The 144,179-nt window shown below is 38.4% G+C and overlaps 5 protein-coding genes across 9 annotated transcripts; 2 read left to right on the forward strand and 3 right to left on the reverse strand.

Moving 5' to 3' along the window:
* Nucleotides 1–8,631: 8,631 nt before the first annotated feature.
* Nucleotides 8,632–54,744, reverse strand: LOC103709193. 5 transcript variants are annotated; one of them, XM_039114342.1, is made up of 36 exons: nucleotides 54,316–54,730; nucleotides 54,116–54,200; nucleotides 48,710–50,973; nucleotides 46,737–46,851; nucleotides 44,420–45,295; nucleotides 43,752–44,070; nucleotides 43,183–43,667; nucleotides 42,559–42,685; nucleotides 42,346–42,470; nucleotides 39,301–39,980; nucleotides 39,058–39,175; nucleotides 38,839–38,955; nucleotides 35,050–35,144; nucleotides 33,836–33,987; nucleotides 32,473–32,528; nucleotides 32,177–32,390; nucleotides 29,615–30,037; nucleotides 29,220–29,497; nucleotides 28,940–29,025; nucleotides 28,778–28,864; nucleotides 28,293–28,554; nucleotides 27,750–28,178; nucleotides 27,533–27,629; nucleotides 20,981–21,300; nucleotides 19,723–19,842; nucleotides 19,325–19,492; nucleotides 18,994–19,122; nucleotides 18,794–18,883; nucleotides 18,275–18,381; nucleotides 18,034–18,182; nucleotides 16,724–16,806; nucleotides 16,544–16,639; nucleotides 16,295–16,417; nucleotides 16,087–16,170; nucleotides 13,671–13,814; nucleotides 8,632–9,132 (listed from the first exon to the last, which is right to left on the reverse strand). In XM_039114342.1, the coding sequence occupies exons 1-36, from the start codon at nucleotides 54,594–54,596 to the stop codon at nucleotides 8,815–8,817; spliced, it is 9,702 nt and encodes a 3,233-aa protein (XP_038970270.1). In that variant the 5' UTR covers nucleotides 54,597–54,730; the 3' UTR covers nucleotides 8,632–8,814. The 5 variants fall into 5 exon arrangements, 3 of the variants coding, with proteins under 3 accessions (XP_038970270.1, XP_038970269.1, XP_038970271.1); XM_039114341.1 differs by having other exon boundaries at nucleotides 32,473–32,531; XM_039114343.1 differs by lacking the exon at nucleotides 54,316–54,730 and having other exon boundaries at nucleotides 32,473–32,531; nucleotides 48,710–50,692; nucleotides 50,875–50,973.
* A 986-nt stretch (nucleotides 54,745–55,730) lies between these two features.
* LOC103709167 (protein JINGUBANG) lies at nucleotides 55,731–58,085 on the reverse strand. Its single transcript, XM_039114344.1, has one exon. It carries the CDS (start codon nucleotides 57,612–57,614, stop codon nucleotides 56,013–56,015), a length of 1,602 nt encoding a protein of 533 aa, XP_038970272.1. The 5' UTR covers nucleotides 57,615–58,085; the 3' UTR covers nucleotides 55,731–56,012.
* A 15,885-nt stretch (nucleotides 58,086–73,970) lies between these two features.
* Nucleotides 73,971–88,650, forward strand: LOC103709166 (extra-large guanine nucleotide-binding protein 1-like). The gene is made up of 8 exons (XM_008794393.3): nucleotides 73,971–75,293; nucleotides 75,722–75,859; nucleotides 75,942–76,046; nucleotides 76,136–76,321; nucleotides 82,168–82,345; nucleotides 84,043–84,287; nucleotides 86,345–86,514; nucleotides 87,816–88,650. The coding sequence occupies exons 1-8, from the start codon at nucleotides 74,118–74,120 to the stop codon at nucleotides 88,399–88,401; spliced, it is 2,784 nt and encodes a 927-aa protein (XP_008792615.2). The 5' UTR covers nucleotides 73,971–74,117; the 3' UTR covers nucleotides 88,402–88,650.
* Nucleotides 88,651–108,872: 20,222 nt separating this feature from the next.
* LOC103709164 (probable transcription factor KAN4) lies at nucleotides 108,873–114,158 on the reverse strand. Its single transcript, XM_008794392.4, has 6 exons — nucleotides 113,479–114,158; nucleotides 113,271–113,347; nucleotides 112,953–112,989; nucleotides 112,599–112,746; nucleotides 110,365–110,461; nucleotides 108,873–109,310 (listed from the first exon to the last, which is right to left on the reverse strand). Exons 1-6 carry the CDS (start codon nucleotides 113,930–113,932, stop codon nucleotides 109,101–109,103), a joined length of 1,023 nt encoding a protein of 340 aa, XP_008792614.2. The 5' UTR covers nucleotides 113,933–114,158; the 3' UTR covers nucleotides 108,873–109,100.
* An 18,759-nt stretch (nucleotides 114,159–132,917) lies between these two features.
* On the forward strand, nucleotides 132,918–142,846 carry LOC103709163 (transmembrane protein 147). The gene is made up of 7 exons (XM_039114345.1): nucleotides 132,918–133,197; nucleotides 135,988–136,057; nucleotides 136,788–136,847; nucleotides 136,957–137,071; nucleotides 137,369–137,484; nucleotides 137,851–137,975; nucleotides 142,355–142,846. The coding sequence occupies exons 1-7, from the start codon at nucleotides 133,121–133,123 to the stop codon at nucleotides 142,473–142,475; spliced, it is 684 nt and encodes a 227-aa protein (XP_038970273.1). The 5' UTR covers nucleotides 132,918–133,120; the 3' UTR covers nucleotides 142,476–142,846.
* Nucleotides 142,847–144,179: the final 1,333 nt, after the last annotated feature.

Raw genomic sequence — 144,179 nt, forward strand, 5'->3', positions numbered from 1 at the left:
CGAGAGATGTTAAGCTTGATATAGTTAATCATCGATCTCATCCATGTTAGCTTATATATCTATATATATTTGGATCAATTAGTTGGTTAATATTCTATTAGCTTGTTGGATGTTATTTTTTTAAATTATCTCCAATCATTTGTTTTCTTGATTCCTGAGTTTCGAAGAGTTACCCCATTGTATGCATGGTTTGACAAGATCTGATCCTAGGACATTTCATACAACTACCAAAAACATGCATGCATGGTTTGACAAGGTCTAATCCTAGAACATTTCATACAACTACCAAAAACTTCAGCAAATCTAAACGAAATGACTTATAAGAATGCAATGAGTATTTTTAACAACAAAAAAGGTTATATATATATATATATATATATATATATATATATATATATAAAATAAGTGATGCGAGTGTAATAATTCACCTTTTTACTATTATTGGATCATGCAATGGTCATTTTAAGTTCCATGCAAAGAGGTGAAAGAATACAGAGTGCTTCGAGATCTATATGAAGTCCAATCCAATAATTGCCATTACGAAAGAGAAAAGGCCGATCATCGTGGGAGCACCCCCCAAGTTCCCATCACACAACAGTCGATTCATGCGCCTTTCCAGTAAATACTACTGCATAACACGGCAGTTCTTCCAGTAATCAACCTTCAATTAATCTGCGAAGAAAGTGGCTGGCGCAGTTCTTCAAGATAAGAGCCACACGACCTCAACTTTTCACCTACCCTCTCACGAGGAAATGGCGGAAAGCCGAAACCGGGTGCGCTGGCCTCAGCCTATAAAACCAGTGGGCACCCCGTTTGGCGGATGATGCCAGAATCCGAGGGCGTTTTCGTGGGCAGGGCCGGCAATCCTCTCCATTCCGGAGGCTGACGCAAACTAGTATTTATCCATCTCTCTCTGGTGGGCGCTGAAAAAGGCTGGTATTCTTCGTACGTCGGCAGCTTTCCCATGTTTCATTCCAGCATTTTCCCTGTTCTTGAAACTCACGGCGAATGAATGGGCTGAGGCTCAACGGAAGCGTACACCTTTTCTCCACGGATCTCCGACAGTGACTGGCCAGGTGATGGACCGATGCTAGAGCCCCAAAATACTGCAAGGAAAGAAAAAAAAAAAAGAAGCAAACGCTGAAAGAGAGAAAACCACCGGCAAGGGGCAATGAGTGCTCCCTATTATTTTGTCGCGCAACCAATCCGAAACCATGAGGCTAGAGTCACGACAATTGTCACGTGTTTATAAAAAACTCTTTAAACAACCTCAACACATCAAAACATAATATTCTAACCATACTGCAAAATAAATTAAATAATAATATATAAATTTTATTTCAATAACTAATTTAAAATTTAAAGATTTCATATTTAATATTATTTTAGAATAATATATTAATTTAAATAAATTCTAACCTAAAATAACTTATGCTAAAGTTCAGATTAGTTCGTAAAAAACAAAAGGCCATATAATGAGCTAGAGAGCCCAATAAACAATGAATATTTTAGCTAAATTAATCAGCCAATAAATTAAATAATTATCTACAAAAAATAAGCGTATGAAATTCATCAATTTAAAACCAAATTCAGGTATCAAAAGATTGCATATGCTAAATTCATTTTTTCTCAAAATTCAGATGTCGTTCATAAATTAATTTCTTTCAAATCATGAAATTCATCTCAACAACCACGAATATGGCTGCATCAAAGTACCACCGCATAACCCCCAATGGTAGGATATCGAAATACCAACGTATAACTCCCACTAGTAAGGTATCGAAATACCGACTTACAACCCCCACTAACAAGGTATCGAAATACCGACATATAATCCCCACTGACAAGGTATCGAAATGCTGATGTACAATTCCTACTAGCAGGGTATTAAATGCCGACGCACAATCTCCACTGGTAGGGTATCGAAATGCCAACATACAACCCCCACTAATAAGGTACCGAAGTGCCGACTTACAATCCCCACTAGTGAGGTATCAAAATATAGTGTAGCTGCAAGTCCAAATCCGTTTCGATTCAAAACTTTTTTTCTCATAATATATTTAGTGTTTCAAATCGTAAGATACGATATCAAAATCAATTAAACATGATCCATATCAAAATCAGTACGGTGAATCAAGAATCATACAATATTTTAATAAAAAGTATATATAATAATAAAGCACCATGCATTAAATTTATAAATCAAGAATAATTTGATTCAAAAAATATTTATAATTTGTCGATAAATTTAGAAAAAAGGTTACATTACTTACCTTGCGAATACAATCGAACTAATAGATCCAATTAATTCTGAAAATCTTTCTAAGAGCTTAATATTCCAAAATTATATTTTTCATTAGAATTTCATCATAATTATTTAAAAAAAATGCTGATTTTTAACATCCTCATAAGCTGACCAAGCAGGAGTGCTCGGCATCTTAGTTGATCTGATCAGGTTAATTTTATTGAATCAACTCGAATTAGGGCACAGATGGTTCAATAGAGATCAGGGGTGATCAAATATAACAGTGTTTGGCAATGGACCAGAGTGGGGGATGGCACGCCACCCGACGTTCCTAGATTAGAATCATTCATGAAGGTCGATCCAAAAATCACTGAAAGGTGTACTTACGGGGTCCAACAACTAGAGAGAAAGTTTAGATAGAGAGAGAATAAGAGAGAGAAAGGAGAGAGAGAATGAGAGAATAGAACTCTCTCTTTAACAAGGAAGAGGAGGAGAGGTGGCTACTAGTGGAAGGCGGGAGGCCCAAGAAACCACGGCTAGCCAACAGATGGTCGGCGGCCAATGGTAGTAGGTTGTTGGAGGCAGAAATCATCAAAAATAGGGGGTTTTACCCATTACATCATGTAACCAACGCTTCCTAGCGGTCAAAGCCTTGGCCACGACTGCAAAGCATTGTGAGGAATCAGGCGGAGACCTTGGTGACAAGATCTGGCAGCAGCATCGGTCGAAAAGAAGGAATGAAATCGAAAAAATCCAAAAAAATAGAGCATCTGGTTCTTGACGACAATCTAACAATCATCGGCCAGAATCAAAATTTCGAATGACCACGGAAGAAGGAGAGAGAGAGAGAGGCAAATTTAAGGTTTCAGGAATTTTACTTTGCTTCTGACGACGGTTGGCAGTGATAATAGTGTCAGAAGTGGTCGACATCCGAGGAGAAAAATTGAAGAATTCTAGAGACAACGTCGATCGGAGACTTGGGCTCTCTGATGTGGTGGAAGACGGATTAGGGGGGAAGCTCTAAATAGAGCCGGAGAAGACCAGAATCCACCCTGGGTCAGATTCCGTTCGATGAGATCGAGAGGAAGAAGACTTCCATCGGGAGTTCTTTTCTCTCCAGGCACATGAGCGGCACATGATGGTTTTTTTGGCAGGCCAATTCCCTTCCAACTGGGCGAATACATTGGGTTGGTCAAATGGACTGAGCCAATTACTGGGTATCACATATTTTCTTGCTATTTTAGGGCAACATAATTGGTAAGTGGCAAACTCTACCATATGGACTGCGTAAACTCTCAAAGTCATTGCTAATTCTTCCTAATGCTTGAGTGGGTAGGCATTGGCAGAGGAGGAGTTAAACTAGCAGATTTTGCACGTGATATCTAGTGTAAACTCTAATGTAAGCACTACTTTTGTTTCAACTCTCGAGTCATTGTTAATTCTCGCATATGCTTGAGTAGAGAAGAGTTAAACTAGCATCGTCGTCCCTTGGGATGGTTAAAAAAATCTGGGGTTCCCATTAGCTCCTGTAGCATTCAGGACTGTGTCATTTCCTGGAGCCCCCCACCCTCTAGCTTTCTAAAGGTAAACTTCGACAGCTGCATCGGGAGGGACTAGCAGAGGTGCGGAATTTGTTATCAGAGACCAAGAGACTAGATTGTGATCAGTCCATCGTTGGTGCCGAGCTCAGAGCCGCATGGAAGGGCATCACCTATGCGAAGCGTGTTTTGGGTACGGACTGTATTCTCCTTAAAGGGGACTCAGCCATGGTGATCGAGTAGATTTAGGGTTGGAGGCACGTTGTCGATAGGATGTGGTTGCTCCACAACATTTGTAGTTTTTTGGGTGAGTGCACTTCCTATCGGACTACACATATCTACAGGAGGTGAACAGTGCTGCGAACTGGGTGGCATCCTATGCGGCTCATCACTCCGGATGTTTTATTTGGGGAGACCACGTGTCTATCCCTTCTCCTGTGCACTATTTTTTTTTCTAATTTTATGAGTTGCACTCACATCCGTTGTGTGTGAGTCGCCGTTGTACCAAAAAAAAAAAAAAAAAATTAAACTAGCTAATCTTGTACGTGATATCTAATGCAAATGTCACCAATTTAATTGCATCCTTTTTCACGTATTCCCTGCGCCTATAACCAATGCGGCATTGGATTGGTTCCTAATCAAATGTCTGTAAGGATTCCTAATTTAGTGTTCATACTATAAAGGTTTTCCAAATTTTCTAGATATATGAATTAATTGATTACTTGGGAATTCGTGATGATATATTCCATTAATCATGGTGTTGTTTTTGTTGTTCTTCTATCATTTTGTTTTCATATGATTTAGTATGCCAATATATCATTAATCTTACTTCCTTTTATTATTTTTTCCTTTTAAATGTTTTTGTTATCCACATTTTTTCTGAACCTTCCGTTCTTTTATTCGCGCAAATTTTCGTCTCTTGCCAATCTACCCTCGAAAACTAGAGTTGTCACAGTTTCTGTGGACCCTTGGGGTGCCATAATTTCCAAAAGCTGGGATCCCATTAGAAGAGACTGATATAGAGAGGTTCATTGATTGGGGTAGCACATACAGTCGAGTTGAAGACTCTCAGGAAAAGTTGATGGCTTCCCGGTTATCCTAGCTCCTCGCCATTTGTTTCCTCGTGCTAATCATTTTCAGATTCATTTATTAGGTTTTACTACAAATCACATATGATTAGACCTATCTATAGGGCAGGAGCGGCCTAACGTATTTAGGGACCTAAAGTCGTTTTATCTTTAAAGCCTTCCCTGCAGTGGGCCGACCTAAGACGAACTCACAGGGAGCCTTTTTTCTTTGTACTTTGTCTTTGAGGCTTTTTCTGTAGTGGGCCTTCTTTAGGCCGGAGCCTTGGGCGACCACCTAAGTCGTCTAAGGGTTGGGCCGGCCCTACATGGAAGTACGGTCTTGCAGCCCTTTGAACAGGCTTGAGTCTAGGTTTTAGGCCAGACTAAACCAAGCTTGAAGCTAGACTCATTTAATAAACAAGCCAGCATCAATATTGAGAATTAAATATGACAAAAGATACTTGACAATTGTTGTCAGTAAATGAAGGGTGCACCTGGTGGCTTAGGAGAGTGTTTGTCGGCCTCTCCGAAAGGGTGGCCTTGGGGTGCAATCTTTCCGGGTGAAGCGAGAGGCGATCATCGCCCGACACACGGTGCAGTTCATTTTTGAGCCTCAGGGATTCTGGAGTCAAGTCTTGTCTGCTAGATATGGTTGAATGAGGTCTGCGAAGATGCTCCGGCGCAGACGAACTGTCTCCTTTATGTGGCGTGAGATTGGAAGGTATCTGCCAACTACTTGGGTAAATACCAGATGACTGATCGGTAATGGAAGGAGTATCGATGTGGTGGGGGACGCATGGGTGGATGCCCTATCCCTGAATCTTTGGCCGACTATGGTTAGTACAGAGGTGGGTGACGGACTGCGAGTACGTGACCTTCTCATCCCAGGAGGAGGGGAGTGGGATGGCGATAGGTTGCGGTAGGTATTCAGAGAACCCCTTGCTGAGCGTGTTCGATTCCTCCCGGTACCAAAGTGTGGAGGATCGAACGTCGGGCTTGGCGATCATCCTATAGGATCAGAATCAGGGTGGGGGATGTCGCCCGAGCCCTGCAGCAGGATCTTGAGGTAGGTCCTGATTGTGCTTAGGTTCGGCGGCTTGGTCTACACCCGAGACTGGCACTATTCCTATAAAAGGTGGTTTGGGACCGCCTTCCAACAAAATCGGTGTTGAGTAGACGTGGGGCAAGGATACCCCCATAGTGTACGATGTGTGGGGACGACGAGACGATAGACCACGTGCTCTTTCAGTGTGCGTGGGCGAGGAGCACCTGGCGACTTTTAGTGCTACCACAGGACACTTAGGGTCTGAGGGAGTAGTTTGTACAAGTCATCAAGCATTGGTCGGGGAGCCCCCAGCAGCGCCCCGTGGCCATTGGAGCTACATGTACTGCTTATCATATCTGGCTGGCCAGGAACGCTCGGATTTTTGGTGAATGCAGCCTACCTCCATGGTTTGTGGTGGAGCGTGCACGGGTACAGATAGCAGAGCTTATTTATGGTACTTCTTCAAGTGGGCCTTTGATAGCTCGAGATATTTGGGACTTTCCTCTTGCTCAAGTAGCGTCTCGTATGGTATTCTTCACCTAAGAGCCCCTATCCTCGAGCTTTCTCGATCAATTTCAATGGATCCGTACTGGATAGAGGGAGTAGAGGTGGTGCAGTTTTGTTATCAGTGACCCATGCTCAAGGATGGTGGCGGCTAGTGGCTGTCAGCTAGAAGAAACCTTGGTTCCCAGTGCTGAGTTGCGGACTGCATGGGTGAGTCTTCGATATGCGCGATGCCTCCTGCAGGCCAGCTCTATTATTGTGGAGGGTGACTCGGTCACAATGATAGGATGGATTCAGAGAGGCCCGAACGGGATGGAGGAGATCACCCCCTGCTCCACGACATTTGGACGATGGGTAGGAATGGGCAGGTCTTCTGGGCCAAACATATATTCAGAAAGGCCAACAGGGCCACAGATTGGATGGCTGCGTACATGCCCATCCATTCCGGTGGTACTCTATGAATCCGAAAGGAAAAGCTGACTAGGGCACTCCGTGACATGTTATTTGTGAACTTTATTGAGTACGTCCGTATTCGTATAGCATGACGCACCCGCTTTAGCAAAAATAAAAAAATATATAACAAGATTGACAATATTTATTATTTTCAAAAATAATAAATATTTTTAATAAAATTTAAAAAATAAAAAATGATCATTAAGCCAAGACCATCTCAAAGCTTGAAGCCCAAGTAAGAGCTAAGCTTGGACATGGGAGGTCGGCCCACAAACTGGGCCAAGTTCGATTCTAACTAAATTTGACCTTTGGGCGGAGCCCAGCCCGGCCCATAAACAGATCTTGAAACGACATATGCACATTAGGGCAAGAATGCTGCAAATATTTCAAAAACATACCCTTTTGATTGCTGAAAATATTTTGAAAGGAGACCTTCAGATTGTTTTAGATTATTAGGCACCATTCATTTTATAGCAAAGTCCGACAGATGGCCAAAAGTAAGAGTTCCATCATGGCGCTGGGACCTTTATACTAACATTATTGCCACCAATATTGCTGCATAACCGCCAATAATTTCTCCTTCACATGGCATGAGGGGGTTGGGGTAACTCGCAGGATTTGTCACCATACATCGGACCGATTGACCATGAACTTGCCAAATCAGCATATAGTTTCAGAAAACCTTTTCATGCGTGCATTATTGGCATCCCCCGGCATTTTTCCCGTTATCACTACATCAATTCGCCAACCACACAGACTTATAATGGATTTCAAGCAAACCCGTTTCCATTGCAAGTGAGAAGCTTAGAAGGATGAATCAGATTATTCAAAGATGAAAATGATACAATGTGCCACTTAGTTCCCGATCAAACATCATGCTGGCATGACATTAGCTGATTAGAAGGGGGAAAAAAGGTAATCAATCCCTGGCCAGAGGCACCAATCCCTCCTGCTAGATCAACTGAGGACTAGCGGGGAATATGAGTAGGAAACCATTAGCATTAAATAGAAAACTAAAAGGTGAACTGAGAAAGATACAGGTGAAACAATACTACAAAACAGAGCAATCTTATGATGAAAATTCTAGTAAATATATTGTAATAAACCTCAAACTCCACCCTTTTCGATGGAAAGATTGGAGATCAGCAGCAGTCAGAAGCCTGTTCCCAAAATGGAGTGTTTATAGATTTTCTTTGGCCATAACAGTTATCTTCTGGCAGGGAAAAAGGAAAAGGTGATACGTTAACAATAATGACCATCCAGCACAACTGATCCAGCAGTCGTTTGGCGTTTGCTTTTGGTCATAAACCAGCCTATACCTTGAGCCGATCAAGTTTTTGATTAGTGATTGATAAAGTCAGAAGAGGATACTATGAACAGAACCCGATAATCAGGGTTCCTCATATTTCCTTTATTCTCCTCAACGAATTCTAAATACTGTCTGCAGTTTCAGCATTTCAATTTAACCAATCTGGATATACATTAGAAAAAGAAAAGAGGACAGAATTGTGGGCTGAAAATCGTAAAGTTAAATATCAATTACCAGAGTGAGAAACGAGATTGGCAATGGTGCTAGAGACCAATGGAAATGGAACACTGGTGTTGACAGGATTTCAAATGGCAGATATTTGCAAATGGGAAAAGAATGAAAAAACATTAGAACAAATTTTGTTTTTGGTGAAGGGTTATCTGTGATAAAAGGCCACTTATTAACAAAAGCTCTTGCCTCACAAGCAGGCGCTTCTGATTCTTTCGTTGCAGGTTTGGAAGAATCAAAGATAAAATATAAGATATGCATTCTCAAAACTGTCCTACCATAAAACCACTATTTTTATGGTAAGCTGCTCTTTCAACATTAGTGTGAAAGTTCAAATCCTTTCACCTTTTCCTCTTTATTGTTTTTGATTTCTATTCATATGCACCACATTGCCCTCCTAAAGCGAGGATAGAAACTTTGAAAGCTTATTCATTATCTTTTTGAAGAAAACTCAACAAGAATCCGCTTACAATTCGCCTTGCAATTGGATTGGGTATGTGCCGGCACAACCGCCCATCTAGGTAAGCAATCATACCTGACAAAAGAAACTTACCAACTGCCCACGTCCTACTAGGCTTTGCTTGGCTCTCATCAGAAGATGCCTCACCTCTATCTCCACCTGCTTTTACATTCCATCTGATGTTAACCAAAAATTTGTTCGCATGCTTTCGCAACATCTGAATTGCAAGGCTCACAAACAAGTGTTCGCACAACGTCAACACTGTCGGCCCAAGTTTCCACTCCTGCAGCATATTTTAGCACATGAATAATGCCAGTCAACTGCTCTTAGTCATGATAGAAATTGGACGGCTTCAAATGAAATAGGTTCAGACACCAAGTATAAATGTGAATTAGATGATTCTTGAAACTGAATTTCTATATTGCTTATAGATGAAATCTCGAGCGTTTAGTTAATCTCGTATATACTAAAGGGGTGGGTTCTAGTAGCATGTGATCTAGATTTCTTAATGATAGAACTATTATAGAAGTCTCTTGAGTGAAAAAAAGCTAAACAATGCTTCTGCTATACCTCTCAAAGATGACTTGAAAAGCGTGGTCACTTGTACTTCATGGAGAAAACTGCCAGACCTTTGGGAGACTGACAACCCTTTGCATGGTAACTAGATTTCTTAATGAGAACATGTTTAAGAAAATATAAAGCCATTAAAAAAACTACTCCATATTATGCCACCTAGATTCTTGCTACATAATTTTACCATTATTTCCTTAACAAGATTTGTCGAATCAGTACAGTGACCCGTACTGGTCGGCTATTGGTATGGTACGGTACAGGTCCATATCGTGCCATGCTAGAGTGTACCAAAAAATGGAGAGAGGAGGGGAGGAGGAGAGGGAAGAAGAGAGAGAGAGGAAGGGAGAGGAAGGAGGGAGAGAGAGAGGGAGAGGGAGGAGGGGGAGAAGATTTTACTATGACCTGACAAAGAGAGAGAGAGAGAGAGACCTTCTTGAAGTCTTACCACCGGCGATGGGGGCATGGTTTTGAGGGCGACAATCGACGAGGAGAGAGAGGGAAGCCTTATAGTGACCCAACGGAGATGCCGAGGGCAACAATCGACGAGGAAAGGGGGAGGGAAGCCATACCGCGATCCGACAAAGATGCCTTGGGCGACGATCGATGAGGAGAGGGGGAGGGAAGTCTTACGTGACCCGATGGAGATGCCAAGGGCAATAATCAATGAGAGGGGGAGGGATGCCTTACCGTGACCCGATGGAGATGTCAAGCACAATGATCGATGAGCAGGGGAGCAAAGCCTTGCGATGACCTGATAGAGAAAGGTTGGTAGGGCTGGAAATGGGCTTGGGCCAGCCTAAAGCCCAATGGGTCGGGCCTACCACGAGCTAGGCTACAGGCTACGCCCGACCAATTTTAGGCCGGATTTGGGTTAAATTATCAAGCCCATTTTTCTTTCGGACCGGGCTCGGGTATATCATTGGCCCAGCTCGAGCCTGAGCCCGAGCCTGGATGAGGCCCGATTTGGAGCCCAAATGCAGGCCTAAACACAACCCAATTCAAACATTTAGGCTCGTTTCAAAATGGGCTTAATCGAGCGATGGGTGGGTTCGCTACTTCACTAACCGCAGGGCTTCTTCTCTTATTTGGTTATTCTCCCAAACTCTCAAATCTAGATTCTTGATCGATCGACCAAATCCAATTCGGAGCCTAGGGTTCTCCTTCACCGTTCTTCACTTCTCGTCCTCGATTCCTATCATCGCCTCCGCCGCCAGCCACCAAAATTCAATCTGCTAGTCCCTCATAGCCAATCGCCGGTCGGTCTTTCCTGAAGTTTGTCCATCATCCCTGTTCGCCGGTCACCAGTGGCAGTCGTCAACCGTCCAAGCAAGGCGAAGTCATGAAAAGGAGCCCCCGGCCCCCCTATCATCGACCTACTGCAATTTCATTTAAGAGGTACCATGATCTCTCTCCTCTATCGTCGGGGCCTGGATGAACATGATGTTATACAATGGGATAATGTTGAGTCCTATTGAGCTGGCCCAATTAGGCTCGGGCCTGAGTTTTCGAAAAAAATTCAAGCTTAAGCATGACCTGAAGCTTAAAAGAAAAATTTCGAGTCAAGGTCAGGTAGGAGTGTGGCCTGCCAGGCCCGGCCCACTTCCAGCCCTAAGCCCTGGCAAGGTGGAGAGAGAGGAGAAAGTGGGCGAGAGGATGGAGAGAAAATGCGAGAGGGCGAAGAGTGGTTCTCGAACATTCTCTCAAGTGAATAACGTCATAGAGACCGATCGAGCATCTTGTATGCCTGAACTGACCCACATAGCCAAACCATCCCGGATTGGCATCGGTTCAGCTTGGTACAGGCCGAACCATTAGGTTTGGGTCAATTCGGCTTACCTTACCTCATACAAGAAATCAAAATTAGATCCTAAGGTATGTTTCGGGCATGGTGTCTCATTTTAGGCACATCTTAGAAAAATTAAAACCCGAAAAAAACAAAATAATCAGATTTCTCAAGCTCCTAAACATTTATTTCATCAAATTTAGTTAATAAACTGCATAGTGATTAGTTTAAAGTTCAGATTGGCTGCTTTTATACCTAGTTAGAGATCCTAGGAGTAACTAAAAGAATTTAAAATGGCCAAACTCATAAGGTAGGAAGATCCCTATTTCATGTTATAGTTTTTACATAAATTCAAATTTATGTTGCCCAGTTGTCATAGTAATAATTTGAAGTGGGATTCACCTATCAAAGTAGGCGCAAAAATTCATGGATGTTTAAAATATAATAAGTCAACCAAGAATTAGCCTCAAGTCATGTTTTAGGATTTTTTTGGTTGGAAATTTCCAGCATAATGCAGTGTCTTAATAAGTCGAATCAAATTAAGACGAGTCAAAATCAAAGACCAATTTGGTGAAACAAATTTGCTGACTAGGAAAAAATACAAGGTGAAACTGATTAAGAGAAAGTGCTCAAATTCCATACTGTGAATTCAGTTCACACACTCAAACTATATAAAAATTAGGAGTGCCAATGACAAAAGGGTAAGAAGAAGCAAACGAATAGAATTTCCCTAGCAAGGTGAAATACATTAAGAAAATAACTAAAATACATTGATTTAATTGACTAAAATACCTAATAAAAAATCCAACAATAAGAAAGAGATTTCTAAAGACGTCGGAATGTGTGTATAAAAAGTAAGTCACATTTTACATCCTTCCATTAATCTCAAGCCCTTCTGTCTGATCACCAAGTTTCAAATGACTATTACTTATTTGAGAGTTACTGCAGTTTACCAGCCAAAAACTGATTTTCTTCCATAACCATCAGATAAAATATAACTTCCATGTGGAGTTGTAAGTAAGCTGAGTTTAGCAAGCCAAGCCCTTCTCAGACTTGGCTCAATCTCTCACTAAGGCCTCTATAATCTTAAGGCTAGGTCTCAAAGTCAAGCGGACTAGTACAAAGCTGAACAATAAGGCATCAAGAAAGTATCTGCTCAAGGCTTCCACCACTCTGAAAATAAAGGCATCTGGTCAATAAACTGACAAAGTATTTTCCCTGCCTTATGTCTATCTTTAGAGCTTGTCATATGGTCAATAAACTGGTACATTACCACTTTAGTACAGTATAATCGGTAGTCGGCACAGTATGCACCTCTTATTGAGACAGCTTCCGACCTCTTTTTCTCATTTTTTATCATAGTACCATCCGAAATAGACAGTATGGGTCCGTGCAGTATGGTACACACCTAGTCTTGAGTGGTAGCTATCGTATAGGGCAGCTGCTTTGTTTCGACCGGTTCAACTCATATACTATACCGAATCTCACAATTATACCGGTACATTATCGGTATGGTATGGTCCGTATGGATCGGTCGGTATGGCAAACCTTAGACTCATTTAATACAACCCATAAATTATAGAAGTAGACTCGCAGTAGGACTCCTAATTGATCTAGAACTTCACTGCATCAAGAAGACTCATTTTTATAAACATATGTCACTATTAGCCCCTAACTTCTATTAAAATCAAGCAATCATAAACCTTCTGGGTCCATCAAAAATTCACCTAGAAATATATCCAAAAATACTTCTAAAAAAATCAAAACTGATTTTTTCCTTCCAAAACTACATTGTCTTGGAGAATTTATGTCATCGGTTAGATCTATTCTATTCCATATTAAGTTTCTTACCCACAACAAAAATACAGGTCATGCTTGAGTGCACAATAAAACATAAAGATTGATGTCACTGCAGCTATTAGACTGAGATCCACGATACACAGCAGATGCTGATTTATATATACCACATGCAAGTATTTATTTTGACGTTAACTAACTGACTAACTAGGACTGCCATTGCTTGACTTCGCTACTTTTAGTTACTGTTTCTGAGCTTAAGCAACAGTCTTGAACCAAGGCGTGAATATTGAGCAACTTTTATCATGCCAAATTTCGAGTAAATGCAAACTGTTTTCTAGTGATTTGAATAACTGACAACACTGTTTCCAGGTTTCACCTTTCCTATTTCATCTTTTTCATTCAAAAAAACAGGTAAAATTCAATTGTTAAATTTAATCTCCCTTATTCTGATAGTCATTGCCTTGAACTGTCAGGTGTCAGGCTTTCTAATATTTATGCTTGACCAGAAAATATGGACACTTGAAGGAATGAGTATATTTAAAATATATATGTGGATTAGTTGCATCTAATGCCTACCTCTAGCAATTATTTCAAATAGCACACAAAGGACTCTGGAAGATGCTCCTAAGAAGACAAAGCAACTCAGAAATAATAAGGAAACTTACACTTTCGCTTCGTAGATGGCGCAAAGGACGAGAAGCTGTTGAAATATCTCCTGTCAACAATGCCTTGCTCACAAGAAAGCTCTTCACGTTTTCCTCAATTTCATTTATGATAGAACTGTTTGGGGGAAGGTTTTTGAGGATAACCTGCTAGGCAAGTAGATTTATCGATATTATCTCAAAAACAATATAATGCTAGAATAGAAATTTCTAGGAATGGAGAAACATCATGAGTGCTTATGTATCAATATGAAGCATGTAACATGTCCCTAAGCCCTAATTTGCTGGCAATTAAAGTAATTGGAAGACTTTGTGCAACATATTTTCTTCCTAATTGAAACAGTGCCAATGAAGGGTACGATCTTAGTTAGGCAATTTATGGACGAAGGTTAAGCTCCGCTCAGATTGTACACAGTTGTCCACTTTAGAGAAACAGTATTAGCAAAATGAAATCCAAAACTACAACAATATAAACATATGAACAAGGTACGCGGTACCGACTGTACCGACGTACCGGTGGGCATCAGTACCGGTACGGTACCGAACCAAACCGAGCCAAACCGGTACTGTACCGATGGGCTAAAAGCCAAAAAAAAAATGGAGCCGGTACGGACTGGTCGGTACGCGCCGGTACGCGCCGGTACTAGCCAGTACGGTTCAGTACCGAAATATGTAGCTGTACCATACAGGTAGGGTCCGGTACCGGCCCATACCGACCAGTACGGCAGACCATGCATATGAACATATATTTCATCTGATTGTCTACCATTGCCAACTTTTATGGCTGCTGCTTCTTTTTTTTTAATGCTCAGCCCAGATCATTACGCACTACACAACAAAATTATTGCAGAATAGCATATCTTCTGTAATACATACTTTCACAATAACTTATTATGAGAACACATTGAACAACTGTCTTTGTGCATTAAAAATTGGAATATTATTAGTTTACATTAAATCAACGGAGTAATGAATAATACCAAAGATTGTCAAGATGAAATAGTGGAAAACTAGCAGAATAGTTTTTTTAGATGAAATAGTGGCCAAAACTAAGGAGTGCCCCACCCCAGGTTACAGGCACCCTGCTGGTACAGGGACAATGTGGTCGGTATTTAATTTTAAACCATGCATTAGTGACAACAGACATTATGAACAGATAAGTTAATGGTGCATCATTCATAGTGGATAACTTAGGTTATTATTATAAAGAAAAGGACCTCCGAACAAGAAGTAGATATGAAAATATTTATACCCAAATAAACTGATAATTGAACAACTATAGTAAATAGTCAATAATAATGAATCAACCAAGATTTGGTTAAATTATTCATTTAGTTGTATCTTGAGTCCTTGACACTTGGAACGATCATAATTTACCACTTGCCATTCATGCAATAGGTCATGCAACAAAACTTAGTTGTTCATGGAAATAATCATTAAAAGGAGTTACTTACAGTGAAAACTAACAGAAACCACTATAAGGAGTTACTTTGTGTTAAAGACTATCCAAGGGAAGTTATTTCTAGAATTAACTACTCTCCTCTATTATAATAAGATCAACAAATCTGTATGTGGGTCTCTCCCTTATACTACGACGACATACACACCCCACATATGGACATGGACATAGCTTCTAAGCCTCTCTACTGTAATTATGTCTTTTCTTTTGACCTCTAGCGTGAAGGCATGGCCAGCTTTAGGGTCTTGTCCTCTCTAAAGCAGAGGTGCAACTTGCTCTAGAGTTTATGTTGGTTTTCATAATTATCTTGGTATTTTAAAGATATATGACTTCAAATCTAGTGAGGGCTAGTCTGCCTACTTTCTTCAATTAATTCTTCTCTTGGGTGTTCATTTCTTTTTCTTTCCATTTATAATTTGATAACTTGTGAAGTCCTCCGAAGTGAGACAAAAAAAGAACTCATTTCCTTTGACACTGAATTTTGATCCATATGAACCAAGATTTGGACCATCGAAGAATTTTTGCATACTAGACCTGTCCAAATACTAACCAGCTGAGTAAAGAAAGAAGAGGTTGCAATTTCGCTGATCACTGGCAAAATTACACACTGGGATTTAGAAATACCTCAACTAACACTACATTTCTAATACATAAAATGTAGAATCTCAGTATATGTACATAGTAACCCATCCAAAGTGTGGAACAACATTTGACACGACCCCTATTATATAAATTTTGCATATATCCAAAGAATATGTAAGTAGTGTTATTCATTTAGTTTTAATAATGGCAAGCAAATCAAGTTCCCTAGAAATTCAAGCAATTGGTCCATGTTCCAGAAAACTGGTAACCGGAGTATTGTTTATTATCAAGGCATTAAATAGATGTTGAGATAAAACTGATTAGCTATACAATATATCAAGTATATGATGAGATAAAAGTGACTAGTTAAATAATTACCTGGTCATCAATCACCCTCACACGAAGATATTCTTGTTTGTACATCACATCCAACATAGCCTGTAGGTAGCCTTCAATATACAGCTGCATGAGATTTGATACCAGTAAATCATGAGTCCTAAAAGAAGTAAATTGTTTTTCCGTTGTTTATCACGTATTCAAAACTCTGAGCACTTATATCTGATCAGGCAACAACAGCAAAGGTTACCTCATCAACTCCCGGACTACGATCAAGTTTAATTTTTCTGTTTGGACCACCCTCCATTACAGCAGCTCCTAACAAGGAAGGCTCCATAGCCAATCTCAGGATACCTTGGTGTAAACCATTAACCTTAACGAAACCAAATCATCCATCCAAAGCATTAGAAAAGGGTGGAGAATCCCATATTAATAATCGTTCATGTGGTTTTCGCATACAAACAAGAACTATTCATTGCAAAGATAGCTTGAGCGTTACCATGCCACTAAAACCATTTGTCTCTGCTCCTCTCAGTACACTGTCTGAAATTTCAGTAACAGCAGCAAAAAGAGCATTTGAACCTGCCATCTTGATCTGCAGAGAACATCATGCAATGTAATTATCATTCAGTAGCATATCATAGCTTAGTATTCTATAAATTACAACAGTTAAGCTTACAGTTTTTCCCAGATCTCCAAAATAACGTTTTGTCCCTGAAAAGCCCTTAGAGTCGATACATTTACTGATGAATTTGAACATGCCTATACAAAAAGTAGAAAGCACAGATCACCGAGTACTGTGGGAGGAAAAACAAATGATACAAGTATATTGCGATGTTAACAAGAAAGTTATTTAATAATATAGTATTATTTCACTTGCATGGATTAATCTTTTCAATATAGAACTGAGTTCCCTGATAGTTTCATAGAATCACTTAACATTCAAGCATTCATGCTACAGTAATTTATTAAAAACATTTCAGTACAATTTTCTAGTTTGATGCTGATCAAAGAAGGAAAACAAGAACAGTTTCATATCAAATTGAGAAGGTGGAGCATTTAAGGTTCAATATTCAAGACCAACAAAATCATATTTGTTCATGTCAGCTAGCTACAAAAAATGCTCAGCCTTTCAAACTTCTTTTAAGCCAAAAGAAAAAAATGGTTTGATTAATCACTGTATCATCTACAAAGGTTTATAAGGATTCCATTATCTATAATCGCTTTCCAGAAAAGATGGAAAGCCATGCAAAATTAAAAGCACCTATTCGTAGTAACTATTGGACTTCCAAGACAAGCTAACTGCATCAATTGAAGTGTGATCTTTCCATGAAAGGAGAAGGTAATTTAGTCCTCCATCACATTTTCTTTAGTTAGTTTTGAAACTAAGCAAAGATTTTATGTCTACAGTTTTGTGGATTATTGAGTTAAATTACTTTGAAGAACATGTAGGGAGATTTTGGACGGTATAAATGTAAAATTCTATCAAGAATACAGAGAACTGCCTTCCTCTTTTGGGGGGCTTAATACGGTATATACTCATCCAAATTAGACAGATAACAGCTTATACAAAAGCTTATTCCAATCCAAATACTCTAATGTTAGTAATATTTGGTTATTCTTTCACTGTGACCATAAGAAATTGGTCTAAATTCTGGGTGATGGATCAAAAGTACTTCTGTCGTCTAACTTGTGAAGGATTAGTTTTAGTTAACTGGGGCTATTTGACTTCGTTTATAGGAAAAAAATCGTCCAGATTGCTGTACAGAATAAGATATGATACAACCTATACAAAAAAGTGATAATAGATTCTTCTGTATCTCTTTTAAAGGTTGAGTTATTGAACATACAAATGCGGAGGATTTTAATGCTTCCAATTGTTTGTTTTTGTCATGAGTTTTATGAGACTGAGATGTGAATGTTGCAGTCTCCATGTTCGATATGCAAGTAACTGACCAATTAGAAAACCAATATGTTAGAGCTACTTACCTAAAGTAAGTCCAGGAAGACTGATTGAGCCATCAGAAGGATCGAAGAAAACATCAAGAGAGGATGAAGCAGTGTCATCAAATATTGAGGCAAAAGCCGGTGGAAGCAATGGGCTTCCCTTTGCTATGTAGACAGCCCTTATAACATACCTAGAAAATCATAAGATATTTTGCCTCGGGCTATGACCAAATGACCAAACAAATATTATGAAAGTAAGGCAGATAAAATGTCAAGAACTTACCATGAATAATGTTGTGCACATTTTATGAGCAACTCACGGAATGTAACTAAGGCATGAGTAAGGAGGACCCCATTTAGTTCTACAACTTTGTTATTAACTGCAGGCACCTACATAAAAGAAAAACCCTGAGTTGCTTCAGCTTGGGGTCTTTCAGTCGATACTGTTTGATCAACAGGTGCAAGGACTCCAGAGACAGAAAAATCTTTCTACAGCAGAGACAAGGGCAGGGCCTTCAAAAGAGGGGAAATCAACTTATTTACCAGGTGTGCAGAGGGAGCTCAAACAGAACAATAATGTAGCATAGCTTTCTGTCATACTCCCTCTTCACTCATTCAAAGGAACCCATGGGAGGCTGCCCATAATGTAAACCTTTCTTTTTATGGAAGCTCTTTTGCCTCATATATATGTAAACATGTAGATATAGATGTGTGCAAGCATACACACACATATGAGGGTGTGCTCTATTCACAAAAAAATGATGATGACGATGACAATCTCATCAAGAACTTTTTGCAGCACCTTTATAACACTGTGCAGTAACGATCTCAAAGTCTCTTGAGCTGAGCTATAACTCGCATATGGACTCCCTGGAAGAAAGCTTGCTATGATCTTAAAAGAGATAGAAATCTAGGTCAGGATGCCAATTCTAACCACCAGCAGAAACATAAGCATATTCACTTGTAACTGCATTGATATCGAAAGGTAAAGCCGAAGCATACCTTAATTGGGTGGATCTCAAAGTGCTTAAAGTAGTATTGCTGGCTCTGTGTTCTAGAATCGCTGAGAGAGGTTCTCCAAAATGGGACAAGCCTCATCAATGTTTCTTCATCAACTTTCAAATCAATAGGCTGTAAAATAAATGCAATGTCTTAGCCAGCTAGTATGATATGATTTAGATGGTGTGTAGAAAATGATATGCCATTATGCATATCTGAATCTGTAGCTTAGGCCTCTACTAAATGCATGTAATCATGAATTTGAAGGCCAGAAGAACAGAATATCATGTAGAAACCTAAACCTAAAAATACCTCATTACCATTTAGTATATACCTGCAGAATGATGGAGGAGTATTTGACTTGTTTAACACTAGAATTGGTTGAACATAGGATGAAAACAATTTTAAGGATGTTCTCATTTGAGCCAGAATCATGTAGCTGGCTCTTTCGAACCATTGATGCGAATGGAGCTCCTTGCCATTTTTCATCCACATTTATTGACTGCATTGTTAATAGGATCAGTAATATGAGTAAGTGAGCAAGCAAGTGCATGCGCACACGTGCGTGCATGTGTGTGTGTGAGGGAGAGAGGGGGGGAGAGAGAGGGGGGAGAGAGAGACAGAGAACGCTATAAACAGTTTAATCCAATTCTTATGTTTATTACATAACATCATCAGAGATATGAGGAAGACTCCAAAATTTCCTGTAGCTTCTCAAATGTCATAAAGTACCTGAATTCTTGCACGGTAATATTTATACTGATCTGTGGTCAACAAATCCAGCATGGAATTTCCAAGCCTTGCAACTATAATCGTGGAATATGTTTGCAAATCACTCGTATCTGCTTCCTTCTGCAAGTGTAAACAAATAAAATGCCACAAATTTGAAATTGCTTGCACACTCAACGAAAGGAATGGCAGAAAAATGTCTAGGGGACAAATGAGATGTAACACAAGATTTTTATTAGAACTGCACTTAGGCTGATTACAAGGTTGGCTCATCGTACCGTAGAAAAGTTTTACTAGTGTTACACCTTTCTGTTTGGTTAGTTAAATCAAAATCAAAATGACTGAGATAGGTGAACCTGAGATAAATCACATAACAACTCTTGTGGAACACTCCTAGAATAGGTTTAGACACGCACACCAATAACAAAAAGACAATTTGGAAAGAGGTTTCTGCAGGAAACCTAACAAAAATATGCATGAGATACATTTATGGGCAGAAAATGAATACAAAAGTCTCATATAGAATAAACAATTCAAATGAACTTCTGAACAATGAAGCTGATACTCTGTTCATAAATATGAATATGGAAAAGCTTACCTTGTTGTTTTGTTGTATGACAAAGTGAGAGTTGAACATGCGTATCTTTTAAACAAAAAGTGTTATACAACAATCCAAAAAATCGAATGAATTGATAACTTATTCTTAAAAATTCTTAAACAACAATTCTTTTTCTTTGTTCGATACAGAGAAAATTAAATATAGACTAAGATAAATAATTAAAAATAAAGTTAAGAATATCTAATATGTTGGCCACTCATAAAAGTCTAAGAATCAAGCAACTTGGCATCAATGGTTGCTACAAGTGCCATAAAACAAAACTAGTGCCATGCACGTGCTATGCATGTGAACAAAAGCATGACTCTGGTACTCCCAAAAACAGGCTTTCTTCCATTCATGTTTTTTTTTAATTATATGTTGTGATATTCTGGGAATTCCTTAAATTGGAATTCTCACCCTTGAACAGGGGTTCTGAAGATTTTCTAAATCCATAAATTGAGATCCTAGAATTCTTTCTAGATTAGGATTCTAGAGATTTCTCAAACCTGTGTTTTGTTCTCCTTTTTTTGGCTATATTGGAACCCTACAAATGGTATTTTAGTCAATAAAAGGTATAACAATATATGGTTATAAAACAAGTGTACGGTCACAAGCTTCTCCAGTTCTCCCATTGAAATGGCTGAGATGTATGAAGAGGCAAACCTGTTTGCTGCTGTCAAGAAAATGCACCGCAAAATATGAAATTCTCAACTGAAAAGTTGCACAAGGCTGAAGCATCTTCTCTTCTCTGTAACTGTCAGCAAGCTCACAAATTCGTAGTACCCTACAGAGTCCATCTGCATACACCTCATACCCCACCTTAAAGACTCTTAGTCCATGTGATTCATCAGAAGGTTTTCTTTCAAGACCATATCTCTTATCCATTGGTAATTGCAAAGCCAACCCTTTATTTTGTCTCATCTTAAACAATGGTTTCCACGCAGTCACCTTGTCAATGTTTATTTCACGCAAAAGATGCATATCTACAGAAGTGAAACAAGCAATTCAGTATTTTACAAAAATAATATTAACAAAAATATTAATAAGGAAATCAAACCTATGATCATAAATCAAGTTGTTTGAGAATAAGCTCAACCCTCAATTACTCTAAAATTATAAAAAATGAACTAGTTAGACTAAGGACGGTGGAACTGGTATTAAGCACCGTATCAGTTGCCAGGTGGGACAAGTCGGTACAGGCCCGTGCTATGCCGTGCCGAGCCCGTACCGACACATCTTCTACGATGGAGGAGAAGGAGAACGAGAGGGGAAGAGAGGGGGGTAGGGAGGGGGAGGGAGAGGAGAGACAAAAGAGGCTGGTCGGCCTCTCTTCCTTCCTCTCTCTCTCTCTCCCTCCCTTCCCTGCTCTCTCTCTCTTCCTCTTCTCCTTCTTCCCTTCCGGCGAGGCGTCTCGGTTTCAATGGTAGAACCGTCCCGGTCCGTCGCCAGTATGACCCGAGACGCCCCGAATCCGGTGGTTCGGGACAGTTCCACAGACCTTGAGTTAGACTCTTGAAAAATTTTCTATCACAATTGCTTAAGAAACTACATAATCAACTATCCATGTCAGTCTCTGATTCAATGTGTTCTTAGAATGATAGCTCGGAGTGGTTAGAAAGCCAAATACACCAAATAATGGTTGTCATTTAGAACTTAGAACCGGGCCATGGTTGTCCTGACTTTGCCTTTCATTATGTAAAGCTTTTAGCCATGGTCTGCTGAACCGGGCCAAACCGCCCGATTCGGGCAGTGCCGAGCCGACTCGGTGCGCAACTGAGTCGGTTCGCCTGATAATTTCAGTTTGGCCCCACACCAGCCGGAACCCTACCGAATTGGTCGGAATTGGTCCCTTACCGACTAAAACCGGTCAGTTCAGTGCAAACCGGTTCGCACCGAGTCAATCCAGTTCCGAATCGGATTGACACTGTGGAGCCACCTGATGCTTTTAAAACATTAGGTGGCTGTTGGAAAGGCCTGAAAAGGCCTTCCCAACACCATTTGAAAGCGGTGGAGCGTTGACACTATGGAGCCATCTGATGCTTTTAAAGCATCAAGTGGCTGTTGGGAAGGCCTTCCGGAACAGCATTTGAAAGCAGCGACTCTCTCCACCGCTTTTCTTTCCGAAATACTCCAAAAACAACACTGATTCAGACTATCAAAAGGAAGATCTAAGGTTACATAAGGTGTGCTTTCTCTCTTCCATCTCATTTTCTCTTTTTTGGAGGGTGCTTGAAAAAATAGCTCAAAAATTACAAAATAAAGAAAGATCATACCATAATTTTCAATTTGGGCTTAATTTTTGTATATGTTGTAGATCTGTAGATGATCTACATATTGACATAAAAAATTTTATTTTTGAATTATATATAATTTTTAAAAATTAAAAATATATTTTTGAGTTAAAAATATTTTTAAAAAAATAAATTAAAATCAAAAACGTATTTAGGGGCATGCAAACTCTCCATAAAAATTTGGTGTCCATTCATCCAAATTTTGATGCGATCATGCACAATGGCTTAGGCCTAAATTTGAAAAAAATTGAGAAACAAGTAGCCTTTGATGCATGCCTGAGAACGTAAAAAAATATATGCAGCATCGATTGTTGGGTTCTACATGGATCTGAGCTGAAATTAATTTTTTAAATATTAATATTAAAAATTATTTTTAAACTCAAAAAAATATATAAATAATACAAAAAATTACGAAAAATTAGTAGTACAGATTACATAATTAAGAAGTAATTTCTGAGGTAGAAATCATATTTTTCTGAATTTATGATATTTAAATATTTTTTAAATTTAAAAATTATTAAAAATATATAAACTATTTAAAAAAATATGAAAAATTAGATTTATGTATTAGATAAATCAGATGTATTTTCTAAGGTAAAAAAATTATCTTCATCGTAACAAAATTTTGTTATTTCTAAATAATTGATAAATTGTCGTACTTGATAAATCTGCAGGAATAGAGCCATCAAGTAAAAAGAAGCTAGAGTGTGATATTGGCTGGGATCATGAAAAATATTCTTGGGCCGCCTCCATTGAAAGTGTAACTAGTGTAACACCGAGTTCAAAAGAGAGATAACCAGTTTGAAGCAACACTTAGATGTTGGTTGCCCCGACATATCTTTGTACCGGAAATGCTCACAGGAGGTTCGACAGCTGATGACAAAGTCTTTCGTTAATTTCAGAGTAGCGAGGAAGAGGATTTCCAAAATGACGAAGGTGGACCGTCGAGCGGCAGAGTCACCTTTCTATTACTCCAAGAAGAGGATGCCTCCGCTCCAGATGATGAGGCACAGATACAGGCTGCCATACAAGCGAGCCTGGATGATCAATGATAGCATGATGAAGTGGCAGGCATAAAGCTCGATTTGGGCCCTCGTACTATGAGTCGCACTTCGGTTCTACGAGCAGTAGGATAGATCCAGAGTTCAGCAGGTCCACCTTAATCAGAGAGGCCATCAGCAGAGGCAGTGGCCGGATTGCATCTATGCTAGTAGCAGAAAGAAGTTATCCAGAGAGATTCCACCAGCAACAGCAATCCATGATTTAGATCCACATACCTTTCCTAGCAGAGATTCGAAACAGCAGAGGATTAACTCAATGCTGAAGAAGGATAAGAAGAAGGATCTATAGCGAGCTACTGGATTTTGGTTCCACTTCAGCCACATCCCAACGAATGTGACAGACAATACGTACTCCAGGTCTGTCATTTCCGCCATACAAGCTGTCAGTCCCGGTGTAGATCCTTCAGACCCGAAGGACATCTACGATGAGCTTCTTAACAGTAAAAAGTTAGAAAAATGAGTTGCCTCCTACAAAAGCAATGGCCCACATATGGACTGAGTGTGATGTGTGATGGTTAGACCACTCCTACCATGCAGAGAATCAACTTTCTGACATACTGTGATACGAAGACTTTCTTCCACAAGTCGGTTGATGCTTCTAATCAGGTGCACAATGCCGTGTACATCTTCAAACTGATGGAGGAGGTGATTGATTAGGTAGAAAAGAAAAATATCGTATAGGTCATCACAGATAATGAGCCACAATATAAAGCCATTGGAGAGATTTTGATGGAGCAGTAGCCACATATTTTCTGGACCCCATGTACTGCATATTGTATTGATCTCATGTTGATAGACATCGCGAAGATTTATAGGGTGCAGTAGACAGTGGAGACAACCCAAACTTACATCAGATATATTTATAACTATATGTGGGTCCTTTGCACTGATAAGGAGGTATGTAGGAGGAGAGATCTTGAGATCAGAAGTCACACGGTTTACTACCAACTATATTGCACTTGATAGCATTCTTAAGAAAAAAAGGCCCTACCTCAAATGTTTGTCCATCTCGTTTGGCAAAAAAGTAGATATGTGAGGGCCGACACTGAAGGAAGCAATGCCGAGAACTTGGTGATGAGGCAAACATTCTGGCAATGAGCCATTGTGATAGTGAAGGCTACCAGACCATTGTATGAAGTGCTTCGGGCCATGGACAGCGAGAGGTACCCCCAGCTGGGCTTCCTATATCACATGATAGAGAGGGCAAAGACTCAGATCATGAGGCAGATCCAGCCCATGCCTAGGAATACATCGGCATCATTGAGCGGCAGTGGGACTACCATATGTGTAGGAACTTGCATCTAGAAGATAAGCAAGAACATTGAAAATTAGACTACTCCTGTACTTGTATAATTTTACTAAGACAATAACGAATTCTATGTACAACATACTACCTAAACCGTCGATTCTAGTACAACGTAGCTGGAATCGATATGGATGCCGAACTTCTAGCAGCTCTGCATAATGTCATTTACAAAATGGAGCCTGATCCAGAAGTCACAGCCCTATGCCTAGAAGAGGTAAGTTAACTTAAGTAACATGCGTAAGTTAACTGGTATATTCTATTATTGACATAGTACAATACAGTTTTTTTTTACACGCCAAAAGATTTAGAGAGGGCAGCGACAACCTTGGAGTCTCGGCAACTATCATAAAAAAAGTATGAATCAAGGTATGTTACACATCAGGATATTTACCTGGCGTTAGATGGTTACTAATATGTACTATCTTATATCTATTTTTCTTCAATATTTTTGCAGCCGAACGGTGGATTCATTTTGGGCTGTCCGTGCAAAATCTTAAGAGGCTAGCTATCTGAATCTTCTCCTAGGCGGTCTCCTTAAGTGGCTGTGAGCGCAATTGGTCCACCTTCGCCCTCATCCACAACAAGCAGAGAAACCGTTTGACACAAAAGCGCCTCAACAATCTTGTAAATATTCATTATAATCTGAGGTTGAGGCTGAAGTACATTCAGAAGAAAGTGAAGCTCAAGTATACCAATCCAATTGATCATGCTTTCGTAGATGATGAGGATGATCCTATGATCGGATGGCTTGTGCGCCAGCAACAGGAGCCGGAGCTTGATGAGTGAGGATCGCCTCCATGACCGGCCAGTTTCGTAGCCAGCGACGCTGGGGTCAATGCAAGGCAATGGGTTGAAAGCAATATTTCACGCATCCTTCCAGCTGATCAGCCACAGAGAAGCCAGTCACCACATGACTCCTTGTCTGAGATATCCTCTTAGAGATATGGTCGAGAGATGCTTAGACGAGGCCACTATGCTATCCGGTTGACTCGGTCAGGAGGGCGATATACATCCTCCTAGCATAGCCAGGTAGAGAGGTACGAAGGATAAGAAGACAGCTGCCCAACACACCAAAAAAGAAAAACAGAAAACACTTGCAGCCCTAATGGAGAGTATCGAGGAGTCAGTATACTCAGATTCAGAGACCATGAGCAGCAGCAATGACAGTTCTGGTGGTCATAAATATGTCGACCAAAGATTGAGTGCAGGACAAGAGACCACTATTTATGAGACAACCACAGCGTGATCTTCAATTCACCTGGGAGTCTCAGTTTACGCATGCTACACAGGATAGGGACTACGGTGCACGATTTGGTAGATCCCGCGAGGATACAATTGCATATAGGAGATGGCTCCTCGAGGTCATTCAGGAGGACACGATGCAGTTGCAGATGACCTCGTACGTGGAATATGATCGATAGACGTATCAGGTTTCGAGTCGTATACTGGATCCTATTACCACAGCCATAGCCAACTTATGACCCATACGGATACGAATATAGATATAGTGTATCTGAGATATCTTTCGGTGGCTACTATCCTACGTAGCTCGGAGTATCTTACTAGTCGAATTTTGCTACTGGCATATTTGGATAGGCCCCTCCACAACAGTATTATCGACTAGAGGATACCTCTCAGAACCAGAGCTTCAACGAGAGATCCGAAAGTGCTTATAACCCAGCGCGCATTTTTTATAGGATGAATATACAAGACTACAACGCCGCTTGATTAGAGGGGTGAGTTGATGTGCCTCCTGACTATGCTGATGATCTGGATATCTACGAGAAGCATGGCCACTTGACCCAATTTTAAATATCGGTATGTATGTTGGACTTTAAATGTATGTAATTAATTATAATATTTTTTAATTTTTACGTCACTACTTGCTTTGAGAATATTTTATGTTGTTCATTGTAGAGTGCAACATATCACTAATCATTTTATAATTTGTATCATTTTAAAGCAATAAGATACATCATCTAGATTAAACCGAAATCATAGAAACATCAAAATATATCAAAAAAAATCAAATTAGACTTAAAATTATAGAAAAAGTTTAAAAAGAGTGATTACCAATTAAATATTTTTGAAAACTCCAAAAAAATGAACTTGCTTTTAGCTCTTTTACAAATATTTTTCTCCCAACTTGCATCTAGGAAGCGTCCAGTATTCTTTCTAATGCTTAGACCCTTCCTTAAGAATCTAGGCACCTTATACTCGCAGATCTAGTTTTCGTCCATTAACTATAAGCAAATTTCTACAATTGGCCCTCAAGCTAAAGTAAGACCTCTATAATTTGGTCTTATTTTTGTTTTAGTCAATACAACTTTTGGAAAAACGGGCATGTTTTCTGCTAGGCCAATTTTTTTCCTCTGCACTTCAAACTCATGCAACGAATGTGTCCTCTAAAATTGAAAGGACTCTACATGAAGAGGGCATATAATAATAAAGTTCAGTGAAGGAAGCAAGAACAAATTATACGAATTAAATATCAAATGACAAACAGTTCCATTTATTGCTCAAAATAATGTGAAAACATTGAGGAAGCAGCCCGTACCAACAATTTCAACAACCAGCTTATGAGGCAAATTCAAGTCATCCCAAGCATACTCTACTGAATTTCCAGATGCTAAGATATCTGATTCCATCAAGTCCTGAAAAGGTTCGGCAGCAACAAAACCAGACAACATTTGAGTATAAAGATATTCATTAAAGTTAATCCTTTTATTTTTCTCCTACCTATATGCAACTGTAAATAGTTATACTAATACAACCTTTTGATAGTACATGATGGATATTCCGCACAAGCAATTCTCTATGCGGTAAGGTAATGCAACATCTGGTGGCATATAGAAGTGCAGAACTAGACTAGAACTTTCTTGTATAGTATGGACAGCAGCAAATTGCATCAACTTATCTTCTTTCCAAGTGGTTGGATTTGATCGATCAGCAGGTGTAACCGAAAATCGCTTGAACTTCAAGAAAAATCGACCAAGTGAAGCAACACATATTGGTCCAGACCAACTATATCCATTCTCTTTTATGCAAAACTGGATAAAGGTATGGCAATCCTCATTTCCATTACTGTGTCTTCTAAGAATTGAATCAAAGAAACTTACGTCTCTCCTTTTCCTCATATTTTTCCTCATTTGTACTGTCACTTTCTGTTTGCCTTCTACTGTAGTAATCCCATCCATACCATCCTAATAAAATAAACAGTCAGTGTGAAAATGTGCCATTTGTGTGCAGTGTAGAAAAACTATACAAGCAAAATACACAATTCTCATAAATGAAACCTAAAAGAGAAAGAGTAGGACCTCCAGATAACATTGGCGAACCATGATGGCCTCCGTGGATTCATTAGATATAACATATCTTGGGACAATGCATACCACTTGTGATGGCACACATCGTTCATGGTTAAATGGCTGTACAGACACCCCTAGCTTTTCAATCCAACTCACCCCATTATCATCCTCACCTTCCACAGATAGCTCAGTGAAGCCAGATAACATATCCAGATCGAGAAATGCTCCCGATGTTTTCTCTTTCAATGATTTGAAATGTACTTTATTGGATCTGGTCATAGTAGACAAATAAGATGCCATAACCTTGGGAAAAAAATTATAATGTTTTTTCAACAGCCATAAGCTTCAAAAATCAAAACCATGGAAAGAACACCCCAGCCCATCCTTAAATAAAAGAAAGAAAGAAAGAAAGAAAGACTTCACAAAACTGAGAAAAACTGCATTCATTTACAAAAATAAGCTTGTGTTCATGCAATTATGTCTCTGATGCTTACTTCAAAAACCATGACCTGGTGGACTTAGGAGGCAAGAAGCAACCAAGCTCTGGAGGAAGGTTGGAACTATACTTTCCAGATTCTACCCTGCACAATTATATTAAGATGTTATCTGAAACCACCCAAATAAAGAAGCGCATGCATCAACTATTATAACCTTACCAAGGAAAAGGCTTCTGATTGGAAGGAAAGCATAACAAGAAAAGTTCAGTATTGTTCTGCAGTGTATAAGTCGTGAAAACAGTAACCTGCATGCATGTTATAGTGAGTTAACTGCAGAGTGACCTCACCTCTTGAGTTAATCCAGCTAAATAATCAAAATATCAATCTCCGTGAACAAATTTCATGAACAATATTTTGAAAAGTTTGAGGAAATTGACTAGGGTAATGAAAAAGAGATAATATTTATATAACAAAACCATGGAATGGTAGTTCTTGCCACCTCTAATATGCCCCTCTCTGCACGTGTCAGCCTTAAGGATGCAAAGTATTTCCCGCCTCCAAAATCCAACTCAATATCAAGATAGTGGACCTCGCTTTTCTGTTTATGCAACTTCTTAATCCAATCACCACTGTTCACTGGTTCGCATTTTGAATCATATGCGGTTAAAGTAACCGAAAAGTAAATCAAGGCTGGATTTGCATAAAAATAAGAACTTGATCCGCATGGAATAGCTGCTTGCTTCCCAATGTTCTTACAGTCACCAGTCATGCATAGATCTGCAAGTACAGTGAAGACTGTAAAGCAACAACCAGCAAAGCTTATTCCATCTTTTTACAGTCAAGACTGAAAAAGATAACAGCCTTAAAGAAAGTTGATCGAAACATCAGGCTTACCTGGATGGTTCTCAGTCAAAAGGACAACTATTTCTGATTGCAAGAGATTATAAACTTGAATTGTTGGATATATGAAAATCTCCCTCTGTACTTGCAAGGCAACTGGTGAAGTATTAGCCTCAGAAGCACCACCAACATTTGGCTGCATTACAGGCACATCTCTTCCAATTGTCCGAATCAAAAAATGCAGATTAGAGACATGCTGACCTTCAGTAACAAGGGGACAATGCAGAGTACTGAAGAAAGATTTTAGTGATTCAACACCAAAAGCCTTCCTGAATCTGTAATTCAGCTTATCAAATACTCCAGAAAGACGAACAGCTTTTCCTCCTTTCAGATCTTCTGACCACTCTATTGAAACAATTTCTCCGAACTTCTCTATATGATCAGAAATATAAGGTCTAACAGATAGAAGAAAATTACCTGTAAGTTCACAAACTAGCTGTCTTAAATATATCTAAGAAAATAATGTAGATGAAATTGCAGCCAACATCTAAGAACAAATGTTCATAAATGCTCAAGTTACATGGAGAATGCCTAAATATTAAACTGATGTTGGTAAGAACATTAGACAGACAAAAGTTTTCAGATAACAGAAAAGAATTGTTTCTGTTTCAATATAACAACAGTCCTTAAGTAGTAGAGATTCCAAAAAACAAATCAAAGAAAATGATTAAGATTCAATTCCATTTAGTATTTTCAGCTACAAAAGATAAAGCGGAAAATGTCAAATTCCTCCTTAAATTAACCTTGCAACTTCACAGAAACAGGAACAGGAAAGTCAAGTGATGTGGAACTTCAATAACACATCAGGAAACATACATGCGCACAAAATCTTGTAGCAACTTCTAATGCCTCACAGTGGTCTGCATTCTACAACTTGGAAAAGAGTATGGATCTTCACCTACAACATATAAGTGCTGGTCTCGTATACTTAGGTAAGGATCTCCTTTTTTACCAAAAAAAGGTAAGGATCTCCTCCAAGAAGTGGAAAGGTACCAGCATTTATTTCTTAAATATTTTTGCCTTCAAGTATTGCATCCTTTTCTTGAGAAGGTAATGTGCTGGGCAGTTGTTCCATTTATGTAAGTTTACAATACCTATTTTGAGACCTAACAAGACAGCAACTACATCTTTGAGCTCTCAATATTTCAGGTTAAGTAACAGGTTCCATTTTAATCATATCAATCATGCAAGTCTTATTTTATTTCAAAATCAGATAAGAGACTTCAATTTTGCTGTAAGTGATGTTGGAATTACTAAATGCCTTTCTTTAGTTTATGGAAGGGTTTACAAGAGACACATCACAAGGTGACATTCTTTCCCTTACAGCACTGCACAAAAGAGAAACAAATGGGCTAGCTTTGGCCATTTGAAGCTTAAAGATGCTTGGAATAGGATTTCAGCATAGTGGAGGTAGTTAAGCTATGCTTATATGAGTACTGAAGATGGTAACATGGAAACCAAATATTTATGCATATCACTGTTACAATGCCCAAGGATCTAGAATTGTAGACAGCCCCTACAGCTCAAGTTCCTCCATCCATACGGAAAAAAACACAACATAATTAACCTTGATGAAAGAGTCCAATCAAAATTAATTGTCACCCAGAACAAAACTCAAAAAACCCTTAAATAAATTCAGCTTGACACAAACATTTAGACCAGTCAATTATTTCAACCCAAGTTTAATCAACCTTCAAGTCCACCAATTAATTAAATCAAACCAACCCACCTTTCCAACCTACCTTTCCTAACCCAGTACCAAACAAAAAATCAATTAGCCAAGCCCAATTAATATCGACTTGATAAGCCTTACAGAGGAACAAAAACCAATTACCACTGATCCAGAAACCAAAAGCTGAAACCAAATCAACCTTTCCAATCCAGGACTAGTTGACTTCTTAACCTAAACAACATACATCTTTTCTAAACACCCAATTAGTAAAAAAATTACTAAAAAAATGTTAATATTGACCAAAAGATGTCATGCTAGCCAGACTCAATTAATATTAACTTGACTAAATTTATGCAGGAAGGCAAACAAACTTTCCTTAACCCAGAAACCAAAACCTCATTACAGAAAACAAATAAACCTTTAGAATTCAAGACCAGATAAACTCAAACCAAATACATAATATTGCTTTTAGACAGACCCAAGTAGTAAAAATAAAAAATAAAAGATGAACTGAGTTAATCCTTCTGATCCAGATATCCAAATTAGCCTTAGGCTATGAAGCCAGATGTATTTTGCAAAGCCCATCAAGTTACCACCTAGTCTGTTGGCCAAATAGTAGCATCCTCCCAACACTGCAGTTTAAAATTACCCTGGCTAGAAAAGACCTCATACTTTTAATGGAGCAAACAAACAGGAAAGGTGAGAAAAAAAAATCAAGGTGTTAAAGAGAGGAATCTAAGCTTGATTTTACTATAAACACAAGAATTAGCCACTTCCCTCATTGTCAAACCCAAAAGCCTTGCCCAATTCCAGAGCTACTGCTATAGTAATTAATAAGGAAACAAACTCAATAACAGAAGAGAACAAAGTCTGAGTTCACTCACCAAGACTTAGAGACATCAATGCTCTTTTTGAGCCACCAGACATATCGATTGCATCAAATATTGCCATAGAATCATCAATTGTGTCACCACTCCTTAGCAGAACAGAAGCAGATTCCCCTGCTGCTTCTTGTGGCCGCCGAATACGCAATTCCAATGAAAATTCACTTTTGTTGTGTATTCTCAATAAAGGAGAAACGACAAGCAATAGCCCTTCCTGAAAATGATTTCCTTTATACTACGAAGTATAATATATTCAATAAATTTCCAATATGGCCAAAGCTACGTATGCTGCATACCTCAGTTGCTTTGAGCACCTCAGCAACAATAAATGGCCCAGGGAAATTTCTTGAATCTGCTGAAGGTAGCAGAGAACAATAATAAGAGACAAAACTAGATATAGAAGAAAATTTTCATTGCATGAATTCTACGGTTCTCATAGCCAAATTACATGGTCACTTGATGACAGATGGACAGAGCTTGTTAAGAAAAGTCTACAAATTTGAATGAAAAGAAGAGAATACTGCTAAGTAAGCAATATGATACCTATATCTGAGGTATAGGTAACCAAAATATGGGATGACCTTCCTATTTGTTCTCAGGGAAGGGATGTTTTCAGGTTGGGAGAATGCTGAATTGGTTTGAACTGGACAAGACATGGTACTGGTTCCATGCCTGTTCAATACTAACAAAAGTGCACAGAAAAGCAAATAAACTTGGAAGCAATGTATGAAAAACATCTTACAGCACCAATTAATTTAGGAAATATACATATTTTCTCATCCCCCTACTCTAAAGGTCATTTCAATCATATAACTTCCAAGCTCTCAAAAAACATCATTTCAGATCCCAGCAACAGTTAATGTCACCTTTCCACTGACAACAATTCTCTCTTTAATATCTACTTTTGATTAATAATCTACAAGGACTTCTTTGTAAATAATTCAACCTCCAACACTACTAACCATGCAATAACTCCACTAGTATCTCCCAAGATTCTTAACCCAGGAACTTCTTGCGGACTAGATAAACAAATCTCATTAAGGCCTAATAGATGAATCCCTTATTGACCCTAGTCATTTACCTCTATTTGATAAAAAATTATCTTGGAGAACTATGAAGATTTGATTAGATTTGCAATTAGGGTATTAAAAATTGAGAAATAGTAGACTAGCAGGTTATAAAAGACTGATTTCACCAGAACAATTCCCCTCCAAAAAGATCACTTATTATTGCATCCCATCAATCCTTTATCTAATTTTTCCAGGTGGCAAGCTTGCATAAAATTGAGCAAGTAGAGGTTTTTTCTTTATTGCAGGATAGAAGTTTGGTCTGTTTCGTCCTTCATCTTTTTCAAAGTGCTCTTACAAATAGGTTTCCTATCCCTTTACATGCCAGAGAAAAGATCTTTTTCTTTGAAAGAAAAAAATTGGGGTCTGTTTTCGAATGAGAACATAAGATTTTGCTTGCAGAAAAACATGAAATTTAAAACCATATTTCTTTTCTTTTCGAGGAAACTGCAACAGGAAATTAACACACTTCAATTAAACCGAAAGACAAACAAGAAAAAAGATAATATCATCTGTAACTTCACCATCAAAATCCAGTGGCATAACAATGAAATACTAAAAAATACAAAGAACGTGAGAATGCAACAATTACCTTTAAAGGATACAGCACGGGTTCTCCATGCAAAGATAGAAGAAGCTGCAACTGAAATTTGAATCGGGTAGGTTGAAAAAACCCCTTTTTTAGTGAGAGATACTGACACTGAGTATTTACTTTCAGAAGACTGATCAGCTAAAGATGCATGCCTGAGTACATGGCAAAAATTATGGCTAAAATTACATATGCAGTATAGGAGTAGACAATAGCTACAACCAAAACGAACTAAAAACTAGATGGAATCAGAGTCATACGATGAGGTGTGTTTGAAAAAACTAGATCAAAGCCTAAGAAAACTTATCAAAAAGTCAGCAACAGGAAGAGCTCCTAAAGGGACACATAAAGAACCAGAGTCATACGATGCTATGACCTAGCCAAGAACATGCAAATTTTGAGTCATGGTTACCAGAACTTATTCATAAGTTCAGCCATGATAAATGTGGCAAAATATATCCCCATGACAGCATCAATGCTTTGCTTACACATGGATAACATTTTCGTACAAGGCCACAAAAGTACAGGAAACTTTCCACTTTACCCGATTACTACTAATAACAAGTTTATTTGCTCTTTTGCTTTCATTCTATATCACTGTCACATTGATGAGACAAAATATTTCCATATATCAAGTTTCAATAATTTAAATTTGTTTCATTGTCCAATGTGAAGCATGCACAAGTTCATAATTTAACTTCAACAATAAGTTCATAACAGTAAGTTGCATTCTCGGCCTCCAATTTGATAAAATTGTTGGCATGTCGCCTATGGTGACATTTGAATGCACTAAACTGTTCCCTTATTACTCTAAGAAGTAAAGCACTACTCCAGGCACAAATTTGAATGAAAATATCACAAGCATGAAAGAAAAACCAGGATACAGCACTAACTGTATCACGTATTACATTTAATAAAATTATGTAGAAATTAGCAACATATAGATAACTAAGATAACCAATCAAACTAACGATGTCACTCTATAAGTATAATTTTTTTGAAAAATCTTTGTCCATTTTTAGCAAATGAATCACATTTCAAATATGCATAGTTGCTAAGAAACCTCAACTCCCTAACAAATTCCTACAATTGTTTTAGACCACAATTAAATCATGCTTCAACTAGTATTTGTGAAAAAACAATTTGTAGATCAGTCAACTATGAAGAATGCAAATCATTCAACACATACAACAATTCAACTATTAGCATGTAAATACCTCAAGAAAATGGAAGCTGATTGCTTTCCAGCAATTATTGCATCTTGATTATCAGCATAATGACAAAGAAGGCTCAATCCAGAATGATTTTGTAGCTGCAGCAAATAAAATGATTTGTCTTGAAGCATCCCAAGATCATTTGCATCATGCAATTCAAATTAAATTATCACCAGAGCTAAGAATAATTAACATCAGCTATATGCGAAAAAAGTAAGTTTCCAGATTCTTTAATGCATTTGTTCGTTAAATACTATGCAATGCCTAGGAGGTATTCACCAAACAATTCACTTTATTGCATGTTACGTACTAGTATTCTAAAATGCACCATCTCAGGCCTAAGTGGGTGCACCTGCCCCATCCAGGGCTTGGATATTTAGGCAGGCCCTATATGCAGCTCAACTATCTAGTGAGTGCTCATGCAACCTGCCTAGGCCACCTAAACTAGGCGGACCATCAATTAGCCTGTGTACAGCAAGTTGCCAAGGAGTTTTATGCAAATCAATAGCATGTTGGTAGTTCATGAAGCCTGCTTAGGCCTAGGAAAACCAGGTGGGTTGCGTTTGCGCGATCACTTTGGACATAACTACACGAGACTATATTAAGTGGGTCTAATAAGTAGGTTTCAACTCACCTTCTCTCTTAGTGGTACTGTAACTTCTTGGCTTATCTAGAATCTGAGAGTCACAAATTTTACTAGCTTTCAACTAAATGTTTATTCCCAGCTTTTTTATTGATTCTTTTCAATTTGCTGTAGCTGCTTATTGCATTGACTTGAATTGCTCAGCAAGTTTGCAATGATGATTGGACAATGTCATTTCATAAAATATAGGGAAAATGATTTCTTTACTAGTTAACATGTCATGTTACAGCAAAAATAGGTCCAGACATATATATATATGTGTGTGTGTGTGTGTATCATTTCAAATATTTATTGTTTTTTCTTTTTAAAATTTATTTCCACTTTTCTAGTAATTTATACATATTACCAATAGGAACTTCCCTCCTTTGAACTTTTGCAGGGAACTTCTGCACGAATACTACTGATAGAGATTGTCATGCTTCCAAGTTGTACATTTGCTGTTGGAAGAACGTCCAAACTATGGATGTTTTGCACAAATTAATATCATGTTATGAAGGCATATTTAAAGCCTAGTTCAGTTTTAGTTATTGTTTAGCATCAAGGAATGCGTCAAGGAATGTTTTATTAGAGTTTACTAGCAATAGAGCACATGCAACGCATGTTTGATGGAAGAGAGAAAAAAGAGCAAGTGATAGAGTGCAATTGCTTTAGGAGTTGAATCAAAAGGTTTAATTGGGAGACGAATTAGAGAAATATATAGAATCCAATCTATTTGAGAGTTTTATGAAGGGGGGCCGATTCGATTTGAAAAGGAGAGAGGGTACATTAAAGTTAGTGGGGCAATGAACAAATTTTTTAAGATAAATCGGAGAAGTATTCTGTGACTCTGATTTTAAGATATCCCCTGATTTTAAGATAAATCTGATTTTAAGATAAAAATAGATGGAATCAAGAGGGAATATTCCCTGATTTCAAGATTGTCATTTTTATTTATAGTACGGTATGTGACTCTGTATAGATTTTGCACAGATATTGATATCTAACTTTAGAAAAATTGTTGCCTATTTTGTGTTTCTTCAAGGGGTTTTCTAGAATCCATCAAATTGCACCACCAACACCCTCTCCACTACAAGGATAAAAAAATAAAATAGAAATAAAAAATTGTGTATGGCTACAAAACTTCAATAAGAGACTTCTCTCTTTTTACTTCAGAGTGAGCGATGAGATGACCACAAGACCACAAAAAGAGTGGTTCTTTCATCATGCCTAAGACGGTTCCTCTCTAATCAAGGTCGTCAAGGTGGCAAGGCAGCTCCTAGTCGGCATGGAGCCTGACTGCCTAGGCAACGCCTAGGTGACCAGGCAGTTCATCTTTTAAAAGGGCAAATAATATATAAAAGGCCAACAATAACACTATTGACCTCATTTTTATGGTGCCTAGGCAGTCCATCTTTTAAAAGGACAAATAATATATAAAAAGACAACAATAACACTATCAACCTCATTTTTCTTTCAAATAATACATATAAAAAATCAAATTCACCATTACAGCATAATAGGAGTTAAGATTAATCAAAACAATGGAAAGATTTCATCACATGTTAATCAGCCAAGTCAAATGTGGGTGTAACAAGTGATAACAAAATCACATTATTAAAAGTTAAATCTGAAAAGATGAAAATTTGACAAGTCTTACCAAGAACAAAACCTAAAGCTTATAGCTAATAATTGAAATCTCATAATCACATTAAGAAAGAGGAAGAAGAGGAGAAAAAAATTCCAAATGAGAAGGAATAGAAAAATAGAGAAAAGATGGATTTGACAAAAATATGGATGAAAAGGGACAGAAAAGAGGAAGAATAGTAGAAAAAAACTTCCAAATGAGAAGGGAAAGAGGAAGAGTAAGATGAGAAGTGAAGAGGAAAAGGAAAATACTAAGTATTAAAAAAATTAAAACAAAATCTTCTAGGGTCTTTGGACTAGCGACAATCGTCGACAGCCTACTGGAAGGCTGCTGAACTTGATCAGAAAATCTAACATATGGTGCATAGGCAAATGGGTAGATGACAACTGGTAGAGGGCTGCTTAGTTAACCTAACATCGATCAATGAGAAAGCTGTTGGGTTAGGAGTGATGCAGGAAGCAATGATCAGAGTGGAAACAAATTATAAATTATAGTAGTCTCACTTCTAGTTCAGCTAAAAAAGTATATTTTAGTTGCAACAATGAAAATAAACTTAAGAAAGAAAGTACAAGCAAAAAAATGGAGTGTATGTATCTTTTAATGTAACAGCACCTAGTCGGTCACTACCTAGGCGATCTAGCCTCTCTAAGCGCCTAGGCAGACCACCTAGATTCCTAGGCAGCACTTTTGACAACACTACCTCTAATTATCTATATTTCTCTCTTTTGCTTTTTGTCTTCCACTACTTTATTTATTTTTCCTTGTAGCACTATTGCCTTTCTATCAAGACCCAACTGACCTTTCTGCAGCATTAAAACTTCACGACAAGTAGCCTTGTTCCATCCCATCTAAACTCTAGCTTAGGTCCAGTCAATACCAAAACCACTCCCTAGTCTGACCAGTTCGATCTGTTATCACAACAGAACTTATCTTCTGTCACAGGATAAGACAATGTCCAGGTGGTCCTATTTGAAGTCCTGACAAAGAAAATGCCTAACAATTCCCTATTTCTGTTGAACTTGAGAGCCTACACCAGCCCTTCCTTGTAGCTAGTCTGGTCTCTCCCTGATGGGGGCTCTTTTCTCCTTTCCCTTGTGGTACTACTTTGCTATTTGTCACCCACAAGTATTTAGCCTTGAGGTGGCCTTTTCCAATTTACTTGCATTCGGTGACAGCAGATCTAACCAGCTCACTTATCGCACGCAGTTTCATCCACCTATTAAGCTTTCTTGTAAGCCCTTTTGCATTTACACATCCTCTTTCACAGAAGATCCCCGTTGCATGAATTCAGAGAGATTATCTTGGGATACATTTCTGTCATCATATTGTCCAGCATTATTTAAAAAAGGCATTCAAATGCTTGAGCAGCCAGTTACCTAGCTGTTACTGTAGAAGGTATATTTGTATGTGTGTGACATGGAGGATGTGTATGTGCCATATATAGGATTTATTTATTTTTTATTACATGGAATTAAAATTATCATCTACAGGCTACAGCAATAGGAATCTTAGGAAGATCAATAACCTTGCAGCAATTTGTAAATATCATCGACCTTCTCACAGCATAAGGACCAGCTATATTTAATTTCCCAACCAAATAAAGAAGTACATCCAATGAGAGCTCAGTTAGAGATATATCCACCTGCCAAAAAGTCATGAGAAATTGTTTGCATTGACCTTGATAACATAACACATTTAACTTAAAACTAGATGAAAGGCAAATCAAGAATATAAACCTCCTCACCTGCTTCACCCCAAAATAAAAATAAACAGGCACTTTTTGATACTTGTTAACTAAAACCTGATGTGTGAATCTAGAACGGAAGAACAGAGATGAATCAACAGGAGAAATAATTTCCCTCCTGCATATTTTAAAATAGTTATAAGTATAAGAAAGAAGGTCTAGTTTGTGATGCGAAATTTGAAACAGGAAGACAAACAGATAATGAAAATAGAAGACATGCTAATGCTAAATTTGAGTGCTAACCAGAGGTTTTTTTGCGCATCAAAGTAGTTAACAGCAATCTGGAATGAGCTTATGATTCTGAATTTGGATGGTAATATCTGTCCGGTGACATGAATATCATTCATGCTGCCTTTATAGAGTGGAAGCTTGTCATTTGCATCTGAAACTTCATGAACGATGGTCAAGACAACCTTATCAATGGTAATAATTACAGATGGGAGATTTGCATCAAGTTTTGATCTCTCTCCTTCCATACAAGATGACTCTCCTTGAACATTTGTTCCACTAACGTCGCCAGAGAAGGAATTAGAAATATGCAACCTCCCAACATCATTCGCTGGAGAAAAATCATTGAGCACCTTTGCCTTGAATGGATTCCCCGGCTTCTTAACAAACTCCGGAAGGCCATCGACAAAAGCAACAGCACAGTCATTCTTCTGGTTCACTAGATAGAAAGCATTTCCAGAAGCTATTTTGCAAGATCTCATGTAATCATCATCGACATCATCCTCATAACTCTCAGGTTCATATGGGATGGTTTGCCAAAGGGCACACCTTTTACCATTGCTGCTAGATATTTCGACAAAGCCTGATCCTGGACTATAGTTCAGGCACAGTGGTTTACCTTCTTCGTTCGTGGCGTACAATGATTCCAAGGAAATCCATGATACTCTTTTTCTCCATGTCTTATGGAACCTCACCTAAAAACAGGCCAATTGAGAAATGTTTCAATTATAGTACTAAGGTTTACAGAAGAAACAGCATCTAAATTTTCAGATTCTGAGTATAAAGCTATAAGAAATCCACCAGTAACAACTATGCTTATCACTACAACAATCGTAGCATTATTGCCCTACTGTGACTTCCTAATATGGGTAAATAACAGTTAGAAAAAAAGCACAAAATTCCAAATGATAAAGGTGCACATGGTAAATCCTTTCATGTTTAAAATTCTAACTGCACCCAATGTCTAATAGATATTCTGGAAGGAGAATTATATTTCAATATCCCAACAAGTTACTTTTCTTTGTTAGGTAGGAGAAGGCGTATAGGCATTTATGATCAATTGCTCAAAATCTTTACCGCATAGTATTATAACAAGGAAGCTGATCAAAACTACTTTGCCATATCTTCTCTTTTGCTGCATTTGCCGACCACTGAATTGGTTCATTATCACACCTTCTAATATGGTGTACTTTATGGTCTTGAAGCTGTCCCCTTACTGATGTGATGTTGAATAGTAAAGGGTGCAAATTATGTGGTGGTACTTATGGTTGAAGTATTTTGTTCGGGTTCAACGTATGACCCACATTAAATGTTTGACTACATCTTAGTGTATATTTAAACAAGGAAAACAAATTTTCTGCTGGTAACTTGCAAGTCAGTAGTCTGAGGTATCACCACATAAGATGAAGCAAAATATTTTGTGGCTTCAAACCTCCGTGTAATCAAAAAAAGGTCTGATTCCCTCAACTATCAAAAGATTCAAAACCCTTTGAAGTTTGAACCATATGTAACTAAGAAAGTTCGTAAACAAGTCAAGCATCTAAAGAATTCTTGACTACATTCTGATTCCTGAGAAGGCATGATTATGTGATATCTGATGAAAGGCAGTATATAGTGCAGAAGAGACTATCACAAACCCTGAGATCAAGAAATGCAGCAAAAGACTTTCTCAAGGGACAAGATGCAAGGGTCAAACCTTCAAAGTGTTACCTAATTGCATTAGTTCGATTTATGTTATTCAAGCTTCCTCTCACAACTGCAAGCCTGAAGATGTCAAAGCATAGTCTTGACTATCTATGCATGCTGAGTCACCACTTAGCTTGCTTTCCCATGGGGAAAGGCCTCTGGAGTTTCTCCACACCCTAGGGCCTAGCTTGTGTGGAGAGATGAGAGAGAAGCGAAGGAACGGGGAGAAAGAGTGTGAAGGAAAGAGATTTTATTTTTTCACTTAAGGACCAGCCCTTCTTTTTTCAGAAAAGACCCCCTTCATAGGCTGTCAACATCTCATAATGTTATTAGGAGGGGGCACACATAAGCAGGAAGGCATGCTTACTTAAAAGTTGGCCCATTTCTGCTAATAAGGTCAGGAGAGAGAGGGTGCACTCCAAAATAGTGGATGACCCTTCTATCCTATGTTTTAGGAGAGGAGTGCTCCACTCCCAATTAGCTGGCCTTACCCTTTCTCCTAACTATTAGAAGGGGCGACCTTGATTTAAGTGCATGCCTTCTCAACTTCCAAAGCCAAACAAAGGCCTTTGTCTGGTATTTCTCTAAAATTAGCAGCTCAACAGGATCAATGGTGCTCCATCATGCACTCCAAATGCCCAATAATGCTAGAACATGCCCTCTAGTTAGATTTTGAGACCAACTTATCAAAAACATATGTTTATTGTCAATCAAAATAAAGCAGCAAAAGGGGAATGAGGGACCACAAAGGCACAAAGTGTTGTCATAGTCCCATACCGGTACCGGATCCTACCGGTACGGTACAGCTACATATTTCGGTACCAAACCGTATCGGCCCATACCGAACCGATACCGGCCCGAACCGACCAGTCCGTACTGGCTCCAATTTTTTTTTGGCTTTTAGCCCCATCTGTACAGTACCGGTTCGGCTCGGTTTGGTTCGGTACCGTACCCATATATCATAAACTGAGTGGCATCACAAATTACCTTAAAAACCAGATGCAAAATAAAGCAGTTACAACAGGGTTACATCATCTCGTCACTAAAAAAATATAAGAATCTGTCTCTTTTCTAATAATAAGATAATGGTATGAAAATAGAGTAAATACAATTTTGCAGGTCTCTGTTTTACCATGAATAACAAAATCAAAATATAGAAATTAAAAAAGCTGAAAACATACAAAGAAATTTACTCACGCCAAAAAAAGCCTGTTATATAATGTAAATTCATTTTTATGAAAATTTATCATAACAGTTTCATTCCATTCTCCATAAGATATATTACCTACACCAGTTACCAGTTAGTGATCATTATTTCAGATATTTCAGAAGTATATGCAAAATGAGACTTGGGGGAGAAAACCAATTACATACCCTAAAGAGAGCCCGTTCTCCAACAAGAGAGTAATGCAGTGCACCAACTAAACGATATTTTTTCTCTCTGTCTTCAACTGCAAAGTACATATGTTGGTGAAGATCCCAGATTGCCACAATTGCTCCTATTTAAAGAACAGAACTTTGTTCAAATTCATGATAACTTATGTAGATATGGACATGTTCTGTGAAGAAAGTGACAAACATAAATACCATCAGTAATCTTATTATCTGTATCAGTGGTCCATCCTTGATTCCTATAGGCAAAATTCCGCGCCAAGTTCTGGCTGGCCTTTGCAGTGAATATCCCACATAAAGGTGCATACAAAGCCAAAAGCATCTGTGAATAAAAGTATTTAGATATGCTTTATGAAATATATACTTGAAGAAGACATCATACTGCACTGTTACAAGCTCACTCAGTGCTGCGATAAGAATCAAATTAAAAAAACAAAAAAGAACACTAAAACCCCTTACCAAAAATGAGGAAATAAGGATTCATCTACAAAATTTATAACCATAAGCTTGCATTGCTTAGAATCGCTTGCAGAATTATATCTATTTCACATGTCCTTTCAAAAGTTGCCCCTTAAAAATGTAAAAGTGGCCTAATTAGCAAAATGAAATATGTAATGCAAGTCAAAGAAAAGAAAAAAGGGCTAAACTTTGCTCATGATGTAGATGTGACAACATTATCATATTAAGCAAATTGTTCTAATTTAAGTGTCACCCAAACCAGCAGAAGTAAACCATATCTCTGCAGTCCTCTAAAGAGATTACCAAAACATTCAATTAAAGAGATACTCAGAAAGACAAAAGGGGGGGACCATTGTTGACCTGAATTTCAGATATTGCTATTGTCAAATCAAAACCAGAAATGGAACCCTTCCCGAACCAATCACTCTGCACTAGCCCAAAGCCCAGTTCATTCCTCAAAACCATCTTCTCGATCTTAATAGAAGCAGCCAGATGCTTTAAGATGTAATTGCCATGGTATAAAGGAGAAAATCCAGATGTCTCCACCAAAATTTCCTGCCCAGGAGCTGGAAGATTTGCAGAATGTGCATCACCAAGGCCAGCAGGCATGCTTCTTGAAACTTGAGAAGCAAGAATATTTTCACCAGATCTACTATGAGATGACAAAGCAACTGCTGTATTGGAGCAAAAATGGGGCACAAGCGATTCTCTTGTTTGATTGAGCATATTTCTATGAACATGCTGACTAAAGATTGCCAAACGATTTAAATCAAAAAAGAGATTTTTCCCAGAGCTCATAAGCTGTAGGCTCATATCAGCTTCTAGAATTAGCTCCTGAATTTCATCTACAAAAGAAGTGAACCAAAAAAAAAAAACATCAGCATATTATAAGTAGGGTTAGTAAAATATAAGAAATTGCAATTATTTACCTGATCCATCCATAACAACAAGAGCAAGAGAAAACTGAGACAAGTCAACACTAAGTGCCTTGACAAAGTTATGTTCAAACATCTTCCTCTTTTCCGAATTTGAAGCCGAGGACACAGTGCCTATGTCGTGCTCCTCATTGGAACAGTTGGTTGATCTAACAATATGTTCACTGGAAAGTGTCAGGATGCCTCCTTTTTCAGATGATCTTCCAGATACATTGCACACCCATGAAAAACATTGCATGGCCAGCAGACAATATAGTCTATAACACTCAATGAACATAGCCAGTGTTGACGTTTCAAGAAAGATTAAACCACCCTGTCCACAATATTAACACTGCATAAGAAGCAAGCAATTTGAATCCATGTATTTTTTCAGAAAACAATAAAGAAGGAAAATGTGTGTTTAATGCCAAATTTGCAGCAAAGTACATGAAGCACTGAAACAAGACTGACTCTGATAAGCAGTATTAGAAAAATAAAATATTCTTCAGATGCCCGTGGAAGCAAGACAAAGAGCAGTCTATTTATTAAAGAAAAGAGAATATGGATGATAGAATGGCTGAACATGTCCAAAAATAATATGAAAAATCATTATTGTTTTTAAAGGAAAAATATGCGGCAAATGTATTTGAAACATTAACAGTTTATCTTCAAGCCATTATTACCTGGAGTTTGCAGCTGATTGTCTGGAGGTCCTCACAAAAGAAAATTGAAGTTTTTAGCATACTTGGTTGATGTGTTGCAGTTAGCAGGGTCTTCATACAACATTCAGCCATTAAAATCTCACCAAATTCAATCTCCATAAAAATCCAGCAACCAGATGAGGACCCAGGATTATCTGTCACAAGCAATCGACCTGCTTCCACATTATGATTAGGACCACATGAGTGGGTCTCAGGTTCTCCAGCATTCAGAAAGTGTCTTTCCACTTCATATGAACTCGGTAAGGCACCACCATGAGAACCAACTTGTAAACTAAATACGCAGTTACAAAGAGAGAATTGATGTAATTTTTTTAAAGATTGATCAAGCTGGGTCTTAAGCTGCAATATATCAGTGCCAACTTCCACAGAACTTTGATGGTTGAAAACAACTGACTGAATTTTCGAAAAATTAATCAGCATTTCTGCAAAACTTCCACTGCATGAGATCTGCATAAAAGATTTTTGAACAAACACTCCAATACCAAAACTAAGGAATTGAATCATATTCGTCATCATTATCTCCTTGCATGTAGATGGTACGTTGACATTGTCCATAGCACTGCTGGAAGCCGTATTGGCATTCATAGAACTCAAATGTTTATTTCGTGAATCATTCAAAATGATGTCCACTGACTCAGATTCGAGTGCAGCATCAACTAAAATTTGTGTATTTTTAATAATCATATTTTCATCAGTAGCTTTAGATTTTGTCAATTGTAGATCATCATATTTCTTGGCTAAAGTCATTAATTTACTGAAGAATTCTCGAGGATAACAAAGACTGGCAGAGTCGAAATTGCTAAAACCAGATGATGCCGAAAACATAGCTTTAAAAACCTGAAAGAAGAAGAGACGTGAATACAGGCAGTATATACAAATAAACAAAGTTATATGATACAAGCTATTTAGGAAACAGACCTACTTACACGAATGCATAGCATGGTGAAGAGATGAACCACCCTGATGTGTATCAAATTACACTAGATCATAATATTGCAGTTGTGTCTGTTTTTGCCAACAAGACTAACTTGTTTGATGCTATAACAATCAGCATGCCGGCATATTATTATTAATTTTCCAGCTTAAGATTGATAAAGTGAAAGCCTTGATGTAGGGTAACAATTAAGTGCTTTAGCAGGTTTTGCTAACCTCATCATTCTCCTGTGGTCCTAATCACCTTATCATTTCCCAAATTGTTCAAGCAATCTAATTTGCATATTGTTCAAAGATATTATGGACAGGTAAGTGAGGTCTGATTCATCAAGAATTACAAAAAATTTTAAGTTTTAAGAATAGAAATTAGAATTAAAACTTGAAGCAGAACAATGTACATGTGGCAACACCTACTGCAATTAAGATCGCCCTGCGTCATCCTTTTACTCTGATGTTAATTTAGCATTAGTTAATATAACTTGGCAAAGTCCAAGTCAACTACCCACATAACAAAAAGACAAATGCTATATAGCTCAAGAAGAAAAGAGAAAATGAAAAAACAAATGAATGATATTTTAAAAGCCACAGTTATTTTCATAACAATCACATATTACAAAGTTATTATCACACTCAATTACTTCGAGACTATGTTCTTGCACCATTAGACCAAATTTAGTAAATTTGACTTCATAGACGTCTACTATTAAGGAAAATAATAAGATTTTTTTAAAACAAAATCCATTCCCCATGTGGTAACTCTCTAAGCTCCAAATGGCCTGAACATTATAGTCTATGAGACAGAACCTTGACTAAGCACCTTGGTGAACTGTCAAGGCACCTTACTGGCTGCCAATGACAACCTTTCTTAGGGCACCCAGCTTGGACAACACCTTACGACCAGGAATAACAACAACAGCATACAACAGAACGAGCATTAGCTGGGCTGCCAAACATTCAATATTGGTATTGCTTTTGATGAGTTTGCCAAATCAGACAATACACCCATGTCAAGACAGGTTGATACAGTATGCAGTATAAGGTCAAGACGTACAGTACAGTCATGATTTCAAACCTTGCTTGAAACACATGAACATCTATCGGGTATTTCAGAAAATCTTTTATATGAAATGTGATTTAGGAATTCTGGTACTTTCCCATTGGGAAAGGGAGCCAAAATTATTGAACAAGGAGGAATAGAAAGGATAATATATATTCCAAAGTAAGACCGCATAACAAAGAGGAAAAAACAACTGTCCGTTCAAGTTTGTGCTCATCAACTTCCAATTAATATTCAAATCCCAATAAAGTTTGTTCTAACCAAAAAGATAGATAAAAATATCATTACCTGGAGAAAAATCAAAAGTTCATCCGCATATAAATAAACTGCAACATCAGTAGTAATTCCACTCAGACTAATTGATAGAACATCTACTTCTCCAGATAATGAACGAAGATAATCTCTGCAAAAGAATCTCAAATATTACAAAATTGCAAATCAACCGGCAAGCATGAAGATAAAATTTAATATTATCAAAATAAGACAATTAGGGAATGGGAGAACATGGCCACATACACTTGAGCATATGACCCTCGGCCCTACACATATATACAAACCAAGGTTCGTCGTCTCGGTACCGAACACCGTACCGGTGCCACGCTAGCACAGTGTCGGTACGGTATGGTATGAAATTTTTTTGGCATACTGAGTATCGGTACGCCACCTATACCGAATACCGGTACCGAACCAGTATGGTACAATACGCCCTATACCACCTAGTTCAGGCCGATACGGCATACCATGATGCAAACAGAAAACTAAATTCACAAAGAGTCTCATCCCAACCATAGGCAAGTGCAGTAAATGATAGAAAAAAAATGTCTAAAATTGATATGGTAGCATTAAGTATGCATTGAAATTTATATTTTTTGAGTTATGATTTTATAATAGTTTGTTTGGTTGCGCAAAAAGTTTCATAAAAGCTCTAATATCATGAAATTGATAATTTCGCTCTATATAGAATTTCCAAGTTCATGTTTTCTCTCCTTATCATCTCACATTTTTTCCATCGCCAAACCTTCTATTTTTAACAAGAAAACACATGAACAGTCCTAACCATGGTCTACCGTACCGGCCGGTACGGGCCGGTACCAGATCCTACCGGTACGGTACAGCTACATATTTCGGTACCGAACCGTACCGTACCGGCCCGTACCGACGCGTACCGGCCCGTACCGACCGGTACCGGCCCGTACCGAACCGATACCGGCCCGAATTGACTAGTACGTACCGGCTCCATTTTTTTTTTTGGCTTTTAGCCCCATCGGTACAGTACTGGTTCGGCTCGGTTTGGTTCGGTACCGTACCGGTACCGATGCCCACCGGTACGTCGGTACAGTCGGTACTGCATACCTTGGTCCTAACCATCGAACATAAAAATTTAAACTTTGGAAAAGGATAAGTTCATAATTTTGTAATGAATAACCTCCAAACCAACCAATTGAATATATTATCTTAATAAAATAAATGCCGCCAAACAAACATGTGAAATTCCATGGAAGGAGCAGGTCTTAAGCTATGCAGAATGAAAGTCTAAAATGCCTGATGATTAGGCATTAAATGTCTTGGTTGACGTTCAAGGTTTTGAATTCCATTTTGAGCATATCATAAAAATTAACATGATATTGTAGCTACATTCGGGTCCTCAGATGCCTTTAGGGTCAACTATAGAGATTTCGGGAATCCTTTTGAGTCCTTTGACTTGGATATTAATAAATCCTAAGCTTTCTTGGTCAAATGTTCCGCATCTCTCTCTCATGCACAAACAATATTATCCAGACAAAGCATAATTTAGTTCAAAAATATGACCCTACTAAGAACATCAAACAAGAAAGCCCGTACCGAACTTGTCCAATCTCTGACCGGTCCGGTTAGGCGTTAAAAAATAGTATCGGATAGTACCGACCCGAACCGGTCTGTGCCGGTTCCAATTTTTTTTTTAGGCTTTTGAATGCGTAAATCAAGCCGAACTAATGGTACCGGTTCGTACCGGCTTGAACCGGTACCAAACCGGTCCGGTGGCCAACTACACCTACTGGTACCGGTTCAGCAATCTTTGACATCAAATATCCCAATATCCTGACAGAAACTATCAAAAACGTTGCATTAGGTTGCTTACATGTATCCTGCACTTAGACACAAAATCAGTAAAACAAATAAATATACTAAAAAAGTGACGCAAAAGTTTAGGTTGAGAAATGAATTGACAGTGAAATTCAATAAATAGGGACAAGAGAGAGCAGGAGTACATTAGACTCTACCTGCAGATTGAGGAATGTATTGTTATTGACATAGGTCCAACAACATGAGATTTCTGATGTACTTCTAAATTGTCAATGGATACAGCTAGGCCGATGATTCTCAAACAAGCATCAAGCGCAATCCTCCCTCGAGCAACATATCTTTCACTGGCATGTGCTTCCAAAATGTCTAACGTGCGGGGTTCCTTAAACCAAATATACTCAGCATCCACCTCATTGAAACTTGACTCTTCAGTCAGTGCAGCTAAAACAGCTTTAGAAGCAGGCAACACAGCAAATTCAATATTTGCGAGATCAAACACAAAACAATAATTGTTCTTTTCCTGAGCAACTATAGGACTCTTGTATTGTTCAGTATCATGCAACAGCTGATCTTGTAGAAAAATTCGAATAGATGGTCCACCAATGACTGCTCCAATTTGGATGTTCCTGACTGGAATCATATTAATTAACAGAATCTTCAGCTTACTGGTGTATGATCTTATCCTATCCTCCATACTGATTTCAGGTTTCTCCTCATGTACAATTGACGAAGATGACGGACTCTGCATTCTCCCAATAGTAGTAGCCCAATGACGACAATGTTGCAGTTGCCCAAGCAACAGAGAAGAAAACTTTATAGATGAATAATCCAAATCAAGGTTCATTTTTCCAAGTGTCAATGTGCATTTATGAAGTCCATAATCTCCACTATCAAGATATGGATCTATAAGGAAGTTTTGAAGCTCACAAAGAACAAATGGCTGATCAGTATGCTGAAAATTTATCTCTGCATATATCTGACTAACTTTCTTCCACTTTGACCACAAGTTTGCAATATTATTTTCCAAGACAAAGATTGAAGCATTATCAGCAGAAATTGGAGAATCAATAGCATCTCGTTCTGATGGATCATATGCCCGAACAGGGTCACTCCACATGATTATCTTAGATTCAATGCCAGAACGAACTTTAGGTGCTTTAAAAGATAAGCTTTGCTTAATTCCTGGGTCATTATCCATAAATGAAGCCCTTGAAACATAAGACAGATGTAACCTCAGTTCGCCAAGAACACTAAATAATGATTTTGTAATGCTGTTGACTGTATAGTTAAAGCACAAGCACTTCATTATTAGACAAAGTGAAGGCAGGTTTACATGATGAAGCTTTGCTTCATGCTCAACTTTTCCACTAATAGGATCATGATCAGAAGTTGCAGAAGAAAGCGTGATGTAGAGTTCTCCTAAACTGAGAGTCATTTGAAACTGCAAACCAGAATCTTGAGAAACACCACCGAGAATAAGTGCAGACGATCTACTGATTCTTCGGTGCATACAAGGGATGCACAAATTAAAAAATAAATCTGCAGCTAGCTGATACATGAAGCAAATAAATCTCCAAAGAAGTGAAACGAGTGCAAGAATTCTTAACAATGAAGTGGTTACAAGACTGGTTGATGTTTTCAAATCAGTGGATGATGAGCACGATGATAATCTGTGACGTGCTATCTGTCGTGCACGTCCCACAGCCTCTGCAGGAAGTTTCTCCTCTAGTTCATTAATTAGTTTCCACTGATGTTTAACATGATTCAAACATTTGCTATTGTTGGACACCCTAGCAACATTTTCTTTTAATGTCATGTTAGCAGAATATCCAACCAATGATAGCAGTAACTCATAGGCACAAACATATCGTGACCATAGCACAACAATGTGAACTATTCTTTGCAAAAAAGTTCTATGAAGAGTCAAACAACCGAGTTTTTGTCCAGCTATCTTCCAGAGCTCCTGACCGTTCCTAACACCATCGCATTCTTTGGAAGATAATACATATGACATTACCAAAAGGAGAGGAATGCTGTCTGATGAAAATTTGATGTCTGCATGTGCTATTTGAACGCCAAATCCCAGTGGTTGAGAACCTTTTAATCTGACGCATGTTGACAGACCCATCAAAGATGTGATGCAGTTTGTGTAATCATTATCCTTCAACCTGAACTCCAGACTATTGCAACTAATAGTTAAAATTCTCTCCTTTCTAGGCAGAAGTAATGAGTGTAATATTCCTCTTAAGAAAGAACTGTACTCAAGAAGCTCAGGTTCCAAACAAATATCATTCATCTTCAACACACAAGCATGATATGCATTCATAAATTGCAACTTTAATTGGATGTCTTGGAGTTGTACCTGACAACAACTTAATAAAACACCAGACAAAGGCATTGCTATATTTCCTGAAGAAGACCTATACAGAAGTCCTTCGATCATTTCATGCATGGAAGCACCCTGAAAATGATAAGAAGCATATCCTACAGTGTCTGAGCTAACAGTATGTTCATAGAGGTTGAAATAAAATTATCATGCTATGACTGCATATATTAGATACCTCATGTATTCTTTCCTGCAGATTCACATATGAACACTCATTCTACATGTGAAAAAAAATGTCTGAGCACAACAAGTAAATGAACATGACAACAGGACAAACCATGATGCATAGAATGCATGTTAGACATGTATTATAAGCATCATTATCATTGCCCTTGTCTTCTTACATTTAAGCCTTCTTCAGATCATATTGCCCCAAAATCATGTTTAACCATGAGATTTATCATCCTCTTCATGTCTTATAAGTTAGCCTTCTGACCTTCTCACTAGAACAAACTGAAAAGAGTTCCCTTCAGTTAAAAATTTTGTTTCATACAGTAGGTGTCCTCCATGGACTCTATTTAGGCAATCCAATATTTTTTGTGTGTGATGGTGCAATGCACACAATGGTGATGTCACCAAGAGTGGTACGCATACTTAACTTTTGTTCAAGCCATCCATTTTCCAACCTGTCTCTTGATTGGATTGAGCATGTTTTCCTTGTTCGTTTTCTAATTAACCTTTTGACTTAAGTATGTCAGTGCATTGACTGTAGGGGTGCCAATGGGTTGGGTCGGACCGGGTCACCCAACCCAGTTCCTTGTTCGGATCCAAATGTTGGACCCAGACCCAACCCAATAAAAGATCGGATCAGGTCGGGTCAGGTCCACAGCTACAATTTTTGACCTAATGAGTCATTTGGGTCGGGTTGGATCCATGCATAACCCGGTCCCAATCTAAAAAATTGGGGTCCGGGTCGGGTCCAGTTCAGGGATAAAAACCAATACTCTAATGGCTTTGCTTGCACTGCAAATAACTGTATCTAAAAAAATTTCACTTTCTTAAAATAAGATTGATAGAGATATAGAAATATGTATAAAGATAACAAATAAATATTTATTTTGCTTAAAATGGGTTAATGTTTATCATATTTAAAATGCAGAACATGCTTAAGATATTATTAGCACAAGCTGGCATGACTGAGTTTAGGTATAAACCAAGTTTAGATATTATTAGCTATTTATTGGCCCACTATTAGTTCATTAAACTAAAGCAGCAAGTTGCATAGAACAAAGGCTCACGAGGCTCAAGCTGCCTGCAAAAGCCCTACAACCACTAAACCTAACACTAAACAAATCCTCGACCTAATGATACTAAAAGGTTGGGTCCCCATTGCCAGATAGGCAGAATAAACTTATGCACCTCTACCTGTTTTCGGTATCAATGGCATTTGCTATTTTTTTTTAAAGTTGATTTAATCTACAACACCAATTCCACTACATGTTGTTGCGTCTGTTGCTTCCTTTTCCTTTTAAAAAAATAAATTCTTCCATACATATTTTTTTCTTTTCTTCTGATTTTATGCCAGCTAAATGTAATCAATAAAAGCATTCATACTCCTAACGAGCACCAATCTCTTACCTAACCCGCCTACCTTCATGAAAAAATGTAACCCCACAGTTTGAGACCACCACGAAGCTCGATATCATTATATTATTCTACATTTCTACTCCATGTCAACTTCAGAACAGCAGTTACAAACAGAGAGTTAAGATTATGGGCTGGGCCTTAAGCATTAGCTAGGCGGCTGGGCCTACACCCCTGCAGCCCACGGGCCCAAATAGTTTAGCGGGTTCGAGTCGAGTCAGGTTGGGCCGGGTTGGATCCAAATTCAGAAAACCCAGACCCGGCTCCGAAAATGAAACAGGTCGAATTTTAGAACTCGGCCCAGCCCCACGGATCCTTTAAAACAGCTCGGATCGGGTCCAATCAGGTCGGGTCGGATCGGGTCCAATCAAGTCGGATCGGGTCAGATCACGGGTCAACCCGACCCATTTGCAGCCTTAATTGGCTGTGATTTATGGAGATGTAATTAGCATGTTAACATGATTATCATTTCAGTCTATATTTAATTATTCATCCAGCCAAAGCAATAATATAACTAGATAGTCCATATCATATTAGACTGTTCGAGAATAACATGGTAGGTATCAGCAATGGCCCATGTCGCTACTTATTTAGTAGTACCAAATCATAGTTAAGCAACATATTGTGCTACAAGGTTAGATAAGTTTTTTATCCTGAATATATAGGAACGACCTTAATTACCTAAAATGGGAACAAGTGCAGAAGTGGAATCAAGTACAGATATGAGGAAGTGGGACTTTAAATCCGAAAAATAGATAGGGAAAAAGGGAAAAACTTAGAAAGTGGAAGCAGGTTCAGGTTTCCAAAGAGTCCAGAGCAAGTGTAGTACCCTATATAGAATTTTCTCAGCTACTAAGGCAACTAGAAATTTGCATATTTTCTGCTTCTTTTTGCTACACAGTGGTGGTACACTATTCAAAAAATGGCAGCTAAAACAACAGAAAGAAGAAGGATTCAGATCTGAGTTGTTTGGACCTGGTCAATCAGATCCAAAATTGAGCAGAAATTTATCCTAGACAAAGACCAGTGCCTAGTTTGGTGCAAAATTGTTGCCAGGTCCAACCTGAATTAAGCAAACTTGTGCCCAGCCAACTCAAAGTCGGCTATGTTTAACTCAATCCTATCCAGACAACCACATTGGGAACAAGCTCTTGCAAGCTACTACCTGTGTTACTTGTTTCCAGGGTTTCTTGAATGTCAACGCTATTGGACATTCGGTCGTGGCATGAGCTAGCATGCAAATGTGAATTTCTTTGAACCATTCCACGCTAGAGTTTTCTTCTTTTTTTTGTTTGTTTGCTTGTGGGACTGCTGGTTTGCCCTTCTAATCAGAATTTATCTGGTACTCTTTAATTAATCTTTGCTTCCCTTTTATATTTGTTTTTGCTAAGTTCATGGCTATGCAAACACATTCAGTTGCTCTATTGGGCTTCCATCTTACTTCATGAACGGGCTCTAGCCACACCAATCCTTGATATATCATTGCATTCGAAAAAATTTAATTCCTATTATCTAAATTTCAGCAACAGTGGGTTTACCGGTTCAAAGATAGCAAGGCAGTGGCACCAGGCTCAAAACATCATCAATAGATTCGAAAGAACTCGCATCAAGAAATTTAAAGCCACTAAAATACCTGAGGATCGACCAAAGCAATTGCCTTCTTCCTCTCTCTTGCAGCTAAATCTCTTGAACTCGAACGCTTCTTGCTTACAGTTTCCCTAGAAACCATGGGCATACCAACCATTAACTTCTCAAAACGCATAACTAACGCAAATTACAGCCAAAAAATATTTTAAAAAAGCCAAGAAACGGTATAAAAGATTCAAAACAAACCTTGAAGCTAGGGTTACATCGACACCTCGCATTTGAAGAACGAGGGAAGGGCTCGACCATGGAGAAACCCGAATATGGACTTCCCCAACCTTAAAACTTTTGAATTCTAGAGACACAGAGTCGTCCATCAAAGAATTGAGTGCCGAGGGATCCAAGGAGAGGTTCTTGGCTCTCCCATAAGATCGTAGAAACCCTAGTTCGAGCTCCATATCTGGTTCTTCTTGCAGCCATGGCCGTAGCTGAGCCGCTACCTTCGATCGCAGTGCCTCCGCAATGAACATCACGGCGGATTGGTATCGAAGGAATCGAGAGGTTCGAGTCGTTCATCAATCGCTGCTCGCCATCACGCGGACGGACACCGGGGACCTGAGAAGAACCGCGAACAGGAGAAGATCATAAGCGTCTTTATCTGTGGTATCTCACTAATATATCGGCACTTTAATATAGAGAGCCAACAAAATAGGCAAATATTGCTGAGTTAAAATAATCGTATAGATCAAATAGACTCGATGCGCAGAACCAATGAAGTAAGTAAAAATAACCAATTTAAAATAGTTTTCTACATCAATTTAATATTTTTATCAATGCACGATAGACTGCGCATGAGCGATACCAATGAATAAAAAAAAAAAAAAAAACATGGCTCATGCCACAAACAAACTTTGCTAGAAGCATATTATCACTAATTTAATAGAGCAAATTAATGTGCTAGGTGACCATGCCTAGATATGTTTGATTTGTTTAGTTAAAATAGAAAAAAATACAAAACTATGGCACATGTAGTCCATACCTTCAATTTTAAAAATATATATATATATTAATATGTGTTTAATAAAAAAGAGTTAAATGGATACATGCCCTCTCCATAAAAATTTGCCAATAATAGCGATACTAACATTGGATGCATTTCCTATAGCACATCTGCTTGGATAAAACAAAAAAAAAAAAAGGTAGAAGAGAAAGAAAGAGAGGAGAAAAGAAAAATATATATGTATATATATTTTAATAGAATAGGAGCAATCCCAAACTGTGTGCTAATAAAAACTATGGTTAGAAAAGAAAAAAATTTATCTAAACTATCTAATTTTGTGATGAAGAAGACACAAATTATTTAAACATCCGTTTTGCTTTTCCCCAAACCATCCATTTGTAGAGGAGAAAAAAATAACAAGATAGAAGTGATTTATTCGCATTTCTCTTCTCTCTTTTTTTTTTTTAACCAGATAAAGAGAAACTCAATTTCTCCCATTATTTTCTTTTTTTTCCCACGTTCCAATCCACATTAGAGAAAGTAAACAGAAAACTCAGTAAAAAAAAATTGTAGACAAATTTTTTTTATAATTTATATAACTAGTACATCCTGCTCAATCACTAAAAAGTAAAGAGAAGGGGGGTGTACATCCTACACAATCATGAAAAAGTAAAGAGAGGGCGGTGTAAATCAAAATTTTGCTTGCAGTAGCATGATACAAACTCAAATCTCAAATCCATCAAAACGCTTAACCATGTATACAAATCTCTACTATTGGGTACACGCATCAAGACATTTCTCTATCATTGTTTTTATCCACACCTTTCTAACATCAACCCAATCTCTGCTATTCTGTACATCAAAAACAAAGCATCTCCGGCTGGTATATACATCTTTCTTAAATCTTTCCTCTACCACATAGAGGGCATCAACATCCCGCACGTGTTCAAGAGGCAGCCCGCACGCTGGCCCTCCTCTCTTTCAACTCCGAGAACACCGGCGAAGAGTAGCCCTTCCCGGCCCCGCCAGTGCCGTTGCTCCGCCGGTACGTCCCGCTCTGCCCTCGCACGTGCGGGGGCGAGCGCCGAAGCTCCGCCTCGGGTCGGACCCGCACGTGCTGCGGCGTCCGCACGACCAACTCGGATGCTCGCTCCGGCACCCGCCACAACTTGACGGACTTGTCCAGGCTCCCACTGTACACCACCCAGCGCGGGCCCGCGGGCCCACCGCTCTGGTCCTCCTCGATGGCCACACACTTGACGGGCGCCGCGTGGCCGGCCAATATCGCGAGCTTTGTATGGTCCCCGCTCTTCTCCCTTCGCCACACGCACAGCGTCTTGTCCGCCGACCCGCTCACCACCAAGCTCCCGGCGGCCGCGAGGCACAGCACCGCCATCTTGTGCCCGCGGAGCACCCCACAGTGAGCAGGCGGCCGGCCGGCGCCGCGGTTCTCCCAGAAGTTCACCAGCCCGTCCGACGACCCGCAGTACACGGTCCCCCCCGCTGCCGGCACAACCGCCAGTGCCGTCATGGCGCTCTCCCGCCGGAGCAGCGTCTGCACCGCCACGTGCCGGGTGGCGCCGCCCCTATTTACCCACTCCCGGCGCCACACCTTCACCGTCCCGTCGGCGGAACCGGTGAACACCAGCCTGTCGAACCCCGCCGCCGCCACCGCATTGATGGCGTCCTCGTGGGCGTTGATCGATTCCAAGCACTTGGAGTCGGAAATTCTCCAGACTTTTAGGGTTTTATCCCAGGAGCCGGAGTAGAGGAGACCCGCGTCCTCGTCGAGGGCGAGGCAAGAAACCGCGTCGAAATGGCGCAGCCAGACGGCATTCCAGTGCCGCCGGACCTCAACGTAGTTAGAGGGGTTGATGGAGCTTTTGAGGAAGTCTTTGAGACTCGGAAGGGTGCCGATGCGCTTGTGGACGGCGGGGCTTTGGGGGGAAATTTTCCAGATGCGGATCTTGCCGTCCTGGTGGCCAGTGAAGATCTTGTCGCCGGATATGACGATGGCCTTGACGAGGCCGCTGCTGGACTTGAAGCCACCGAACTCGCGGCGGCCCTTCCAGATACGGATGTTCTTGCTGTCGGAGCCGGTGTAGAGGAGGTCGCCGGCGGTGGCAAGGGAGTACACGTGACCCTCCTCGCGGACGAGGGAGTCGAGGAGGCCGGCGGAGTGGGGGTCGTCGGAGGGCTGGACGAGATGGGTCCACGGGGACTTCGCAAAGGGGGAGGCCGCGGGGTTCCAGGGGGAGAGAGCATACGGGGAGCTGGCGGCGCTGGTGGGGTTGCGTTCGGAGAAGTAGGTGGGGCTGGCGGTGGCGGAGGTGGGGGTGGGGAGGTCGTCCTCACTATTGGATTGGTTAATAGGATCGCGGAGGAAGTTGGAGAGCTTGGAGTATCGCCACGGCGGGCTATACGGCGCCGCCGCGGCAGATGATGCTTTCCGGTCTCTCATAGAGATTTCGTCGAATAGGAGCCGAGCACGGAAGAGAGGAAGTGTGGACGAGACGGAGAGCTTTTCCGAAGGCTTCCGAAGAGGCATGGGAGGGCATATATAGAGGCGAGGGAGGGGAAATGTGGAGCTGTGGTCCGCGGCGGGCGTGAGACGCGTGTCGGGATAAAACTTAGATCAGAAGGGACCAGTGCTGAGGTGGCATTATAGTTGATTGATGACGTGTCCTATATAATTGGCTGCTGCCCTGTAAATTTTGAAAAATAAATAATTTCAAAGGAGCAACGCTGGGGCGACAAGTGCACTTTCCGGTAGGCTCATCACTTTGTTACAGTTGGAAACTATCATACGATAGCATTAGGGTAGATTCATGGAGTTGCATGAATACTTGCTAGTTGTAGATATCATTCCAATCTTCCAAAGGTTCATACTAAAGGTGGTGAGATGGATGCTTGCTGAATTGGAGGAATGATATGTTTTTTGAAGCTAATAACATAGATCTTGGTATGTATAATGATAGTTGTTGTTAATGAAAATTTATAATTTTTGCCTTTTGAGAATAAGGCTGGAAAATAGTCCCAGAAAAACAAATAAAAGTATTATCATATATGTGATGCTAGTATCATTTGATGACTTTATCACCTCGATTTATAGCATATGTACATTTTTGTTCACCATCGAAACAAAGATGGTTTCCTAACTTTTGCGAAGGAATATGTTAAATATGGTGCAGCGTAAAAATTATATTCTTTCATGATCGTAAATAAATTAAATATGCTACATGATATTGGATTTCATATGCTACACCCTTGCCTCTTTATAATATATTGTTGAAAAATAATTGACAACGCATTGTATTTCAAAGCTTCCTTTAGTATACATTGGAAAGCATGGTAACTACTCAATTGCTACCAAATAAAGAATGTATCGTGCACTCTCTTGATAAATGGATAACAAGAAACATGAGTTAATTTATAAAACTTCAAAGTTTTATAGCCGCATATGTCATCCATAATATCTTTGTGGGTCCCTAAAACTATTTAAATCATTATTGATATATTACATTGTATAAGTATTCCCGAATCATAGGAGAGAAATTTTACCTAAAAGAAGAAAAAAATATTGCCTATACTATGCGTACTAACATAGCCATGTACGCAGCCAATCACAACTACTAATTTTCATTGTGGTGAACTGATATGCATGCTTGATGGATGGTGTCTAAGGAAATCATTAGCTATATGCATGACCATGTGGTGCATATAATGCAGGTAATAATTTTTTGAAAAGAAAAGGAAAATATTTCTCACACTTGCTGCCTCTCGTTTTATTTCCAAGGAGCTCAAACAAACTATTTATTATCAAAAGTTGTTGACCATCAGAGGTTGAAATAATTGACCAAGACACGGAAGATTGACACGTCTTAAAATTCTCCAGCGCGGTTTCTAGAGTAGTTTTAGCCGTGGAGCAGAGAAGCCAAACGAAACAAGAAGTGCCGACCGCGGTTGGAGCGTTTGACTTTGTTATTAAAGCCCTAAAATGCCCCTATATCTTAAGTATATGACGCTTCTGTCCTTGAGTAACTTAGTTTGACCAATTAGGTGACGACGCGTTCAGCTTTGATCCATTGTCACGATTAGATCATGGCAAGACGTGACGGCGTTAACAGAATGCAATGAACAAACGGCGGGTAGGAGGCTGGAGGGGCCGCCGTTGTCTCCATCCTAATGGTCCACCTTTCGAGGTCAATTTCTCTAGGAACTTCATTTGCAAAGAGATAGAACTAAAATCAAAGCAAAAAAAAAGAAAAAAGAAAGAGATGGAACTAAAAAGGTAACCTTTTTTTTTTGGTGGATAATAACGAGAGAGTAGTACCTCCAGCTGTGCACTTGTTATAATGGTTTTGAAGATTCTAATTAACTACTTGATTATTTAAATAAATTAGCAGCATTCATTGTTTTATTGTGCTATCTAGTTTATACAAGTGCTGATAATACCATTTTGATATTTATCTCATCTAGCAAGTATTTTCTAAGGAAAGCTAATAAAATATTTTGATAGTCTAAGATCCTCTATTAATTTTAAATTATTTTATTTTATGTCATAATATAACAAATAACCATGTTGTTTTACTAGTATGTTAGCTAACAGATATTTCTTATTCTAAAGTATCGAAGAAAAAATTAACTAGATTAAAAAGTCATTATTTTTAAATTAATTATAAATTACTAATTTTTCAAAACTCTATTTCCACATAATGTCAAAAACAATTTTAAGATGATTTAACACAACACTTAACCATATCATATTAGATCTTTATATAATAAAGATGCTTGCTAATATCAGAATAGAACTGCTATTGTTTAACATGAACTTGATGTTTTATCCATTTGGTATCTCCATTGCATTTTAGAAAATAGAGTTTATCGTGTATAAGTGACAAATTTAAATCAGATTGCCTGTCATTATTTTTATTTTCAAGGCCAATGCATTATTTTATTATAAAGATAAACGGTGGAAGAGCTCTTTTACTTAGCTAGATAAGAATTATGAAACATTTGATTTAGACACTTGGCAAACCAATTTAAGGTAACTCCGCATTAATTAATGAATAATGGGTAATGCCTACATGAAAAGGGCAGTATGGTAACACCAGGGAAAATTTCAAGCTTCCAAGAGAGTCCTGGTACCAAACTCAACACGTTTAGGGAGCTTTTCACGTGATTTCCCTGCGCGATTGCGACGGCTAGAGCCCGGACGCGCCACCTGGCCCGGTGTGTGCTGGGCTCGGGCCAACCAGCCGCAAGAAAACCGTGAATGTTTTAATTACCTCAGCCCAATTTTTTCTCACTATAATATTGTTTTCAAAAAAAATATTTTTATATATTTAGTTTATTAAAATATATATTACAAAATAGTTTATATTTAGTTGCACATTTATTTTTAAAAAAATTATATAAAATATCTATTATATTCTTAATAAAAAAATTTATCTTGTTCTACCGAAAAAAAATTATTCTTCATTCTATTATATGCGGGCACCAAACTTAACACAGTTTTAAAAAAACTCTAATAAAATATAATATATTTTTCTAATTTTTCAGATAGGTCCCTAATATGCTATTCACTGCCACGTATTTTAGCTGGAAATCAATTGTTTCCTGTGACTCATTCAGTCCTATACGTGTCATGCTAATAAAGCCTAATTACGTAATCCTGATGTGTTTTTAGGCAGTGTCCTAAATAGTTGAGGAACTCATTAAAGAAGTCATGAGATAATAATAAAGTGTTAAGGTTACGCAAATTTAGGCAGGACTTGAGCTATAAATTAATGGCACATCATCAAATGGGTGTTCTACTTTTCCACCAGCACGCTTCCAAGAAGAATCTCATAAACTAATGTGATGACATATAACGGTTAGTGCCTTTTAAGATGAGCCAGATTGTAGTTCTGGCCCTACGTGTCTTTTGGACAACCTAAAACACGAGGGTTGCCAGATAGAAATAATTTAGGATTAGTAGAGGCTGGACCATGATGAAAAAAGATAATGATCTTTATGAGAAAGATGGTCCCAAAAAATAATTGCAGGCTTGCTTTTGATCAGAAAAATAATCATAGACTTGCTAATATTCTCGCAATTCATAAAAGATTTGTTTCACTATTTCTCTCTTGTGATTCACTATAGGTTGAAGGAAACTTTATAATTAACTCGAATCCATCCTAAAGTTTGTAAACTGATTTTTATGGTGAACTTGTGAAAGTGCGACAACCACACATTAATGCTCTAAATTTGAAGAAGTTGGAACCAGTAGATGACATACAGATTTCTGAAAGCCTAGGGGCTTCACCACCATCTCTGGTTAAAGATCTAATAAAGAGATACAAGTTGATCAAGCTAGAAACAAAGATCATATGGGCTCGAGCTCCTTGGTTTGCATGTGTCTTTTTATCACCATGAGCATTTAGCACTCTGATTTATAACTGCCATGCTACTTCACGTGAAATATTTGAACAAGTTACATTAATTAGTTTATAGATTCATTTTTGCATCCTGTAAAAAAAAGTTGCAGCAGAAAACTTCCATATCTTTCTGCATAAAAGAAAAATACACATTAATATTTTGTCAAGCTGTTCCACTTTGATTTTGCACACATTTACTAAGGTTGCTTCTCTTTCCCATTGCTAGATTTTTGCATTAAATGAGCATATAACAACATGGTACAATTAACTAGAATTTTCAAAGAAAATGACTGCAGAAAATTGCTGCTAATATAGCTTGCAGATACCACTATCTAATGGATCTCTCTTGTTTTGCTTATCACATATATATGCTCATCACCTTAATTAATTATCTCGTCCACCGCACCTTCGATAACCATCGAGAAATATATTTACAAGCTACTTTGCGTAACTTGCATCGATACATAAATCAGGCTTGGTGTTGTTATCTTTTATATTGAAATATCTTCTATAATATTGCAACCAAGTAACAAAACTAGAAGTTTTGGCATGGTAGTGACTTGAGCAAATTTGTATTCTCTTGTCCTTTTTCCAACGAAGGTTACGGCCTCTCATGCTTATAAAAATCTTGAGTACTTGAAAGGGTAGTTGTGCTGACAGATGCCTCAAATCAAGAACACTATGAATTATTGCTGATGCCATCAATTAATGGATGAATTAGCTACAGGAAGTGCAATGACTTAACAAGGGCCTAATAGTATAAAGGGGCTCAAGGATTGCCAAGTAGAGATTTTGACATTATTAGTTGTAATAGTGGGGTTCATCTTTATATAAGTGGACATTTCAGAATAGTGGGGTTGTTTAAATCTCATCTTTGCCTGATATCACCAACTACTAGATATATCTAGTTAGGATCGAGGGGACAAGATCAGCTAGTTCAATATTTAATTTAGTTGAAATCAAAAATTATATTTCAATCGAAGTTTGGACTTCACTGCCACAAACTGCGTGCCTTTCCTTTTTTCTTCTTCTTCTTCTCTCTTAAAAAACCATCCAAAGGGAATAAGGGGTTCGGATAACCCTTACTAGCTTGGAGCTAAGTGGTCAAAAGGTGCAGGCTGAAAGGCACAGGGCTTACCATTCAAATCAAAAGACAACGCAAAGAGAATTGTATCCAAAAAATAAAGAAAATTCATGGCATATTCAAACCTATCTTTCCACATGCCATAACCATGGTAACAATTCATGGAACCACCAAGCTTTCAACTTCATGCTTCATAGGAGTTAAAGTAGTCTTTGGTCAGACAAACAGGCCAACACCTGGCAATTCGTCAGAGTCTGTTCCAAAACATGAACGCATGTATGTAAGCAAAATCATGACCTGCAATATAAAATATGAAAAAGAGATCCGCAAAAGATATATTTCATGTTTTACTATAATATTTTTGGAGACTAATTAGCTGGGATTAAGGCAACATAATCTTCATGCTTGTCTCCCATGCATTATAATAAGTCATAGATATTGTCAGATAACCTCCATGATATCAGCTCTGATAACTTTAGCATTACAGGTATATACTATTCCTAAATCATTCATGCTATCCTAGATCCCAACAGGATCTGCATGGACTTTTTCTCATAAAAAACTGGGCTAGCTACTACTTATTTTACACTGAAATGGTGGTGGTGCCTGCCAGATCAAGGTTGAGATATTTTTCTTTTACTTCTTTCCATTTGCTTACTTACACTTGTTCTTATTTTGATTAATGAGGTGCACAATCTTCATGAGATGTCTATATAAAGGAGTCAGACTAACTTTACAAGCTTGTGACGTATATATATCATATATTTGTATATCATAATGAGTCATAGATATTGTCAGATAACCTCCATGATATCAGCTCTGATAATTTTAGCATTACAGGCATGTACTATTCCTATATCATTCATGCTATCCTAGATCCCAACAGGATCTGCATGGACTTTTTCTCATAAAAAACTGGGCTACTGCTTATTTTACACTGAAATGGCCGGTACGTGGTGCCTGCCAGATCAAGGTTGAGATATTTTTCTTTTACTTCTTTCCATTTGCTTACATACACTTGTACTTCTGAATTTTGATTAAGGAGGTGCACAATCTTTATGAGATGTTTATATAAAGGAGTCAGACTAACTTTACAAGCTTGTGACGTATATATATCATATATTTGTATATCATAATATAGCGAGGAAGTAGGAACCACAGGCAGTAGGCAACCTGGTGTGCTTCCCTGTATACCAGCATCTCCTTCTGCAACCTGGAACCTTTGCTGTATGACTGGTATTTTATGTTTAGTTTTTGACGACTGGAAAATTTCATCCCTGTCACTTGACGTGTATGTCTCTTTCATTTAGTTCCTGGCTCTGTACATACTTGGGTGTAAACCTGTGCAAAGAAGATAACAAGTTTACAAAAAGCTACATAAATATATGCAAAACAAGAATAACTAGAACGAGAACATTGGTGTAACCGTGTGAAGAACTAAGCATAAAATGGCAAGGTTATATAATTTAAGATGCAACAGTGTCCATGACACATATAAGAGATAAATATTTCAAAAAAATATACTTTTTCGAAACATTTATCTCATCTGTGGGGTTTGGCAGGGATACATGGAGCATTCAAACTACAAATTCATACTAATGTTGTTACTATATAACATAAATATGCAATCCTAGAGAATCATTGGATCCATTGTGGACCAACCTAGCCATTTTGAGTAGGTTTAGATGGGATTTTGAAGCAAAATTTGGCATGTTCAAGACTAGATCGTGAAGGATAATTTCTGGACCATAACTTTCTCCTGCAATGTCCATTTTTCAGCATGTCAGATGCATAATGAAGCTCTTGATGATTACTACCAGTGCAGCTACCTCCAAGGTGTTTGTTGTACCTCACTTCATGATGATCATCTAAACATAAATTTTCTAAACGTCAATCCTCATATCTTCTAATTGGAAGAGAAATTAGATCTGAATTCTGCGAAGAGCAGACTTTACTAGTATAAACAGGGGCATGATGTATCAGTTAATCTGATTAGAGAAAATGAAGATTTTTCTCAACCTACTAAACTCGAATCTTTCAAAAGAAATTTAGAAAAATATTGAAAAATTGACAAAAGTAGAGTTTTGAATCCTCTTCCTTTTTTTTAATGATTCAAAAACTAAGATACGTGGCCTCTATTTATAATGGTAAGGTCCACTCTTGCATAATTCGGATTGGATTCCTTTCCTAGTTTGAATAGAACTAGCTTTTCAGAAATAAATATAACTAGTAGAAATAAACATAAAAAAACTAAAATCCTACGGAAGGTAGATCACAACTGCTACATCAACTTTTTCTTCTGTCGCTTCATCAAATTTTTTGAGAAATACGTCCAGTCAAAGACTTTCTCAAAAAAAAAAAAGGTTTATCCGAATCGTTTTAGAATCTTAATGAAGGAATTTGGACCCAGTCGCTATGGGTAGGGTCCTTTTTAGGGACAACACCCGATCATAGAACTCAAAAAGTTATCCGATTAAAAAAAAACATCTTCAATCAGATATTGTACGATGATGATCTTCGGATATTTATTTTTTTATTGGCTATAATTGTTTTTTTCTTTTTTTCAGTCTTAAAGTATGTAATTCAAGGAAAAGATTGTTACGATACACACAAATGCATACAATTATTGTTTATGCACGCATAAGGATGCCATTTTAGTGTATCATGCCCATTATCGATCATCCATCTCAATTTAGAGCTCATTCTAAGATAAAACAATGGTTGCACTTGTAGATAGCATTCCGTACTACTTTCCCATCTCTGTCGTCACTTATGGTTAAATATTAATACATATATATAACAGAAGCAAAATCTTAAACATTTATGTGCATGTGGACTTTTGCGTATGTGCAAATGACCGCCATCAGAAATTGCGTCGTTTTCTACGTTGCATTAACTTTAACTCGTGGGAGAGGCCATACCCACTCCATACCTAGCGGCTGAGAGCATTGCGTCGGGCCTACGGGATCCTGACGCTCTTTTTTCTTGGAAGTTTTGGAGCTCAGTGATCTCTTTTTCGCTCTATAGTCTCTTTGACCAGCGCATTTGCCTTTCTATCCTTATACAAAGATATACTTTTGTATTTATGCTTGTATTGGAGGTTCCAATGTATTGAGCTTTACGTACAAGTGGTGCCTTTCTGTTCAATTTTTGAGAGAAACTCTGCATGTAGACTGCATCAGCTACATGTTCTGTTGAGCAAAAAATAGTTTAGTCGGCGTGGCAGTTTCTACTTTTCCTACATCATTCAAAGCACATATATTTTTTTTAAAAAAATTGAGAAATACAATAAGACAGTAGGTATTTTATTTCTTGTCAAATTTTACAATTAATTGAGAATTCTCATAAAAAAAACAATAAAGATAGATGAAGCTAAGTAACTTTGGTCGAAATAGTTATCGTCTACTAATCTCATTGATGTCGTTATTAGAATATAAAAGAACACAATTAAGGAGCTTGCACAACTTGTGCATGGAAACATAAAGAATCCATTAGCTGGTGTAATTCATGGCCTCCACTACTTTTTTTTTCTTTTTTCCTGATATTTCTTTTTGGGTATAACACTATACATTTTTGTTTTTTGTGTGTAATGCCCAAGGATAAATTAGCTTGGCCTTGGATGACACTATAAAACCTCTCAAGTCAATTGCCTCACTTCTAACCTCAAAAATTCTGCATCCCAAAAGTCAGTTGGAGATAGAGTTTGGTGAGGCAATGAACTACCAACGTAGTTTGCCGTCTCCAGACTTCACACTGTGTCTACGTCTGTTTCGTCTACACTGTCCAAAATTTTCCTACCAATCAATTGCACCACCCTTCCCGGCTCCTGAAGTCTTGACACGCAATGCACTTCCTTTTCTTCACCTCCACGGCGCTTTTGTTTCATTTATGGGCGTTGACAAGTATAACATTTGAAACCAACAAGAAAATGACATGATATAGAGCTAGACCTTCTCATCTCACAAGTCCATGTCCAAGGGAACAAAGATGTTCATGAATTGAAACAACTAAAGACCCGGGGTACTTGGTTTTGTATCGCACTTGCGTGGCAATTGTGTATAAATTCAAGCCATCAATTGCCAATTATAAGTGGTTATCAAGGTAACATAGGCTGTTGAAATTATTGGAGCTAGAGTTCCGTTTCTCTTCTATGGAGCAAGTCCATCTTGGCAAGAAGCTCCACTAGAATGATAACTGCCCAATTATATGGAAAGATCCATCCACACTACACATGGCTGAGTCATTTGAAAGGGAATTGAGGGCCATGTCTCTTCAGCATTTGGAATGGCTTGGGTGAATGGAAATGGTTCCACACTTCCACATATTACCATTGTCTCGCTTGAGACACAGCTTCTTGATGTTAAAGGAAGGTCTCTTGGGTACCAAGAGGGTTCATTGGATGCCAAGGGACAAAAGACATCAGTCATTGTCAATTGTTACAAAGTCTACACATGAAGTGATAAGGCTGGATCGATTTGGATGTTTCGTAATAACCAAGAAGTTTTCTATGTCCTTTGAAAAATTTGGCTATGTTTTTGGAAGCTTGCATGGTTCCGGAGTTCCAAAAGATGGATGTGACCTAGATAATGCTCACCACATGTACCAGTAATTGCTTGGGGCATCTTACCCTTCTAAAAAATCATGCATGGCCACATGCATGGTGCCTCTATGAAGTGGAATTCAGATATCATCCTTGTGATCTTTGTCACCAAAGTTAGATAGCGAGGAATTGTGTTTGCCGCTTGCATAATCAGCAATGGCCAGCGTCGAAGAAAGAAAATATCGATCATGGAGACATTGCAATTGCGCATGTACTGCTGCTACATTCCCTACTTGTATCAAATTGCAAAATTTAAAACTTCAACTCTATCCAAGATGACAAGCAAAGATTGTTTTTCCATGAAAATTTGACGAGTTAATCTAATGGATAATTCAACAATCCACTTCATGCACCTCAAGTAATGACTACTTAAAAAAAAATTCTTTACCTCATTTCATTTTGTAGCCTTTTGGTCACAATAGAGGTAGAGTAGGTTGATGATGATATTGAACAATGAAAAAGAAAAAGGTGAAATGGACGGCAGGAGGCATTTTTAAAGTTATAGCTCGTAGTAATAATTTTTTTATAAAAAATAAAATTAATATTTTTTATTTTTTTTAATGTTCTAAACTGCATTTACGCATGTTCTCTCCTTCGATAAATACATCATGCTTTAGTTCTTGCTCTCACAATCTCTCTTCAAGGGATAATAAAATGAGAGACATGAACCATGCTTCGTCTCATGCATCCCATATGTGCCTAACATGAATTTAATTCATATAATTCAAAGGTATGACCTATTAGTGTAAGTGTCCAATAATGTCAATTAATTATAATGGGCCGGCATTTTTTTGCAAGAACAAATGAAAATTGCCAAAATGTTCTATTTATAATGCATTTGGGAGTCTAGATTCTGAAGATTTGTTAAGCATTATTGCATTTTTCATCTAAAAGTGGATTTATACTATGCTAAAGTGGAACAATGGTGATGGCAGATCCTAAAAATAATTTTCCGTAGAACAAATTTCATCAACTCACAATTATCACATCAGATTCCACCCTCAATAAGCAAAACAAGGGTTGCATAGGGTCCGAAAAATTGCTTAAACACTGACTACTAAAAACATCTTATCCTGCACCACTTCCACTGGAACATACAGCAAGCCTCCAGATAATGCGATCTTCGCAAGTTAAATCATATGTATAATTTTGGGTATCATCAAAATTGAACTTATATTAAGTATTTAAAAAATGCTAGAAGAATAGTCTCTTAAACATTGGACTTAACATTGAGAAACAACCCAAACATATTAGCCTGCTACGGCATCATTAACATAGAGATTTATTTCTCGATGTCAGCAAACCATGTCAAATGCCATGATAGAATAGCATGCCCTAGTATTTCTTAATCCAATATATTTCTTAATTATGGTAATCAAGGTTCAGAATGAACTCAGATCAATAGTACCCACTACTGAGTCTTATCTGCCTTCATATAACGCTTGGTTCCCTGATTTTTTTTCCCCTCCATGCATTGTTGATTTGCTATGTAGACTATGTTTCTCAAGTTAGGAGACGGTGATTTCAAAGACTCAAATTAATTTCTTTTGGTTTCGAATCTTCTGATCCTTCCTCAAATTATTATGTCGTGTCTCAGAACTGGAAGCATCTTTGCTACTATGTGATTAGACACAAATCAAAGTTCGTCGTACCGGTACCGAATCCCGTACCGGTGCCGCACTAATATAGGCGTACCGAGTGTTGGTATGCGGTACGTCAGGCATATCGACATTGGCGTACCGATACCGGTATCCATCGGTATGGGTACGGTACGTCCGGTACTGATCAGTACCGACCGGTATAGCATACCATGACACGAACCTTTTCTAGGGTGAAACCAAAGTTGGTGGGCCGTCGATATGAACCAGGAAGCTGTCCCCTTCGCTATCATCACTGTCATCGCTTTATCGTTTCTCTTTCCTATCATACAGTTGGCTACTCCTTAGCTGCCTTTTGGAACAGTTGAAAGGGCTAACTACTACAAGAGTCCTCCCTATTTGGGAGAGATTATTGGTTGGACCATTTCCACCATGGTAGAAATAGATCAGTCCAATCACAAACTAATATACACACACAAAAAAAGAAGAAGATAAATATATTTGTGCGTTTTAGTTTATGATTGGATTGATCCATCAGTTCAGCGGTGAACCTAATCCAACTAAAAATTTTACCAGTCTCGAAGGCACCATTCTACTTTGGTTCATATAGCTACCCTTTGTTGGCCCGCCCAATTTAATGTGACCTTGTTTGAGATACCCAAATGATGGAGGTCTCCCGTTGGATATTTTCTCCCATCATGATCAGTTAAACATATTCTCGCCACCATAGAGCTAAGTACTAAAAGAGACACCTGATAGAAAAGAGTATTTAATAGGATAAGGTTGTGGTCCAAACATTAGATTTTCTTCTTATTTTTCTGGCAAGCAATCTCATTTAAATGCCAGTTCTTGTGAATCTCAAGGTGGAAAGGCATGGTTTTTTATGGGTTCATACTCCATAATATGTTTCCACATATCTTCTCAAAGTGTAGTTCCTGATCATCAGGCAATTAAGTAGTAGGAATCTTCTACAAGCTCAGTTACCAGAAATTCTTACACTTGTTGTATTTGGCATATTTGATCAACTAGTTAACTTTAGGGCTCATTTGGAGGCTTCAGGCTGAGAAAAAACAGCTTGCAAGCACCAAGCAGAAATACGTAAGAGTAGACATGTTAATGCAAGACAGCACGAGGGCTGCAAATTATTGAGACATGTCTTGTTTGAAATATTGTTACTATCTTTCAAATAAAATATTATTTTAAATATAATAGAGAAATATTGAACATCTCAATTTCAGATTAGACCGATCTTTTTGGCTTTGGTACTAGCTGAGGTGAACAATTTCAGTGAAAACCGAAAAGCCACTTCGCATGTGCTAACAAAGATCAACATTTATGACAACATTATAGTCAATGCACGATTGCGTAATTACCGTCACATGTTGCTTATACGAGACGGTTTCCACATTGTAAACGTGCAACCGACCATTACCTTGTAATTAATGCATGTCGCGCCAAATCAGATAATGGATCTATATACTATCCTATATAAAGGGGTATCCCAGGGGTCTTCAGATAAAGTCATTTAAAGACTCTACTCTACAAAATCTCTTTCTTCCACACTGTTGTCTCACTATTCTAACTTAGGCATTGAAAGTTTTTCACTGGAAACTTTTCAGCAAGTGGATTTCTTGCAGATTATCCTCGAAGGCGACCTGTTCTTCTATACCTCGGTCGTCTTATTCAGTTCGGTTCTCACCGACCTCAAAACAAGCGGAGTAGTGCTCCGACTTCGGTTCAGGATTCAACGGTAACAAAATGCATGGAAATTAAACCTTAAGGTTAAAAATATAGGATCTCCTGTCCAAGCAGGAGAAGTGCAACTGGCCAACTACCGGGCCATGGCCCAATTTGCTCGCTAAACCTTAGACTTATATAGTCAGAAGTGCTTTGGGCTGGTCCAGCCCACATATAAGCAAGGCCAGGACCCATGAGTAAACTCAAGGTGGAGCCCTCACGGATTCCAAGCTGGATAAGTTCTTTGCGCCGCCCTGAATCTTTCCTGTTACCGGTTGGCGGTACTAGACTTTCTTATAACCAAAGGTAGAGTGCTGCGAGGCAGTCGGAGGAGCCTATGAACTCCTGTATCTTATTTCGTTCAAATCACTAAGATGTAACAAGGTAAGGGATTGGCTTGCCGCTGGACTTCATGTTTTTGTTTTTCTCTGTTTTGTTTTTTGAGGGATATTTCAGTTCAGTTGCATGTAGAACTGCATGATCTTCTAAGAATGGATGTTATGAATGTTGGGTATGTAAGAGGGACTTGGATCCTCTTCCTCTTCAGAAAAAAAAAAAAGGAAAAGAAATCCCTAAGTTGTAATACAAGGTAACCAGCTAACGTTTCCCTATCTCAAGGCATGAAGGGTCTGCTTGGACACTAGACTAACTATTTGGGAGATTACTCCCCCATCAATGAGATCTTTAAAGGCTCGCGGGGAGCATTTTCCTCCTACAAATATGATTTCTGAGAAGCAGATTCTTAGAAAGAAAATGCCTGAAAAAGTACTTTTGACATGTTTGGTTGACAATGGAAAAGTGACAGATTTCTAGAGTGCTTATATTTGGTTGACCATCCACTTTTCTGAAAAAATTATGTGTAATTTCTAAATACCCTTAACAAGAATTAGGTCTTTAATGGCTCTTTAATGCTGAAGGGTTTTTTTAAAAAAAATAAAAATGAAGTGATTTTCGGCTCACGGAAAAATAACTTTTCCATATTTTTCATAGGAAAGACTTTTCCATGAAACGTGGGAATCAGATTTCCATGGGAATACAACTTTTCCGTCCCTCTCCTTTGAAAACTCCAATCAAACAAGAGACATCTCATTACTTTTCCGTTGACCACACTTTTTCTCTTTTTTTTTTGCGAACCAAACGAGCCCTAAAAGAGAAAAAAATCAGTCAATGTAGGGAAAATCAATGGAATTGGAAACTTTGCAGATTATACAATCCCTAATTTTGAGAGTATTGGATCCCTACTGAAAGTTGTTCTTCAATATCTTTATTTTTTATATACTATGCGGTCCAAATTTTCTCACAGAAAATTTTATCACCCATGTGCTAAATCCCTTGCCGACACATTCCTACCCTCTACCACATATTTTATTATTAGGTTGATTATTTATCTAGGTGTCCTAACAAATCCAAGTGGATTTGTAGTGTTGTGTTGATACATGGAGGGGGTGTATCCTCGCTCTTAGCCAAGAATGGATTATATTATTATTATTATTATTATGTATCGCCATGTAATTTATGGATTTCTATTTATAGGTCATATATAAACATGTAATCATTTTGATTTTTAGGAGTCAGGGTTAGGCATGAGTCGGGCAAAAAGCTACGATCATTGGTCGCATTGAGGAATCCTGGACTTTCTTTTGGCTCATATCATTGGAACAAACATGAAAATTAGGCAATTAGAAAAGCTATTGTTTATCAATACGCATAGTTAAATTTCTCAACTTTCGCTAAATGCAAGCTTTAGTTTCACCATTGTAGGTAGATAACACTATCATGCAACTATCTAGGTCATGCTATACCTAATTTTGGATCTTCAAAAAGTAGTTACTAGGAATTTTATTATAAAAAAAATTACACTTCAGGGCAAATCATGGCTATCCTATAAATGATTGCAAACCCTCAGATGTCAAGATTTTAATTGCAAATGGTCCATTAGTGCATTTTGCTCTCTATGAAAAGAGTGTGGCATTGGTGCATGGCGTTTGTAAATGTATGACCGCAATGTTGTGACCCTTTTGACGTATACTCTAGACTTTTATATAATATATAATTAATACCATCACTATTTGATAAGACCTATAAAAAAGATGCCGTATCACACTTATCTTGCCATATATTGCTAAGATGACATGATGGTAGAGAGCAAGTGCCTTGCCTAGACAAGTCTAATCTGACTAATAGCACAACCAAATTAATAGACTCTATACCCTAAACCTACTCTAGCCAATTGCGTACAATCTCCAAACTAATAGTTTGGTTCAAGACCAAATCAATTAAATCAGACATGACTAGACTCTATACTTGACCAATGTCAGTTCAAACATTGTATCAAGTAGATAAAATTTGGTTTCACTCACTATCTTATGAAATTTGACACAATTGAACCCAAGTCATACTCCAAGTCCCTCGGAACACTAACCTAAGGCTTAACTTTGATAATTATTATTAACACCATAAAGAGAGAAAGAATAATAAAGAAGAGCAAGGATCATTTGTCGGCAAACATAGAGTGAAGGATGCCGGCTACACCATGGACCCTATGCATCACCTGCAATGCGGGGCATTAGTGCATGGCGTTTGTAAATGCACGACCGCAATGTTGTGGCATTGGTGCATGGCGTTTGTAAATGCATGACCGTAATGTTGTGACCCTTTTGGAATTTACTCTAAATTTTTATATAATATATAATTAATACCACCACCATTTGATAAGACGTATAAAAAGGATGCCATACCATACTTACTTTGCCATGTATTGCTAAGATGACACAACGATAGAAGAGCAAGTGGGCTGGCTTAGACAAGTCTAATCCAACTAAAAGCACAATCAAATTAACAGTCTCTACACCCTAAATCTACTCCAGCCAGTTGCGTACAATCTCCAAACTAATAGTTTGGCTCAAGACAAAATCAATTAAATCAGACATGACTAGACGTTTTAATTGACTGATAGCAGTTCAAACATTGTATCTAGATGATAAAATTCAGTTTCACTCGCTATCGTATGAAATTTGACTCAAAACTGAACCGAAATCGTACTCCAAGTCCCTTGGAACACTAACACAAGGTTTTAACTTTGATAATTATTATTAACATCATAAAGAGAGAGAATAATGAGAAGAGCTAGGATCATTTCTCGGCAGACCCACACAGTGCGGGACGCCGGCTACACCTGGACCCTACGCATCACCTGCAACGTGGCAACCACCCGTTTGCTAGACCGAACGCTGTTCCCCGTTCTTTCTTCCAACCTCGTGCCCCAGACTACGGTGTACCGTGTCTGACAAGTTCAACGGCTCAGGAAAGACGGCGGGCCCCATCGAAGATTCCAAGCAGAGATAAGATGCTGTGGGTCCAACAAATCAACCACCGCCAGGTCATTGTCCTCGATGGGCCCCACTCCTTGCCTTCCCGCGTCCTCGTCGCCTTCCCACTCCCTTCCCTTCCCTCCCTCATGCGCGGGTGCTTTGAAAGTTCGAAAGGGAGGGGGGGAGAAAAGCTAGGGTTGGGGTTAGGGTTCGTGAAAAATATTCCACCATCGGAGCCCCGAATTAACTCCAGAATGGATTCCGATCTGGTCTAGAGATCTGGCGTCAATCGATCGCTGGAAATGGAGCGGCTCTTGAAGAAGATGCTCCCCGCTGGCGCTCCGCCGCTGGCCGTGGACTCCGCCGACTACCCCTTTGCCATCGAGTACCATGGCCCCCCGGTTCCATATGACATCCCCGAGGTTATCCCCATCGAGATCGGGCGGATCCCCGTCGTCCCGTCCCTACCGTCCCCAGGCCCGCTGAAGAAGCGCTCCAAGATCGGGCGACTCGCCGTCGACCCGGCCGGCGCATCACCTACCTCTGTCATCGAGAACCACACAGCGATGGACCGCCTCGACTCCGTCGAGGTTCGCAGCTCCGGCGCGCTGGGGTCTGCCGCGTTCCCCGACCGCTCCGCGGAGCTCTCGGATGGTATTATTGACAGCTCCGGCGCGGTGGGATTCAAGGAGGTCGAGGGGTTCGACGGTTCCTCGGAGGGTATTGATAGCTCCGGTGTGCTGGGGTTCTCCGGCGAGGTCAAGGAGGGCGAGGGGTTCGAGGGTTCTTGGGAGGGCACCGGCAGCTCCGGCGTGGTGGGGTTCTCCAGCGAGTTCAAGAAAGGCGAGAGATTGGAGGGTTCGCCGGACGACACGGTTCATGGCAGGGTTTTGACGGAGTCGGCTCTCAGCTCGGAGTCTGAATTCCGGTCGTCGGCCTTGGGGGATGATGAGGCCCTTAATCCCGAGGCAAAGAGAGCTGTGGTCGTGACGTTCCAAGACTCCGCCCGGTCCAGTGGCCCGGCTTCCCTGGCGATTGGATTATCTCCTCGGGGGAGGAGGGTAAAGAAGGAAGCATGCTACCAATGCTTGAAAGGGAGCCGATTCACAGAAAAGGAGGCTTGCTTGGCTTGCGACGCAAAGTACTGCAGTGGATGTGTACTGTGGGCGATGGGCTCCATGCCGGAAGGGAGAAAGTGTGTTTCTTGCATTGGGTCTTCGATAATGGAGACTAAGATGGAGAAATTGGGGAAGCCCTCCCGAATGCTTAAGAGATTACTGAGTTCGTTGGAAGTCCAGCAGGTGATGAGGTCTGAGATGGACTGCGAGGCGAACCAGCTAAGACCAGACGATATTTGTGTGAATGAGAAGAAACTTACCCAAGAGGAGATGGTTTTGTTGCAGAGCTGTCCGTGCCCGCCCTCTAAGCTGAAGCCAGGATACTATTGGTATGATAAATTCTCGGGATTTTGGGGAAAGGTGAGCAAACAACTGGCATATGCATACCCACTACATTTTTTTCTTCGAAGAAGTTGAACCCAATTACTGGAGTTTTGATTGCGGAATCCACGAAAGTTTTTCTTTAGTTTTCTGAAATAAGTCTATCTCATTGTGTGAATTATGAAAAACATCTACTTTCTCCCTTTATCACTTCTATAAGAAACTGAAGTGTTTTGATAGTGCAATAAGGATCAATGTTTGCCAATATGATCTCATTTTCTGTTGTTTAAACATACTCTAAAAGGTTTTCATGTTATGGGTTCGTATTCAATCAAATGTAGTCTAGCATTCATCTTTTCAAGTCAAGAATTGTCCTTTGTTTGGCAAAGTGCATGAGCTTAGTCATTAGAGTACTTGCAAAAGGCTCAGCAAGTTGTTTGGATTTGTTTTGATGAACGAATTAACAGCAAGGACACAAACCTCACAAGGTCATCAGTCCAAATCTGAATGTTGGGGGCAATATTATGAAAAATGCAAGCAATGGGAACACTGGAGTCTTGATTAATGGACGAGAGATTACAAAAGTTGAGCTGCGGATGCTTAAGGTTTATCAACAAACCATTATATATGAGCATTTAAATTTTTGATTTGGTTATAGAACCAGATGCAAACATGTCTATGTTGTAGTGGGCAGGAGTTCAATGTGCCGGGAAGCCTCACTTTTGGGTGAATGCTGATGGGACATACCAGGAAGAGGGGCAGAAGAATATAAAAGGCCAGATTTGGGGGAAGGTGAGCCCCGATCTTCTTCCTTCAAACTTTTTATTTTCATTTTGTAGATCATATTGAAATTGATACGTTTTTGACTACTTGTTTGGCAGCCTATACTAAAGCTGCTTGGCCCTGTTTTATCATTGCCTATTCCTAGTAATCCATCAAATCTTTCTGGTGAAGAAGTGAATAACATGGTCAATAGAGCTGTTCCTGACTACCTTGAACAAAAGACACTCCGGAGGCTTCTTTTGGTTGGGGATCAGGGATCAGGGACAAGTACCATATTTAAACAGGTATTGCAGATTAAATAGACACATATCTATCCATGCACGAACACAAATATATACATACAGTTACATGTACCTATTTATGTTTGAGCTACAATCATACGTGTAGTTGAAGCATGAAAGCATCTAAATTGATGCTGAGTGCAACCAACTATATGTATAATATTACCAAAAATTTTAAATTAGACAAAAAGAAGTATTCGAGAAAGTTGAGAGCAAATTATAGGCCTTAAACATGGTCTTAGTAATCATTAGCCAGAATCTTCTTCCCATGTCCCATGGCCTGTTTGGATCCAGCTCATTTTGATGCTTTTCTTCTAGTTTTCAATTGGTCATCTTTTATATCTATCACATGCTAACAACTCAACCATAATTTAGTATGAGCTGTATTAGCTAACATCATACCATTTATCATTCATGAACTGCAGTACTATGTATTTTGATAAAAAATAGCACAATTATTTTTGTTATTTTATGATATCTATCATTTTGCATAGATGCTTCCTAGGCACTCTCATATCAAGAGCTTTGGTTTTCAACTCTTGCATCAGGACAAGATGCAATGTCTGGATAAAACATACTGAAGATTACAAATGCGATTGTCACTCTTATAATCTTTGATTTTTGTGTGTCACAAGGGAATATTTTTTGCTTTATGATGCTGTAGGAAATCAAAATAAATGGCAATTTGGTGATATTTATATTTCTCCGTTAAATGAAATAGTATTTTATGAGTATCGAGATTTTTTATTCAATTTTAGCTGACAATTCTTGTGCTTATGCTCAAGAGATGGATACAAGATCCCAACCATCTTAAGAGGGAATACAAGAGCTACAAAAATATCTAAAATGAAATTTATTACTGCCATGTGAACTCTTATGCACTTTTCCAGTTTCTAACTTAAAATCATGAGCACTACTTCTCCAAATTTGGACCATTGTGTGCTTTTAGCATGCTTAATTCTTGTGGGTGATTCTAGGTAGAAAAATATGAGAATATACTTCACAAGTTAAAAACAAAAAGAAAAAGACAATTGGTATTTTATAAAACATATTCACATGCAAATTGCAAAGAAAGTGGCTGTGATCATTAGTGTAGACTTGCATCACACTCTGTAGGAGGACCAACATGAGAGGTTAGTTAACTAAGACAGTTTCAGAGTCATTAACAATATCAAGCTTTGTGCCAATATTGTTGCTAAGAGGAATCAATTTATGCTGGAAAGTAATAAGAAAAGGATCCTCTTTGGTATTTTTCTTTAATGTGGAGAATAGCTATCGAAGGGTATACATTAAGATCTTAGTGATGTTTATGAGGCTGCAGCGACAAATGTTAGATATTGTACTGGCTAAGGCAATGAGCTTTTACGTGCTGAAAGCCTATTAACAAGGATTAAACTTAGTCGTTGTAATTTTACATATGATCGTTGAACTTGCCACCAATAATATTGAGGTCCAATTGCATTTGTCAATAGTGGATTATGTTGTGTTAAACAATTAGACAGAGCTTGGTATAGTGGTTTTGTATGGAATAATGAGACAGTTTCATTTTTGGTGGGGATGGGGTAGCAGTAGGTCATGTTTCATGTCTCAGTGGTTAACACCATATCATCTGTTAGTAGCACAGTCAGTTCACAAGTTGAGTTAAACCATATAATTCAAATCAAGTTAGGTCACATCAGTTAAAACTAGTGCCTGGTATCAGAACCCTAATGAATCATGACATTCAACATAATTACTTTTAGTTTAATATCCTTAATGATAAATTATTGTTATTCTTTTTTTTTTTTTAATTTCAGCCTTCAAACTTTTCCTAGAATATTGATTGCTCTAACATTTTTTGAACCTGAACCTGTTTTTTCTAAGAGTTGGGAAGAAACAATGAAAGTGTTACAGAGAAGATTGAGTAAAATGAACTAATGGATGATGTAGCCATGAAGCTCTTGATATAGCAAAAGGGGATCCTTAAAGCTGGCCCTAGATAAAAGATGCATTTATGGCTATGCACTATGAAGGAACAAGGTTTATACTCTCTCTCTCTCCCTCCCCCTCCCCAGCCGTATCTTCAAGCTGTTACCAAGATGCAGATGTCTTATAAGCCTGATGGAGAAGGAAAGGTTAAAAAGGAGGCAGAATAATCATGGACTTATACAGGGCAAGTTGTTGGATAGTAAAGGGAAATGTGCTGCAGTAGATGAGATGTAGATTATGATGGATTGGGTAGATCTCTAGCAGCATGATATATGTTGTGTGAGAAGATGCTTGAGAAGATTCTCAACAAGATTCTTTACAATTATTATGATAAGGACATGTATAAACCATGTATAAGAATTAATATGTTAGTTATTTTGGAAAAAAGGTTCTTGATTGAAAAAAGAATAAATCTTCATTATGTAAGTTATTGGTAAGATCGCTCCTTGATAGAAACGTGAGCCACCTGAAGTAATGAGAAGACCTCAGGTTATTTGGTCACAAGGAGCATGGCAGTTATTTGAGATCAAAAACATCATTTTGCTCTTGAATATGATGTCATCAAGTTCCATTATTAATGTCAGTTAAAAGACTCAACCATGGTGGTACATTGATCTGGTAGAATTTTACAAAGCCATTATTACTCTATCCAGTGATGCTTAGATAAATCCATGTTGAATGAGAAAGTCTACGGCAGCAAACTTATTAGAAATTGTTAATAAGTTTCTACATGTATTAGGGCGAATAGGATTATACATGACAAACTTCCCGTGGAGCACTGGGATATTTTTACTTGTGTTGCTTGTAGTCAAGTAGAAGTGCTGCAGAAAGAGCAGAAGTGGACATTGGAAGGCATATATTGAACATGAAAGTATTACTTTGCTTTGAGGATAAAGGGAAGAACTAGATCTTTGGGCTACATGAGCAAACAATTCCTTGGCTATGGAGGGCTGGGGTACTGGAAGGTGGTTCATAGAACTATATCAGCATAGTGGTGGAGCTAGTACTTTGCCCAAGCAGAGGCAATAATAGCATCCCATGATCTACGATTAGTCTGCAAACTATCATGATTGCATACAAAGCAAACACGAATTTCAATTTAATACTTTTTTTGTTTTCTTGTTTTTCAATTTCCAATCATGATCTAGGTAAACAAATTGGAAGAATATTTTAGGAATATTTATAGGTGCATCTCTAGAAAACTAATAGTCTTATGTAATCATAGGTTTTAAATTGGCTTTTAAAATTGTTTTCTTTAAGATTTTGGGTAATTGTATGTGCATCTGTTTATTTATCACCTTCTGGGCAGTATTTAGACTGCCTATCTTTCAACTTAAAGTCCAAAATGGTGTCACCAGAAACATCATACTACTGCTTAATAATGAAAGAAAAAAGAAAAGAAAGTAAAAAAAATTATATACCTATGCTAATTAGTGATGCTTGCTGAGGCTCTCAATGCCTCTTCTCTATATGCTCAATTTACAGTAAAAAAATATCTCGTAACAGTGGATCCTTAAATTGCTTATTTAGTACAGTGATTGCCGGATTAAGAAATTAAATAAAATCTAGAAGGAATCTTTTTTTTTTTTTGCGGGGGGGGAGGAGGGGTGGGGGGTGGGGGGGAGGGGGGGAGTGCGGCGGCTTGGGGTGAGGGGGGCTTTGATTATGGTCTGACATCATGGTTTGCCTTGTGATGAGCCGCTAGAATTTCCTAAAAGAAAATAAGTGGATGGGAATTTCAGACCATGACGAATTGCCATGCACAGTTGGAATGGAGTAAATCATTATAGATTACGAGTCATAAGGTTACTTAAATTCCAATTTTGGATGGAGCAGATCTCTTCCAAATTAGGGCCTGTTTGGATGATTTGGCTGAAAATTATATGAGATTCTTGGGTTAGGACAATACAACTAGCAAAATCGTAGGATTACAGACTGGGCTAGGCCTATATTCATAAATATCTAGGAGTAGCTTTGGATTGGGCCGGCTCGAATCCCATAGAAAGAAAAAAAAGACCTCAGCAATAGGAGTTGGTTAAATTCAATATTCTTAAAACCAAATCAGACAGTGAACCGACAAGCTTCCCGATTTCCAAAAAATAGAAAAAAATTCTAAAAATTCAATACATCATAATTATATTTTATTTTTTAAAAAATCTAAAAAAAGGAAAATAGAAAAATAAGAAAAAATCTTAAAAATAGAAAAAAATTAGCAAATATAAAAATACATTTTAACCTATTTTTCGATTAACGAACACCAAATCCATGCAAATAAGTCAAAATAATATGAACCTAGCTCAATCAAAAACTCTTTTTTGTCTTTTTCATTTGCTTTTCTCTGTTTAATTTTCAAACTCAATTCTTCAATCCCCAAACTAGATCACCAAAACCATTTACACATTTAAACTCAACAATTTTATCTTTTTTCAATCACATGAATGATTGGGCCATAATTCACACGATTTCTATAGATAAAATCCAAATTGAAAACAAAAAAAATATAGTTGAGGGCAAATACCAAACGATTAGGTTCCGATTAGGTGGAAGCACAACGGTTCTCCAAGGCAATGAGTTCCTCCTCCCCTCGGCTCTTAAACAACAAATATTTGACAGCTAGCCCTGTGACTAAGGTAATGAAGATGCCGCTGTTGAGACATCATGGCAGATATAAGGAGGTACTCGATAGCCGAGTTGACCCTAAAGAGGATGGAGGAGGCAAGCCTCGCCGAAGCCCATGGCTGAGTGGCGGCGGCGGAGAGCAGTGTGGTCTTGATGGGTGACTGCGGTGAAGAGGGCTTGGTCCTCCATTTACTAGTAGAAGGCAACGACGAGGAAGAGGGTGAGGAGGCTGAGGCTGTGTTTTGGCCACCGATTGGGCAGTGGGTTCTATATATGGAGGAGAAAGGGAGAGATCGAGGGAGCTTTGGGAGGAGGGCGGTGGTGGCTCGATCCAGTTGAGGGAGGAGGAATTAGGGTGAGGTAGCATGCCTCACTCGCCGATTATGATAGCTGCAAGGTTGGATTGAGTTTTGATTCCTTTTAAATTACGGGGAGGTAGCACGAGAACCAGACCGGACTGGCCAGTCTGATCGGTTTATCAAGTTCTTTCAGGTTTGACCGAGTTTTGACTACTTTTAAAATATCTTTTGAACAGGTTCAAATAGGCGACCAATTCTTGGTTAAACTGGTCGAACCAACCAGTCCGGTCCGGTTTTAAAAATCATTGGCTAAATTCCCAAATCTTAGGGTGGTCAACCTCCAACAACCCCCCACCCCACCCGTACATGGCACAGTTTTCAAGCAATATAGCTGTATACACAGTGAAATTAAGAGCTTTCAGGATCAGAAAACTATAGTAGACATTTTTTGGACTTTGTCTCACTGGCTTGATAATACTGTGTTACATTGCCATGTGTTGCCTAGTTAGATTTCATTAGCGAGGTCTTATCATTTTTGATTCCTGATTGAACCCTTCGTTAGTCATTCTGAACTGCCATGTCTGTCATTCGAATTGGGTATTGAAAAGTTTCCTTTGATGCTTGAGTTCACATTGTATGCTCATAACTATTTTTCTGGTAAGGTTTGTCATGCTACAGCTAGTACAAACTCTTGGTATGTAATAAAATGTTAAGGAGGATGATTGTGTAAAATGCAACTTATTTTTCTCTTAGGCGAATCAACATGCTTCTAGATCTACTAGACTTCCTTACAACTGTTCTGCCCTTATTGTAATATACCATGCGCTTGAATTTTGTATTAAAGAGATCAATACATATATTTTCTAATGCATAATGACACATTGACATGTTCACTTTGAAGCTTCTTTTTCCATCTCCTGTATTATCAGCCAGCTGATTGAATTTGCTGAATACTTATCTCAGGCCAAGTTCTTGTATGGAAGTGTTCCTTTCTCAGAGGATGAGCGTCAAGATATTAAGCTTGTGATACAGAGAAACATATATAACTATCTTGGAATACTACTTGAGGGGCGTGAATGGTTTGAGGAAGAGAGTTTGACTGACAAAAGGAAAAGCAAGCAATTTCATTCTTCAGGCCCAGGTATGATCTTCAACTAGTTTCAATTATTTCTGTTCTTATTTCTTGTACAAATAAGTTATTAAGAAATTGTATATCATGAAATTGAAATATTGATTTCTTTAGGGACAAATCAATGATTATATAACTACCATATTATATGAATTTCATAGCTTCTGCCAATTATTAATCACTGAATAATGGAGTTCCAACGGACAGTTGCTATGATACTGAAAGTGAGTCATCAATGTTTTTGAACTGGTAACTATATACATTTATGCAATATGGATGGGTAATATGTTGCCTTTGCTATAGTATGGATCCTAAAGGGATAACGAACTGGTGAGATGGTTGCTCCTATATGATGATTCTTTATCATCCAAGGACTTTTGGATAGTTAGTATCCTCTGAGACTGGATCAGGTTCAAATTAAAGAGAGTAAGAACCTAAGAGGTTTAGGTGAGGCAAACATTTAGTAAAGCAACTTCCCTCCTGGAATTTATTTTTCTTAAATTAATTGATTTGAATGGGAATCAGGATTAGCAAGTGCTTTGATAAAAAGGGGTTGGGGATATTGGCGTCCTATGCTTTGGATAATATCTCGATAATAAGAAGTTAAGAACCATTAGATGCTCTATTTTCTAAAGTTGAAAGTTCAGGATGTTTATGGAACTTTGGACATGGGATGAATTCGTGTCAAATCCTTCTAGTAATTTCTTGTAGTTTCTCTGAATTTCTTTCATGACAGTTAATGAGTTAATGTTGAATCTGGGTATCTAAAAGAATTATCGGCACTTGGCTCATCATGATTAGAAGCTTGACAAATGACCACAAATGGGCTAGAAAGGCGGTCACTACTAGCTGATGCTGGTACTGACATGAGTTATGTCAACTGCATCTTCTTCTCTTCTATTTGAGGAGATAATCTTTTGTGCTCGTTTATGAAACATTTTTCCGTTAATGCTGATTTAAAGTTCTTTCAGAGATGGATTTTTATTGTCATCATAAAAGAGCACAAAATATGAGGCGACATGCATTGATGGCTGACTTTTCTATCTATCTTTGTTCCTTTTTCTCTTGATCAAAGTTTTGGCCGGCCTGTCTTTCCTTTATGAGAAACCAAGGGTTAGGATGTTTTTTTCACATTTGCTACTTGCATTGCTGGTTATAGAATGTTTTCTAAATTACATTAGGGATTTGCAAATTTCTATTCTCATAACACACTCTAAAACATTCCTGGTTGTGACACTGCATTGGCAACTTGTTTGTTTCTTTTCTTATTTTACTACCACATAAATTTTCACTTAATTCATTATGAGTATTGATATTTTTGTTATCTTGTTTTTCAGTTCTTACTGTATACCAAAAGCACTTTCAGCAGATATATCTTAATATAGCTGAATATGTCCTTGTCCTCCTCCTCCTCCTCTCTCTCTGTCTCTCTCTTTCTCTTCTCCCCCCATCCCCTGCCCTTGGTGGAGTCCAACTTCTTGGGGAGACACCTGAGCTTCGAACAGGGAACCTCCTTCATTTGGAGGAGAGGGTGTGAGCACTGGTCTATTGCTCTGTTCCTTTTTCTCTGTTTTAAGTTCATTTCTTAAAAAATGTTAAGCAAATTTATTCTCTGAACCTTTTGCACTGTGACTTGGTATGATGCAAAACTGCTGTTTAATTGCGTAATGAATTAAGAACTGTATTAAAGGTAAATTTGTTGGTAGCAGAAAACAATGGATCAGATGAACATGATATGACAGAATACTACATCAGTCCACGGCTGAAAGCATTTTCTGATTGGCTTCTCAAAATTATGGCTTCTGGTAACCTTGAAGCTGTTTTCCCAGCTGCTACTCGCGTATATGCCCCATTAGTCGAGGAATTGTGGAATGCTGCTGCTATTCAAGCGACATATAGGCGGAGAAATGAACTACGATTGCTCCCTAGTGTTGCCAGTTATTTCTTAGAGCAGGTAATTAGCACTTTCCATTCTTCTTTTCCTAAATTATCTTCATCATAGTATAAATGCTCTCTATTCCTTAACATTAATGATTCTTATCACTTCTCATTTTGGTTCACAGAAGTTCATTCCTGACCTTCCATCTTTGTATGTAAAAAGGGTTTCTTGAAATCTATTTCAAGGAATAGGAGATCTGTAGGCCTCAGTAGGAGATGAGGACAATAAACCCTGAAGACTTGATTATTTGAACATTAGATATGACTTGGAAGCCGAACTAAAATGAACTAGGGAGAGACTTCACAATGCCATGGCGGACGTGCAGGTTTATGTATAGGGAACTATGGATTTATGGTTTTATTAAATTCTGGAGGAAGTTTAATAGCTAACTGTTATGTGACTGGAGGCCTGAATTTGCTTTTAGGGCATGTTTGGGAAAACCCTGTGGGAACTGGCTGGGTAGGGTGGAAAGAGAATGTGGAGAAGGAATGGGGGAGCAGAAGGGCTAGAGGGAGAGCCCATGGGGTCGCGCCTGCCCCATTCTCCTGGGTTGAAAGAAATGACCTTGAGAGATGAGAGATCATTTTTATCATCCCATGGGGACTGGCCAAGCGTGACACTCTTGCGCCCTTCTTGCTCCTCTCCCCTGCTCTCTCCCTTTCTCCTTTTCCTCCTCATCCTCCCAAATCTCGCCGGATCCGGCAGGATTTTCCCAAAGAGGGCCTTAATTGAACCACTGCAAGATGGGTCCCGATGCCAAGGATCGAATCTCAGATCTCAAGGTTTTTAACTTTCCAAAGGATTTTGAAGTGATTTAAATAAGTAGATGGAAGGAGAGAAGTGTACGATATGGAAAAAAAGGCATGAAGTGGATTACTGCATGTAGTCTTTACGATCATATAGACCCTCTGAATCCTTGCCTAGGTTGAAGATGGTGTTACCATTGACATCATGATGCAGAGGAAGAAGTAAAAGCTCAAGATACTTGTTACAACTGAAAAGATCTTTACAGGACAAGACATTGTATAAGTAGGTTTTCTTTGCCTTAGGCGCATAATGCACAAAAAATGAAAGAAATATTTTTTCCAAGGGGAAAGGTAGTGGCTTCTATGATGACTTGCCAAACATATAGCAATTGAAGTTAGCTCAATCTTAAAGATTCCGTTACACTAGATCATGAGAAAATAGAAGATGACTTCTTGATGAACAAAAGACAAAAAATTAGAATTTGCCATGCATAATTGCACCTAAAGTATTCTTTAACTTAATCCTAGTAACTCTTAGATTTCCTTCTTAGTCAAAACTATAACTAGATTAAGATTTTTAGGCACTAAGCCTACTTAAAGTAGAACCCTGAAAGCAACCAAGAAGAAGCTCTTTGAACATACATGAACATTATAGTAAAGATATAATAAAATTAATAACCAAAACTACTTCAAATAACCTATCCCCTGTAACTAGTATATGACAGGATATGCTTCCCTGGTTGTATGGTTAAAAGCTACTTGTTCAATGATCAAATTGTCAATTCCACAAATCAACAAACCCATTAGATGGAAAGGTTGTTTATTTCCCTGTATCATATTTTCCTTGTGTAGGTATGTTAAGTACATTTCTGAGGAAAAGAGAAACTCAACCAGACAAGTATCTTTGTTTATTCTATTTGCTACGTATAAAGGCTTCATGTATCTATATGACACTCAGAAACATGGAATTGGTCAATTTGGCTATTGAGTTGGGTGGAATTTGCTAGCTAGAAAACGTTAGTAGGAAATATGATTTTTAGTCAAATTTGCTTCTTAGCCCAGCCCCCTCCTCCCTTCGGGCAGGAGCTTGTTAGTTGTCATAACACTGTCTTGTTACTGTCATATGTATTTACTAATTATCAACTCACAGCGGACATAAGCTTTGAGGATTTTATCCTTTTCGTCTGTTATTTGTTACACAATTTCAACCTAACAAAAGTAATTGGTGGATTGAAACTTTGTCTGGATAAAAAATATTTGTAGTATCTTATTTATGATGTGCAAAGGCTACCCGTTTAATCTAAAATGTTATTCATCACTTTTCAGGTTGTTGATATATGTAGAGTGGAATATGAACCCTCCGATATGGATATCCTCTATGCTGATGGAATAACTTCATCCAATGGACTAGCATGCACAGATTTCTTTTTTCCATGCTTGGCTGGTGATGGAAATGGCAATGATGTTGATGATCATCTTGACACATTACTGATAAGGTTGGTATAAGATGTCTGCTCCAGCGATTGCAATAATGCATGCAAGACAGAGTCAAAATCTACCATTTATTTATTCAAAGGTTGGTTAATGACATTAGTTATGTTTTTAAGTGTGCCAAAACAAAGCATCAACTATGTGATCTACAAATAAAACTGTAGGCTTTTCTAGTATTGAGCAACATGGTAGCCAGTTTCTACATGTATAGTTTGCTCTGGGAGGAGTTGATAGAACCCCACCCTTTTATCATCTTTACTAAAACTTTAACATCTTATAAGAAATTTAATAGCAGAAGTAGTTTAGATGTACAATAAGCATGCATTTAACATTTTCTCTATGAGAAGTATACAAGTAGGGGAGGATCGGGGTTGGGCTAGGTTGAGTTTGTTGCTGCCTAGGCTTGGGGCTGGAAAAATTTTCAGGCTTTGAGCCAGGCCTGGACCCAAAATTCTAATTTCAAGTCCAGCCCGAGCTTGATCCGAGCCTCGTCTGAACCCCAAATAAGCCCATTCCAATTCAAGCCCACATGGCGGGGGATGTGGGGGGGGGATTGAGGGAGGGATGGCATGGGGCTATGTAGTGTGGGGCTTTGTTCTCTATGGATGAGGGATTTTGTTGAGGGGAGATTGGGTTGGGGAGGGAGGACCAGATGAGGGGGGAGAGAGATTATGAGGGTGGAGAGAGAGGAAAAGGGGATCAAGTGGAGAGAGAGAGGGATAGATGCAGGAGATCATGGGGAGGGAGAGAGAGGGTGAGAGGGATCAGGAGGGGAGAGAGGAGATTGTGGGGGAGAGGGTGGGTGGGAAGAGCATCGAGTGGGGAGGGAGAGGGGGCAGGATGGGATTAGGTTTTTGGGTTGGCGGGGGGGGGGGGGGGGGGGGGTGTTGGCGGAGGGAGGGAGAGAGAGGTTGGGGTTGGGGGTGTCAGGCTTTGTGTCGGGTTTCAGGCCAGGCCTAATTTTCATTTGACTACTATAATCTAAGCATGAACCCTCATGGGCTAGGACCAAAGCCTGACCAAAAATCAGCCAACCCAATGGACATTGGGCCAGCCTGGCCCCTTTCGAGCCCTATATACAAGGTATGCCTATGTAAATTTCAAGTGTTGCTGATCTATGTTTTGAAGCCTATTTCAGATAGAGATATGCTATCATCTCATGTTTAATGACCTTGAAGCTTCTTTGTGATTCGATGATGTAAAGTTGATTATACGAACTTGAATATAAGATGTCATTAATTGCTCAGTTCAATTTTAACATCAGAATATGCTAAACTTTAAACTTCTGAATTATTCATTTTTGCAGGTATCAACTCATCAGACTGCATACAAAAAGCTTGGGAGAGAAGTGCAAGTGGCTGGATATGTTTGAAGATGTTAGGCTTGTTATCTTCTGTGTTGCCTTAAGTGACTACGATGAGTACTTTGAAGATGCAAATGGAGTGGGTATAAACAAGATGATGGAGAGCAAGAGACTCTTTGAAAGCATTGTTGGTCATCCAGCCTTGGATCAGATGGATTTCCTTTTGATTCTCAACAAATTCGATCTGTTGGAGCAGAAGATAGACATGGCCTCCCTCACCTTGTGCGAATGGTTCGATGACTTCAATCCAGTGGTAAGTCATAACCGCCCCAATAACAATAACAGCCGCAACATCAGCAATGGTGCCACCATGGCTCAGCAGGCCTTTCACTACATTGCTGTCAAATTTAAGAAGTTATTTTATTCTCTTACGGGGCGAAAATTGCATGTCACTTTAGCAAATGGGCTGGATTTAGATTCAGTAGATGCAGCACTCAGATATGCATGGGAGATTCTGAAGTGGGAAGATGAGAGGCTGGCGTTTGGTGAAGCAGTTGATAGCACAGAGCCTAGCTCCTATTCTCAATGATGGTCGGAGGGGGAAATGTCTGTAAATAGATCTGGTTTTTCATTTTTTTTCCCCCACTGTCCCCCTTACACTCTAGATGTCTTTCAATTGGATACATTATTTGTAATAATGTAATTGAAGAGGTGAAAGCCTCCTCAATCCTCCTGTCTTCTTGTAACCATCCCCAAGGAATATTTAGCGTCTTGACAATTGCAGCATAGATTACTTCAGTTTCCCATCTCAGCATAATCCAGACTACTGATAGCTTAATGGACATGGTTTGGCTGGTTCATGCAATGACTTACCTTATAAGACTGTCAAAAAAAAGAAAAAAATCTCTCATCGGGATGGAAGGAAAACTAGTCTATCGAAAAAAATTGTCCAGCGACAAATCTTCCGCTAAAATGAAGACAGGAATGAAGAATGAACCCTCCTGCCCTAGGGGAAGATAATTCCTAGCCAACCATTCAAGCAAATACACAAACAAATAATACGACCTGACATATGATTGATTCTGATATCAAGTGCCTAATGTCATATGCTAAGTAGCTCTCTTTAGAATTCAGACTAATCTTTCTTTCCATGCAATTGGATTTCAGAACTATTTTAGAATGCCACAAGCAAATATAAAAGAAATGAAGTAAGGCAGGAGAACAAAAAGAAAAGGAAAAAAGAAGGTAGTAACAAAAAGGGAAAGAAGAAGAAGAAATATAGTAGTAAAAGAAAAAGGTAGAAACAAAAAGGGAAAGAAGAAGAAGAAATATAGTAGTAAAAGGAAATAACTATTAACCGTTGGATTTAACTCCATAAAATATGAAAAATCTGAAAGAAGAATCATCACATGAGTGCAGGACATATTGCGGTACTATATTTTATTAATTACCATTTACCAGTTAGAGCTACAATCCACGGCTATCCAATTCTTGATAATTAATGAGACAGAAACTAATCAATCAAATAATTTTGTCCGTCTTCAAGTACTAGATTCACCAGGATAGGCTGATATAACTTCTTAATTATAATGTTCAATCGCATCATACAGGGAAAAACGCACTCAAAATAAATTCTCTGAAAAATAAAGCTGCAGATTGACTGACAAAAGGATAGGAACCACAGTTGAATTGATATCATGAACAACTTTTGCTACATAAATACAAATATACATCCAATCAGACCGGTATTAACTACTGAATAGTTAACCTCGTTTGCATGGATGGCATAACCACAGAACATGTCATACATATCAGAGCCATCTAAGGCCTTCAGTCTCTCTGTACACCATCAGACCCAATCCTGAGTCTCAGCTGGGCGCAAACCGATCCATGAGCATGCACATGGTGGCTTCGGAGAGGGTCACCTCCCTCCTCCCCTCACCTCGAGTTGCTTGCTGCTTTGCCAAAATAATCTCTTCTTTTCCATCACCTTTTTGCTGCGAGCATCGACGACCGCGGCCCGGCTCGACGTTACAATTCCCTGCACTACGAGCTTGCTTCTTGCCAAGCTTCGCAAACTCCCCCATCCACATTCCTACTAAACTCAACATCTCTCTTTCCCTGAGTTGGCTTTTTTTCCCTTCAGTTTATGCTATGTCTGTGAATGGAATTCTGGCTTTCTACAGGGGTGGGTGCTGGTTTATACGCATGCGTTGTATGATTGGTATCGAAGGAAACCGGGGGTTCTGCGAAACCGGGGAGTCGACGCGGTTTGGAGGGCATGCAGGCTGGATTTCGCTCTGGGAGAGAGGGGTGGGTCCAAATGGAGTGGCGTCCTCTCGTTCTCTTCTGTCGTGAGGGAGGACGCCACGTAAACGCCGTTCCGGGCCAGGAGGTCGATTTAGAAGACGCTCCCAAGAAAGCGAAGTACGTGGAAAACAGGGGACGGAGTGATTTCTGGAACAAAAATATCTACGGGTACTTGGAAAAATCTTCTGGGTAGGTGTCTCGGATTTTTTTCTTCTTCGACTTCTCCTTTTAGAGATATACTCCGCGTCTTCGGGTGTGAATGGACGAGAGGGTGGGTTCTTTTGCTTTGTTGGAGGTTGCGTCAGCTTAGAAAAACTCACGGCATGGCCAACCGTATTTAATGTAGCGTAAATGACTCGTAAACGTATTTAATCGTTTTTTATCCTCTCGTTGCTGAGCAAAAGCATCTGGAAGTTATTTGACCTAGCTAGCGTGTCACACTTCCAGGTTTTACTTTTCAGGATGGGTCGGATGCCCACTGGATTTTCGAGGATAACGCACTGAACAATGAGTGGATAAAAAAACCATGGGCGTGCATCATGTTCCGGACATTGACAACAATAATGTCGAGTTAAAGCGGATACGATTATAAACTAGTTGTTGGATGGTTGAAAGTTTATAATTTCTTTCAAATGACCATGTTTAACTTTTTTTTTTGCATGACCCGTTGTCGTTACAGGGGCACAGCAACCAGTAACAATGACATTTACATTTTTCTCTAAAAAATAATGTTTAATTAACACCCAACCCTCATAAATAATAGAGTTAGCATGCGAAAAAACTTCTACTATGATGGCATGTAATAATTTATGCGCTAACCCTTTTTCCAATGTTGTTTGCTAGGAATTTTTTTTATTATTAATTGCTAGTTTAGGTTGTTTGGCATCACTTTTATTTTTTATGTTCTATTTTAAAAATAAAAATATAAATTCATAATATTATATTTAATATTTTTGTTTCTATTTTTTTTAAAAAATATTTTATTATTTCTAAAAATAAAAATAAGATATTTTTATGTTAATATTTTGAAAAAGTATTTACCACTATTCTCGCAGTTGTCTTTGCCACTGCTAATGCCGCCACGATCTTCGTTGATGCATGATTGCCATTATTGATACAACGTTTGCCACACTTTTATCGTGGCCGCCTCCACCATCACCTTCGCATATTGCCTTTGCTATATAATCATCTTTCACTACAGGAATTATAAGTTTTACCGACGTTTTTAACAGCCTTAACCGACGCTAATAAGCATTGGTAAAAATCCACCCGACGCAACAGTAAGCGTCGTAAAAAGCGTCGGCGATACCTGAGTGGAAAATTTTTTTGCTGACGCTAAACAGAAGCGTCGGTAAAACCTGGGATTTCCCGATACTACGAAAGCGTCGGTGTAGGCCCAAAAAAGCGTCGGCATAAACTACTTCTTGGGCGTGCCAGCGGGTTTTTGCCGATGCTTATAAGCGTCAGCGAAAGCGTGCCACCCACTGGGTTTCAACGACGCTTTAAAGCATCGGGAGAGAATTTTTTTTTAAAAAAAATATATTAGAAAAACAGATGCATATCATAAATCAATATTTACATCAATATAAACCTGTATTACATTTACATCAATACAAATATTCAGGTCATTCAAAACATTCATATTGTCATACGTGATTAATAAGTTTTAGAATTATAATATTTTTTGAAAAATATAAGAAAGATACATATAAAACTTCTTAAATAATAGTCTAAAAAGTATCAGGGAACGAATATAAAACTCCACACGTCCCGTGCTCGAGTGGGTCCTCGTGTCCTCCTCACTCTCCCTAGTCTATCTATCAAAATAAAATAAAATAACCATCCATTAATTAAAACATTAAAGATAAATGATTTAATAAAATTAGATTGTAAGAAAAATTAATATATAAAATGTAAGTCAAATTACCCTGGATGTGCACGTCATCCTCGTCTGGACAATCAGCAGGTGGCACGTGCTCGGACTGAGACTCGTGCTGAGTATGTGACTCATGCTGAGAATGGAACTCGTGCTGCTGGGGCTCGTCTGGCTGCTGGGACTGCAGGGACTGATCGGAAGAAAATCCTACGGACGTGTATTGAAACTTAACATCTCTGTATCGTTTTCCTCGCGGCATATTGTTATGCACAAAAAAAAAGCAATATTAGTTAAATAAGAGTTAAAATCTAAATGAATTGCTAATTAATTCAATGTGATCAGCTGAGCAATTGAAAGAGATCGTAGCAATCCTATAATCACAAAGAACCTTTCTATTGCCAACATGGCATACGGCAAATGGCACAAAGAGAGATTGGTTTATAATTACTGTAATTTCAATCCAGCGAAGTTACTGAATGTGTGCACACTGAATGACATCAAACATCAAGATTTCCAGCAATACTCAACACAGAAAACTAGCAAAATGATACCGTCCATACTTCACAACGGTGTCTATATAGATAAACATACAGCCTGTTCAACTGAACTAGAACAGCTAACAAGGCCCTCATAAAAAAGTTTTGGGATTGACACCTTGTGCTTGATGCCCAAGCCTTGGCGTGCCAAGGACCTAAACTCTAATCTCTCTTTGTGCTAAATGGCACAAAGAGAGATTGGTTTATAAACTATATATATATGGTCTGGCTGGGTTAGAATATTAAGACATCCGACCGCTTAACCTGGAAATGAACTAATTCAATTTGTGAGAATTGGAACCAAACTAATCTATATTATTTAGACCTTGCACTGATGATGTACTTCTTATTATCTGATGAAATATTACTCAGAAAACATTTCTATATCAAGAACAGTTGCCGACCATGCCAGGGACCTCTGTTTTTCAGTTACTATATTTTGCATAGGTTGTCAAGAACAGTTGCTAAGACTTTTACAAAGAGCATCGATACAAGAGAAAATGGATTCTCACCTCCAAGTTGCATAAGTAGGATTGTTATTTTATTCCCTTATCATGTTGATCCTTGATTTAGATCCCTATGCCAATTGAATTGGCAAGGATGTAACAACTTCAGACTACAGGAACTACACTGTATCTCCTAGAAATTACTAAACCATATAATCTTTTCAAGAGAATATGTCATGTTGATGCTAAAACTTTACAAGATGCAACAGTGCATGGTTTGTTAGCTTGCTACGAGTTCTGGAAGTTGTGCTGACATTTAGTCCTTGTATTTAAAGTTCTCGATGTAAATAACCATCATCATTGAATTTTTATAGCTCTGAATCATGGAGGATGTACGATCTAGAATCCTTGTATATGCCCATTGTGTCTTGCACTAACCATTGTGCAGGGCTGCATGGTTTGCCTTTTGTCGCCCTATCTAAATTACAGAATTCAGGATTTTTTAAATCTCTCAATTCAAGACACCTGCTGATTTTTGTTTACCTGGTGCAGGGGACTGGTGGTTCTTTTGCATGGCTTGAATGAGCACAGGTGTGTTAACATCTCATTCCACTAAAATTTATTAAGGTAACTGTTGGAGCTTATGCATAAATTTTGAAATGCTGCTGAAGGAAACTGTTTTGTGGTCTGCAGTGGAAGATATAATTATTTTGCGAAGCAACTGATTGATAATGGATTTAAAGTGTATGCAATGGATTGGATTGGTAAGTTATCAACTGAGCATCATCTTTAGAAAGATCATTTGCTTTCTGTTTGACAAAAGCAAGTGGAAGGCATAAATGTTTGCATGCTGGATTTACTGCTAGCCAAGAAAAAATAAATCTATTAGTTAAAAGTTGAATATAAATTTGCATTGTTGCTTCTTCATCATGAAAAGAAATCTCATGTTTTCATCCCCTTCAGTAAACTTTTCCTTTTAATAAGCAAAATAGCACTACATTGCAGTTTGATAAATTTCCTATTGGGTCATGTTCAAATTGCATCCTACCCATGCTTCGGGCAAACAGGATCTTGGCTTCTCCTTTGAGAGTGTCATTGTGGCTGCACCCACAGCAAGCGGGCCATCCTGCTCGTGATGCTCCCAGACACGCCTAAACAAACCTTCCATGAAATGTTCTTTCTCTATCTTATAGCAGAGGACTAAGAAACAAGCCCCTTAAAAATAGTTGCCCATTTGAATTTTTTTTCCTTTTTTTTTGGGGTTTCGAATAAGGCCAATAAAATCAAGAACAAAATGCAAAGAAGGATTACAAAAATTCTACATAGAATCAGAAAAATCAAGTGCTGCAATAACAACCGAGGGAAATATAAGAGGCAATATAATGCAAAAAAACCATATAAGTATCCAAAAATAAGCACCACGAATCCCCGCAAATAAGATCAGAAGTAACAGACAATACATCATGCATACAAATAAGGACTTCATATAGGCATTGTTTCTATGGACCAATCCACAAGCTACTAATATTTGGTTAATTCTAAAATTTGAAATGCCGGAGAGGGTTGGGAAAAAAACTCACCTGCTATTAAATGCCGGAGAGGAGGGAGGAGGAGAGGAGCTTGCCGTCAAATGTCGCCCGGCGCCGGAGAGGACAAGGGTCGGCCGCTCGTCGTCGGAGAGGAGGGAGGAGGAGAGGAGCTAGGACTAGTCTTGATCGGGATGCAGAATGAGGAGAAGGCGAACGACCGCTAGGTTTTGATGTCAATTTTACTTCTGATGACGCGTATAAGCGTTGTCTTAGTCCCCAGTCTACGACGACGCTAATTTAGCGTCGTCTATAGCCGACGCTTTTTAAAAGCGTCGGTAGGTTTTGGCGCTGGTCCGAAAACCGCCGACGCTTGGCAAAAGCGTCGGCAAAAAAAAGTTGTTAAAGCACCATTTTGCTGTAGTGTCTCTCCCAACGAATACAGCTATCGCCACCATCGTCTTCCTACACTACTACCATCCTCAACCAACAACGCTACCATTGTTTTCATTATTTTCGCCGCCAACTCTACTAGCATATTTATATATTTTAAAATAATCAACTATATCATATACATATATTTATTTAAAAAATAAAATTATATATTTATTTTAAATATGAAGCCCACGTACGTTCTCTCTCTCTCGCTGTTGTTTTTGCCCTTTCAATAAAATGTGGCAGGAATGGTAGTGCATGAGGGCAAAATGGAAATGCGGCATGAGTTGTTACATCTTTTATTATGGTTCATATTTCCTTGCCAACGTTGTAAATATTAAAGGTTGTTACATGAGAGAACGTGTGGATACACCACACACACACCATTTGAGCTCCCATGAGAACCACTCTTTCAAGCAGGACATAGCTCCTCCCTTCAATCCCAAGCAGACCAAGAACAAGGTGAGGGTGCTTAGGTTAAAACGCTGGGTCATTGGTATCTTGAAACTTTCAATTCTTTATGGTGCTTTCTCACAAGTGAAACTTTCAATAAGACTACATTTCAGGCTGGTTGGGTTGGCCTGAGGGCAAAGTCTAACCCAAAACCTAATCTCCATGCATTAACCCTAACCCAAATCAACCTGATCTTGAGTTGGGTGTGGGATATCTCCGCACCCAACTCAACCCTATCTTAGGGCCTGTTTCTTTGCTTATTTGGGCCATCTGCAGGCCCAGGTGTACGTGGGCTTGGATCGCCACGACTCATTGGGCTATATCTCGAGTTGCTGGGTAGGGCCGAGATGCTGCATCTTGGAGTTGTGCAGCGGAAGACCCTGAAGTCTTTGGCAAGCCCAGGTTCCAATATGCCAATTTGTTCTTCAACCCTTTCCTCCTCCCTTCTTTCGTTTTGATTTCCACGTACTTTCTCTTCCAAAACCTTGACCAATGAGACTCTCTCCCCCTTTCATTAGCCTTGTTCAAAGCTTCACCCTTTGATACCATGTTGAAAAGAAGAAATAAGAAAAGAAAATTGTATTTCTGTTTGTCATTATAATGTATAGGAGCAGCCTTTATATAGTACTAGGAGGCTGACAAAGTTTGGTAGAGTCGACTATGTTTGGCACAATCAATTACAAATTAATCAATGGTCCTACAATAATTCTTCTCGAATCCTAACCCTAAGCATCTGGCTCATATTTTCGACACTTCCATATTTACACGCATTGCTTTCTGCATCAATTTTTTTAGTATCTAGGGTTTAGGAATAGGATCAGAAATCAAAATATGGTAATTTTTAGAAGTTACTGTCATCAGCAAAAAAGCATCTGATGGTATTGATGCCATGGTTAAGACAGGAAGTTGGGGTTGATTTTGGCCTCTTAAAATAGTTTTCTAATTTGTATCTTTCTACTGTTTTCTAAAGATCTTTTAGGGTATCCCATTTGTGTTTTCTTTTTCACGTGGTATTATCTTGATTAACTAATGTATCCTTAAGCCTTTTTGTTAATAATTTCTACTGTTAGCTGGATAAAGGTGACTCTAGGTGGTAGAGGCTATTAGAGGAGCAAGTGCTTAAACAAATACAAGCTTGAAAGATGAGTTGACATGATCCAACCATATAAGATATTGTATTCAAATTTGGTTTAAGAAATTATTTAAGTTTGAAAGAAGATCACATAGGCTGTTTAGTTGCCGGTTTTAACAAAAATAAATTTATAACATTTTAGAACCTCACCCATAATGACTAGCTGGAAGGTATTATTTAAATTTCTTAGTCTTGTATAAGTATTCAAGATCTTCCCAGAGAATAACAGATGTGAGACTAAATACATTGCCCGCACGAGACCTCATAGAATTCATTTCATATTTTAAAATCACTGAGTTTTATAACAATATTTTTAGAATTGCGTTTCATTAAAATTGTCTAGAAAAGAAAGTTTATAAACCTGAAAACAGTTTCTGTTGATAAAGATGTTATGTTTCTCTTGTGAATAAATATGTTTGTTTCTTCCTTATTTATAATCAAACTTGATGAGGTAACTGCTACATATAGCTTTTACACCACTTTGGACCTGTAGACAGGCAACTAGTTTGGGTGAAATATTCCAAGGCGTCGACTGACACACAAATTCTGCTCCAACCAAATCTATCAAACCTTGCCGAATTACTAGGGCCTAGCTTTCTAACTCCTAATTTGCCAACAATTTCTTTGAGGGTTTACCATCAGCATCACCGAGAGCTTTTTCCATCCAAGTGAAATGAAAGCAGACTTTGTTTATATCATCTACTTACACAATATATCATAATCAAGTTCTTGGACATTAAAACATATTTACTTATGATTAATGTTAGGATGATGCTTTACTGCCAAGTAGGGCAAGCATTGCAGAGCTATAACAAGCATGTTGTGTTTGCATATGAATGGCTTGTTGCGAAAAAGGCAACCGTACAAAACTTCAGAGAGGGGCATTTCTTTAGCCATTTCTGAAAGGCTTTATACCTTAGCCGAGGCAAATTGAAATGGTATGACTCACATGAGAATCCTGGTTGCTGGAGTTAATTTGGTTTATATGTTTGGCATGGTCTGTATAATGTCAGTTGCCATGTCTTGTCTTGGTTTCGATTACGTAGATGTTATAGATCTTCTACTATTCTTCGGCTATATTTGGCCTATATGGTTTGGTTTCTCTTTGATACATAGGACTTTTTTCAGAGGATTTTGTCCCTATGATTCTCAACGGTACAACCCTTTTGCACAGTGTAATTATCTTTAAGGTCCTGTATGAATTTGTATAGCTTTTTATTGGATGTTTTCAAACGGTCAGCAGGAGCAGATATCGCAGGCCACCGGCAAACTGCAGCTACTGTAAGAATGACAGCCACAAGAGTCAGTACATTATGCCACCACTACTTCCTTTTATCAATCCTATAGATAATTATTTGAAAAATGGCCATTATTTTTTTGAGCAGAGATGAAGCCATCATCATTTCATAGAGTATGAAATGATGCAAAGGACAGGAGCCTCAAAGAGGATCCCAAGAGAAAGGAAGCAAAGAAAAGAAAGAGGAAGATCAGCCTTAGCTGATCACCCTCTTAGGATCTCATGAGGACCACCTGAAAACAAAAGACCAAAAGAAGAAAAAAGGAAAAGAAGAAATCAAAAGAGAGGATTGTAGGATCCTCACACCCTCCAATACATCAGGGGTTGAGGCACATGAGCTTTGGATTTGAATGCAGATGCCACCATTGCCGACAAATTTATCAATGCAGCAGTTTAGAAGACGCAGGCTTGCAGCATGACTTTGCTCAGGCCTTCTACTGCATCAGTCCGTTCCGCTCCTCTCCCTAGAAGCATTAGACTGGCCGCAGACCAAGTTGAAATTTTTTGAGCATGCAGGCAGGGATAAAAAAAACAGTCCAGTCCAAGCACTTGGGCTTTAAGTATTCTTCTTTTCCTCCACACTGACCACCCTTAATTCGAAACAGATGCTTCATGGATAGCCATAGAGTTTTAACAAAATCTACGTCTTCAAAAAAAATAAAATGTCAGACTGTCTCTTCAGATGTGCCATTTTAGCAAACCTCCATGGTCGGCCTCCGCTCCGGATCTGGCAACAGTTTTTCTACTGCCCCAGATTGAACAGTCTCTGTTTTCAGACCAGCTTTTGCAAAAGCCTCAGCGCCAAGTTTTCGCCGACAATTTGCAGCACTTGTCTCTGTTTTAATTCAGTTTGTGTGCTGTTTTTTTATGGGTCTGTCTTCAGTTTGGCTACATGTTTTTCATGTTCTCTGTTTTTAATGGTCTGGTTCTGTTGTTTTTTTCAGTTTCAGCATATCCTGTTTCAGAGCTTCAGGCTCGGGCTCCTATCATGGCATTGTAATTAGGTGATACTTCCAGCTCTCTTAGAGAGATGATCACCATTTCTACATTCTTGTCTTCTCTTCTACCTCAATAAGAATTCTGGGTGGCACTTGCCTTCCTTCATTCGAAAAAAAAAAAATCCATATCAAGCACCTCGTTGTGAATCGCCACCATGTAAGAACTTTCACTGTGAGGGGAGCCACACCGCTCCAAAAATGTTTCGGGCATCGGCTTAACAGTCCACCATTGTTAATCAAGTGATAGAAACTTCGAGCCCCTCGGATTCAAAACGCCATTCAGGAATCAGCTAAGCCGTTCCCAGCATTCAGAATCATTGAAGATCGGAGCTAGTCCCGAAATAGAAGAATTAAAAAATTTAATGGAGGTAAAACCACCCGGAATTATGGAAAGATGATCGTTACGTACTGTACGCGCGCGCGCGAGAGAGAGAATGAGAAGATTAAGAGGTTACTGGTGCAGTTAGTGATAATTAGCCAATTTAACAAGTGAAGGGGTTAGTAGAGAAGACATGGAGTTGCAGTTATCATCGATCCACAGTTTCGAGAACCCTGGCAGCCTCTTTGATGGCAGAGCTGTGCCCAGTCATAAAATGTCTAAATTCCTTGCATGAAGTAGCTGCAGCAGAGGATTTCAAGGAAATTTAAGGATAGCATTGAAGTCAGCCAATCGCAGATCCTTGGCTACGTATTCTTTTCTCCAGGTAGAACAGAGATCCGATAACCTAGTCAGGAGAATGAGATTGTCGAACTCCTTGGAGAAGCAGCATAACGATATTTGACTCTCTTTTACTAAGGAAGTGGTAAAGAGAGGCAGTAGTGGAACGTACTCTTTGCCTTCTTTCCGCGCCAACTTGCCGGGTTCAAAGATAAGGTTGAAATCAGCCAAAAGAGTATTCTTCCTGTGCTGCTTTTAGGGCAGAGTAGATGGAACTTTTAGATTGCAGCAAGCTGGGTAATTGTTAAAAGGACAGGATGGTGGATTTTAAGAACTGTCATGCAGATAATTTGAAGTCATCCAGAAAAGTTTCTTGGAGTGATGCAAACCTCCTCTCTAGGTTTTCAATTTGCCGAAAGTTTTTCATTCTATGAGAAGCCTAGTGGTTCATTCCTTTGCGAATCTCCCATCCTATTTGCTAAGAGAGATTGATTCACTATCTAAGATTTGTCACCCCTAAACTACCTTTCTCCTCCTGCTTACAGGTTTTCCCAGATAACTATGGCAACAGATCCAAGAACTGAATCCGACCGTTCAAGAGGAATGCTGTCCTTGTTGTAGGTTAGTGATTGCAAAGATTCAGGTCCATTCCAAGCTCCAGAAAAAAATGGAGTGTAATCTTAGGATAATATCACTTATCTAAGTTGCTATTTCACAATGGATCTTTATCTATATGCATATCTCTGAGTGCCTTTTTTTTGTTGATTGCTTCTCATAGGGCTAGCGAGTGTTATTTGCCATGAATCTGTGATCTGCTCAGCTGTCCTCGAACGTTTGCCGAGTCTTTCTGGATTTTTTTTTTTTTTTTTAAATTTTGATGAGGAGTCTCTGTGAATCAACTTCAATCTTGCAGACAAGTTACCTAATGGCTTGCCGAATTTCACCTAATGGATTGTCACTACGCTCTACCATGAAGTAAGGTAATTATTTATATCCCTGAGGTTGACGTTTAGATGATGAACCCGAGACATTGAACTTGGAATAAGGGGCGGCACGCGATTAGCAAGCGGAAGCGTGGAATTTGGTAGGCAAGAAGAATCAGGGACTTTAAATCTTTAATACTGTTTATAAAATTATTTAAAAATTCAGACATTTAGATAGATGGGCCCAAAGAATCACAAAAGCTCTCAACTTTCGGATGTGGGCCTTATTTCTCAATAATTAATCCGATCGAAAGAAGAAGAAATTTTCTCAATCCACTTAACTCGAAGCTTTCAAAAGAAATTTAGAGAAAGATGAAAAATTGCAGAGTAGGGTTACGTCTCTATTCTTTCATTGATGATCCATGCATCATAAACTGATATATATAGCCTCTATATAATAAGTAGGATTAGAAAATTTGGCATACAATTCGATTTTTCGATGCGTTATCGACTCGTAGACCCTATCCAGCCCTATTCATAATGATCAAAGTGATCCACATCGAGTTTTGGATCGCTTCTAAAATCTGTGGTGCAAAATGATTCACATCAAATCAGGTGGTCGTGTTGGATATCTGTAGTATTAAAGTAGTCCACATCGAATCTGATGATCCTCTTGAATATTTGCAATGGCTATAATGGTACATATTAAGTCTGATGCATCCTTTTAGATCAACAATATCTAACTTTTTTTAAATAATTTCTTGGACATATAATTTGCCGGCGGTAAATTATATATAATTATTTATTTTACATTTTTAATTCTTCTCTTGGGGAGCTGAAGGGAATCAGCATGTGATTCCAATTTCTCCTATGGCTCTAGCCTGCAGGATGCCTTCTGTCAAAAACCTCGTCACCATGCCTTTTAACATGGATGAGGTTAGCGACTAAATTAAATGGTTCCTGCTTGCTTGATGCGACAATTGGATGTGTCCTCTCATTCTCTTAAATTTATCACCATTCATTTTGCCAAGGTAATGAAAGAAGAGAAAACAATGGTGAATGCCAAGGGCTCGAGACAACACAGCTAGCAGACTATTTTAATATAAGAGAAAATGATATAATTTTATTAATTTCATAATTTACTTTCAAGGCCGGCTCAATTCTTAGGCGGATTGAGGTGGTCGCCTAAGGCTCCAGCTTCCAAATGGCATTTATATAGTTGAGTTTCAAGATGAGCGTCCAAATACATTGAGGGACACCAATGCATTTGGGACCCTCATATATTATATATCTTTAGAGCTATAAATGGCATTGAGACATGCAAATGCATTTATATCGGACGTATCTCTTATCAAAAAAAATCATTATCTTTTTCTTATTTATGGGCATTGAGGTCTCCAAATATATTTATGTTGGAACTTTTGAGTTCGGTCTTAGGTCCCAAATATATTACGCCATTTCTGATTATTTTTGTTGGATGAGCAGGCTATAAAAAAAAAAAAAAAACCCAACAATCTTTACACCCCCCAGCCTTGCTAGGTGTGTGCGTTTGTCCCATCAGGTTGTGCGGTTAAGACGTCAAGAAAATCCATGCGAGCTTCGGAAAATAGATATATACTTGCGTCCAAATATAATGTTCTATGCGAGTACGTACTATTTGCGTCTTTTTCCTTTTGTTTCCTTTGTAGCCAGTGTTGGGTAGGAAAATCCAATTTTGCAGCATGGAGTCATTCTGTTTTTCTCATTGTCGTCTCTCTCTCTCTTTCTCTCTTGTTTTTCTTCCCTCTCTCACCAGTTGAAAGCGTCTATTACTTTAATCCAGGTATACAATTTTGTTAGTGTTTTATCCGCAACTTTTACGCAAAAGGCATCATGCATGGCTCCCTTGATTGATCATAGTCTAAGTGGAGCACATGGATAAACAACAATTGAAAACAAGTGGAGAGAAATATTTTGCCTTTATTGTAGCTCAATTATATTGAAAACTGAGCAAAAAATTTAAAAATTTTATTTCATTTTTTATTTCAAGCTATTTATATATTCGAGTATGATGTTGATTTTTTTTAGTTAAAAAAACATTCATTCAGTTCTATTGGAAACATTTGGATCCGAATATTCTAGCATAACTTTCTCTTGACATATAATACAATTATTACCATTTTTTTTTAAGATAAAGGAGGCCAAGCGTCACGCTCCGAACTCATCATTCTAGTCGGCCACGTGACAACCGCATTTTTGCTGGGCAGAGCCCCAAAGAATAGTAAGCCTAAAAAGTTATCACAATCTCCATATCCATAATAGAAAAATGATCTCAATTCATAACGAATCAACAAAACTAATCTAATTATAAAATTTAATCATCCAACCAATATCAATGATGCTATATGTATTCATCCTTTCACTCATGATCCCAACTATAGGCAGTATCAAGCGACCTGCAATTCTGAAAGAAAAAGAAAAGAGGTGGTGGCTTTACAACCCAGTAAGAATCTCCACACATCCACACCAACATAATGATCTAAGTTTGAAAAGTAAGAAAATCATTACACACATCATAAAATCACAAACTGACTATCAATAATCTTTGAATAAACAATATATATATAATACATCAAATCAATAGAAATTCTACCATTAAGAGTGATATATCATATGATATCTCATAAAATTAATAGTGGTTTTAAGTAGCTTTTCGTTCTATTTTTTTTTAACTTGTGATCTAGATCCAAGATCAGTTATTTTCTCGACTTTGGGCCAAATCCCAGTTACGTTTTCTGCTCATGACGGAGCAATTAATAGGTGTCATATTTTTTCGCCCATGACTGGATAATCAATAGGTGTCACATTTTCCGCCTATAATGGGGCAATCGATAGTTCACATTTTCAGCCTGTGATTGGACAATCGATGATAATGAGATCAGCCCAGAGTCCTTGTTCGTTCAATCAAGTTCACATCCACACATTAATTCTTTTTATTTCTGGCTTTAGACTAACCACAGTCCCATTTTTCATCCGTGATGGGAATCGATAAGTGTACATTTCAGCCTATGATGAGGCAATCGATAAGTATTACATTTTCAGCCTGTGACAGAGCAATCAATAAGTGTTACATTTTTACCCATGATGGGACAATCAATATAACATGATTAGTTCAGAGCACCATATCCATTAGTCCGATTATACAAGTGTAAGTTGTACTTATATATGCATTCATCACACTATCAATCACAAGTATACATGACCAAAACATGGTTTAATATAAAAAGCATCATAAAAGAATTCTTGCATCTCACTTATCTTGATCATTAGCATATCATATGTTGTGTACAAAATATCTATAGTTTATGCAGGCAAGTATACAAAAATTCTTATCTCTTTGCTGATATCCCAGACAGACTAATTACCTGTCCACACCATGATCTACGAATCGGGGTGCACAGAATCTTGCTCGACATTCTCTTGCCCAAAAGATTCTAGTACAGAACCAAATCAACATCAAAATTTATCTGAGGTATCTAGCAACCTAGAACCCTTTACTAGTTCACTAAAAGGTTACTATCACATGGCAACCCAAGACTACCTACCAGACCCTTCCACCCTAATCAACTAGAGAGAGAAAATACCAAGATAGAGAGAGGAAGTCAACCCAAAAATCTGGGACCTCTCGTACGTTACATAACACAAACCTAAAATTTTTTATGGCTGCATAATATCGGTCCGAGACTTAATATCGGCTCGAAACTCTAGTCACACAACACTGGCCAAGACCCCTCTAATGGTTAGCCACTTCACAAATACCTAGACCTGCCATTGGTCAACTAAAACAAGTAGAGAGAGAACGAGTAGAGAGAGAAAGAGTGAAAAGAGAGAGATCAAGAGAGAGAAAAATTAAGAGAGGAGAGAGAAAATAAGGGAATAAGAATAAGAGAGTTATAAGGCCCTCTCTCCTTCCCTCCCCTCTCCTTCTAAAACAGAGGAAGGCCTTTGACGACGCTCATGGGTCAACGACCCCTAACGACTGACAACTCATGGCGGTGCCAAGCAGTATGCCATGCCCGACGACGACCGACAAAACAAAAGAAAAGAAGTATCAAAAAGGAGAGAACTTGTTACAAGCAATCCGGCTGCTCGCCAACCCAATTCAAAGTTAAAATGCCAGCTATGGTGGCGCCTGGGGTCAAGGGCCCATGGCTGACGACGATATATTGGCGGTCGGCAGCACCAACTTCTGCTTAAAATAGGGGTTTTCAACCCCTTTAATCAAGAAAATTAAGCATCGTCATGGCCGGAGCTGTGGCTATAGTCTTTTGCCATTGCGAGAGATCTGAGAAAGACCCTGGCAGCAAGCACCGATGGCGAAAACAATCGGAATCAAGAAAAATACAGGTTTGGGTGAGTGAAAACAAGGGAAACAGAGCTTTTTGCTTCTCGGCCAAAATTTGGCAATTTCCGGCCAGTGTTGGAACTCCTAACGACCTCGAAAGAAAGAGGAGAGGCGTAGCTCAAAGGGGGCAAGTCCTTGCCTAGTTTTTTGGCGAGGAATAGCCACGGGTGGCGGCACGAAGGGCGATCGACATTCGAAAAGAAAAACAAAGAAAATCTCCGGCGAAGTACTCCGATCGAAGTTGGGCCTCTGGCGGTGGGTGGAAGAGAGACCGGGAGGTCCTCTAAATAGACTCGACTGCGACCGAAATTCGACTCGGAGTCGGATTCCATCTGATGAGATCGGGAGGAAGAAGACTCTCATCAAGTCCTCTTCTCTTCATGTGGCCAATTTCTTTTTTTTGTTATTTTTGGGTTAAATTCAATTGAGCCGGCCAAATGGATCATACCTAATTTGCTTAAAAGGTCAGATATGACACAAGCTACCCTGCATTTTTATTAATGTTTTATTTTTGATATTTTTTTTCATAAGATTATTAGATCTAAAATAAGCATAGGGGTAGGTTAAAAGGTCGGATATGACCGCGCCTCTTTAAAATGTTCCAATTAAATACGTTTGATTACACTTTTAATTCACATTTGCAGCTTTCAAATTAAAAAAGGTAAAATATAGCAGCCACTGTTGCGTGAATCCATTGCATGTAAGTACTTCAACAGTATTTCCTAGCTGCTAAGAATCAAAAGACAAAGGGTAAATCTCGATTGCCTCCAATTAAATGATTAGATGAATAGCGTTAGATTGCCCGAGTTTGATGAAACTGAGTAAAAATTTAAAACAAAACTTTAAATTTAATTGTAATTTAAATCTTCGGACGCGAGATAAAGTGGGAATGAAGTTCTCTTTGTTTTTTCCATTACACGGCGCACCTAAACTTTGCCTTTATGTGACAGAGGCTGCAGCGTATCCCCACGGCGGGGTCCACGCGGCCAGGCGGGGGTTAGGAGACTAGATTCCGCAGTTCTTTTTCGCCTTCGGCCCACGGTTTTTGGCAAGCTACCAAAAGCACCCATCGGCTTCTCTCTCCTCTATTGTCGTCATGACCCATTGTCGCTGCCATTTTCCCCCACACAAGAACCAGTAACCTTCTTATCATCCTCAGGAGCACGCATCACTAGTTCACAAGGCGACAGAGATCATATAACCAAGATTTGCACTTCTTTTGAAAACCAAAGAGGAGAAAAACCCACCCGGATTGATCGAGAAAATGGAGAAATTACAAAAGGATCGATACATGCTACGATAAGATTGGAGCATAAGCTCCTTCGAGAGAGCTACAGGCCAAGCAATCCAGCAGGATGGCCAAACGTGTCCTCTGAGGAAAGAGTAGTTGAAGGTGGGCGTGTATCGATCTGGAATGCCTGGCCAACAACCCGGAAGCTTGGAAGAGAGAGTCCTTCCGCTTCCCTGGCCTGGCCTTGCTCGGCCCCTGGGCTTGAATCACCGGAGGCGGAGAGGGACGTGGCTCGGCCCCTCTCACGGATCTTTTCGAGCTCCTCCGTCCAGATATCAATCAGGCTAGACATTGCGAGCAATGACAAACGAAGAATGAGACAATGGAGGACAAAAGCTGGGGATGTGATACGGACTTGGGGGACCAAGAAAGCTTGTAATGGAGTGGATAGATTGGTAGCTTAGATATATGGTCGACAATATTTATAGAGAGTCATCCGTTTCAAAACCAGGTGCTTGACACTTGGTAATGTTATATGTTTTCAGAACCTGCGGCTTTCCCTACTGTGGGCTTGGTGGTGAGGATCAAATGGCCCCTTGAATGGATGGGGGTGTTTTCCATTGTTTCTGAAGGGAAAAGATATCCGTCAACTCGCCGTTTTCTCTGGCCATTTGGTGTTATTTCTTCTGTGACGTGAGGATCGTCGTTGGCCCACACACTATGGCCTTCCTGTAGATCAGCGTAAATGTCGTGGCCATAGTGATATCGATGCGTCATGCAAGGCCAAGATGTGCCCGGGCACAATGACATGGATGCATCATACAAGTTCCCACACAGGAACTGGTCAGACGTGTGTCGCAAGGGTAAGACCCACGGTCCGCATATACTCTTTATCGATTGCACCAATCTCTTTGAACTGCACTGAAACAGCTGCTGCCAAACTCCATTCATTGCTCTCAGATGATAGCTGGAAATTGATGCCATACAAAGAGGTGGATAGACGTGCCAAGTACTGCAATATGGTCCCCTAATTACCTAGGGCTACACCAATACTTAATCACAAGTGGTGAATGGACTTGTTTAACCCATTTAACTTGATTTAATCTGCTGTAATGCATGTTGGATAAATGAAAATGATCGAATTCAAGACTGAATTTTTGACCTATTTAATAACGGATCAGATTTGGCTGTCGTTGTGGGCCATAGATGCATCTTTCTTGCATCAATATCAGCTTTTGGTAAATGATTTGGGAGGCGTTGCAATCTTCTTTCACAAGTAGACACAAGTAGCACGGTTTCTTTTGGTTCCTTCATATGGCTACGAAATTATAGTGGCCCACCAAGCAAAAACGTAAATTCCAATAATATAGCCTGCTCTCCAAACCTATAGGGTTAGAAGGGCATGGACCAGCCTGAGAGTGTTCACGCCTGGCTCCTTTTCGGCGGGCTTGGCGTTGGAAGGTTCAGCATCTTGTGATATTGGTGGTATGAAATCCGTCAAACAATCTGAGACTTGGGGAAGGTGGATGGACCGTAGGTGACAGTTTTGCTAAAGGCCGCAGGACTGGAACCAACATCATGATCACCATGGATTCCAAAGACTGCCACCCAACCCAGAAGCCAGTCTGAAGCCATTGATGAGCTCATGGCGTAAGCGTTTTCCTCTCTTTCCCCTTGGATGAGTGAGTTGATAGCCTAAATTATGATTCTGAATTTGTGTGCATGTGGAAGGGGCTTGCTCACAAACAGCTAGAGTTTTATGCAAACCACAATCAAGTCAACCAAAGACAAGGCTGGTGGGAAGCAGAATTCCAGACGAGTATGTAAGCTAGCTGTAGAAGTTTCAAAATTTGTAGTCCAATTAATCTGCTGCCATATTTCTTTCACATACTCCTAGAGATTGTGCAGTAAGAATTATTGCTGTAGGATAATGGCTAGAAGGATTTGAAAGGTATTAGGGCATTAAGATTTCCAAGATTTAGCCTCCACTTAGCTCAGGACCCCACTACTTGTCGTATTTGGTTGGATATTGCTACCGCACATGATTTTGAGAGTCATGATGATATTACCGAGGAATCCAATATTTCACAATTGTATATAGAATAACTGAAAAAGTGAAAACAAAACTAGATATTAATTGATCATTATGAACCAAATCGTTAGTTCCCAACCATAAGGAAGGTTTGATCTGATGGAGACAATGACTTTATACACTTTCATGGGTAAAACCAAATTAACATGCTCAATTTGAAGATAAAATAAAATAAAATAATAATAATAATAATAATAACAACAAACTAAGAAAGAAAGCATTATGCCCAGAGAAGCTTGTTTAGCAAAAATGTTTAATTCAAGAACATTTGCATTTTCATAAACACTTTCAGTGATAAGCGTGGACATGTTTGCTCCCTCTTCGCCCACCCCTGACATTTATTCGCAGTTAATGCTCCAAGTGTTTGGAAAATTCAAATGTTCCTTTTTCTTGGCAATTTAAAGGCAGATCCTTTTGAATTGCACTTCTTTTTTAATTTTAATTTTTGTGCTAAACAAGGTTCTTCAGGCATCTTTGTTAAGTACTAACAAGTTATTAATATATGAAATACTTTTTCGAAGATCGTCGCCATACCTATAATTAACCTCTAGTACTAGATTCAAAACTGGTTTGTAAATCCGTGTTCGCGAATAATACTAATTGATAGCTTGCTTATCAAATTAGGATCCATCTCATTTGCACGAAAACGAAAAAAGAAACATTGGAGCGCATGCTGAAGTCTATGGACGTTGGAGTGTAATGATGTGCCTAGGTCCTTGGCTAATTGAACTACATGATTTCAAGTTAACAGAGGACAATATTTTTGAAGCTCACAACCAAGCTTATTGTAGTTTGAGAGGGAAATCAAAACATGAAAAGCCCATGACGAACAGGGTCCCTATTCTTTTAAACTTACAGTCCGTTTCCAACTTGCAGCTCAACTGAGAGTTGATGGCATGATTCTCCGTTCCAAAGAAAAATTTACAACAAAACCACACTTCTCCCTCAAATTTAGAAGGATTTTTTTTTGTTGTTGTTTATTATCAAAACTTCACAAACAGTTAAGAAGGGTCAGTTCATTTGATGATTCGACACATTCAATTTGCCAACTTTGTCTTCCTAAGGTGATTTCTAGGTTAGGTGGCATATGGAGCTTGTCAGCAGCAGTCCGTAGATATGGCGAAAAGCTTGTCCTTGTGTTCGTTCCCTGTCCGCCCAACCTTGGTGATAGATGGATGGCTTCTCCTACCTCCTCCATTGGCTATTCCCAGAGCACCAAAAAATAAGCAATCAGTTTAATGCATAACCTAAATAAAACGGCATGAAACAATGGATCATAATTTGTAAATATGAAGTCACGTTAAAACAGGTAAGCATGCCATGAGAAGTTTTAGAAATAAAATTCATGAGACTGATTCATAGCCTCAACAAAACAGCATGAAATGATGAATAATAATAATGTAAATATGTAGTCACATTAAAGCATGTAAGCATGCGACGAGAAGTTAGAGAAATAAAATTCATGGGGCCGATGCATTGTTAAGTAACCACTAGACCCCAAAAGCTTAAGCTATCATAAAAAGGTCAACAATGTATATCAGACCTCAACATGTCAAGTCCTGCAATATTGATTTGATTCCTATGAATTGCTATATGCTAATGTGTAATGCTAATAAAGTTAGAAGTGAAGTTTATGATCTTTTTGGCCTTCAATAAGACACTGGTTTTAACCAAATTGTATTGATAGCACAAACCATTATTTCTGCTGAAGATGTATTTAAGAAAAAGGAAAAACATTTCATGCGGGGGTACATAATTCGTTAGTGTGGGTTTTCGTTTTTATGTTGATTTGTTAGTCGCTGTAAAATTGTTGGTCTCTTCTTTTCTGGAGCCCTTTTCCTCCTTGTCTACATTTCACAAATGAAAACAGAATGGACGTCCAATTTTTCCTTCAAAATATATGGGGTACATAATTCAGTAATTTATGTATGTCCCATCCAAGGCAGAACAGTAAAAAAGAAGAAGAAGAAGAAGAAGAAGAAGAAAAACTATGTGCAGGCAACAAGCTTTTGGAAATGAGACGCTTGAATATGATATTATTCATAGCAAACTAGATGTGTTTTGAGGGACGAAAGAGAGATGCCTGCATATATAGAATCTTCTATGTGCACAACTTAATTAATTGACGTTAGCATTGTCCAAGGATTTGCAAATTATTGCAAATCAAATTAATTTGCAGAAAATTTTTCTCAACTTAATTAAAAAAAAAGTGCATCTAATATTTGAAAACTGAAGGTTTTAAGGTAGATATGCACCTGAATTTCTTTGTTTAAAAGATTATCACATTTGAGGTAGCGCTTTTGCTGTATGGATGCATTCCAATTGTTCTCCTCCGTGGATGAATATGATCCTCTGGATACAAAATGGAGCATCATGTTAGGGACTCAAGTCTGGCAAAGTTCTCTTTCGGTGTTTCTTATAGATACAGATGCATGTGGTGCTCAAAGCCTATGGACTAAAACATGTTGTTACACTTTAGAGTATATATATCCAATGATTAACAAGATAAAATTTGAAAAGGTTAAGAAATCCATGAATACATCAGTAAGAAGATGTCATCATTCTAAAGAGACATCAATGATTGTAGTGTGTGCATGCACTGTGGTATATATTGTTCAAGCTTGAAGATGCTATGGACAATCCATGTGATATTTCTCGTCTTCTCTCGATTTTGGTAGTTGATGGCCATAATGGTTTAATCCGAAGGGGACATGGGCAACCCGGCAACCCGGCAACCCAAGGACCTCATTAATGAGAATCAAATCCCTCCAGCCATTATTCTTTCGTTGGTTCTCAGATAAGTTAAAACTATAGTCATGGCCTTCATGAATGAAGGTCCAACAGAGTAGTGGGACCTTCTCTAGATTCTGTCTTCATTTGGCCCGGAGTGCCAAGTATAGATTACCAGAATTTTTACTTCACATGAATTCTTATATAGCATTGTGATCCAAAGTACATGCATGTGCACTCAGATAAACAAACCAGTTAGAGAGAAAGAGATAGAGAAGAGATAAAATGGAGAGGGGAGGGAGAGAGAGAGAGATAGAGAATATTCTCCAACCACTGGAACCGTATTCTACAACCACTGGTGCAACAGCAGCAGCAGTGACGCCACCGCCACCACCAGCAAGAGCAATGTCGAATCAGTATTATTTGCAGCTCTCGACTGAGAGTAAAAACTTTTTGGAAAAGACATATATTTAATTTTTCAGTTTAATCTTCAAAGGATATCAGAATAGAAATTTGACTGCACTACATCCTAGAAATATGGTTTCAACTGATGCATAAAGTAATGTGATATGAACGACAATCATGTTTGTTTCTTCAATAATATGGCATTTATTTTTCCATGTCACTATTGACACCAACAAAAGAAGATAGACGTTCATATCAGGATTCAATATGTAAAATATAGCATAAATTGGACCAAATTTTTTTATGATTTATGTCATATATGATCATTAATATAATTAAAAAACCATGAAGAGTCTCGTATATATATGTATATATAACTTGCCTGTCTAGAGTGATAAGCGTCATAGACTAAAATGAATCTAATTGAAAACAAATATCAACTCTTAATCAAGACACAAAAGACCATTCCATGATCTTGGAGGTAAGTGGCGACCTACAGATTTAGATGTTTGACAGCATATTTGAAGGTTTTTTCTCATCTCTTGATGTTATTGGTATGCAAATCCTTATAGAGTAGTAAGAAGAATCCTTTTCTACCTCCTTTAGATCAGCTGCGAACTCATTCTTGTTATGTGAGAAAAGCCTTTTGATCCTGTTGTAAGAGACTGTTGTCCTCATTAATGGAATTAACTATGTTGGTCAAATTGCCAAAATAATCTTAAATACCTCTCACAAGGCATTCCCTTTCAAAAAACCATTTGTAGGTCTGACATACATTATTCTTGAACATTTTTCTGGGGATTTAGTCTCTATAAATATTTAAAAGAAATCTGTATGGATGCAAGACTAAACACCAGGTGGACACCAAGTGGTGAAACACATTGAGCCCTACTCCTAGCTTATTAAACCACACCAATCTCAATACATATGTATATATATATGCCAGCTGGAGAGCTTATTAAACCAATGACAGTAAAATTCCTGAACTTGCAATTATTAAATGGTTTCCTTCCCTACCCAACCGGTAAAACCATCCAAATACAACCAAAAACCTCAATCTAAAAATCACAGACATGGCGCCAGTGCTTGAAAATGACTATCTTAACATATAGTCAACACCATGCTAACTAAACTAATTAACCAAAGTATTCAATGGAAATGGCATATAGATCGAGCACTCCCACGTGGAAGCCCGCACGTATGAAGGGAGCGCATGCGTGCAAGTGCTATTGGTGCCTGTCCGACCCATGTTGTAGTTTTTTTTTTTCAAAAGAAAAAAAACTTTACATCTTCTTTGATAGAGGTTGCTGGAGGGAGAGAAGGGAGAGAAGGGAGAGGAAGGGAGTGCACACACCTGGGGGACTTGGGTAGTGGTGTTGGTGGGGTTGGTGCGCTGAGGGAATAAGAAGGGCTGATCCCAGCTTTGTCACATGATAGTCCTCCCTCCACTTCACCCATACCTCCTGTCCTCTGGTTCATGCCCATGTCTGTCTGGCCTTGGCCTGCAAACAATTGATCATCAACCACTAAGATACAAATGGCTATGCTTTATGGGACACCAAGCTAATAATGCAAGCATGGAAAGGCTAGCCCAATCCCAGCTTCTGATGCCAGTGAGGTGACCGGATGATGGCATCTGCCCCCCTTGGAACACCAAAGACCAAAGGGGATGAAAGAGGACTATGTGAAGGAGGGAAAATCCAAATACCTGCCCCTCTGTCAGTGCTCTTCACTGTTCTATACATCTGCAACAACACCATCATGAAAATTATTAAAAATGATAGAGCCAAGAAGAGGATCAAAGGAAAAAAGTCCACCATGCTAAGATTACTACCGTAGATGCCATTTTGTCCTTAGTTCTTGGATGTTGTAGCACCCATTACAAAACCCTAATCCTAGCTAACAGGACAAGCGCTCACAATAACAACAGCAGCACCAACAGAAGAGAAAAAGCAACACACAGAGTTTTGGTCACTTCTTAGTTCGAAAAGGGAAGGGGGGGCTTTTTTATTTTCTCTCATACTACCTGAAGATGGCTTTTCACATGAGCGAGTGTTAGATCCTTCACATTCATCAGCTCCAGGACCGACTTGGGCGTCGCTCCTACCCACATGGATTTGAGAATTATCTCAGCGAGAGGAGCAAGCATAATGAGGAAATAATAGTTCGATAACACTTAGAACTAAAGATACACATAGCGAAGGTATGAGGAAGCTTCTTAGCAACATGCTTACTCTCATGACCGCCAAGGAGCTCGACGGCGTGCACGAAATGTGCGTGTAGGGTGCTGGTCCACCTCATCCTTGGAGCCCTAATGCTCCTTTTTGCTCCGTGAAGCGATCTTGAATTCCGCTTGAATCCATAGATCTGAGGGTGGTGGAGTTGGTGGTGATGAAGGCCGTGGTAGAGCTGGTGGCGCGGCGGATCCAACGTGGGAGTCTCGAACCCCAGACTCAGCGTCGGCTCGCCATGGCGAGGGTCGACCTGACCCCCCTCCGAGTGCAAAAGCCCTTGGTGGTCATGGCTGCTATTGCTCCCGCTGCTCCCGGAGTCCGATATCGAATTATGGTCCCCGGAGAAGGCCCTCCTGATGGATCCATCAATGGATATCGCCGGCGGGCTGATCTGGAGGGAGAGATCGGGAAAGGCGGCGAAGGCCGAGGCGGTCGATGTGGTTCCTGCTGTCATTGTTTTGAGCTCAAGGGAACAACAGAAAAACAGATGGAGGCAGGCCAAGGTAAAGTCGGTGCAAGAAGGTATCAAACCGAATGGGTTGGTAAAGGGGTGTGGGAAAAGCAGGAGGGTTGGGGGAGGAGGGAAAAGAAAAGGAAACACTGGGGTGAAACAGTGAGAGAAAGGGAAAGGTGGTGGAAAGGAGAGAGGGCGATGAAAGGGAAAGGGGGGAGGCGAGGTGTGGATAAATAGAAGTGTTAGTGATTAGGTCATGAGTGGCGTATGATTTGTATCGGTTATTGTGTTTAAGGAGTATAAAAGAGGCTATAGAGAGAGGGGGAAAAGTTTGGGCAGTGAGTAGTATATAGGCTAGTAGCAAGGGCATAGGGTGTCTGGGCTAATTTATAATAACATCAAAGGAAAGGGAGATGTTGGGTACCCGAGAAGTAAAAAAAAGAACGCAGAGAGACTGATAGAAAGGGAGAGGGTCTATTTGAAGAAAGCAGAGGTATAATACCTAGGAAGCTAGAGAACGTGAGATTTTTTACCTCTTCCATGAAGTGGGAGCGAAAGGTGATGCTGATGCAGCTAATAAACGGAGGGGAGAGAGGGAGAGGAGCCTTGGAATTTGAGATATTTGAGGGGAAAAAAGAAAAAAAAAACTATTTTTTTTATTGTTTATTTTTTTAGCAGGTGAAAAAAAAAAAAAGAACTAGTAGTCATTTGACGTCAAACTGAATGGGACCTAATTTCACCACTACGACTCGTAGGTGCGCCTGAACGGGAATCCGGGGTGTAAGAAACGACCATGAGAAACGCTCGTTTGTTTAAATTGCAAGGGAGCAGGGATTGAGCCATGAGGCTTGTGTTTGAGGGAACTGTCAATGCATAAGATAATGAGTTGGGAACTGTAGGGCTTGTAATGGTCCCCTCTTATATGCCAAACTGCATTTAATAGAAGAAATCAAAACCTATTATTTGAGGGCGTTTGGATTTCCAACTTCATTTATTTGGAGTTTACTTTAGGCCACAATGAACCAGCAAGTGCAACAAGACGTATTTATGCTGACATGGTATAGTACAAGTTAGAACATGGTGTGTGGCATATATTGATCAAGTGGAGAGAATAATAAAATGGGTTGTATTTCATCAATAATGAAATATTGTGAATTTGTATGGGCACCAACTAGTGTGTTTGGCAAAGTCTTTGGGGATCAATACAACTTCATTTTGAAACCCGCTCTCGTCTTGATTTTTGCCGAGATTTTCCCATCCAAGCTCTCATGAAGATTAGCGTAAATTTATGTTTGTGCTAGCAAATTGATAAATGTACAGTTAATAGACATTTCTTTCTTTTTGAGAGAGAATCTAAGAGGGAGTGCATACCAATAACTAATATTGTTAACTCATTCATTTTCCTCCACTGACACATAATTGCAGAAGGCGCCTCAATTAGAATATTAACTTTTTTATGTCTTCACCTGCATAATTACTTATTGTTGGAGTCTACCCATGTACTGGTCTCACTTATTTGCTTCAAAATTATCAGCTAGCTGTAGCTACATTGCTTGGTTAGAGAATATCTCTAACTTGATTCATACACATTAGAACATTTAATTTAAAATCAAACTTCTTCAAACTTTAAATTTGCTAAACATGCCTTTTTTTCTTTTTTTTCATGGTGATATATCTTTATTACAAAAGCAATGCTTTCATTTATATAATGAAGCAAAAAAAAAAAAATGAACATTCAATTTAATAAAGTAAATATGTACTTAAAATGTCTGAAGAATTTTGATCAAACATATTCCATGGTATAAGTCAATGGTGCCCCGTTAAATGTATTTACAACCACATTATGGAAAATTTACATCAAACAAATTAATCTTTTTTAACCTTTCTCTCTCTTTTTTTTTTTTTGCAACTATGCTGACCTTATAATATAATAGAATAAAATTGGGGAACGTGTCTTACTTCCCTCACTTCAATCAAAAAAAAAAAAAAATTCTCTCTTTTTCTTTCTGGGAATGTTTTCAACCTCCTCCATATGTGCTATTTGTTTTGACAAATCTCACATATTAAAAGTACAAGTGGATCATGATGAGCAGAATTTGTATAATTACTACAGTTCTTTCTTTTTAGGAACAATGGCAAGAGCACTAACAATATGACAATTACCTATGTCCAGGGCCGGCTCAACCCTTAAACGACTGAGGCGGTCGCCTAAGGCCCAGGCCCAAAAAAGGTCCACCGCAGAAAAGGCTTCAAAGACAAAACGAAAAGAAAAAAAATATCTCCTTATGAGTTTACCTCACTGCAGGAAAGACCACAAAGGCAAAACGGTCTTAGGCCCCCAATTACATTGGATTGCTTTTGCTTATGTCAAACTCTTGCAGAAGCACCTCTTGGTATTCGAACACGGGTGCTCCCCCCCAAATTGGAGGAGGAACTGGTTTGCCTACCTAGCTCGCACGTGCCAGCAAACCATCAACCATGGATCAAATCCAACATTCTCCCAACTTTAGCTTGCATGCACGTGCGGTGCATCCTAGTTTGCAAGTACTTGGAAGCTAAAGCACAGGAATATGCCACCTTGAGCCAAAACAATCACTTTGCCAGTTTGCCATCAATTACACAATTCTTCATTTCCTTCAACTAAAAAGTCTTTATAAGCAATGATGCTGAAGCGGAAAACCATCTCCGAATTCCCCTACTTCTACTTTCTTTAGATTCCCTTGTTTTCGAGAAAACAGAAAGGATAAATAATGCAGCTCCTATGCACACGTGGAAAGCACCTCCCTATCCGTGCCACACGTGTAAGGCTAGGAATGGGGGAAGGTATAGGGGGGAGAGGACCCTTGTCATGGGCCATCCCCCCCACTCCCGCCGGTGGGTTGGGATGTCCGGCGACATCGGGGCTGTGAGCCACGTGCATGGGCCTCCAGTCCCCCTCTGGACCCCCAATCCAACGCCTAGCCTTTGTCCTCGCCCGCCCCTCATTTTTTTTCCCTCTCCCTGTCCAAATATTCTCGAGCCCCTCGAGGCCACGTGGCTCTCATTCATCCTCCCACGTGCTCCTCTCACGTGCCACTTGGACGTTACCTATGTTCTTCCGACTTCCGGCAACAAACGCCTTTTTGTGACTCCATCATGTACCTAAAAATTTTCTCCATCCTCCCAATGAATGTGGTATAACAGAAAGTTTTTATTGATTGAGTCGCTTCATTTGTTGCTCGGCACGTCAGAAAGGTTAGCTAGATGTCTGTATTAGAGATACCCTCATCCCTATATTGTTTACTTTCTTCTGATTTGGTAGGTTGTACCCATATTAGAGTGCTATGAAATGTCATTTTTATCCAAAAAAAAAAGTGCTTATTGACCAAAACTGCTATTTCTGGTTCAAAAATTCTACTAATCCTAATTTTCGGTCTCTAATAGCAAGAAAAAGCATACGTGCAAATTCTGGCATGGAAAAATCGTATTGTTATACACCTATCAATTTTCTAACTATTTATAGAAATTATTTTTGCATTTGCCTTAACTTGTGCCACATATTGATATAGAAATGTGTGCAATCATGTGAAGATAGTGTTATAAACTTATAATGGTCCATTTGTACCAAAAAAAAAAGTAATTATATTATCCATTTTACTATAACAATTATAGAATTTGTTTTACTTGCAATTTTAATAGAAATACTCTGACTAATGCTATATTTCTACATCGCTCCATCCCAACCATGCTAGTTTCTAGTTCTATATATTATGAAGAACGAGTGCATAAATATACAAAAGCTTAAAAATAATCATAATATTATTTAATATACTTGGTTGTTAAATATTCTTTTCATTGATTGAGCAGTCAAATTTTTTTAAATTAATAATTATTTTATTTGGAATAAATTCATCACAGAGCTAAGCTAGTTTAGAAAATCATCCATGATAACGAGGGCTAACGGTAACGGAGGGAATCGGGGACCCCCCGGGAATATCGGATTTATCGGAATCGAAGCCTTTGGAACGTAGTAGGATCCGATCACTTTCTTCTTTTACGTGCTAATATAATGAGATGCCTTATTCCATTTAATTCTTTTTTAAACCTTCCCTTGGGTGGGTAAAAACAGGGAGGAAGAACTTTTTTGAGGACAATGGTGGGGGTAAGAGGAAAAGGGTAATCATTTGTTTATGGATATCGAAGCTGTGGTCAGCGCCTGATGCGGTGAGCTCTTCGGGAATTGGAATTTTTATTCGTACCTTTCTATGCCTTTATATATATATATATATATATCATGGTACTATCCTTGAGTTTAAATGAAATGAATGTTAGAAAGTAAGTTTCAAGCTAATCGGCGATCTCAGGAATGGGCGGTTTATTGGTGAAAGTACAACGTATAGCTTTTCTTTCATCTCTCTCTCTCTCTCTCTCTCTCTCTCTCTCTCTCTCTCGGGGGGTAATAGGGAATTGGGAACTAATAGATAAAATAGTTCATGCAGCCGAGCTCGAAGAAGCAATGGAGAATGTTGGATTAATGGAATTTAGTTAGGTGTGCAAGTAGATTTCAGCATGTGAAATTCACATGCAGGTGGCTTAAATAGGATGTAGAGGTTGGTAGCCCAACAATTAAGATTGACATGAAATGAACCTTTTAAGTGGGCTGTAGCGGACTCGTGCATGTTGAAAAATTTAGAATGTTTGGTATGTATAAATCCTTTTAACATTTCTATAATATAAGAAAGTAGTGTTTCTATGTTCGTCCTACAAAAAACCTAAATATAGTTGGTTTGAAGTTAGGCTGATTCATCTAAACTGATCGGTACTACATTAGCATCTCACGACTTGTATGACCTATCGTGAAATAGCTTGAATGCACAATAAGCATTTTAGACCTTGTTTGATTTAAATTGGATGATGTTATAGGTACGTTATAGCAAGAGCACCTTCGCTTTTGAAATAGGGAACTTAATTAATATCCAAGCTGTATCAAATACAAAATAAGAAATTGCTAGAACAATAGCCTTGTGAACGTTTTAGTTTAGCATTAAGACACAGAAAAAAAAAAAAAAAACTAATTAGTCGATTACACATGCCATGACAATCTCAAACAAAGCCATAGTCTTAGAATTGCAACCCACCTCTATTTGGAGTAGCTTCAAGGTTAAAAGATTGAAGGTATTTAACTAAGTTTATCATGAGTGGATAATTTTTGCATTTTTTTGGACAATGATTGGAGGAGTTCCTGCTCTTTTCCTTTCACACACAAAAAAAAAAAAATCATGTCATGTGAATCGATGCATTTTTACATTTGTCAGTTCAGGAAAACATGTCAAGCCTCATACTTGAATAGATAGGGAAAGGTAAGGTAGGTGGTGATGTATAGTTTGTGTCTCTCTATCGACCATCAATTGGAGTGTCTGCAATTTGTTCTTCAGCATTCTTCTAGTAGCCATTGATTTAGTAAAATTGTATGGATCTTAATTAATGTAATATTCATTTATAGTTAAAACAATCTATTGTCTATATTAGACATATCAAGCATATAAAGTCAGTTAAATTATTAAGATCTCAATTAACCGAGGGTATAACATGCATCGTGAACATATATATAGTCAAGACTGTGACATATAATAGGAAACAATCCTTCTTTATGTTCCTTTTTTTTAAACTAGAGCTATATAATATGTATGTAGCAATTTGCTTTATGATCGAGATTTTGATGATGTACCAATGAAGTGCACCTTAATTGAATGGTGCACTACAATAGTCTGATGGATCATGATGGTTCATTCTAAAGGTTACAATATGTGAAGCTTATGGGAGGAGGATAGGTGATGATGTGACCAAGAAATCACTTGAGCATACAAGAAGGTGACAATTTCAATGTATCACAACCTAGGACCTCATCTCAAAAAACTAGCTAAAAAATATTATTTAGATTTTTTGGTCTCGTGCAAGCACTCAAAATCTACCTAATAACAACCAATCTGAAATTAAACATATGCCTGCATGGTCCTCACATACTTTCTTCATTTAACTCCTAGTGTCTTTGCTAGTGTAAAGGTCCAAATCTATTGAAATCTAATCATAAGCACTATGATCGACCCATGGTCAGCTTCCATGAACTTATGTTGCAGTGCATTCTAGTTCATATAGACTATGAGGTGGATTTGCTCTAATACCATTTATCACAATTCCGAACCTCACTCAAGAAAACTAGTCGGAAGGTGTTATTTAAGTTCATTGGCCCCGTACAAATACTCAGGATCTACCCCAGTGCATAGATGAAACATATGCCCGCGTGGATCCTCACGTAATGAAAAGGATAGATGTGTGGTCACTCTCTTTTGGTTATAGTTGTGCTGTGATCTCTCTTGCAAGTGGGAACAGTTCCCGTACTGGACCATTTTTGCCCAGAGAGTGCTGACCGGTGCTTTCATACGAAAGATCTCTTCTCCTAGCTAGGTGTGGTGCTTCATACAAGATCCTTCACTGGATGATAGTGATCTAACACAAGAAAAAATGTTTGTATGCGCATGGAATTGAACAATTGTTTCCATCAAAGATTAAAGAAGAGAGTAAGAGCAGAACCCGGCTTTTTTGTTTTCCTGGGTGGGGTGGTGCTACGGTCGGTCTCCTTGTCTGGTCGGTGCTGACACTGGGTTCGACATTGATAAAGTTGGAGAAGGGTATAGCATGTGAGCTACATGCGCTAAGATCCGGAAGCATGGATTTCTGGGGAAAGCTCTGATCGATCATGGTCCACCAGACCAGATGGTGGTCATGCAATAGATGGGTCCTGGCTCTACACAAGATTTTGCCATCGATTCCATCATTTCACCTGACCACCTTCTGGGTGGAGTTGTCGCTATGCACCCTTCACCGTAGAAGAGTGATGCTAAGAGAGTACTGCTAATTTTCTGTTACGTCTCAGACTCTTATGCATGCTTTAGTGGCATGTCGATGTCATGGCTCAGAATTATATATGCAGTTGATTCTAGGGGCTGGGCCTGAACCGCACGTAACCAGCTGATTCAAACTTGAGTGCAAGGCAAAACATATGAGGGGAGATACAACTTAGATCCATAGACATAAAGAATAATTTACAGTTAACTGAGGAGACTTTGCTTGACCTCGCTATCACTATCATATTCACAAAAGACAATGTAGTGAATGACATATTTTGGTCGGTAGTTAGGATCGATGGAACGATGTTCAGAACGCAATGGTGCAACTCAAAAGAAAAGGAGAATAGAAAAAAAATTAACGGGGAACAGAAAATGGTATCCGCTAGCTACAATAGTAACATCATATGAGATAAACATCAAAATGGACAAGTGATTAACATAGACAACAGTTTAAAACTTTGAATATTTACATAAATGAAGCTAAAATATCGAGACTTCATAATTAGAGAGAGGAGTCCTGTTTATTAATAAAACCTTTTTACTTGGAATAATTAATAAGGTACAGTATCAAATATTTATATCCAAAAGATGGAAGGAATTCTGTGCCACTACAATTGCAAGTTCTACCTGTTCTTTCACCAATGGATCCCGAAACCATTTAGCTCTCAGCATATGTAGAACAAACACGATAACTCTTTTTTTTTAAAAAAAAAAAAACCGACGTGCAAGAAGTCTGAATCAAGAAGATATGCATGCTCTCTTTAATCTTCTCAGGACCTCTGCAGATCAGCTTTATTGCTTTCCATAATAACTTTTTTTTTTTTTAGTCGTGAGTCCATAATCACTTTTTCAGCAACCAACTTTTCCATGTCTGAGTTCTCAAGGGCCCCAACATTATCCTTGCCCATCTCAATCATTAAGTCTTTAGACCCCTTTACCAGCTTCAAGAACAAGGAAATGAGGCACCCCACCCAACGAGGACTCTCACAAACTGAAAAAAAAAAAAAAAAAAAAAAGATGGTGGAGGGCTCCCACCCTTCCCATTCCCATACAAATAATTCTCCCCACGTAATAATTAAAAGAGCAGCAAGTTGCGACGCACAGTCCCCCAACATCTAGAAAGCAGTCCAAAACCCCATCCCCGAGCCCCACACTACGAGTGGACGGATAGGCCGACCGGATCCTTCGCTCGATTCCTCGAAACCATTACCCCAAGAATAATCGTGTCTTCTCTTCCCCTCCCCCAACTCGCCGAGGAAAAAGAAACCTTCTCTATCTCTCTCTAGCTCTTCTTCTTGCTGTCTCTCTATCTCATTTATAACTGGCACAAGGACCACCGGAACTCGAGCCCACGGACTAACGTGCATGGAAGAGGTTATAATAAAACCCAGTCAAACCCCACATCAACGCTCAATAATGGAGCTAAAAAGCTATAACGCTTTACACCACCCTCTTTCTTACCCCTCCCATCTTTTCTTCTTCTCACCTGCTTCAACTTAGCCCTCAAAAGGGTGAGACAAAAAAAAAAAAAATGTAGTTAAAGTCACGCCTAGGAGAGGGGCTGGATGGACTAAACCCTCTATAAGTAAAAGTAAAGGAACATGCGTTCGTGTCCATGCCCATCTGTCTCCTCGTAGGTTGGAGACATTTTAACCATTTGTAGGGCCGGCGAACTGGATTCCCGATGGCTGAGCCCAACGACGTGGTCCTTGGAATTTATTAGGGGTCGAGGGTGTGGTGATTGGATGGATTGATATGCTGCTACGTGAGCAACATGCCACCTTCCTCCCCCATTTAGGCTTGGCGAAATTGCAGTAAGTTGGCTTTGATCATGGTGCGAATCGTTTAACTTTTTTTTTCCCCCCATCTATTCATCTCCTTTCTTGACAATGTAACTCGTCCCTGCCATTCATCTCTGTTGTAAATATGATTAATTTTTAATAAAAGCTGGGTGGCTCTTTTTGCCTCTTTTTTACACTAAAAAAAAAAAAGAAGATCATGGCATGAATCTATGTGCATATATTGGATTTTGGTACAAAGCCTCCGTCATGAATGTCCCATGATAGCTTTGATTGGTTGGTCTATATGCATTTCTTTGAAATGATACTTTGTCACGTATAGATAGGATGTGGTTGCTCAGCTCAGTAGGAGATTATTCTCACATTTGGTGTTCAAAACTTTTTGCAAGAGTAGGCCTGATTGCAACTTGGGTTCCATTTTGAGTCAGTATATCACTATCTTGGTCATAAAAGTAGTCAAGCATCTAATGTCTGTGAAATCAACAAATTACACATAGCCATCATGCTGCATTTGAAAACTTGCAAACTAATTAATTGTTCGAGATTGCTTGTAGGATTCAAATGGCTGAGCTTCCAATCTTACATCTTTGTAACGTCATGCAGACGATGCACTAGTCATGCATGTTCCCTCAAAAATGTAACTAATTGGTTGACTAAAATATTATTGAATAATAAATTTGACATTTAATTGTTGTTATTTCTGAATAATGAAATTAAAAAGGACATGATGTGAAAGCTATAGAGACAGGCACAGATATTATATCTTGCTAACTATGTCTGTTTAAAGGATGTTTATAATATCTCGCCACACCAACTATTTTATGTATTTTTGAATAATTATTATTTATTTTACGCTATGCAAAATCATAAAAAAAATACTCTATCCTTTGCTTGTACATGCAGAAAACTTGTCGTAGTAAATATGTATTAAGCTCAGGCACGTTCATTGGTTTCTATATAATTTTATTAATTTTGTTTCTCGTCAATAGGTCGATGCTGGTTGTAAATGAATATCAACATGTATGTGTGGAATATTATCTTATCCATTGTAAGGAGATCCAATGTGTGAATTATAATCTTCATCATCTAAAACAGCCGGTCGTATAAAGATCCTAAATTCTTATGCTGTCCAACTCTCCCCCTAGAATGCAACGAGACCTATTCGATTGTTACAATCTCATTATTTACATCAAAGTTCTCCATCAAATGCACATCCTACATTTCCTACTAGACAATAAGTATTATTTTATGTACCTGAAAGGACAATAATCAACCTACGTATCTCTTTCACTTCTTCAAACTAATTGTATATCAACACCCTAACACATATCTGCAAGAATTCTGTCCTTGTCTTGCTTTCAATCTTTCCAAGTCTTCAGTATATTTCTCTTTGTTTGTCTGAAGACGTCATAAGACCTATGTATCTTTATTCCCATGAGACTGTCGCGTTCCTATTTCCAAAGCTTTCACATGGACCCGGATATGTCTGTGCCCTTAGTTTAGGTTTCTTATAATCCTATTCAATACTGTGCGAACCTCTTCATTTCTCCCTTTGACTCTTTCCCATTCCCATGCCTGGGCTTGAGCACTGATGTGCTGTCATGCACCCCTACTAATATAAAAAGGAGAGGGACAACCAAAAGCACCTCAGAACGTCTCCATCTGCAACAAATCCTATTCCATTTTCTTAGGGAAAGGGATGGACCCTTGTTTAAGACTCTCGATAGCAGGAATAAGGGAATTGATTAATCTTTTGAGGTGATGTTGTTATGGACGTATTATATGAGATTGGGAGCATATTGTGATGTTGGGAAGGAATGAGTGGGGGAATAATTCAGTAGTGTCGAGTCGATATCCACGACTTTATGTAAGGGTGGGCCCACAGGACCATAGCCCGAAGAGAGCGAAAATGGAAATTGGTCAGTCTGAGTCTTGCATGCATCAAAACTGCGCGTCTGAATGAAATCCACCACCCAATGGATGCATTATTGATTTTGTGATCCTCATATGAAACCAATCATTCCCAACCATCCATTTTGGAGACTGAAAAGCTGAAATATAAATATGAGTTGGAGGAAAATTAGTTGACCTCAATCATTGATCTGATCAGAGAGAAAAAAGAATTTCTTCAGCATGCTTAACTCGAATCTCTTAAAAAAAAGAAAAGAAAAAAAAATGATAAAAGCAATGTTTAGATTCTCTTTTCTTTCATTGATCCTAAACAACTGAGGTACATAGCCTCTATTTATAATGGTGAGGTTCGTCCTCTCTCTTAGTTCGAATAGAACTAACTTTCTAAAAATAGATATAACTAGTAGATAAAATATACAAAGCTAAAATTCTACGAGAAGTAGATTAATTTCGACTCCTATATCAACTTTGGTTTCTGTTGCTTTGCCAAAATTTTTTTGAATTAGATAATATGCCCAATGAAAGTCTTGCCTGAGTAGAAAATATTTGGTTGGACTAACTAGTTTCAAGGCCCAAATGATGGAATTTGGACCTGATTGCTAGGAGCATGACTTTACTTAGGGAGTGGTGCTACATCGTAGATCTTAAAAAATTATCCAATTTCGAAAAAAAAAAAAGATCATCTTAATCGGATGTTGTCTATGTTATAGCTTCTGAAAGTTTGGCATGTGATTCAACTTATGACAAATTTTGCTTCTTGACCCTATCCAGCCTTACCTATGGTAGTAAAAGTGGTCAACATTGAGTTTGGTAATCCTCTTAAATCAATTATTATTGTTTCAAAGGTTAATTTAAGTAGTTAGCTTAGTAATAAAACTATCCACCTATAATTAGAGTGAACTAGATGCAAATATACACACCGCATACTGTGATACAGCAGAGAGCAGCTAAGTTGGACCGATCATTTGATTTGACCAGCATGGAGGGGAGGAGTATTAATTGACACAAGTTTTATCTGGTTTCTATTTTAAAATTAGTCAACATGGGCCATGACCAGACAGATGCATATGTCAATAAACTAGCCCAGTCCCAGTTCAAGTCCTCTTAAACTCTCAGCTATACAAAGTTTCTAAAAGTTGGACACATGGAGGTTATCATAACTTGCAACCGTGATCTTAATGTGAAATTAATTACTTTTGCTCAAACTAGTTAATTTTGGACAGCAAGGTTAGCCGAACCGAGACAAGTTTCTTAATCAGTCAGCCAAAAAGTGCCATCAATGTTTAACATTCATGGTTATCTAAAACAAACACCATGACAATAAAACACAGAGTCTTCAACAACTCCTCCTATGAATGTAATGTTATTTAGAGTTGGCCATGCATGAGGCATACATTCGGGTACAATGTATCATTGACATTGCTTGAGTTGTATATATAGTTGATTCAGTCCATCTTGGTTAAAAAGATTTACAACATGTAAGTCCTTTTCAAGATGGTCTCTTACATTTGTAGTTGCATTATCTAAAACTAATCTTCATGCTAGCCTTAATTAAGCACTGCTTCTCTACGTGATCAATTCACTGTGTCCACTTCCCGCTGCAAAAGACTTAAAGCGGAATCAACCATCATGCAGACAAGCACTGTTTATGGATTGGAAGGGCCCGAGAAAACTTGGGGAGAGGAGTTACAGACGCCTGCAAGGCCACAGGGATTAATAAAGAAGAAGAGAAAAAGTTCCATGCCAGGTTAGGCCACGAGGAAACTTATGAGCTGGTTGGATAAAGTTCACTTAGAATAAATGATGGAGAGAGAAGGAGATAAGACATCCTTGGAATCCAGCTTTAATTGCAGGCATGCGTGACGAGGGCCCCTCACTGTAGCAGCTGAAATCGGCAATGAGAAATGGCCGATCTGGCATTCCAGAAATCTTTGGGTGAGGACTCTCGATCTTGTCTCTTGACAGATGGATTGCTGTGATGGGTGACGTCAAAAGAAAGCATGAATTTTTTGTAACAGTGTCCACTGATTCTTTTCTGCAGTCATATTAACTAGAGCCAGCTTATTAATGATGTTATTATAAACTAGTATTGGGCTTGATTGTAATATTCGGAGGCCCAATGTTTGTCCAAACCTAAGTAATTTTGTTAATGTCGTGAGAAAAGAAAACCAGAGATATAAACTATTGGGAACCAAATTCATCATGGCAATTGGATAATTTCCTTGCCAAGAGGTTGTTGTTTGATGAATAAAAGCATCTTTCGAGAGCCAATTAGCTGGCTGATCTGCGTTGCTGTATAAGTGAGTGATATAGTGCGCACATCAAAAAAATCGAAGTAGGAAATAGGAGTTTATCCAAAATTGGATTTGTATAACATTTATCATCCAAGGACACTAGCAGCTAGTGAGTTGTTGTTTTTTCAAGAAAAAAGACAAAAATATATATAAGGAGGGAGTCCTATTCGGAAGTCTCCCCCGTGTGTGTATCAAGTACTTGGGCTAGTCATGGCTTGAACCTAGGATTTTTACAGAGAAGAAAATCTCACCTATATTTAAATTACTAGGCGGAATCCTTGAGAATATATCACCCAATATTCGAGCCCTAAGATGTCTCTCACCTAAATTATATGCAGCTGGTTAGTGATTATTTGCGAGTCTTCCTCTACCTAAATACGTTGTGCTTTAATATGGAAGTAAGGTTGTAAATGAGTTGTGTTGAACCATGATCCGACCCGACCCACTTAGATCCGACTTAACCCATTTTAGAGGACCCATGGAGCCAGGTTGGGTTTTAAAATTGGACTCGTTCCATTTTCTGGATCGGATCTAGGTTTACTGAATTTAGACCCGACCCGTCCATTTGAAATTTGGGTGATTTTGGATTTGCAATTCTATGATTCGACGTGATCCGAATCTATAAAATTATTTGGGCCCGCGGGGTGCAAACAAGTTCTGAAGCCATAGATGGGCTGATCCGACCCGGATCTGACTCGGACTCGAATTGTTTGGGTTGGGTCCGGGTTATACATGGATCCGTACCTTTCGAATGACCCGTTGAGTCAAAAATTGTAGCGGTGGACTCGACCCGATCCATTTGCACCCCTAGATGGAAGTAGGTGCATCTAATTCCCTCCCATGTAGCTTGTAGTTCCAATGAAATAGAACAATTAGCCTGGAGAGAAATGTCACCAACACCTCTATCTTTTTTGATCTTACAAATGCTCCATCAATGTCGAGCCTAACGCAAGGTCGCTATGGGGGCACACAATTGAAGGGTGAGAGGGCGTCCAAAGACCAATGATGCCTTGATTCTTCAGAAAGACAAGCTAATTTGTGTTTGCTTGAGAGTTGGATTTAGACATGCAAGACCTTAATTACATGAGAAATAAAGATTTGGACTATAAAATTTGATGTTGAAGTTTCTTGAGCAAGAGGGTTTTATTACATGCCCTCAAGGGAATCCAGGTAAACAAAAATAGACTGAAGGAAGCTTTCTGAAAGATTCTTGCATTGGGGTGAGATGTAAAAAAAAAATCCATCAAAATTGAGTAGTCGAGCAATGATATAGCATATGATTAAGAGGCAGGGTTGGCTCAAGCCTTAGGCGAGTGAGGCGGTCGCCTAAGGCCTCCGGTCCAAAGAAGGCGCACTACAGTCTTCACTCTTCATAATGAAAGGCTAAAGCCTGAAACTAGTGCCTAGTAGTTACAGGCTACAGTGAGGTAACTGGCCATGCCTTCAGTTTCAAGACGACAGTCAACAGAACGTGGCTACAACCTACAGCCCCTTTCCGACAGACTACAGCTACAGGGCACAGGCTATGGCCCCTTTTCGACAATGGACAACCTTCGACTTCTCTCCCCCTTCTTTGCCTTTTTTGTGCTAAAGCTTGAAAATCCTTTAATCCTTCTCTGCCTGGCCCCCTTCTCGGCTTCTCTCCTAGTCTCCCCCCTGGCCCTTCTCCCATTCTTCGCTTCTCGGCTTCTCTCCAGTCTCCCCCATTCTCGGCGTCGATGCGAAGTCGAAGCTCAGGCTACGACCCCCTTCCCGACAGGCCGACAATGACAACCTCCAGGCTCCGGTCTCCGGGCTCTAGGTCTCCGACTTCTCTCCCCCCATTCTCTGCCTTTTTTTTTGCTGAAGCCTAAAGCTTGAAAATCAGAAAATTCTTCTCTCCCTCCCTTCCCAAGTCGAAGCTCAGTTTTCCTCCTCCCAGTTCTCTGCCTTTTCAGTTTTCACTGAGTTCTCTCCCAGTCCCAGTCTCCCCCCTTCTCCGCTTCTCTTCCCCCTTGGCCCCTTCGGCCCATCTCCGCTTCATAAAAAGAGGAGCAGAGCTTCGAGTTTGTGCCTGGTCACAGGTGGAGAACATTGTTGTGATCGGTTACAGGCTCACAACCATTGCGGTGGGATCAAGAGGCTAATGTTCGTGAAGGATGATTGGACCACCAGCACGTAAGGACCACCTCCTTTCTTCCAAAATAAATCAATCATTTTAATTTTTTAATTAAAATAAATATAGTACCAGGGACTAGAAGGTACGTCCATATGATTATTCATTATTTAATCATGGACCGTGGTGGTGGTGCTGATGGGCAATTAGGCATCATGAGCTCAGGAACTTGATGACTCATGAATGATAAGCTTGGAGTTTTGAGGCTTTGAGCTCATGGTAGGCTGTAGGCATCAGCTATTAGCCTTGTTGTTTTCTTCGGCTAGAGCATCACCGAAGGCCACTGTTGAACTTTTTAGGATTGAAGAGAACAAGATAATATAGCTGATAAATTGATGCCAAAAGTTTTTCTTCATATTTTTAGTTCAGCTTCGTGTTCAGGTCTAATCGTTAAATTGTTATTAAACAAAGAAACAAAAAAAAGGGAGAATGAATGAAGGAAAGAAAAGAAACAATGTGGTTAATGTGCGAGAAACTATTTTGCTTTTTTGAACACGGTGAGACTGTGAGAGACGGACGTCAGATTGTTCATTTGTTGGCTACAACAAAGTTCATCAAAATTATCTCTGATTACTGCTTACCATAATAATTATAATAGCCATGGCTACTAGCTTGTTCATTTTCTAGTTTTCTTTTTTGTTTTAATTTTCTGCAAAAATAGTGATTTCTTGATTACCAATTTCTTCATCAAAAAAAATATTTTTAACTAATGGAATATATATATATTTTTGTTCTTTTTCTAATCTTTGAAGTTTGAATCCGAGATTGTTTTGGTTCTCAGGATTTCAGTTATTCAGGTGTGTTCTTGTTGCGACTTCAGCCTCTTCTCCAACTCCACCCATCAGTCTCTGGTACTACTTCTCACCGTCGAGTTTGATCCTGCTTGTCGGGACTTGAGTTCATTTCTCTTAACTTAATTACTTTGTTTGATAATATTATTTTTCTAATCTTTGAAGTTTTATAATTTTTAACTCTTTTATATTTTGATTTATTTATGGTGATTGTTTTAATTGCTTTGTTTGATACTATTATTTTTATATTCAAATGTCTAATAGAAAATATGAATGTGGGTATGAAAAACTCAAAAAAAAAAAGAAAAATTATTCAATCTCAAAAGGAAGCTCTAAATAGATTGGTTGTTATAAACAAACAAAACACTACATTAAGTTCAACTCAGAAATTGACAATATAAAAAGCACCCAAAATAGAGTTAAAAGATGATAGGAAAAGAACGAAACAAAATGAGATTGATGACCAGATTCATAACAGCACTCAAATATCTACTGAAACAATCTCTAGTGAAGAACACAATGAGAAAATAGATGGAGATAGGATAAACAAGGATAGAGTAGAGCTTAGTGAAACTAGTTATATTTCTACAAATATATATGATCCTAATCAATGAAAATAGGTTGATACAAAGTTGAGAGATCTAATAGTGGAAAGAGGTCTAATTAAAGATTATTATCTTCATTTTTCTAGGGATGAAAATAATAGACACTTTTCTACAATACATTACATTTGTAAGTTACTTAAAGGTAAAAACATGATAGAAAATGGTTAGTGTATTCGAAGAATTTGGATAGGGTATATTATTTTAGTTGTAAATTATTTGATTTAAAGCCTAGCATGAGACACTTAGTGAATAAAGGAACTAAGGATTGAAAAAATCTAGGTATTAAACTCAAAAGTCATGAAACAACTAATGAACATATTACTAGCATGAGTAAGTGGATTGATTTAGAAGTGAGATTGTTGAAGAACAAGATAATTGACAAAAGTCTCCAAGAACAAATAAGCCAAGAGAAGAATCATTGGAAAAAAGTATTATTAAGAATTATTGCTGTCGTGAAAAAACTTGCAAAAAATAATTTAGCATTTCGAAGAAAGAATAAACGATCTACCAAAGCAATAACAAAAATTTTTGAAATCTTATTGAAATGATTGTAGAATTTGATCCAATAATGTAAGAACATATTCAACACATTCAACATGGTGAAATCACAATCATTATTTAGGTTATAATATTCAAAATGAATTGATTCAAATGTTAGCATCTAAAATTAAAATTATAATAATTAAAAAAAATTAAAGAAGTAAAATACTTTTCTGTAATACTTGATTGTACTCTTGATACAAGTCATCAAGAACAAATGATCCTAGTTTAAAAATGTGTAGATACTTCAACAAGTCTAGTAAAAGTAGAAGAATATTTTTTAAAATTTTTAGAAGTAGATGATACATCTGAGAAAAGCCTTGTTAGTGAACTTATAAATATAATAAAAAATATAAACTTGAGAACAAGGGTATGACAACGGGTTTAATATGAAAAAAAAACATCAAGGTGTATAAAGAAGATTATTGGATATAAATTCTAGAGCGTTTTATACACCATGTGGATGTCATAACTTGAATTTAGTATTATATGGTACTGCTAACTCATATCCTAAGGCTATATCTCTTTTTGGAGTGACACAATAAATTTATTTCTTATTTTCTTATTCTACAAAACGATGACAAATTTTACAAGATAATGTATCTACATTGACTCTTAAACCCTTATCACAGATACGTTGGAAAAGTCATATTGAAAGTGTCAAAGCAATAAAAAACTAAGCTCCTAAAATAAGAGATGACTTAATTCAATTAGCGAAAACTAGTGAAGATCATAAAACAAAGAGTAAAGCCATATGCTTATCTACATATGAGATTGAGAATTTTGAATTCTTATTGGGCATGAATATTTGGTTTGATATATTATTTGCTGTTAACTCAGTTAGTAAAAACTTACAATCTGAAGACATGCATATTGATGTTGTTATAGATCAATTAAAAAGTCTTGTTTCTTATTTAAAAAGTTATAGGAAAAATGAATTTATGACTGCTTTGATTTCATCTAAAAAATTGCAAATAAAATGAAAATAGAATCTACATTTTGTAAAAAACGTGTGATCCGTAGAAAAATGTAATTTTATAAAAATAATGATGATGAGACAACAAGATCAGCTAACAAATCTTTTAGAATTGATTATTTTTTATTATATAGTAGATCAAGCTATTTCTTTAATTCAAAATAGGTTTGAACAATTCATCATATATGAAGATATTTTTGGTTTTTTGTTTAATTTTAGAAAGTTAAAATCTTTGAATGAAGAGAATTTGAAAAAGTGTTGTTTTAATCTTGAAAACTTTTTAAAGCATGGTGAATATTCTGATATTGATGGTCTTGATCTATTTTTAGAGTTAAAAGTTTTAAAAGAAGTTTTACAAGTAGAAACTAGTACCCCTATTGATATTTTAAGTTTTATAAAAAAACAGATTTTTTTTCAAATACATGCATTATTTATAAATTGTTAGCAATACTTGTAACAGTTGTTTCTGCTGAAAAAAGTTTTTTCAAAATTAAAGTCGATAAAATCTTATTTGCGGTTAACGATGTCACAAGAAAGATTAAATGAATTAGCTATATTATCGATTTAAAATAGTATTTTAATGAATTTTGAGTACAAAAGTTTGATTAGCAATTTTACATCTCAAAAAGCTAGACGAATTATTTTTAATTAAAATTTTAAAGTATTTTGCACTTATTAAAATTTTTCATCATTTTTTTTTAAAAAAAAGGGCCTCCCAAGTGCCTTAGGCCCCCAAATGCATCGGACCGCCCCTGTTAAGAGGTTAAATATAGGAGTTGCATCAAGTGCACGTAGATGTGGATGGATACTTGACAATTCAAATAGTAAATATTACTCCAATAAACATATTTTAATTTTATATTTTATATTTTTATTCAATCTACTCTAACCCAATTAACATGATTTAACCCAATCTAATCCCCATACAATCCAAATTTAGTTTTAACCATCAACTAATGAGGGTCCAAAACCACATTAAATTGGAGTAGAATTGATATATAAGGAGATTGGATTGGATTGGAGTAAACCCTAGATCTGACCCAACCCGCCCTAGTTTCAGTCCTCGTAGGCTTCTGATTTCCCCGCCGTGGGCCAAGCCAAGAGCCAAACCTCTTCCCTGATCGCCGTCTTCCAAACACCTCTCTCTCTCTCTTTCTCTCTCTGGTTGTGCGTGACTCGGCGGAGGGAGACGTCCGGCGAGCGACCGCGGAGGAGAGAAAAGAACGGAGGATGACGGTGTTCCACTTCTTCAACTGCGCCATGCTCACCTTCGGCCCTCACGCCGTCTACTACTCCGCCACTCCTCTGTAAGCCGAGCCCCCCGCGCCTCAAATTAACCCTTCTTAAATTTATCTCCAAATCCGCCATCCCCTAACCCTCCTTAAATTCTCCAACAAACCCCTCCCAATTTCGGTTTCTATCTTTTTGCTCCGAATTCGTCCATCAACGATTGGAATCGATATCGTTAGATCTCGATTCGACGTCCAAAAAAACAAAATCCTAGTTCTTTAGATTTGTGATCGTGCTAATGTATTTAGGAACTAGTTGCGATCAGAGAGATGATGCTAAGTGGATGTCATCATGGTATTTTTGGGAAGTGATGATAAAATTAGATTGCATGCTTAAGTTATTGCTATCATTGTGCAGTTGAAATTTGATATCAGTTCTGCTGATTTTGAATTTGGTTTACATGAATTTGGTCGGCTCATGTCGGCGTCTATCATGGTTTTACGGCAGTGGTTAAGATTGTGCATATATTTGTTTTGGGCAATTTGATTATACGCGCTACCCATCTGTTGTGGGATTTGATGCCCGCCTCCCTGACGGTGAAATTGGGCTTGAAGTAATGAAAGAGAGAAATCACTGCCTCATTGCTCCTCCAGTTGGCTGAAGTGGCAGATAAATGTTAAGAGAGGATGTACAATTAGAGATATTGGGGCTGTTGGGTGAAAGCGGTAGAACAAAGGATTGTTAGTTATTGAAGCATAGTTGTTTGGGCATATTGGGGTGTTTGAGAAAATACGGGGCATTAGGTTTGATAAGGTGAGCGCATGATGATATTTATTTTAAAATGTTTGATTTCTGAAAAGTTGGATCTGAATTCCATGGTTTGTTCGTTGACGCTCTTATCCAAAGGGTTTTATTGACAAGAGAATGTAAGTAGATTTGGGTATGAAAGAAAATGAAAAAGGGAGGGTGTTTTTTTTTTTCCCTTTTATTTTTGGGAATGGGGAATGAGGTGTTATCGGTTCTGTGATTAAAAAGCAGTTCTTACTTTTGACATTTAATTTTTTGTAGGTAGTTTTTTTTTTTCCCCTTTATATTTGAACTTTCCAATAAGATTTCCATGGCTATGCAGTCAAAAATGATGAAGTTATCATAAAAATGGAAAAAGTTGAAGTGAATTCCTAAGACACACATACAAACACACAAAAAAGAAAAAAAAGGAGGTTTAGTACTAGCAAAGGGGGCAACATATTAAAATTGTAAGGCAATAAATAGCTTCCTGAAACCCATGACATGGATATGCAAGGGTTGAAGTACCATTATTAGTAACATACAGATACAATACGGACCAAGACTTGAGCATTTGTCAGGTCAGGCTGGGCATGAGTCTGATATTCATGAAATTTTTTCAGGCCTGAGCCCGGCTCAGCTTCGAGTTTGAAATCCAAAGCTTGAACCCAACCCAATACAAACCTTAAAGGCATGGGTCTGACCCGATTGCTTGAACCGACCAAGCTTATGAGTTTGTGTCTTTGTAAGAGAGAGGTGGCTTTGAGGGGTTGAATCGTGGGGCTTCATAGGAGTAGAGGGAGAGAGAAAGGAAGAGAGGCAGAGGTGGAGAGAGAGAGGGGCGTTCGGCTTGGGTAGGAGGTAGAGAGAGGGGGAGATAGGAGTGGCGGTTGGCTAGGTGGGATGCGTCATGAGATAGTGAGAAAGAGAGAGAGAGAGAGAGAGTAGGGGTAGGGGCAAAGGAGAGAGGTGCAGTAAGCACGTGCAGGAGAGAGGGGAGGGGTAGGTTTGGGAGAATTGGAGAAGAATGGCGATTAAGAAGGGGCACACTTATTAGATTAGGATTTTGTTTTACTTTCTCTTTTCTCTTTTTATTTTTTAATATATATTGATATAATGTATAAATATATTAAGGATGGGGCTGGGTTAAAAGTAGCAAGTTCGACCTCCTCCAATTTAGTTGGGCTTGAAAATTTGGGGTCCAGCTTGGCCCGATAGGCTAAAAACCTAGGCTTGATCTCAGCAAAAATGGAGTCAGGTTGGGCCAGTTCGATTTGCACAGTTCTAATGGACCGATACGGTATAATATATCGTATCTACAGACAGTATGCCTCTTGGTTCTGGCATAGTAAAGATGAGGCAATGTATTATGTGTTCATACATACTATTACTGGGAGCTTACCAAGAAAGTACAGTATAGTGGATAGGCACTGGTGCTTAAGTCCTTGAAATAGTTGGCTTTTGGTCACTCAATCTTGTCAGAAACATTAAAAGTGGACTGAAGTGTTGGATTGGATAAGTCATGGCTAGGTTGGTACTAACTAATCTTAGTTATTTTTGATGGTTCCATACCTATAGATTCTTAGTAATTTTCAAGTCATAATTTATAACTATAATGGTATACTTGCATATATATATATATATATATATATATATATGTATTGTGTGTGTGTGTGTGTGTGTTTATCCAACAATGGGGATTATATATTTGCTAAGATACATGATAATCATGCAGATATGCATGATGGCATAGTTGAAGCTCATCATAGAAATCTCAAGCTCATAATGAAGCAGCTTATGCATTTCTTTGGTAATATGAAAGTGTGAGCCTTACAGATACATATCGAATTACTTTTTGGCAACGGTCATGTTTTTTATCAACAGAACTTGTGCTAATTAATTTTTGTGATTTCTGGTTTTTTCTTCTGTTTTTCCTTATTTTGATGCGATATTAGATAATTGTGCACATCAAAACCTAATGTATCCGGGTAGTTTCTTCATTAGTTTAGGTTTTTCCATTGTCAAAATTTCAGAACGTAATGCATACCGGTTTATATTTCCAGTGTTTTGTCTTAATGCAGATCAGAGTACGATACTATTGGAACTTCTGCCAAAGCTGCTGCTGTTTATCTTGGAACAGCATTAGTGAAGGTTTGTAATCTATTGGCTTTTAATATCCTTCTAAATAGACGAATGGAGGAAACATATATATATATATATATATATATATATATATATATATATATATATATATATATATATATATATATATATATATATATATATATATCCCAGGATACCTATATACATAGTGATGTAAGGATGTTATTTCTGATAAGTTGCATAATAGTTCCAAACATGTTCAGATTTATTCAGAATATGTATTTGTCATGACTACCAACATTTTGCAGCACCATAGTTGGAGATAAATCAAATTTTAGAGTTTTGATTTGACTCGATTGGTGAAGAACCATTGGATTTGCAAGATTTATTGATATCAGCCTAGTATTAATTTGTCAAAGAGTCAGATTCAGGTTTTGTTTGATGATGTGCAAAGGACCTCTTCTCAAAGCGCAAGGAAGCTGTTAAAATCTATGTTATTGTATAATTTTCCAATCTTATCATGTTCTATCTATTGTCTATATTTTAACTTCGATATATAGAATTATTAGTTAGCTTAGGTGTTTATATATTCATGTTTATAATCTCATCTTTTTTTTTCCTCTGATGTTGATGTAGTGAAATTATCTTGTTTTGGCTTTTGTTGGCTCCACAGATTTTCTGGCCATTCAAGAACTAATGTGTTGGCTAAAGAATTTGTTTTTTTGGTCCAGTAGGATGTTTATTGTTATTTCTAATATCGTTTACTCCATCCTTGCAGCTTGTTTGCCTTGCAACCTTTCTAAAAGAATCTGAGAATGACAATTTTGATCCATATCAGGTAATTTGGCCATGTTCAAGAAAATGTCCTCATTTGGTTCATGGTGCTTGACTTTCGATAAGAATTTTTTTTGCAAAAATCCTGAAACATATATTGTTTCATTTTCCAGGAACTTCTGAAAGTACTGATCAATTTTATAGATGTTGCTGGACTTTATTTTGCATTGACACAGTTGACTCACAGAAACATCTCTCAAAATCATAAATTTCAGGCTGTTGGACTAGGCGAGTTGGACATCCCTGCAATCATTTAATTTTGCTTTCTCATAATCATAAACACCAAGCTGTTATTTTCAATGTCTATTTTTTCATGAATATTTTTTTTTTGTTATTGTACCTGCCATGTTTGCTTAGATCTAATGAACTTGCAAGACTAAAACCGTTCTTAATTGCATTGTGATTAATATTTTGTAGCTATATTCATTTATGTGCTTGTATTTCAGTTGGTAAACAAGCCGATGAGCTTGTATTTTTAAGTTGGTAAACACCTTTACTAATGATACTGCTTCTGGCTATTTGCAGGTTGGGCTTTTGCGGATTCTGTTTTGCACCGATTGGCACCTCTTTGGGTTGGAGCTAGAGGATTGGAATTTACATGGGAATACATATTTCAAGGCTTTGAAGCAAATGCTAATTTGGTGTGTTCTCCTATTCTTTCTCAACTTCTTAAATTTTGTATGTAATCAATCAGCACACAACTTATGACCGCAATGTTTGCTTTGTTGGTCTGCAATAGCGTATTGACAAAAAAATTCTGGTAGCTAATTGGTTGGATAAGACTGCTTACCGTATAAATTACTGCCATATAAGAAAAAAGTTGAATATATATAAAGGGGATTTAATTTTTGAACCAACTTTATTGCTTAGCATATTCAATGATCATTTTTGTTTAATCTGCAATCTATTAAACAGGCATATCAGTCTGTATATTTGAGAATATTATGTTATTGGTTCCTTTTATTGAGTCTCTTTAACTGATAAACTATTATTTTGTCTGATTTCAGGTATTAAATTTGTCCCTTGCTGCACTAGGATCCTTGATGTGGCTAAGGAAGAACAAACCCAGGACTTTGATTCCAATCATTTATGCATGTGCTGGGGTTCTTGCAACAATGCCATCTATCACTAGGTTTTTTATCTCTCCTTGTGTTCATACTTGTTGAAGGCATGATCATAGTATGGGAATGAAGCAACATAGATCAAATTATTATGTGAATATAACTAGATGTTTGCAATTTGCTTTACCATGGGCTATAGCATGTTTGCTTTCTTTAATTATTTGATGTCCTAAAAATATGTAATGGTACTCCAAAATTTTCATTCAGTATTTCTACTTTGCACTTTGTAGTAGGGCTAGAAATGGGATCGGGTTTGCTCATTGCTCATTTGGCCGGGCATCTTTAGGTTAGGCTTTGGACCTGGCCTGCTAATCTTCTTGTCAGGCTTGGGCTTAAAGCCCGATTCAATTTTTGGCTAGATTTGGGTGTAGGACAGCCCAGTTTTGGGCTTAAGGTTGGTTCGGCCTGAAAACTAGACCTGGTTAGAGGTCTGGACTACTTAACTCTAAACCCATAACTAGGCTGCTCAAAAACTAAGCAGCCTACCTGACCCACCTAAGCCCGACGCGTTTTGGAGGGGCCTGGGCCTGGTTTTTCAACTTGGTGGGCCAGACCGGCCTAGAAATAACTTGCTTCGACCCGACCAAACTCGTTATTTAAATTAATCAATATATAATATATATATATATATGTATATATATGATATTCCTTAAATATCCTAAGAGTTTTACAAAATTCCATCCCTAACCTACAATCCTTAAATCCCAAATCCCATCACCTTCTTGCTTCTCTGCGCCTCCTTGGTGCATTGCCCGCTCCCCGTCTTGCCGCCGCCGCGTCGTCCGCTTCTCCTCTTGTAGCCGTTATGTCGTCCGCTTCTTCTCTTGCAGCCGCTGCATGGCCCACTCTCCCTCTCGCCGTGTTGCGTCATCCCCTAATCGTCTCACCGACGTCATGTCATTCCCTCGCCCTCTTTCCACCGTCACAATTTGAAAAGCCTAAGGCCCGATCCAATGTCCCTTGGGAAGTAAGCCCAGGCCGGGTTGGGCTCGGGCCTCACTAATTTTGGTTATGTGTGGGGCTGAGCCCGGCCTGAACCTGGCTGGGCTCACTTGGTAAGCAGGTTTACCCATAACCCTAACCCAATAAAACCTGCCAACACCCACTGACACTATGATTAATCCCCTAAGACAAATTAACCCCCTAACGCTATGTTTAACTCATCCTCTCTATAATTAACTCTTAACCCATAACCGAGGGCTTAACTCTTCGCTTGCATACCCTAATCTCCCCTAAACCCTAAGCTCATAACCTGGTTGGCCAGCCATTCCATGTGGCAGAGGGTGGATGGTGCGGTGGCAGCAGAAGGCGCAGTCGGAGTAAGTGTCACCCCTCTCTTTGTCTACTTCTTCGCTATCTTTAACGACCCATTCCACCTTGTCCTCGAACTCTCCTTGATGCTGGCCTTTGCCCTAGACCTCCTCTCCACCATGACCTCGACCTCTCCCCCACTGATGTGTCCCATCCTCTCTCATCTACCTCCAAAGCCATTGCCAACCTCCTCCGAGTTCCGCTACTCTACTTGCCCCTCTCCCTCTACATCGCCCTCGTTCACCCCGCCCGTGTTGGTTGCCCCACCCAAGCTCGTCACCGCGATTCCCTCTCCTACAGCCTCAACTTCCATTGCGACTGCCTTTCCACCGCTGCCCTTGTCAACATCCTCAGAAACAATCAAAGCTTATTTAGGTTATGGCCATCTGTGCTCTGGGTTAGGCTCAGTTTGGATCCTGGAAAAAATTTTCGGGCTTAGGCCCGGACAAAACTCGAAATTTTTATCGGTCATGCTCAAACAAGAGGGAAGCCCGAACTAGTGTGGTCTAGTTCGCGGCTTATCTATAGAATGCGAGGAATATTATTCTTGACAATATATGACTAATGAAATTTATTCGTCAGTGTGCTTAGTTCATCAGGTTCTTATGTACCACTAACATCCATTATGTGGAAGTTGCACTTCTTGCCACTGTTTACCTTAGAAGCTAAAAATCATGGACTCCATTGTACTCTCAGCTTATCGTTCGCAAGAAACGATGAGGTGGATCACCTTGTCTTTGTCTTTGGACCCTTGAGCTTGGACAGTGATAGCTAGAAACTTGCCTGCCTCAGTTAATCTTGCTGAAGGTTAAGCTTGTAGTTTGTAATTTTGGTTTGATTACCTTTGTTTTGCACTTTGGGTTGATTGCAGTCCTAGGTTTTTGGCTTAAAGCATTTTGCATTGAATATGCCATCCACAATGCAAAACCAAGTGTAATTCTTTTTCCAAGCAAGTATAATTTGGATCTTTTAATTTATATTAAATGATATTTTTATATATAGGTGTAAAAGGGATAAAACTAGAAGAATAGTCATCAGGTTGACTGCAAGTTGTAAACCACTTCTAGAGTATGAAAATAATCTTATTTCCATTTTTGTCAACTAACTTAGGATAGAAGGTGAAGACATGAAGTAAGATGAGTGGAAGTTGCGAGAAAGTGTAGAAAAGCTTGCAATAACACCATAGGTAGCCCCTAATAGGAATTATAGGTGAACATGGGTTATAAAGTTGTTTTAAAAAGTTTGGACAAAACTCAATGGTTAAGTTTATGTAAAAAAAAAAAGAAGGGAAATATAGGAATATTGACCTATCTATGTCAACCATTGTGGATAATCCATGTTAGTATGCTGGGATATACATGTTAATTTTAAAACCTTTTAACCTCCTAAAGATGGCCGTCACAATTTCTGGGTTGAATGAAGTGTGGTGTATAAGGATAATTTTTAGACACAAATTTATGAATGTACGTATGTATTTGTGTGTGTTTGTTTGTTTGTTTGCAGGCTTATTTCTTTCCCTATTAGAAGAATCAAATCCAATAAGGTATAGGGACTGAGACAGATGCAGTCAAATTTTGAACATCATCAAATTTAGGCACTAAAAGCTCTTGAAATCATAGTGTCTTAAATCCAAAGATATTTGCCTGTAAAGGAGTAGGTAATGCAGGCACAGTCCAAGTTCCGGACACTGAAGAATATGGCAAAGATGAGAATGCAAAGGTGGGCATGTGGAAGATAAATGCATACATATGAGTAGCTTAGAGGAAGCTTAGGACTTTGTGGTTGAAAGTTTTGAAACACTAGGACATATGATTGAGATAAGATGGCCAGACGTAACAATATAAGATGAACTTGCTATTAGAATTGTATGATGGGGTCTAGGAAAATCTTGGAACGTGTGAGAGTGGATTTGACAGTTCAACAAATGCGTGATGTTATGAAGCTAACCCCAAATTGAATGGACCAGGCATATTGGTTATGGTTCTTGGGATTATTAATGTGATTCAAAATATGCCCGTACAACTTGAATAACGACTGTTTTGCATTGGTGTGTATTCTTTAATAATATTATTTTGTAGTGCAATCATTTTGTTTTGAGCCATCTAAGAGCTCATATGTTTAATCCAGATCTAGTTGACTCCTTGTGATATGTAAGCATTTGGTGGATTAACTGGCATGATCTACATTTTCTGAAATTTTGCTAGTGGATTGGGTGCTTGACTAGATTGGTTGTAATTATATGCTGAGAATGTATTTGCAATCTGCATCTCTACTGTCAAGAGTTTCTGTACCCTAGTCTGATTCATTTAAATGTTTCTGTAACTACAATTTCAAGTATACATGTTCATAATCAGTTGAAGTTTACTATCAACAGGGGTGATGCCAAGCATTTATTTATTACAATACTATGGCGAGCAAAGACTTATATTGGAATTTTTGTGGGCCCAGCCGGTGCCCCTCATTTAGTTAATCCTTTAGCTATTGGTAGTGATTTTCGATCACATCTCCTGGTTGGACTCTTTAAAAATCTTCCTCACAGATTCAAATGTGTGATTCCAGACAACATATTTTCTGTCAAATTTTCTTTCACTGTGATATCATAGATCTGGATTAACTTTTAATCGAGTGATTATTTTGATTACAAGCCACTCAAAGCTTTTACCTCATCATGTATTTATCCGCCGCATAATGTTTATACTTGCTTATGAGATGCTTTCTTTGCAATTGACCCTTGGCACTTAGAAGGATAGAGCATGGTGTCATTAAATTCGGGCAACTAGTTAGTTGCATAATTTTGGGTTAAAAAAAAAAGGAATGCTTTGTCTTAATGATAAGGCGAGTATTTTTGTTGTTTGTTTCATTCTGCATCATGATTTGCACTGATGGACATTCAACAGTGCGTCTTGATTTTGTTGAGGCCACATACTACTTTATATGTGTTAATTATTGTGTTGGAATTTTCTGGTTGAGTATGCAAAGCTCTTACGATTGTGCCTGACTTCATAGGCATTATGATTTCTGTCCATTTCAGTTGGCATACATGCTTGTGAATATATTGAAAAGTCTATGGATCTTGCAGCTATTTGAGAAGAGCTTTGGGATGGCAGCCTGCAAAGGTGGTGAGCTTTGAATTGTTCTCCTCGTTGATGATGGCTTTCATCAGTTGGCAGCTTTTTTCTGCTTGTCAAAGATCAGCCTAACTACTGGAGATTGCCCCCAGTTAGTTATTTGGTCAGGGAGAGGTTATCCACTACCTTTGATTCTGTTTACCCAAAAAAACAAAGCACAGATGTAAGAAAATTCGCTCGACATGCTTGCAGTATTTTGGCCTGCTTTCCGATTTCGGCATGTCATTTTGATGTTGATGTAATTCTCTGCTTAAGCTGGATGCAGTATGGAGCAATCTCGGCCTCTTGTACTCATGGAGACATTGTAGTGTAATTCAAGAGCTGCTTTTGCTTATATGTTTTTAGCTATGCTGACTGAGTTGAGTAAAATTGTTCAGGTATTAAAACAGCATTGTAATTGATTGCCTGCTAGTTATAAAGGTTCATTTGACTACGTGGTTTTATGCAAAGTCTGCCTGCCATTTTCCCCCCATTTCTCAGTTCCCTTCCTTTATGGTCTGTTCATTTATTATAACATCTGTTGGCCATGTTAAGTCTGAGCACTGCAAAAATTGGCTATGTTGATGGCGTTGCGCCATATTTTGACAAAAAGGCATGATTTTGAAATCTTGTTTTCATGGTCCCTTGCTGTGAAATTCTTTTGTCGACATTAGATCCGCATCTTGAATCATATCCTCGACTAATCTAAGTTGGTTTCAAAAAAAAAAAGAGGGAGTGTTGGCTATAATCCTCCATCAATTAATGCAGTTAAGATTTGTTGAATGCTTTTGTTTTTTCAGAAGGCAAAGATATCTTATAGGACTTGTTTGGTTTGTGGGAAAAGAAAAAGAAAAAAGTGTGGCTAACAAAAAAATAAAAAAATATTTTTTATTTGGTTAGGGTTTTTAAAGAAGAAATGAAAAAGTAGTATTTTTATGAAAATAAAATTTTTATATTTTATAAAAAAGAAAAATTTATGAAAAATTTTAAAAAGTTACATTTCCACGGTTTGTAAATTAGGGTTTCTCTTTTTTTAAAAAAAATATTCTTAAGTCATCAAAATCTATGGATAAAGTTTTTTCTTTATTAAGAGTATAATAGGTATTTCATATATTTTTTTTCTTCAATATAGTAGATGCTTAACCAAATATAATTTACTCTAAAATTTGTTACTTTTTCATGATCAATTAAATATATTAAGATCATTTTCTTAGGTATCACATCTTCGAAAATTATTTTTTCAAAAAAAATATTCTAATAAGAAAAAATTCTTTTTGCGAACCAAACAAGTTTATAGTATAGTAAGGTCTCCTATTAGAATGAAGTTTGTAACTCAATATTACACTTTAGTTGGAGAGAGTTGGAAATAAGAATGAAAATGTGTGACTCTTATTGTATAGGACTCTGAAATGAGAATGAGCGACTCCCATTGCATTTGATTAGAGGATATGGGAATACCTCAATTCTCCAAAATTCAATTCCGATTCTGATTCTGGTCATCAACAAAAAATGTTAATTCCAATTCCGATCATGAACCAATTGCATCCTAATTAGCTTTAAAAATCATTACTTTCTAATGAATTGTGTCAACACCCTAAAGCTGATCAACTGAAGTGGCATTACTAAGTTAGCAAATTAGTTATAAAACGAGTTTATTTAATTTCACGTCTTTTAATTATAATAGAATATCTTGTAACCATTAACAATCTACAATAATTTTTTTCTTAAAAAAATTTGGCATCATTAACATAATACCTAACCATTCTCTTGAGGAACAGCAGCACGTACCAAGAAAAG

The sequence above is a fragment of the Phoenix dactylifera genome, chromosome 16 (genome assembly GCF_009389715.1).
Source record: "Phoenix dactylifera cultivar Barhee BC4 chromosome 16, palm_55x_up_171113_PBpolish2nd_filt_p, whole genome shotgun sequence".
Classification (NCBI taxonomy): Eukaryota; Viridiplantae; Streptophyta; class Magnoliopsida; order Arecales; family Arecaceae; genus Phoenix; species Phoenix dactylifera.

What these genes read in the sequence shown, in the direction of transcription:
- LOC103709193 (XM_039114341.1), bottom strand. Translation starts at nt 54,596, where the DNA reads ATGTTCATTGCGGAGGCACTGCGATCGAAGGTAGCGGCTCAGCTACGG. An exon ending in TCAGCTTCCATTTTCTTGAG is followed by an intron (nt 33,988 to 35,049) that starts GTATTTACATGC and finishes CCATGTACTCAG; the next exon opens with GCATGCATCTTTAGCTGATC. An exon ending in AATCAGAAGCCTTTTCCTTG is followed by an intron (nt 28,865 to 28,939) that starts GTAAGGTTATAA and finishes ATAATTGTGCAG; the next exon opens with GGTAGAATCTGGAAAGTATA.
- LOC103709167 (XM_039114344.1), bottom strand. Translation starts at nt 57,614, where the DNA reads ATGCCTCTTCGGAAGCCTTCGGAAAAGCTCTCCGTCTCGTCCACACTT.
- LOC103709166 (XM_008794393.3), top strand. Translation starts at nt 74,118, where the DNA reads ATGGAGCGGCTCTTGAAGAAGATGCTCCCCGCTGGCGCTCCGCCGCTG. An exon ending in AAGGCCAGATTTGGGGGAAG is followed by an intron (nt 76,047 to 76,135) that starts GTGAGCCCCGAT and finishes CTTGTTTGGCAG; the next exon opens with CCTATACTAAAGCTGCTTGG. An exon ending in CCAGTTATTTCTTAGAGCAG is followed by an intron (nt 84,288 to 86,344) that starts GTAATTAGCACT and finishes ATCACTTTTCAG; the next exon opens with GTTGTTGATATATGTAGAGT.
- LOC103709164 (XM_008794392.4), bottom strand. Translation starts at nt 113,932, where the DNA reads ATGACAGCAGGAACCACATCGACCGCCTCGGCCTTCGCCGCCTTTCCC. An exon ending in CCACTACCCAAGTCCCCCAG is followed by an intron (nt 110,462 to 112,598) that starts GTGTGTGCACTC and finishes TTTTGTATCCAG; the next exon opens with AGGATCATATTCATCCACGG. An exon ending in TTTTAAACAAAGAAATTCAG is followed by an intron (nt 109,311 to 110,364) that starts GTGCATATCTAC and finishes CTCTGGGAATAG; the next exon opens with CCAATGGAGGAGGTAGGAGA.
- LOC103709163 (XM_039114345.1), top strand. Translation starts at nt 133,121, where the DNA reads ATGACGGTGTTCCACTTCTTCAACTGCGCCATGCTCACCTTCGGCCCT. An exon ending in TACTACTCCGCCACTCCTCT is followed by an intron (nt 133,198 to 135,987) that starts GTAAGCCGAGCC and finishes GTCTTAATGCAG; the next exon opens with ATCAGAGTACGATACTATTG. An exon ending in ACAATTTTGATCCATATCAG is followed by an intron (nt 136,848 to 136,956) that starts GTAATTTGGCCA and finishes TTCATTTTCCAG; the next exon opens with GAACTTCTGAAAGTACTGAT.